The following is a 144,179-nucleotide window of genomic DNA, read 5'->3' as shown; positions in this document are numbered from 1 at the left end:
GCTGTGACAGAGGCTTTTGCATATGAATGCCCTGGCCCTTTGCAACCTGAAAATTACCTAAAAGACTGCAGCTGGGCCAGACAGACCCAGAACTTCCAAGAGAAGGCCCAAGCCCCCACAGCAGCTTGCATTACTTCATAGCTGGGCCTCATTTGGGCACCTCCAAACCCCAAACAAAGGAGGGGAATCTTCAGATCTCTTTGTAGCTCCTGCTGGATACCCTCAGGAAGAGGCTAAATTAGCACCTCCTTAGATCCAAGAGCCAGTGTACCCAGTGGTCAGAGTGGGACAATCCAAGTACATCTCCTCATATCCATAAAGGACACATTCAGTGGGCAGACTTAGTGAGCACCAAAGCTCCACTGAAGCAAGTTTTGCCTCATAAGGGTGTCTTCAGCACAGAAGTTCTCCCACCGTAGACACAGCTGAATCTCACAGCCAATTGGCCTGGAGGTCAATTCCTCCCAGTGATACCTACAACAATCAAGGCTTAACTACAAGACCATGCACAAAGCCCACAAAGGGGTGCACCAAGAGTGTCCACCTCAGGTAATTGGGGAGGCTGAGCCACTGGGTCCTATAGGACACCTAGCACACAAAGCCACCCTACCAACACAGGGAAGCATAAAAAATGCGGAGACAAAGAAACAGGTCACAACTGATGTAAATGGAGGAAAGAAAACGACTGGATATAGAGTTCAAAACCACACTTTGAAGGTTTTCAAGAACTTTCTAGAAACCGCCGATAAATTTAGTAAGACCCTCAAAAAGACTGGTGAGACTGCTGATAAATATAGTGAGACCCTCAAGAAATCTAGTGAGACCCTTGAGGTTATGAAAAAGGACCAACTAGAAATTAAGCATACACTGATATTATGCAGAGTTCCAACAGCAGACTAGAGGATCGCAAGAATTAAGTCAAAGATTTAAAACACGAAGAAGCAAAAAACACTCAACCGGAAAAGTAAAATGAAAAAAGAATCCAAAAACAAGAAGATAGTGTAAGGAGCCGCTGGGACAGCTCAAGCGTACCAACATCCAAATTATAGGGGTGCCAGAAGAAGAGAGAGAGCAAGACATTGAAAACCTATTTGAATAAATAATGACAGAAAACTTCCCCTTCCTGGTGAAAGAAATAGACTTCCAAGTCCAGGAAGCGCAGAGAACCCCAAACAAAAGGAATCCAAAGAGGACCACACTAAGACACATCATAATTAAAATGCCAAGGGCAAAAGACAAACAGAGAATCCTAAAAGTAGCAAGAGAAAGACAGTCAGTTACCTACAAGGGAATACCCATATGACTGTCAGCTTATTTCTTAACAGAAACTTTGCAGGCCAGAAGGGAATGGCAAGAAATATTCAAAGTGATGAATGCCAAGAACCTACAACCAAGATTACTTTATCCAGCAAAGCTATCATTCAGAATTGAAGGTCAGATAAAGAGCTTCACAGATAAGAAAAAGCTAAAGGAGTTCATCACCACCAAACCAGGATTATATGAAATGCTGAAAGGTATCCTTTAAGAAGAGGAAGAAGAAAAACAGGTAAAGATACAAATTATGAACAACAAATATGCATCTATCCACAAGTGAATCTAAAAATCAAGTGAATAAATAATCTGATGAACAGAATAAACTGGTGAATATAATGGAATCAGGGGCATAGAAAGGGAGTGGACTGACTATTCTTGGGTGGGAAAGGGGTGTAGGGGATGCGGGAAGAGACTGGACAAAAATCGTACACCTATGGATGAGGACAGTGGTGGGTGAGGGTGGAGTGGAGGTGGGAACCGGGTGGAGGGGAGCTATGGGGAAAAAAAGGAGGAACAACTGTAATATTCTGAACAATAAAGATTTAATTAAAAAAATAAATAAAATAAAATAATCCAACCCCAAAAAACAACAACAACAACAAAAAAACATAGCTTGGTATAGCACAGTTGTTAGCAAGCTCATTAGTCAACAGAGCCAAATATCAACAGTACAATGATTGAAATTTCTTTGGAGAGCCACATTTTTTAAACTTAAACTATATAGGTAGGTACATTGTTATTAACTTAATTAGGGTACTCCTAAACTGGCCTTTGCTAAAAACATCCTCAATGTGATTGAAGTACATTCGCTGAGGTCGACCCCTTCCAACTCTCCCATCCACACTCCTCTTGTATACTTGTTTCGCCTATCTTTTGTCACCTGCGCGCGATTTGCGGCCAGGACTAGCACTAACCACTGCACAGGACTAGCACTAACCACTGCACAATGAGACTGCTGACTGACTGGCTCACTCAAATCCTGCATGAATTGTGCGCCTCCCCAGCGCTGTGTATCCGCGGCCCGCCTGTGCCTAGTCTCCCTTCCCCTGACAGACTGACACCCCTCACTTCTAATGCCACTTCTTCAAAATAGACTTGCCCAGGCTGAAAACCCACTTCTGCCCATAGGCCTCAGTTTCTATCGCACTGTACATGTGCGCCCTCACGTGGTATTTTGTGGAAGAGCCACACTCAAGGGGCCAAAGAGCTGCATGGGGCTCGCGATCCGCGGTTTGAAGACCACTGGTATAGCACATACTAACCACAAACCAAAAATTGACAAGAGATATAAAAAATAATAAAGAAATCTAAGTATAATACTATTGAAAGTCAATAACATGCAAGAGAGAAAGCAAGGGAATAAAAACAAACTGGGAAGAACAACAAAAATAATTAGAAACCAATGAATAAAACGGCAATAACTATGTACCTACCAATAAATACTCTAAATCTAAATGGACTAAATGCTCCAATCAAAGAGATAGGGTGGCGGGATGGATAAAAAAGACCCATAGTATATGGTCTATAGGAGACCCACTTTAGATTGAAAGATACACACAGACTAAAGGTAAAGGGGTGGGGGGAAAAGGTATTTCATAAAAGTGGAAAAGAAATGAAATAAAAATATGGTAGCAATACTTATGTCAGACAAAATAGACTTTAAACCAAGGGTTGTAACAAGTGACTAAGGCACTTCATAATGATAAAGGGATTACTCCAACAAGAAGACAAAATTCTTGTAACTGTCTATACCCAATGTGGGAGTACCTGAATACATAAAGCAAATATTGACAGACATTAAGAAAGATATCGACAGTAATACAGTAATAGGAGGGGACTTTAACACCCCATTGACATCAATGGATAGATCAATCAGTCAGAAAATCAAAAAGGAAACAGTGGCTTTATTTTTTTTTTTTCAACATAGACATTCATTCATGTTGCCTATAACATCTTTGTCAAGATTTTGTACCAGAATTATGACAGACTTATTAAATGAGTTTGAAGCCTTTCCCTATTTGGCTCAGTGGATAGAGCGTCAGTCCATGGACTGAAGGGTCCCGGGTTTGATTCTGGTCAAGGACACATACCTTGATTGCAGCCTCCTCCCCGGCCTGGGCCCTGGTCAGGGCTCATATGGGAGGCGAACAATGGATGTGTTTCTCTCACATCGTTGTTCCTCTCTGTCTTTCCCTCTCTCTTCCACTATTCCTAAAAATCAATGGCAAAATATCCTCGGGTGAGGATTAACAACAAACAAAAAGCCCTAGCTGGTTTGGCTCAGTGGATAGAGTGTTGGCCTGTGGACTGAAGGGTCCCAGGTTTGATTTTGGTCAAGGGGCACATGCCCCGGTTGCAGGCTCAATCCTCAGTAGAGGGCATGCAGGAGGCAGCCAATCAATGATTCTCTCTCATCATTGATGTTTCTATCTCCCTCTCCCTTCCTCTCTGAAATCAATAAAAATATTAAAACAAACAAACAACAATGTAAAAAACAACACAAGTTTGGAAGTGTTTCCTTTCTCTATTTCCTAAAATAGCCTGTGTTAATTAAGTACTATTTTTTCGTTAAGTGTTCTATAGATATCACCAATAAAACTATCTGGGCCTGTAGGTTTCTTTGTGAAAAAGGTTTTGACAACAAATGCAATTTCTTTAATAGATATAGACTTACTAAGATATTCTATTTCATTTTGTTAGTCTTGTAAGTTATGTTTTTCAATTAATTTTGCACATTTCATCTAGATTGTCAGAAATGAAGGATATACTAACTGAAACAAAGAATAATTTATAGGGAATCAACAGCACAGTAGATGAAGCCTAGATTCAAATCAGTGATTTGGAATATAATGAAGCAAAAAAAAAAAAATACCCAATAAGAACAGCAAAAAGAAAAAAAGAATCCAAAAATATAAAGATAATGTAAAGAGCCTCTGTGACAAACTTCAAACATACCAACATTTGCATCATGGAGGTGCTGGGAGAAAAAAGAGAGAAAGCAAAATATTGAAAAACTATTTGAAAAAAACAATGACAGAAAACTTCCCTAACCTGGAAAAGGAAATAACATACAAGTCTAGGAAGCACAGAGAGTCCCAAAAAAGATGAACCCAAAGAGGCCCACACCAAGACACATCATAATTAAAGTGCAAAAGGTTAAAGACAAAGAGAAAACCCTAAAAGTATCAAGAGAAACGCAATTAGTTACCCACAAGGGAGCTCCCATAATACTGTCAGTGGATTTCCCAACAGAAACTTTGCAGGCCAGAAAGGAGCGGCAAGAAATAGTCAAAATGATGAAAAGCAAGGACCTACAGCCAAGATTACTCTACCCAACAAAGCTATCATTTAGAACCTATGGACAGATAAAGAGCTTCCCAGACAAGAAAAAGCTAAAGGAATTCATCACCACCAAACCAGTATTAAATGAAATATTGAAGGGTATTCTTTAAGAACAAGAAAAAGATATGAATAAAATGGCAATAAATACATATTTTAAAACAAATGAATCTAAAAATCAACATAAACAAACAAGCAGTACAGAAACAGACTCACTGAAACAGAACATTTTGATGGTTGCCCGATGGGAAGGGGGTTAGTGGGATGAGTGAAAAAGGTGAAGGGATTTAGAAGTACAAATTGGTAGTTACAGAATAGTCATGGGTATGTAAAGTACAGTATAGGGAATATAGTCAATATTATTCTGATAAACTATGTATGGTGTCAAATGGGTGTGAGATTTACCAGGATGATCACTTAGTAAGTTATATAATGTCTAATCACTGGGGTATACTCCTGAATATAACATAATATTGTATATTAACTGTAATTGAAAAAAAAGATTTTTAAAAAAACAAGCCAGCAGGGTCGGGCCTGGTTAGTACTTGGATGGGAGACTGCCTGGGAATACCGGGTGCTGTAGGCTTAAAAAAAAAAAAAAAAGAAAAGAACAGAAAAGAAAAAAGCCACCTGGCTCAAGAACTTAACTACACTTTACCATCTACTTTTCAACAAAATTAACAAAGGTATAGAGGTTTAGAGAAATTCCAGTTGCCTCAGGTCCAGGTCAATGACAACAGAGACCAAACTGAGCCTTATATTCAGATCCCTTGACATAGCACATAGGCCTCTATTATCTAGCCTATCTCTCCAATACCGTTTCTAGCTGTACTTTACCCTCAAACTCTACAGTCCAGTGACACAAAACCATATGCAGTCTCATAACCTCTCAAATCAGTACGATCTTCCTCTGCCTGGAAGGAAGAAAGGAAAAAACATTTCTCTTAGAAAAGGAAAATGTATGTTTTCCGCTCTGCCTGGGAAAGCACTAGACCAGATGATTAGAGGCAGCCAACTTGAATGAACTTAGCCCACCCTAATTTGGATTTTCTACATATTGGAATCCCCCAACTTTCAAATGACTCATACATACCACAAACAGCTGCCCAGACCCTATCCCATGCCCACTACCACTGCAACAGAAATCATTTTGGAAAATCAAAAACAAACTAGGAACTTCCAGAGTACCTGTGGATTCAGAAGCTATGAAAAGAAGAGTAGATGAGGTGAGCTGACCCTGTAGGACTTATTCTGAATTAGAGTTGGTCTACTTAGAATAGCATTCCTGCTCCAAAATATGTACTCTACTGTTCCCCCTTTGACTTAGCTAAAATCCTATATCTAAAGAATTGGGAATTTTGGTGAGAAAGTGAGATGAGCAGAGCATGTCCACCTGGTTGGGAGAGAGGGTATGGTAGCAGATGGGTGAAGGTAGAATCAGCACAAATGGGGTGCATGTGAACAGGGGCCTTAGTAAGTAAAAATGAGACATAAAGGAGAGAAAAGAGAGTGTATCAAGAGCAAACTTCAGCTGTTTCAGAATTTAGTCTAAGTCAGTGGTTCTCTACCCAAACAGATTCAATTCCAGGAATGGTATTGCCAAGAATTACATTTTCTAAAATGGTGACAAACACTTGGGAAAGTTCAAAACAATCTTCCCCCAGTTGCAGACCTGGAATTCACTATAGTTTAAAGTTGTGCCAATACTTTGTGTTTATATGCAAAACAGTTGGATTCTAGGTTTATGTAATCTAAACAGGTAATTCACCCACATAACCATCAACAACATTCCAAAGTCGAAAAAGACAAATGATAATGCTTCTTTGAGTGAAATTATTCTGGGAACTGCATGACATCAGCATATCTCAGCTGCTCATGATATGCTGGTCACATTCCTCAATCACAACCCAAAAAGTTCTTGCAGAGATATAATGATCTCGATGATCTAAAAGATCTTATTCCAAGAAATAGGAAAGAAAAAACTTTTCCTTCTTCTACTTCATCTTCCCTCCTACTTCAGATAGTCCCCAACAACCAAGACCCCCATCTAGTGAGCTTATACCATATATGGTTTTTTTGGGTTATTTCGGAACCCTACTCAACATTATCACACTATTAGAGGCCCGGTGCATGAATTCGTGCACCAGGAAACAGTGGCTTTAAATGACACATTAGACCAGCTGGAGTTGGTTGATATTTTTACAACATTTTACCCCAAGCAGCAGAATATACATTCTGTTCAAGTGCACATTTTCCAAAATAGATCACATGTTAGGCAACAAAACAAGTCTCAATCAATTTGAGAAGATTGAAATCATATCAACCATCTTCTCCAATTACAATAGTATGAAACTGAAATCAATTACAAGAAGAAAACTGAAAAACACAAACATGTAGAGGCTAAATAACGTGATACTAAACAATGAATGGGTTAAGAATGACATCAAAGAAGAAATCAAAAGAGACCTTGAGACAAGTGGAAATGAAAACAAAACAACCTAAATTCTATTGGACATAGCCAACTCAGTTCTAACAGGGAAACTTACAGCAATACAAGCCTACCTCAAGAAACAAGAAAAATCTCAATAAAACAATCTAACATGACACCTAAAGGAACCAGAAAAACAAGAAACAAAGCCCAAAGTAAGTAGAAGAATGGAAATAATAAAGATCAGAGTGGAAATAAAGTCTAAAAAAAAAAACCAATATAAAATATCAATAATGCCAAGAGTTGGTTCTTTGAAAACATAAATAAAATTGGTAAACCTTTGCCAGACTCATCAAGAAAAATAGAGGGCCCAAATAAGTAAAATCAGAAATGAACGCGAAGTGACAATCAACACCACAGAAAAACAAAGCACTATAAGGAAATACTATGAACAATTTTATGTTAACAAATTGGACAACCTGGAAGAGATTATAAATTCCTAGACATATACAATCTTCCAAGGCTGAATCAGGAAGAAACAGAAAATCTTAAAAGACTGATAACTACAAAATCAAATCAGTAACCAAAAAGTTCCAACAAACAAAAGCCCTGGACCAGATGGCTTCACAGGCAAATTTTACCAAATATTCAAAGACGAATTAATACCTAGCCTTCATAATTTATTCCAAAAAACTTGAAGAGCAGGGAAGGCATCTAAACTCATTTTATGAGGACACCATTACTCTCATACCAAAACCAGACAAAAGATCTAAAAAAAAAAAGAAAGAAAGAAAGAAAGAAAGAAAGAAAGAAAGAAAGAAAGGAAGAAAGGAAGAAAGAAAGAAAAAAAATTATAGGCCAATATCTCTGATGAACATCTGATGAACATAGATACAAAAATTCTCGCCAAAACCGGTTTGGCTCAGTGGATAGAGCGTCGGCCTGTGGACTGAAAGGTCCCAGGTTCGATTCCGGTCAAGGGCATGTACCTGGGTTGCGGGCACATCTCCAGTGGGGGATGTGCAGGAGGCAGCTGATCCATGTTTCTCTCTCATCGATGTTTCTGACTCTCTATCTCTCTCACTTCCTCTCTGTAAAAAATCAATAAAATATATTTTAAAAAAAAATTCTCAACAAAATATTAGCAAACAGAATTCAGCAATACATTAAAAAGATCATACAACATGATCAAGTGGGATTTAATCCATCAGGCTGTTTTAATATCTGCAAATCAATTAATATGATATACCACAAAAACAAAAATGAAATATTAAAATCACATGATCATATCAAATAGATGCAAAAAAAATCATTTGAGAAAACCCAACATCCATTTGTGATTAAAAAAAAATCTCAGCAAAATGGGTATATTGGGAACATATGTCAATGTAATAAAGGCCAGATATGACAAACCCAGAGCTAACATCATACTCAATGGTGAAGAGATAAAAGCTTTTTATTTTCTTTGTAAAATTTTTAAATATCTGATAAAATTAAAAAATATATTTTTATTGATTTCAGAGTGGAAGGGAGAGGGAAAGAGAGATAGAAACATCAATGATGAGAATCATTGATCAGCTGCCTCCTGCACACCCCACACTGGGGATCATGGCCGCAATTCATGCATGTGCCTTGGCCAGAATTGAACCCAGGACCCTTCAGTCCTCAGGCCGACACTCTATCCACTGAGCCAAACTGACTAGGGCTAAAAGCTTTTTCTTTAAGATCATGAACAACAGAAGGATGTCCACTTTCACCACTTTCATGCAACACAATCTTGGAAGTCCTAGCCACAGCAATCACACAAGAAAATGAAATAGAAGGCGTCTAAATTGGAAAGGAAGAAGTAAAACTGTCATTATTTGCAAGTGGCTGAATACTATATATAGAAAACTCTAAGTAATATACTAAAAAACTATTAGAACTAATAAATGAATTCAGTGAAGTTGTAAGATGCAAAACAAAAAAAGAAATGCAGGAATGTGTTGCATTTTTATACAGCAAGTAGAGGCCCAGTGCATGAAATTCATGCATGGGTAGGGCCCCTAGGCCTGGCCAGTGATCAGGGCCCATCAGGTTCCTCGTCTCCCTGCCTTCCTGCCTCCTCTTTCCCTCACTGCCTGCTTGCTGTCACTGTTTGGGTCCCTATCTCCTGCTTTCTCTTGCTCCCTCAGTGCCCTGACACTGGTTGCCTGCCATGTTCTGTGCCACCCCCTGGTGGTCAGTGCATGTCATAGTGAGTGAGTGAACTCCTGGTTGAATTCCTGAAGGGACACTTTGCATACTAGTCTTTCATAAATAGATAGATAACAAACTATCAGAAAGAGAAATTAAGAAGAGAATCCCACTTACAATTGTATAAAAAATAAAAATAAAATACCTAGGAATAAATTTTACCAAGGATGTAAAAGACCTGCACTCAGAAAACTATGTACGACATTGAAGAAATGCGCTGAAGAAGATACAAAGAAATGGAAGGGTATAGCACGCTCATAAATAGGAAGAATTACCATCATTAAAATGCCCATACTACCCAAAGCATTTTACAGATTCAATGCAATCCCTATCAAATTACCAATGTCATTCTTTTATTATTATTATTATTATTATTATTATTATTAGTTAAACCAATGTCATTCTTCACAAAATTAGAGCAAGTATGCCTAAAATTTAAATGGAATCACAAAAGATCCTGAGGAGCCAAAACAATCCTGAAAGAAAAACAAAGATGAGGTATTAAGTTACCTGATATCAAACTATACTACAAAGCTACAGTAATCAAAACAGCATGCTATGGCATAAAAGGACACATAGATCAATGCAACATAATAGAGAGCCCAGAAATAAACCCACACCTCAGTTAATCTAACACAGTGGACTCAAGAATATTCAATGCAGTGAAGACAGCCTCTTCGATAAACGGTGTTGGGAAAACTGGACAGATGCATGCAAAAGAATGAAGCTGGATTGCTTTCTTATAACATATCCAACAATAAACTAAAGTGGATTAAAGACTTAAATGTAAGACCTGAAACCATAAACCATCTAGAAGAAAACATAGGCAGTAAACACTTTGACATTGCTCTTAATGATTTTGTGTGTGTGTGTGGCAGGGGGGCGGGGAGGGGGGTGGTTATCTCGTCCGGGAAGGGAAACAAGAAAAAAAAGGAAATGGGACTGTCAAACAAAAAGTTTTTGGACAGCAAAGGAAACAACCAACAAAAAGAAAAGGCCACCCACTGAACAGGAGAACATATTTGCCAATGATACATCAACACCAAAAAACCCCAAACAACCCAATTTAAAAATGTGCAATGGACCTCATTAGACACTTATCTAAGGAGGGCATACATATGGCTATTAGACATATGAAAAGATGCTCAATAAACATCATGAATCGTCTGGGAAAGCAAAGTAAATTAAATTAAAACCATAATGAGATATCTCCTCACCCCTGTCAGAATGGCTATCATCATTAAATCAACAAACAAATGTTGGCAATGATGTAGAAAAGGGAATCCTTGTGCTTTATTGGTAAGATTGTAAATTGGTGCAGCCACTGTAGAAAACAGTACTGAGGGTCCTCAAAAAAATTTAAAATAGAACTACTTTATGACCAAAAAATCCACTTCTGGATATTTATCTAAAGGAATCCAAGACACTAATTTGAAAAGATATATGCAGCCCTATGTTCATTGCACCATTATTACAAGAAACAAGATATGGAAGCAGCCTAAGTGTCCATCCATAGATTGATAAAGAATGAATAAGGAAGATGTGGTACATATATAATGGAATATGACTCAATCATAAAAAGGAATGAAATCTTGCCACTTGCAACAACACGGATAGGCCGAGAGGGTATTATTCTAAGTGAAATAAGACAAACAACACAGGATTTCATTCATATGGGGAATTTACAAAACGAACAAACAAGCAAAACCAAAACAAAATCACATAGAGAACAAATCGTTGGTTGCCAGATGGAAGGGGGTTCAGGAAAAAGGTGAAGAAATTAAGTACAAATTGCCAGTTATAGCCCTATGTGGTCTGGCTCAGTGGATACAGCATCCCCCTTTGGACTCAGCGTTCCAGGTTCGATTCCCAGTCAGGGCACATGCTTGGGTTGCAGGTGATCCCCAGTGCAGGAGACAGCCAATCAATGATGCTCATCATTGATGTTTTTGTCTCTCTCTCCCTCCCCTTCCTCTCTGAAATCTATAAAAATATATATTTAAAAAATTGCCAGTTATAAAAACAGTCAAGAAGAAGTAAAGTAGAGCATACAGGAAAGTCAATAAGATTTTAATAGGTAAGTATGGTGTCAGAAGGGTACTAGATTTAATTGTGTGATCACTAGGTAAGTCACATAAATGTCCAATCAGTATTGTTGTACTCCTGAAACTAATATCATATTGCATGACAATTGAAATTGGAAAAAAATGACGTCCAGGTTACTGTACAACCCAGTTGAGGCGAGTACTGTCCATTCAGAGGTAAAAATAACACGTTCACATATTAAGGCCTGGCAAGAGCGAGGATCAGAATACTGGTTTCTCAATTTTCTGCTAGCCTTTTTGCCTGCAGTGTTTGGTAAATATGAGCCCATTTCTTCCAGCCAATCATCTGTGGAGATTAGAACATCTGCGCCAATAGGCGGAGGATCAAACATCCTGCACAGGGCAGGACTGCAAGGGAGGTCGCAGGTTAGCATGAACCCCAAAGGCTGTGTGTGGTCAGAAAGGCTGGCCCAGGGTCCACCACCTGCAGCCTTCCTACCTCCAGGAAACAGTCCCTGCAGGAGCCAGCCGCGCAAGCGCAGTGGTGCAAAAAGAGACCACGCCCAAGTCCCCAAGGGAGCACGCGCAGTGGCGCGGGGCGTGGCAACGCTGCACGCTCCTCTTAAGCTCCACGACCTCATCTCTCATACCTCAGCCGCCTGGCCTGAAGCGAAGCTGTCTTGCCCGAGAAGAGAGTGGTCACGGTGTCGCGTGGTAACAAAGCTTAGGACGAGGAGAACCTACATGAGAAAGGACGTCCTCCGGTGTAAGTGCTAACCAGTGGCTGTTTGCGGAGGGGCGGGGGACGTCGGGAGCGGGGAAAACCTTTCCGGCACGGAGGGGCGGAGCTAACGTGTGATTGATAGGCGAGAAACCCGTGCAAGGGCGAATGGGAGGTGAGTGAGGGCGGGATCTGCAGTTGAACTGGAGTGGTGCTTTGGAGTAATAATAACTAACACGCACCAGGGACTTCAGTAACCCATCTGTGCTAACCGCTTTTTATAAGTTACTTATTTAGTGGTCACTGCAACCTTATGGATATGCAGTTTTATCTGTCTCTCCTTTACACGCGGGGAAACTGAGGGTTAGGGCTATTAACTTAGGCAAGAATACAGCTGGGGTCCCAAATTTAGAAGCCTGACCTCAGAGGCCACACTGTTAATGGCTCTGCCCTTCAGAAAAGCAAGGTGGAGTGGGGTCCAGTCAAGAGGGTTCGGTTGAATGGAATTGACCAGATTGTTGGAGGATGTGCAATGAAAAGTGGATAAAACACCAAGTAGCAGGTTTTTTCTACAGGATGTGAGAGCTCTGAGGCTGGAGGTGGGAGGCCGGGCCATGTCCCCTGCTGTGGGAGCATTGCAGCCCCGCTGGTGCTGTGCCTGGATTAACTGTAGGTGCAGAAAACGTGTTCTTTTGGGGCTGTGTTGTCTCCCAGGTGTGTGAAGTTAAAGCATTTTAGGGGCTTAAAATGGGGATTGTGCTTTTAAATTGTTTCTGTCTTCTCTGGCTGCCATAACAAAATGCCATACATTGGGTGGCTGAAACAACAGAGTATTTGTTTGTTTGTTTTTGTTCTGTTTAATTCTCACCCGAGGATATTTTCCCCATTGATTTCTAGAGAGAGTGGAAAGGAAGTAGGAGAGGGGGAGAGAGAGAAACAGCATGGGAGAGAAACAGATTGGTTGCTCCCGCCCCTACCAGGGCTGGGGAACTTGCCACTGAGGTACCCTTGACCAGGACCCTTGGGGCTGCAAGCTGATGCTCTAACCACTTAGCAGACTGGCCAGGGCCACAGTTCTTTGTTTTGTTTTGTTTTTTTCCCCTCACAGTTCTAGAAGCTGGGAAGCCGAAGATTAAGGTCCAGCCTATTCTGTTCCCTGTCCAGGACCCTTTTCCTGTCTTGCAGAAGGTCGGTTCCTTTCTTACTAGTACTTGTCCTCACATGGCTGGTAAGGAGAGAGCTCTCTCTTACTCCAAGAAGGCCACCAATTTTAATAAGGATTAGGGCCCACTGTTATACCTTAATTTAATCTTAATCACCCTTTTCATTTTATGTTAATTGCCTCCTAAAAGCCCTCCTCCAAATAAAATAGAGTCTCATGTTGGGGGTTAGGGCTTTAACACATGAGTTTGAGGGAGGGTGGGACACAGTTCAGTCTGTAGCGATAGTTTATCCCCAAGTAAAGAACAAGTGATAATTGAAGACTGAAGAAAATGAACACTTTCAAAACTTACACTTCCACATAACCTCTTATTACCTCATTTAATGAGCATGAGGTTTGTGCCTTAGCACTGGTGGGGAATTGTAGGGAGAACTTGTGTGGAAGGTCATGGTTGTCCTTCAGGCAGCCAATCTGAAGAGGTCAGAAAAAGCTACACCAAGCATTCTTAAAGCACACATAGTGTATCTACTATTTGTGGATTTATCTAAAACCTTCTTTAACTTCTGACTTAGCTTGTGCTGTTTCTGGAATAATGAGATCCATAATTACCATCCACGGGGAGTGAAATAATAATTACTTTTTTTTTCTTTTAATCCTCACCCGAGGATATTTTTCCATTGATTTTTAGAGAAAGTGGAAGAGAGAGGGAAAGATAGGGAAATATCGATGTCAGAGAAACATATCAATGGGTTGCCTCCTGCACATGCCCCAACCAGGGCCTGGGCCGGGGAAGAGCCTGCAACTGAGGTATGTGCCCTTGACTGGAATCAAACCTGGGACCCTTTGGTCCACATGCCGGCGCTCTATCCACTGAGCCAAACCAGCTAGGTCAGTCATTACTTTTTTTCTGTATTGTTTCCTGTTGTTATTCCTAAAGTTTGGTAAACAAGTCTATTTTCACCTTACCCTGGTGAGAGAAGAATGAGGAAATACAAAGCTTAGGAGCTTGAAGGTCTGGCAGATGTGCGTTCAAATCTTGGATTCAGGCAATTGCTATGTGACTATCGACATGTCACTTAACTTTTTGTTTTGAAAACAAATTTTTTATTGATTTCAGAGAGGAAGGGAAAGGGAGAGAAAATCACTGATCGCTGCCTTCTGCACACCTCCTACTGTGGATGGAACCTGCAACCCAGACATGTGCCCTGACCGTGATTTGAATCGTGACTCCTAGTGTCATAGATCAATACCCAACCACTGAGCCACACCAAGTGGGCAAGTGACTTAATCTTTCTGTCAGTTTCTTCATCTGTAAAATAGAGCTAGTAATAATACTGACCACATGGTTGTTGTGAGGTTATATGAAGACAGTTTGAAACGACTAAAGAACTGGCCTTGCACTAGATATTTAAGTTATGGGACATCCTCCACTGACACCTCTGAAGAGGTTTTTATAACAGAAACCTCCACCTACAGCCCCCATGTCAAGCTTGCTGTATATTCATCAAATTTTTATTGAATCCCTGCTACTTGTCACAGCACCTGGCATGCTGAGTGCTAGGGGCAGGCAAGAACAAGACAGACAGAGTTCTTTCTTTTATGCATCTTATACTGTAGTGGGGAGGACTAAATGAATTGAGTTGAGTGCTAAGAACTATGAAGAAATTAAATGCAGGGTAATGACATCAAAGAGTGACTTTCCATAGAGCGGCCTGCGTGTGTGCATGCACACGTATTTGGAGGGAGGGTGTTTGAGCACTGTATGGGGGCCAACTAAAGGGAGGGACTTCCTGAGGAGCTGAGCTGTCGTTGAGGACTCCTCATCCCCTGGGGAGGGACAGAAAGTGCAGAGCTGATAAGATCAGGCTGGATGCCTTAGATATCTGTAGGCTGACCATTGATCTGTTTTAAAAGGGCAGGAGCCAGACAGAAGGCTCTGATTCTTTTTTTTCTTTTTTTTTTAAATTAAATCTTTATTGTTCAGATTATTACATTTGTTCCTCTTTTTTCCCCCCCATAACTCCCCTCCTCCCAGTTCCCACCCCACCCTCCGCCCTCACTCCCCACCCACTGTCCTCATCCATAGGTTCACGATTTTTGTCCAGTCTCTTCCCGCATCTCCCACACCCCTTTCCCCCCCAAGAATAGTCAGTCCATTCCCTTTCTATGTCCCTGATTCTATTATAATCACCAGTTCAATCTGTTCATCAAATTATTTATTCACTTGATTCTTAGATTCACTTGTTGATAGATGCATATTTGTTGTTCATAATTTGTATCTTTACCTTTTTCTTCCTCTTCCTCTTCTTAAAGGATACCTTTCAGCATTTCATATAATCCTGGTTTGGTGGTGATGAACTCCTTTAGCTTTTCCTTATCTGTGAAGCTCTTTATCTGACCTTCAATTCTGAATGATAGCTTTGCTGGATAAAGTAATCTTGGTTGTAGGTTCTTGGCATTCATCACTTTGAATATTTCTTGCCACTCCCTTCTGGCCTGCAAAGTTTCTGTTGAGAAATCAGCTGACAGTCGTATGGGTATTCCCTTGTAGGTAACTGAGTTTCTTTCTCTTGCTGTTTTTAAGATTCTCTCTTTATCTTTTGCTCTTGGCATTTTAATTATGATGTGTCTTGGTGTGGTCCTCTTTGGATTCCTTTTGTTTGGGGTTCTCCATGCTTCTTGGACATGTAAGTCCATTTCTTTCACCAGGTGGAGGAAGTTTTCTGTCATTATTTCTTCAAATAGGTTTTCAATATCTTGCTCTCTCTCATCTTCTGGCACCCCTATAATTCTGATGTTGGTACGCTTGAAGCTGTCCCAGAGGCTCCTTACACTATCCTCGCATTTTTGGTTTCTTTTTCATTCCGCCCCTCCGGTTGGGTGTTTTTTGCTTCCTCGCATTTCAAATCATTGACTGGATTCTTGCGCTCCTCTTGTCTGCTGTCGGGAGTCTGTATAATATTTGTTATTTCAGTCCGTGTATGCTTAATTTCTAGTTGGTTCCCCAATATAACATCGAGGGTCTCATTAGTTTTCTTGTAGATCTCATTAAGTTTATCGGCGGCTTCTAAACAGTTCTTGAGGGACCTTAAAAGTGTGGTTCTGAACTCTATATCTTCCATTGACAATTTTGTCCTGTTTCTTTGTCTCCGCATTTTGTTATGCTTCCTTGGTGCACCCCCTAGTGGTCTTTGTGCGCAGTCTTATAGTTAAACCTTGATTGTTGTAGCTAATACCAGGGGGGGTTTGACCTCCAGGCCAAGTGGCTATGAGAATCAGCTGTGTCTGCAGTGAGAGAACTTCTGTCCTCTAGGGAGGTGCTAATCTAGCCTTTGCCTGAGGCTATCCGGCAAATGCCTCTGTGCAGGGCTTGGGCGGGGCGGGTCGCACAGGATCAATAGGGTGGGCCAGAGAGAGCAGTTATGGCGGCTCTCAGTCCTGTCCCCAGGGGCTCTGCGTCTCTGAGTCCCAGCACCCGCTGCAAACCTCGGAGAGAAAGCTGCACTCGCTCTGACCGAAGCCAGACAGTCCCGCTTCTCCCGTTTGAGTCTGGGTCCCTAAAGACTCGCCTGTATCTGGAGCTCAGAGTCTGCGACTCCCTCCCGATTGAAAACGCCAACCACGCCCTCCGCCGCCAGCCGGCTCCTCGCACTCCGCACCTCAGAATTTGACTTCAGCACTGCGCCTCCTCTGAGTGTCCGTATGCGTTTCTCTTTCCTCCTAGTTGTAGGACTTCCACTCAGCCAGGGTTCCAGTGGTTCTGGGTGATGTCCATTCCGTTTTTTAGTTTCACTTTTGAAGTAGTTGTTCAAGGCAGCAAACTCCGGTGTTAACCTATGCCGCCATCTTGGTTCCCTCTGATTCTTGAGGCCAAAACATTTTTTGGAGGCAGCTCTGGTTTGTACAGAAATGGAAGGTAGAATGAACTAAGCAGCAAACTAATGGTGTCTGTAAAATAAAGTTATGTACATTAACCTGTGCCATGTCAGAAAAACTGTAATTGTACTTGTAATTCTCTGCCTGTGTGTCATGATTCTATTTCCAGGTCTCCCATCAGGATAAAGCAGCATTCGTCATGCAATTACCGCCCTGTGCAGAAGTGAGGGAAGACTGCTGCAGAAGTGAATACAGGCAACATCTTTGATCCCAGGGCACAGGTCTTTGAGAGGAAATCTCCAAGCCTCTCGAAGAGGCATTAGAAGGCTATCCAGGCAGCAAAAGTACCTCAGGTGAAATGCAGGGAGTTTCTGTATAAGGGCTTTCGTATTCTGCATTCTTCTAGAGCCCTTTGTGATAAATGTCGCTGGGTGGATTGCATGATTTGGTGTGGCTTCATGGGGATATGCACATGATGGAGAACATGATCTCTGCTTGCCAAATAATGTAGAGCCTAAGGAGAAAATCCGTAATCAGTATTGAGACTGCTCTTAAGAACTATTCTAGATTTCAAGCCCGTTCTTCCTGGTTCATCAGCGAACTACCAGATATTTTTCTCCCCTTAGGATCACGGCTGATAAAAACCAGGAGATCGGTGGCATCCATTTCCCTTTTCCCTTCACACCCTATTCCATCCAGATAGACTTCATGACAGTGCTGTACCAGGTGTTGGAGGATGGCAAGATTGGGATATTTGAGAGTCCAGCTGGCACTGTAAGTATGAACAGTTGCCCCAAGAGGGCTCTTGGGAGACCCTGATTACGACTAGTCAGAGGTTTATTTGCCTCTGCAGAGATTTTCATGGTTTGGAGTTGGGCAAAGTAGTTTTCTCAGTTTACCTTTCTGAGTAATGCTCACTTCCCTCTATTAAATTGTTAAACACAACCCCGGGTTCTAAGGGAAGTTAGGCTACAGGCTAAGGAGAATTTGAATGGCAGTGGTTCTCCTTCAGGGAGCAACATAGAAATTTATTGCCCTGCCAGGTTGGGCTCAGTTGGTTGAGCATTGTCCCATGTACCAGGAAGTTACTGGTTTGATTCCCGGTCAGGGCACATGCCTCGTTTGTGGGTTGAACCCCAGTAGGGGCATGCAGAAAATAGCTGATCAATGTTTCTTTCTCATTAATGTTTCTCTCTCTCCCTCTCCATTCCTCTCTCTGAAATAAATGAAAACATTTTTTTAAAAAAAGTCAAATTTATCAAATTTGGCGTGATGGGCTGGTGCTTTTAATTCTTTTGTCTGTTTCTTAAGAAATGTACTTTTCTCATAGCACATTTTGAAATTATAACCTATGTGCTCTTGTTTCCTGATTTGTGGATTTTAGTGATTGGTACCTTCCTCTTGTGATGGATAAGATATAGCTTTCTTACCATCCCTTTTCCCTGTCACTCCTGATGTCATTAGCTGTTTTTAGTCTCTGCTAAGTCATTATACTATGATTGTTTTTTCATGGAATAATGTTATTTTTCTAGAGATAGTAATTGCCTTTTAAAAGCTTGTTTAGTTTTTAATATGCTTATGCTAATTCCACACACATCATCCAGTAGTCTGTCAATATGATGCAGATGTTCACCTTGTCCAAAACTACAGTTGGCCCTTGTCTGTGGGTCCTGCACCCATGGGTTCAATCAACTCCAGATCAAAAATATTGGGGGGAAAAAGCTACCTTGTTGCTGACATGTACTATGTAGTTAGACCTATGACAGTTGCTGAACATGTAGAGACTTTTTTCTTATTATTATTCCCTAAACAATATAGTATAGCAATTATTTATATAACATTCACATTATATTATCATAAGTAATCTACACATGATTTAAAGTATATGGGAGGATGTGCATAGGTTATGTGCAAATACTAAGTCATCTATCTACACTAATAAAGGGAAAGATGCTAATTGACCGTACCTTTGCTACACCCACCAGCCAAACAGAGTGACTATGCAAATTAACCCAACAAAGATGGCAGTTAAATTTGCATACCCAGGTGTGGCGGGCAGCATCAGACGCTGCCAGTCGGTCTTGGCTCCAGAACGGGACCCAGGGAGACAGGCCGGGCAGCGAAAGACACCGCCTGTGGGGTCCATGCCCCAGAACGGGGACCCGGGAAGGCAGGGCGGTCAGCGCCAGAAGCCACCCGCGGGGTTCGGGGCCCAGATTGAGGACGGGGGAGATGGACGGGCAGCTCCAGATGCCGCCCGTGGAGTCTGGGCCCCTGATTGAGGATGCGGGAAAGGCAGGGCGGGCAGTGCCAGACACAACCCCTGTGGTCCGGGCCCCAGATCAGGACCTGGGGAGGTGGGTGGGAAGCTCCAGAAGCCACCCACGTGGTGCGGGTTCCAGACCGGGGAAAGGGTAGCTTGGGTGGGCAGCACCCGACACCACCCGGGAGTCAGGCCGGGTAGCGCCAGACACCACCTGCGGGGTCCGGGTCCCAGATCGGGGATGGGCGAGATGCTGCCCACAGGGTCCAGTAGAGCGAGTAAACTGGTGTCTTGGGTGGCGTGGTTCCCTCTGTCATCCAGCTTCCTCATCACAGCTGTGGAAACTGACAGCAGGGAGGAGGAAGTCCCACCCCCACAGAATTAGCCAGAATCAGCCGTTGGTCACACAGCTGTCAGCGGCCTGACAGCCAAGACTCTCATTCCCCTGTGTCTCAGACCATGACAGTAGAGAGGTGGGACTATGTCCAAAGAAGAACTGTTGATACAAGGTAGTTCTGCAGCCGAACGATGCCTGCGTTATCGATAGAAAATGTCTGAAGAGCAACCTGCGTCTGATCTTGAAAGAAGGCTGCGCCTGCTACAGAATATATCTGAAGACCAGCTACTGGAAAAACATCACTGTGAAGCTGAAAAACACCGATGTCATCGACAGAAAATGTCTAAAGACCACGTGCCTTTCAGGTTGAAAGAAGGCGGTGGTGATGACAGTCTAGAGAACAGTCATCAACAAGTACTACCAATACTGGTAGGAACTGCCTTCTCAGCAAAAATGTTGTACATGGGGATGCAATTCTCGAACACAGGTGTGGTGGAATGACTGTTCAATGTGAATTTTGCCGATCCCTAAATTTCTCTGTTGAAAAACCATCTGATGGGAAATTTACTTGATGTTGTAGCAAAGGGAAAGTCTGTCCAAATGATACACATTTTCCAGATTACCTGCCATATTTAAAAAGATTAATGACAAATGAGGATTCTGACCGTAAAAATTTCATGAAAAATATTCGATCCATAAATAGTTCTTTTGCATTTGCTTCCATGGGTGCAAATATTGCATCGCTATCAGAGTATGGGCCGTACTATTTTAGAATACCTGGAAAAGTTTATCACCATACTGGAACTTTACATCCTTTGGATGGTGTTTCTCGGAAGTTTGCTCAACTCTATATTTTGGATACAGCCGAAGCTACAAGTAAAAGATTAGCAATGCCAGGAAATCAGGGCTGCTTAGAAATTCTCATGATCAACATCAACAACCTCATGCATGAAATAAATGAATTAACAAAATCGTACAAGATGCTAAATGAGGTAGAATAGGAAGCCCAGTCTGAAGTAGCAGCAAAAGGTATTGCTCCCACAGCAGTAACAATGGCAATTAAATACGATCATAACTGTGACCCAGGTAGATATAATTCTCCCCGTGTAACCGAGGTTGCTGTCATATTCAGAAACAAAGATGGAGAACCTCCTTTTGAAAGGGACTTGCTCATTCATTGTAAACCAGATCCCAATAATCCAAGTGCCACTAAAATGAAACAAATCAGTATCCTGTTTCCTACATTAGATGCAATGACATATTCTATTCTTTTTCCTCATGGTGAAAAAGGCTGGGGAACAGATACTGCATTAAGACTTAGAGACAACAGTGTAATCGACAATAATACTAGGCAAAATGTAAGGACACGGGTCAAACAAATGCAGTATTATGATTTCATCTCTCTGTGAGGGATACGTTCAATTCTATTTTAAATGCAGGAAAATTAACAGTTTATTGTGGATTCGTATTCAAAAATGGAGGCCAATCGGATAAATTTCATCAAAGCAAACCAATCTAAGTTGAGAGTTGAAAAATATAGTGGTTTGATGGGTTATTCAAATCTAGATCTGAAAGTGACAATGTGCCGATTGGTAAAATGATAATACTTCCATCATCTCTTCAGTGTAGTCCCAGAAATATGCAGCAGCGATATCAGGATGCTATGGCAATTGTAACGAAGTATGGCAGGCCCAATTTATTTATAACCATGACATGCAACCCCAAATGGGCAGATATCACAAACAATTTACAACGCTGGCAAAAAGTTGAAAACGGACCTGACCTGGTAGCCAGAGTTTTTAATATTAAGCGGAGCGCTCTTTTAAATGATATATGTAAATTCCATTTATTTGGCAAAGTAATAGCTAAGATTCATGTCATTGAATTTCAGAAATGTGGACTGCCTCACGCTCACATATTATTGATATTAGATAGTGAGTCCAAATTACATTCAGAAGATGACATTGACCGTATAGTTAAGGCAGAAATTCCAGATGAGGACCAGTGTCCTCGACTTTTTCAAATTGTAAAATCAAATATGGTACATGGACCATGTGGAATACAAAATCCAAATAGTTCATGTATGGAAAATGGAAAATGTTCAAAGGGATATCCAAAAGAATTTCAAAATGCGACCATTGGAAATATTGATGGATATCCCAAATACAAACAAAGATCTGGTAGTACCATTTCTATTGGAAATAAAATTGTCGATAATACTTGGATTGTCCCTTATAACCTGTATTTGTGTCTCTAATATAACTGTCATATAAATGTTGAAGTGTGTGCATCAATGAGAAGTCTCAAATATCTATTTAAATACATCTATAAAGGGCATGCTTGTGCAAATATTCAAATTTCTGAAAAAAAAATATTATCAATCATGACGAAGTACAGGATTTCATTGATTCCAGGTATGTGAGCACTCCTGAGGCTGTTTGTAGACTTTTTGGAATGCAAATGCATGTCCAATCTCATGCAGTCACAAGATTAGCTATTCATTTGCCAAATGATCAGCATTTGTATTTTCATGCCGATGATTTTGCTGAAGTTTTGGATAGGGCTAAAAGGCATAAGTCGACTTTGATGGCTTGGTTCTTATTGAATAGAGAAGACTCTGAAGCACATAATTATTATTTTGGGAGGTTCCACAGCATTATGTGTTTAATAATTCTTTGTGGACAAAACACCGAAAGGGTGGGAATAAAGTATCAGGTAGACTGTTCTCTGTGAGCTTTAGAGAACCAGAACGATATTACCTTAGACTTTTGCTTCTGCATGTAAAAGTTGCGATAAGTTTTGAGGATCTGCGAACTGTAGGAGGTTTAACTTATGATACATTTCATGAAGCTGCTAAACACCAAGGATTATTACTTGACAACAGTATCTGGAAAGATACGACTGACGATGCAATCTTCCTTAATATGCCTAAACAACTACGGCAACTTTTTGCATGCATATGTGTGTTTGGATGTCCTTCAGCTCAGACAAATTATAAGTTGAGACTAAATCTCATTTTATTGAAGATTTCTGTTGGAAATTACACTGAAGAGAAGGTGCCTGTGTGAACTGTGAAATTCATGCCCTTAACGAAATTCAGGAGGTATTCACATTGCATGGAATGAAATGTTCACATTTCAAACTTCAGGACTGTCCTTTATTAATGAATGCAAATACATGTGATGAATTGTATGAGCAACAACAGGCAGAGGTTTTGATAAATTTTCTGAATGATGAACAGTTGGCAGCCTTTCAGACTATAACTTCAGCCATCAAAGAGCAAACTGTACACCCCAAGTGCTTTTTCTTGGATGGTCCAGGTGGTAGTAGAAAAACATATCTGTAAAAGGTTTTAACACATTATATTAGAGGTTGTGGTGGTACTGTTTTGCCCACAGCATCTACAGGAATTGCTGCAAATTTACTTCTTGGTGGAAGAACCTTTCATTCCACATATAAATTACCCATTCCATTAAATGAAACTTCAATTTCTAGACTTGATATAAAGAATGAAGCTGCTAAAACCATTAAAAAGGCCCAACTTCTTCTTATTGATGAATGCACGATGGCATCTAGTCATGCTATAATCGCCATAGACAGATTACTAAGAGAAATTATGAATTTGAATGTTGCATTTCGTTGGGAAATTCTCCTTCTCAAAGGGGATTTTCAACAATGCCTCAGTACTGTACCACATGCTATGCGATCGGCCATAGTACACTCAAGTTCAAAGTACTGTGATGATTAGGGATGTTTTAGAAAGTTGTCTCTTAAAACAAATATGAGATCAGAGGATTCTGCTTATAGTGAATGGTTAGTCAAAGTTGGAGAAGGAAAACTTGATAGCAGTTTTCATTTAGGAATGGATATTATTGAAATCCCCCATGAAATGATTTGTAACGGATCTATTATTGAAGCCACCTTTGGAAATAGTATATCTATAGATAATATTAAAAATATATCTAAACATGCAATTTTTTGTTCAAAAAATGAGCATGTTCAAAAATTAAATGAAGAAATTTTGGATATACTTGATGGAGAATTTCACACATATTTGAGTGATGATTCCGTTGACTCAACAGATGATACTGAAAAGGAAAACATTCGCATTGAATTTCTTAATAGTATTACTCCTTCAGGAATGCCGTGTCTTAAATTAAAATATAAAGTGCGTGCAATCATCATGCTATTGAGAAATCGTAATAGTAAATGGGGTCTTTGTAATGGTACCAGATTTATTATCAAAAGATTACGACCTAACATTATTGAAGCTGAAGTATTAACAGGATCTGCAGAGGGAGAGGTTGTTCTGATTCCAAGAATTGATTTGTCCCCATCTGACACTGGCCTACCATTTAAATTAATTCAACGACAGTTTCCCATGATGCCAGCATTTGCAATGACTATCAATAAATCACAAGGACAAACTCTAGACCAGTGGTGGGCAGACTTTTTGACTCAGGGCCACAATGGGTTCTTAAACTGGACCGGAGTGCCAGAACAAAACCATGGATGGAGTGTTCGTGTGAACTAATATAAATTCAAAGTAAATATTATAACATAAAAGGGTACGGTCTTTTTTTTTTTTTTTTCAGTTTTATTCATTTCAAACGGGCCGGATCCGGCCCGCAGGCCGTAGTTTGCCCACCGCTACTCTAGACAAAGTATGAATATTCCTACCTGAACCCATTTTCGCACATGGGCAGTTATATGTTGCATACTCTGAAGTTCGAAGAGCGTGGGATGTTAAAGTTTTAAATACTTTATCCCAGGGGAAATTAGTCAAGCACTCTGAAAGTGTTTTCACTCTTAACGTGGTATACAGGGAGATATTAGAATAAGTTTAATCACTTTATCAGTCACTATTTGCATCAATATTGTTTTTATATCGTGACTTTGTTGTTATTATTTATTAATAAAGTTATGTATTATTTTCATATCGAATGTACTCATTTCCTTTTATTTCTCACACTTTTACTATAGAGAAAGGGCAAATAACAATATTAAAATATTTCCTCTAATTAATTCCTTCTCAATGTGCACGAATTTCATGCACTGGGTCACTATTCTAATCTAATAAAGGAGAAACATGCAAATTGACTGAACCTCTGCTATGCCGCAAGCCATGCCCATCAGCCAATCAGAGCAATTACATGCAAATTAACCCAACCAAGATGGCGGCTGGCAGCCATGGAGCTGGAGCAAGCAGGAGACTTGGTTGCCCCGGCAATGGAGGAAGCCAGCTTCCCGCCTGCCCTGGTCGGTTGTGGCCTCTGCTCACGGCAACAAAGTTTCAATTATAGAAGATAAATAAATCCCAGATACCTGCTTCCAGTTACTGGGAGCTCTACTGGGAGCTTGGGTGGCTGGGGGCCGTGGCCAACCTGCAAACAGCCATAATCCCCTCAACCAGACTGGCCATGCATCCCAGCAGGACCCCCCACCACCCTGAAGGGAGTGTGGCCAGCCTGAAATGGCCCTCAGCCCCTCACCCAGGCTGGCCAGGCACCCCAGCAGGGAGCCCCACCCTGAAGGGGCTTTGGCCAGCCTGCAAACAGCCATCAGCCCCTCACCCTGGCTGGCCAGGCACCCCAGCAGGACCCCCACCCTGATCTGGGACACCCTTCAGGGCAAACCAGCTGTCCCTCACCCATGCACCAGGCCTCTATCCTATATAATAAAAGGGTAACATGCAAATCGATCCTAACAGCAGAATGACTGGGAATGACTGGCCACTGTGACACACACTGACTACCAGGGGGCAGACGCTCAATGCAGGAGCTGTCCCCTGGTTTTCTTTGTGCTCCGACAGGGGGAGCTCTGCTCAGCCACAAGTCAGGCTGATGGCTGCCCATACAGTGTTGGTGGTGGGAGCCTCTCTTGCCTCCTCACCAGCGCTAAGGATATCTGACTGCAGCTTAGGTCTCCTCCCCGCTGGCAAGTGGATATCCCCCGAGGGCTCCTGGGCTGCCAGAGTGATGTCTGACTGCCAGCTTAGGCCCAACCCCCCGGGGATCGGGCCTAAGCCAGCAGGTGGTCATCCCCCAAGGGGTCCCAGACTGCGAGAGGGCACAGGCCAGGCTGAGGGACCACGCCCCCCCCGAGTGCACAAATTTTTGTGCACTGGGCCTCTAGTCTTACCTAATAATAGACAAACATGTAAATTGACCATACCTTCACTATGCTAACCAGCCAATCAGGAGAGTGCAAATTAAGTAAACAAAGATGGTGGTTAATTTGCATACGTATGCTCCAAGCGGTGGAGCGAAGCCTGATGGCCCAGGGCTGGCGGATCAGCGAGGCCTCACAGCCCCAGGGGCTGGCGGAGCAGCAAGGCCTCTCGGCCCCAGGGGCCGGCGAAGCAGCGAGGCCTGATGTTTCCAGGGCCGGCAGAGCAGAGAGGCCTTATGTGTCCAGGGCCGGTGGGGCAGCGAGGCCTCACGGCTCCGGGGCCAGCAGAGCAGAGAGGCCTGACTTCTCCGGGGCCGGAGGATCCGCGAGGCCTCATGGCTACGGAGCCAGCGAAGCTGCGAGGCCTGACGTTTCCGGGGCCGGCTCCGGCTGGAGCCCAGCCAGAGCGAAGGCCTGGATCCTGGGTGTTGGAGGCAAACCGGTGCCAGCAGCCAGCGGAAAGGAAGGCCTATTGCACGAATCTCTTCGTGCAACAGGCCTCTAGTCCTATCTAATAATAGACAAACGTGGTAATTAACCGTACCTCCGACCTGCTTCCCATTGGCTAATCAGGGCGATATGCAAATTAACTGCCAAGCAAGATTGAGGTTAACTGCCAACAAAGATGGCGGTTAATTTGCATACATAGGCGCAATCATGGGAGGCGAAAGGGATCGGAAACCCGGGCGGCAGGCAAGAGCTGGGGGCTGGGCAAAGGCGGCCCTGCTGGCAGGCTTTTCCCACCCCCAGCAGGTGATCGCCATTGGAAAGCCTGGCGGCAGGTGAGGCAACAACCCCAGGCTGGGAGTGCGGGCTGCCTGTGGCCTGTGATCGCAGTGTGGATGAGAGGGAGAGAGAGCCCGGCTGGCCTGCTTCCCCGTGATCGCCATGGCTATCAGAGGGAGTGAGAGCCGGGACGCAGGCCAGCTGGCATCCCCAGATCCCCCGGGGGCGGGGTGCTGGCTGGCCTGCTTCCCCGTGATCGCCATGGCGACCCCGGCACCTCAGCACCTGAAATGCAAAGGTTGGGGGTGAAATGACTTTTCCCAACCACATCTGCAAATATCCTGGGGAAGGCATCACTGAAGAGTTCACAACAACCGTCTTACTTGGCAAGGAAGAAAACAGTTGGCAACGGAAACAATCCCTTACATCGAAGTGAAGGTCCCTCTGAGTAAAAAAGAATATTTCCAAAGTAAAGGTGGGAGCAGGCAAAAATAATAGGTTCTCATGACTTCCACTGAAGTTTGAGCATATGACAGAGTCAACACAAACAGACAAATTAAAACAGACAGTGGGCCAAACCAGTTTGGCTCAATGGATAGAGCGTCGGCCTGCCGACTGAAGGGTCCCAGGTTCGATTCCGGTCAAGGGCATGTACCTTGGTTGCGGGCACATCCCCAGTAGGAGATGTGCAGGAGGCAGCTGGTCGATGTTTCTCTCTCATTGATGTTTCTGACTCTCTATCCCTCTCCCTTCCTCTCTGTAAAGTATCAATAAAATATATTTAAAAAAAAATAAAGACAGTGAACATTCAAATGACCCAAATCAACTGTCACTGTTTGTCCCAATAGCAGCAATGCTTATGTGATAATATAGTTTAACAAACACAAAACAAGTCACATGATAAGAGAGTTTTGGCTTCTAAAGTAAATTGAATATGTTCTTTAAAATTTCTCATGTCCTCCCCTCTGACTATAATTCTTAATTTTCCAATCAGAAAATTACCCCAGGTGATCCAGTAACATGTAGAACTCCAGTAACCTAACTTATTTAAAACAAATAAACATCCCAACCATTTTTAAAATATTTAAATTGACATTTTGGGGTTAAAAATTGTAGAAGATATTTAGATCCAAATATATTTTCTGAATAGAAAATATTTCAGTTTTTGATTTTAAAAAAATAAATGTAAAAAAATATGTGACACATTTTCCCAAGGAACTCTGAATTAGTACCTTTCCCTCTAACTTTCTTCAAATTAAGAGAATCTATGGCGTTCCCTATACTGCACAAGTTTTAATGAAAGAAAATAAGACTTTCTAAGAGCATCAAATACATGTTTTCTTATTTACAAACATATATACTCCTCTCTCTCTCTCTCTCTCTCTCTCTCTCTCTCTCTCTCTCTCTCTCAAATATATTCTCACTGATTCAGAGAGGAAGGGAGAGGGAGAGAGATAGAAACATCAATGATGAGAGAGAATCATTGATCGGCTGCCTCCTACACACCCTGTACTGGGGATCAAGCCCACAACCCGGGCATGTGGCCTGACCAGGAATCAAACTGTGACTTCCTGGTTCATAGGTCGATGTTAAACCACTGAGTCACACTGGCTGGGCTCAATTCTTTTTTTTTTAATATATTTTATTGATTTTTTACATAGAGGAAGGGAGAGAGAGAGTTAGAAACCTCGATGAGAGAGAAACATCAATCAGCTGCCTCCTGCACATCTCCTACTGGTGATATGCCCGCATCAAGGTACATGCCCTTGACCGGAATCAAACCTGGGACCTTTCAGTCTGCAGGCCGACGCTCTATCCACTGAGCCAAACCGGTTTCGGCTGGGCTCAATTCTTATTCATAAATTCATTCCAAGGACATGTACAGCTTGAAAAGCTTTGGAAGTAGTTTCAAAAAAACTAGCTTTTAAGTAACAAGAAAACAGTTATAGAAGAAAGTTTAAATTAAAAGAAAAAAATTGTTTTAATTTATTCAAAAGTGGGAACATCATGAAAATGTGCACATTGATGTGGATGGCTGGGTGGTCTTATCACACCTTAGGAATTCAAATGCTTTTTACAATGAAAAGAAAGAGAGTTTCATCTCATTTCTCTCCCAGGGTAGATGTCTGTCAACAGAAGGTGGACATCAATAAAAGGAGGGCTTGCACAATCAATTCAGAAAGTCAGCAATCTATGAATAATCCAGAACCCAGTATTTATCTCCTCTGCCACACACCCTCCCTCCCAGCCAGTGAGCAAGATAATTACTCTTAAGTCAAGCTAAGTGCCTCCCAATCACAGTGGCCCAATGCTGACATACAAAGCATACAAATAATTCTCACTCTGGCATAAAAGTGACAACTTCTCTTGGAAGAAAAGCAGATACTGTAAATTTCTCAAAGTCTTCCTGAAACATTTTTTAAAGTAATTTTTACTTCTTTAGAAAAAATGCATACATGGCGCACCATCTGTAATAAAAGGCCCATTCTATAAAATTTTACCTGGTCCTACTCATATCTGCAATCATAACCATATTTACAGACAAATATATCTATACTAATAAAAGAGTAATATGCTAATTAGACTGGGAGACTTTCCAGGAGACCTTCCAGATGTTCTTCTGGACAAAGCCATGGTGGCGGGCCGAGGTAGAGGCGGTTAGAGGCCAAGAGGGAGGGCAGTTGTGATCAGGCTTGTGGGGGGCTGTGCCGTTGGGGGTAAGCAGACCAGCAGGGGGGCCAGTTGGGGGCAAGCAGGCCATCAGTGGAGGTGAGTTGGAGGTGATCAGGGCAGCAGGGGTGGGGGCAGTTTGGAGTGAGCAGGCCAGCAGGGGGAAAGTTGGGGTTGAGCAGGCCAGTGGGGAGGGAAGGTAGGGGCAAGCAGGCCAGCAGGGGGGGCAGTTTCGGGTGATCAGGCTGGCAGGGGGCATTTGGAGGCAAGCAGGCCGGCAGCGGGCGGAGGGGGGGGTGCGACCAGTTGGGGGCGAGCAGGCCGGCAGGCAGAGTGGTTAGAGGCAATCAGGCAGGCACGCAGGTGAGCGGTTAGGAGCCAGGAGTCCCGGATTGCGAGAGGGCTGTTCGACTGCCGATTTAGGCCCGATCCCTGTGAACTGACAGTAGGACATCCTTTGAGGGGTCCCAAATTGGAGAGGGTACAGGCCAGGCTGAGGAACACACCCTCCCTCATGCACGAATTTCATGCACCGGGCCAGTAGTTTAATCTAATAATAGACAAACATGGTAATTGGCCGTACCTCTGCTACGCTTTCCATTGGTTAATCCGGGCAATATGCAAATTAACTTCCAACAAAGATGGCGGTTTACCGCCAACAAAGATGGCGGTTAATTTACATACGTAGGCGCAATGCCAGGAGTCGAAAGGAGAAGGACGGAAGAAGCCACCTGCCGCTGACGGTGATCGGAAACCCAGGCGACAGGCAAGAGCTGGGTTGGCTATGGGAGTGCACCGACCACAAAGGGGCAGCTCCTGCATTGAGCATCTGTTCCCTGGTGGTCAGTGTGTGTCCTAGCTACTGGCATTCCGGTCGCTTAGGCTTTTATACATATACTAGTAGCCCGGTGAACAAAAATTTGTGCACTTGGGGGTTCCCTCAGTTACTAAACGTTTATCGGCACAACACTGACCACGGTAGTGGTGGTCTTATCAGAATGTATTCTATTATGCAGATGAAAATCTATTTAAACAGATTTGATGTAGATATTTTCAAAGATGTAAGAATTGTCTCTGTCAACTATTTTTGTTGATTCATGTCTTCACTAATTGTCATCATTGCAAAGTTTTCAGTCCCCCTGTGGATTGCTGGATATAGTAGGTCATGCATCCTTGAAGCCTGCCATGTTCCACGCCACCCCCTGGTGGTCAGCGTGCATCATAGCGAGTGGTCTACCTCCCGGTTGAGGGGACAATTTGCATATTATGCTTTTATTATATACGACATCTTCAAATACTCTAGTATTCCAAATTTCCAATGGTCTGACATATTTTATATAATGCATTTTTTTGAACCACGATCCAAATAAAGTCCTACTTTATGATTTTTGAATTTGTTTTCTTGCATTTTTAAAGCAATTGTTCTAATTTATTTTTACTTTAAAACACTTTTAAAGCTATGGTTTTATTGATTTTAGAGAGAGGGAGAGGGAAAGAGAGACATAGAAACATTAATGATGAGAGAGAGTCATTGATCAGCTGCCTCCGGCATGCCTCACACTGGGACCAAACCCACAACCCAGGCATGTGCCCTGACTGGGAATTGAACTTCGACCACTTGGTGCATGGGTTGATACTCATCACTGAACCATACCGCCTGGGCTTCTTGGATTTTTTTGAACTTTGGTTTCTACTTTGATCTCTTGTTTTTCTTCCCTTGAAATTTATTTATTGAAGAAACGAGGTCATTTTTCCATATTTTGGATTTTGCTAATTATGTCTTCATGCAGTTGTCTAACATGTTTTTCTGTTCTCTGTATTTACTATAAATTAGTAGTTTGATCCAAAGGCTTGATCGGCCTGGCCAGTGTGGCTCACTGATTGAGTGTCAACCCATGAACCAGGAGGTCACAGTTTGATTCCTGGTCAGGGCACATGCCGGGGTTTGGGCTCCTTCCTCAGTGGGGGTTGTGCAGGTGGCAGCGATCGGTGATTTTGTCTCATCATTGATGTTTCTGTCCCTCTCTTTCTTACCCTTTCTCTCTCTAAAGTCAATGAAAACATATTATAAATATTTTTAAACATAAATAAAGGCTTGATCAAATTCAGGTTAAATATGGAGGGACAACAAATATTTTGCTAAGTTCTATCAGGAGGTACACAATGTCTGGTTGTCTATTTTTTTTTGGTGATATTAACTGTTGATCCATTATGGATTGAAAAATGGTGGTATTCTTATATTATTTCTTCATTGATTAGCTGGTATATTTCTATAAAGATATACTGTCCCTTATAAACTGTTTTGTTACCCAGTGGTTATATATATAAATATATATATATATACATATATATATATATATATATATATGTAAAAGTCTGTATATAGCTTGATTTATTCTTTTTATTTACAATTTTAAGATAATTGGTTGTTTCATACCTTTCAATTGCAACCAACTTTATTTTTTCTTAAGCATCAATTCCCCATCAGGACACATATAAGACTCAATCAGTGAATGCATAAATAAATGGAACAACAAATTGATATTTCTCTCCTTCTCAAATAATTAAATTTAAAAATTTTGAACCTTATATTTATAGTCAACTGATTTTTTTACAGAAGTGCCAAGAATTGTATTAAATATTCATAGAAGCGCTAACCACAAGAGCCAAACTGTGGCAACAATCAAACACCCATCAACTGATTTAAGAATAACCTAAGTGTAATATGTCTATATAATGAAATACTATTCAACCATAAAAAGGAAGTACTAATACATACTACAATAATGATGGACCGTGAAAATGTGTGTTCCATGAAAGAAGCCAGAGACAGAAGAACACATATTGCAAACTTTAATTTATATGAAATGTCCAGAATAGTATATGTACTACTTGGTATGAATATTGCACCATGTGGGTATGTTACCATGTTGATATATATCCTTCCAGTTTTTCCCTGCATTTCTGAATGATGATTGTCTTGTAGTTTAGTTGTAATTTTGATGTGGTTGTGGGAGGATGCGAGTACCATGTTTCCTGTGCTGCCATCTCGATTATAAGCCCCTCTAACCTCTTTTATTTATTTATTTATTTACTTACTTACTTTTTTATTTATTTTTTTGGTTAATCCTCACCCAAGGATATTATTTTCCCATTTATTTTTGAAAATTTAAATATATGCATATTTTTAAATATGAACCCCAGACATGTGCCTTTTACCGGAATCAAACCTGAGACCCTTCAGTCCGCAGTCCAACCCTCTATCCGCTGAGCCAAACCGGCTGGCCTAAATAAATATATTTTTATTGATTTCAGAGAGGCAGGGAGAGAGAGATAGAAACAGAAATGTTGAGAGAGAATCATTGATTGGCTGCCTCCTGCATGCCACCCACAACCCGGGCAAGTGCGCTGACTCAGAATCAAACCTGAGATCCTTAGGTCTGTAGGCCCATGCTCTATCCAAAGTGCCAAAATGGCTAGGTCCCCTTTGATTTTTAGATAGCGTGAAAGTGAGGGGCGGAGGGGGCGAGACTAAAAAACATTGATATGAGAGATACATGGACCAGTCGCCTCCTGCACAGGTCCTGATGCAGGTTGCTGAGGCCTGCAACCCAGACACATGCCCTTGACCGGAAATCAAACCCGGATCTTTCTGGTCCATGGGCCAATGCTCTAACCATTGAGAAAAATGGGCCCTTTTTTGCTTTTTTAAAAAATAAATCTTTATTGTTCAGATTATTACAGATGTTCCCTCATTTTCCCCCCATAGCTCCCCTCCACCTGGTTCCCACCACACCCCCTACCACTGTACTCATCCAGAGGTGTACGATTTGTGTCCAATCTCTGCCCGCACCCCTTACACCCCCTTTCCCCCGAGAATTGTCTGTGCATTCCTTTTCTATGTCCCTGCTTTATTATATTCACCAGTTTATTCTGTTCATCAGATTTTTTTTATTGACTTAATTTTTAGATTCCCTTGTTGACAGATACGTATTTGTTGTCTCTTTGTTGTTCATAATTTTTATCTTTAACTTTTTCTTCTTCTTCCTCTTATTAAAGAATACCCTTCAGCCCTACCCAGCTTGGTCCAGTGGATAGAGTGTCAGCCTGCCGACTGAAGGGTCCCAGGTTCGATTCCAGCTGAGAGCACATGCCTGGGTTGTGGGCTCGATCCCCAGTAGGGGGTATGTAGGAGGTAGCCGATCAATGATTCTCTGTCATCATTGGTGTTTCTATCTCTCCTCCCTTTCCCTTCCTCTCTGAAATCAATAAAGAAATATAAAAATGAAAAAAAAAATTCAGCTAAGTAAATTTGAAAATCAAATTGGCTTAAAAAATAAAAAAAGAATACCCTTCAACATTTCATATAATCCTGGTTTGGTGGTGATGAAGTCCTTTAGCTTTTTCTTGTCTGTGAAGCTCTTTATCTGACCTTCAATTCTACATGATAGCTTTGCTGGGTATAGTAATCTTGGTTGTAGGTTCTTGCTATTCATCACTTTGAATATCTCTTGCCACTCTCTTCTGGCCTGAATGGTTTCTGTTGTGAAATCAGCTGACAGTTGTATGGGTACTCCCTTGCAGGTAACTAACTGCTTTTCTCTTGCTGCTTTTAAGATTCTCTCTTTGTCTTTTGCTCTTGGCATTTTAATTATGATGTGTCTTGTTGTGGTCCTTTTTGGATTCCTCTTATTTGGGGTTCTTTTCGCTTCATGGACTTGTAAGTCTATTTCTTTCATCAGGTAGGGGAAGTTTTCTGTCATTATTTTTTCAAATAGGTTTTCACTATCTTGCTCTCTCTCTTCTTCTGGCATCCCCATAATTCAGATGTTGGTACATTTGAAGTTGTCCCAGAGGCTCCTTGCACTATCTTCTTATTTTTGGATTCTTTTTCTTTTCAGGATGGGTGTTTTTTGCTTCCTCATATTTCAAATCTGTGACTTGATTCTTGTGATACTCCAGTCTGCTATTGGATCTCTGTATATCATTCTTTATTTCAGTCAGTGTATGCTTAATTTCTGACTGGTCCTTTTCCATTTTTTTGGCATTCTCATTAAGATCCTTGAAGGTCTCACTAAGTTCCTCGGAGGTTTGTTGAAGATTCTTGAGTAACCTCATAACTGTGGTTTTGAACTCTATATCCAGTAGTTTGCTTTCCTCCATTTCTTTCATTTGTGACATGTTTCTTTGTCTCTGCATTTTGGCTGCTTCCCTATGTTGAGAGAGTGGCTTTGTGTGGTATGTGTCCTATTGGGCCCAGTGGTTCAGCCTCCCCAATCACCTGAGGTGGACATTCTTGGTGCACCCCTTTGTGGGTTGGCTGTACAGTCTTGTTGTAGTTAAGCCTTGATTGTTGTTGGTATCCTTGGGAAGAAATGACCTCCAGGCCAATGGACTGCAAAGACCCGCTGTGTATATAGGGGAAGAACTGCTGTGCTGGAGACACCCTTATGGGGCAGGACTTGCTTCAGTGGTGCTTTGGTGCTCACTGAGTCTGCCTCTTGAGTGTGTCACTTGTGGATGTGAGGAGTTGAAATCTGGTATCTGAGCACTGGGTACACTGGCTCCTGGATCTCCAATGAGGTACAAAATTAGCTGCTGCGTGAGTCCACCCAGCAGGAGCTACAGGGAGATGTGCAGATTTCTCCTCCTTGTTTGGGGTTTGGATGTTTTTGGAGCTCTTTGATCCATCTGCAGTTTGTTAGGTTAGGCTGTAAAAGGAAAGGCGATTCATTTGCACCTCTGTGCACAGCGTGGGTGGGGTTGTAAATTGGGTGGGGCGGGGTCACAGAGAATCACCAGGGAGGAGCAAACAACGATGGCTGTCCGTCAGCCATCTAAGCATCTCTGCGACTCCGCGTCCTCGTGTCCCGTGCCCCCACAGTAACAATGATCACTGCGAGCAGCTCTGCGAGAAAGCCACCCTCACTTTCCGACCCACTGCCAGACAGTCCAGTTTCTCCCCATAGGAGTCTGGGTCCCCAGAGTATCGCCGGAAACGAGTTCAGTGCAGTCGGAAGCTTGTATCTCCCTTCCGAATAAGAAAACTGCGCACCGAGTTGGAGCCTGTTTTGCGTGCTGGGGTACCTCTGCTCTTGGTACCTCCACACCTCCTAACCAGTCTAAATGTGCTTTTTTCTTTCCTTCTAGTTGTAGAACTTCCACTCAGCCAGCTTTCCTGTGGTTCTGGATGATAGCTGTTTTGTCTTTTAGTTGTAATTTTAATGTGGTTGTGGGGGGTGGCACGTACCTTATGCCGCCATATTGGTTCTCCCTGTTTTTGCTTTTTAAATTTTTTATTTAAATTATTGTAGTGATATTGGTTAATAATATATAGGTTTGAAATGTAACCTCTTTTTTTTTGTATTAAAGTTTCTTTTTAATTTTGCTTAAAGTATTACAAAAAGTATTACATATGTCTCCTTTTTTCCCCCCACCCTTGACAATCCCCTGCCCTCCATTACCACCCCGTGTCTTATGTCCATTGGTTATGCTTATATGCATGCATACAAGTCCTTTGGTCTTACCCACCCCCCTCCTGCCCTCGCAGCCTCCCCGGCCTTCCCGCTGCAGTTTGACAATCTGTTTGAGGCAGCTCTGCCTCTGTATCTATTTTTGTTCAAAAGTTTATAATGGTCTCTATTATCCAGAAATGAGTGACATCATGTGGTATTTTTCCTTCATTGACTGGCTTATTTCACTTAGCATAATGCTCTCCAGTTCCATCCATGCCGATGCAAATGGTAAGAGTTCCTTCTTTTTTATAGCAGCATAGTATTCCATCGTGTAGATGTACCACAGTTTTCTAATCCATTCATCTACAGATGGGCACTTAGGCTGTTTCCAGATCTTAACTATGGTGAATTGTGCTGCTATGAACATAGGGGTGCATATATCCTTTCTGATTGGTGTTTCTGGTTTCTTGGGATATATTCCTAGAAGAGGGATCACAGGGTCAAATGGGAGTTCCATTCTCAGCTTTTTGAGGAAACTCCATAGTGGCTGCACCAGTCTGCATTCCCACCAGCAGTGCACAAGTGTTCCTTTTTCTCCACATCCTCTCCAGCACCTGTCGTTTGTTGATTTGTTGATAATAGCCATTCTGACAGGTGTGAGATGGTACCTCATTGTTGTTTTGATTTGGGTGATTAGTGACTTTGAGCATGTTTTCATATGTCTCTTGGCTTTCTGAATGTCCTCTTTTGAAAGGTGTCTATTTAGATCCTTTGCCCATTTTTTGATTGGATTGTTTATCTTCGTTTTGTTAAGTTGCATGAATTCTGTATAAATTTTGGAGATTAGGCCCTTATCAGATATGACATTGGCAAATATGTTTTCCCACGCAGTGGGTTTTCATGTTTTGTTGATGGTTTCTTTGGTGTGCAGAAGCTTTTTATTTTGATGTAGTCCCATTTGTTTATTTTACCCTTAGTTTCCATTGCCCTAGGAGCTGTATCGGTGAAGAAATTGCTTCGGCATATGTCTGAGATTTTGTTGCCTTTGGATTTTTCTAGTATTTGTATGGTTTCCCGTGGTATATTTAAGTCCTTTATCCATTTTGAGTTTATTTTTGTGTATGGTGTAAGTTGGTGGTCAAGTTTCATTTTCTTGCATGTATCTGTCCAATTTTCCCAACACCATTTATTGAAGAGACTGTCTTGTCTCCATTGTATGTTCTTGCCTCCTTTGTCAAATATTAATTGAGCGTATTGGTTGGGGCTGATTTCTGGGCTCTCTATTCTATTCCATTGATCTATCTGTCTGTTCTTGTGTCAGTACCAGGCAGTTTTGAGAACAGTGGCTTTGTAATACAGCTTGATATCTGGTATTGAGATCCCACCTACTTTGTTCTTTCTCAGGATCGCTGCACCTACTCGGGGTCTTTTTTTATTCCAGATGAATTTTTGGAGAGTACGTTCTAGGTCTGTGAAATATGCCATTGGTATTTTAATGGGAAGTGTGTTGAATTTATAGATTGCTTTGGGCAGTATGGACATTTTAATGATGTTGATTCTACCAATCCAAGAACATGGTATGTTCTTCCATCTGTTTATGTCTTCCTCTATAACTTTTTTCAACGTCCTGTAGTTTTCTGAGAAGAGCTCTTTTACCTCTTTAGTTAAGTTTATTCCTAGGTAGATTAATTATTTTGGTGCGATGGTAAATGGAATTGCTTTTTTAGACTCTCTTTCTGCACATTCACTATTGGTGTATAGAAATGCCATAGATTTCTTGGCGTTAAGTTTGTATCCTGCTACATTGCCGAATTCTTTTATTAATTCTAATAGTTTATTGATGGAGTCTTTAGGGTTTTTTAAGTATAATATCATGTCATCTGCAAATAAGGACAGTTTTACTTCTTCTTTTCCAATTTGGATGCCTTTTATTTCTTCTTCTTGTCTAAATGCAATGGCTAATACTTCCAGTACTATGTTGAACTGGAGTGGTAAGAGTGGGCATCCCTGTCTTGTTCCTGTTCTTAGGGGAAATGGTTTTAGTTTTTGTCCATTGATTATGATGTTGGCTGTGGGCCTGTCATATATGGCTTTTATTATGTTGAGGTATGATCCTTCAATTCCCACCTTGCTGAGAGTTTTTATCAAAAAATGGGTGTTGAATTTTGTCAAATGCTTTTTCTGCATCAATTGATATGACTATGTGGTTTTTTTCTTTCAATTTGTTTATGTGATGTATCACGTTTATTGATTTGCGGACATTGTACCATCCTTGCATCCCTGGGATAAATCCTACTTGGTCGTGGTGTATGATCTTTCTGATGTACTGCTGGATCCAATTTGCTAAGATTTTGTTGAGGATTTTGGCATCTATGTTCATGAGGGATATTGGCCTCTAATTCTCTTTCATTGTGTTGTCTTTACCTGGTTTTGGTATTAGGGTGATGCTGGCTTCATCGAATGAGCTTGGAAGTGTTCCTTCCTGTTGGATTTTTTGTAGTAGTCTGAGGAGGATAGGTTTTAGTTCTTCCTTGAATGTTTGGTAAAACTCCCCTGTGAAGCCGTCTGGTCCTGGGCTTTTGTTTGCTGGAAGCTTTTTGATGACTGCTTCACTTTCTTCCATAGTTATTGGCCTGTTGAGATTTTTAGATTCTTCCTGATCAAGTTTTGGAATGTTGTATTTTTCTAGGAATATGTCCATTTCCTCCAGGTTGTCTAGTTTGTTGGAGTAGAGTTGTCCATAGTATTTATTAACAATCATTTGTATTTCTGTGGGATTTGTTGTTATTTCGCCTCTATCATTTCTGATTTTGTTGATTTGGGTCCTTTCTCTTTGTTTCTTGGTGAGCCTGGCTAGAGTTTGTCAATCTTGTTTATCCTTTCAAAGAACCAGCTCTTTGTTTCATTGATTTTCTGTATTGTTTTTTTGGTCTCTATGTCATTTATTTCTGCTCTAATCTTTATTATCTCCTTCCTTCTGCTCACTCTGGGCTTTTCTTGTTGCTCTGTTTCTAATTCTTTGAGCTGTAGAGTTAGATGATTTACTACCATTTTTTCTTGTTTGTTGAGATAGGCCTGTAGAGCTATAAACTTCCCTCTCAGGACTGCTTTCATTGTGTCCCAAAGGTTTTGGATTGTTGTGTTCTCATTGTCATTAGTTTCCAGGATGTTTTTTAATTCTTCTTTGATCTCATTGGTAACCCAATCAATATTTAATAACGTGCTATTCAGCTTCCAAGTGTTTGAGTATTTTGAGTTGTTTTTGTTGTAGTTTATTTCTAATATTATGGCCTTGTGGTCTGAGAAGATGCTTGGTATGATTTCAATCTTCTTGAATTTGGGGAGACTTTGTTTGTGACCCAATATGTGGTCTATTTTTGAAGATATCCCATGAGCACTTGAGATGAACGTATATTTTGTGGCTGTGGGGTGAAGTGTTCTGAAGATGTCAATTAAGTCCATCTGATCTAGTGAGTCATTTAGGATTGCTGTTTCTTTGCTGAGTTTTTGTCTAGCAGATTTATCCAGTGATGTCAGTGGTGTATTAAAGTCCCCTACTATGATTGTATTGTTGTCGATCTCTCCCCTGATATCTTCCAGGAGTTTTCTTATGTACGTGGGTCCTCCTGCATTGGGTGCATATATGTTTATCAGGGTTATATCCTCTTGTTGTATTGATCCCTTTATTATTATGAAGTGGCCTTTCTTATCTCTTGTTATGGCCTTCACTTTGAGGTCTATTTTGTCTGATATAAATATTGCTACCCCAGCTTTTTTTTCATTTCCATTTGCCTGAAAGATATTTTTCCATCCTTTCACTTTCAGTCTGTGTGAGTCCCTTCTAATGAGGTGGGTCTCTTGTAGACAGCAAATATATGGGTCATGTTTTTTTTTTTTTTTATCCATTCAGCCACTCGATGTCTTTTGATAGGACCATTTAGTCCATTTACGTTTAACGTTATTATTGAAAGGTACTTGTTTGTAGCCATTTCTATTTTTTTGTGTGGCTGTTTTCTTTCTGGGCTTTTTAGTTCTTCTTTTTACACCAGTCCCTTTAGCATTTCTTGCATTGCTGGCTTGGTGGTGATAAACTCCCTTAGCCTTTTTTTGTCTGTGAAGCTTCTTATTTCCCCTTCAACTTTGGATGATAGCCTTGCTGGATAGAGTATTCTTGGATTGAGTCCTTTGCTTTGCATCACTTTGTAAATTTCTGTCCATTCTTTTCTGGCCTGATGTGTTTCTGTTGAGAAATCATTTGATAATGATTAATGGGGGATCCTTTATAGGTAACTCTCTGTTTCTCTCCTGCAGCCTTTAAGATTCTGTCTCTGTCTTGTACATTTGCCATCGTTATTATGACGTGTCTTGGTGTGGGTCTTTTGGGGTTCATCTTGCCTGGGACTCTCTGTACTTGTGTAACTTTTTTCTTCCCCATATCAGGGAAGTTTTCTGACGTTATTTCTTCAAATAGATTTTCTAATCCTTGCTGCTCTTCTTGTCCTTCTTGCAGCCCTATTATGCATATGTTAGTTCATTTCATGTTGTTCGGAAGCTCCCTTAGGCTCTCCTCCTGCTTTTTAATTTTTTTCTCCTGTTGCTGTTCAGATTGAGCTTGTTTCTCTGCCTTATCTTCTAATTCACTAATTCGGTTCTCTGCTTCTTCTAGTCTGCTGTTGAAACTTTCCTTGATTGTAGCTATATCACTTTTCATTTCTTCCTGATTCTTGCATAGGTTGTTGATTTTCTCATCCATCCGGTGAATGAATTGTACAGCCATTATTCGGAATTCTTTTTCTGTCATGTTGTGTGCTTCAACTTCATTAATGTCCTTTCTTGGTGACTCCTCATTGTCTTTCCTCTGGGTGTTGTTTCGTCTCTTCATTCTGATTATCTCCCGATGGTTCAAATGTCAAGTTGCGTGGGCCTGGGCCGTGTGCAGTGGGAGCCTCCCACCACCCTAGTGTCACTGAGGAGCTCTGACACTAAGATGTGTGGTTGTTGTGGGTTGGTGGGAACCAGGCTCGCTCAGAGTCAGTGTTGTCAGCGCTCAATGTGTCCTCGTATGTGCCCTTAGAATCAGGGACCCTGCCTGCACTGTGCTGAAACAGAGACCCCCCTGAAGCGTGTTGAAAACCAGAGCCCCCTAGCGTGTGCCAGGAGTCAGAGTTCCCCAGAATCCAGTATCAGAGTCTCTGTTGCTTCGCGCGACCTTGCTTTGAGAATCAGGGTCCCTGTGTGCCCTTGCACCAGGAATTGGAGTCACTGGCTCTTAGTATGAATGCACAGGGAATCAGGATCTCAGGCACAGGTGAAAAGAAACACAGTCAAGTCACTGGTGCTTGGTGCTTCCACCTGCCCAGAGAATCGGGGTCCCTGGGCCTGTGATATGTGGGACAAATTCCCGGTGTTCGCGCGATTGCTCCCAGCTCAGGGCTCAGAAGCCCGCAGTGCGCCTAGGCTCAGTTCCTGGGGTTCTCGCGTTTGCTCCCAGCCCAGGGCTCAGAAGAAGGCAGTGCACCTAGGCTCATTTCCTGGAGTTCGAGCATTTGCTTCCAGCCCAGGGCTCAGAAGCTGGCAGTGCGGGTAGAATCAGATCCAAGGTGCTCGCGCACTTCCAGGCTAAAGTTCCTGGAGCCCTGAGGCCCTGGCAAGGTGTGGGTCTATCAGTTAGTTACTCTGGCACTGCCTGCAAGCCTGCTGGAAGGGGGGGTGGGCTCTGTTACTCACGGATCTGCAGTGGGGATTTCTGAACTTTTGGTGTCCGCAGGTCTGTAGCTGTGGTCACAGGTCTCTGTCCCCAGTGGCTGCAGGGTCCTGGTATGCGTCTGCGATCAGACTGGGTGGTGCTGAGGCCAGGATCGTAGTCTCAAGCAGCTCTGTTTCCCAAGATGGCGTGGTCTCCGTGCCTGTGCTGGCCGCCCAGGAGTGTCCGTGCAGGAAGCGGGACTCTGCCGCCTAGGACTGCCCGGTTTAGCAGACTCTAAGAAGACCTGCAGAATCTAACTGTCCCTAGCTCATACACACACACCACACACGTCCACACACTCCTCTATCACTTCCTTGCGCTCTCACACTCTCTCCCTCCCTACCTTCCTGCTGGTCGCCATTTTGGAAGTCTCCAAATGTAACCTCTTTAAAAAAATATTTTTTTATTGATTTATGAGAGAGAGGAAGGGAGGGGTGAAGGGAAGGAGGGAGGCAGGAAGGGAGGCAGGGTGGGAGAGAGGGAGGGAGGGAGAAAGAGAAACATGAACATGAGAGAGAAACACCAATCAGCTGCCTCCCGCACGCCCAACACGATGGGGAATCGAGCCCGGAACCTGACCATGTGCCCTGACTGGGAATCAAACCAGTAACCTGAAGTGCCTGAGACAACACTCAAGCAAATGAGCCACATCAGCCAGGGCATGAAACCTCTTTTTTGAAACTTAATGTAGTATGAACATTTTCTTATGTCATTAAAAAGTATTTAAAAATTATTTTAATGAATTGCATCATGTATTTGAACTGTAATGTACCTATATACTGTGAAATGCCGAGTATTTTGAAGTTTACTTATTGATAAACTAGAGGTCTGGCGCACTAAATTTGTGCATGGGTATGGTCCCTAGGCCTGGCCGGTGGTCAAGACCATTTTCCCAGGTGCCCGCAGCCAGCCCCCCCCCCCCCGTTCCCATTTTGCCATCAGGTGATCAGTGCCTGATGGCTGGGGGAAGGGACTGAGAGGTAGGCTGTTCCCGCTGGCTCTTTATCCCCACACCTGCCGCAGGTGGCCATCGGGCGATGGGAGCCTGCTGGCCGGGGAAAGGGACCAAGAGGTGGTCAGTGCGCCTCATAGTGACTGGTCCAGCGGGTATTCTGCCCTTACAGTCAATTTGCATATTACCCTTTTATTATATAGGATAATGTCAACGTGAACATATATTTGTATATCTCTCCTTGTGCATAATTTTGATTCAAAATAAGAAAAAATAGTTCATTTACTCATTTTTTCTCTCAACAGATATTTATGGAGTAACTGCTTTGTGCCATTTCTCTCAGGAGTCAACATAGGGGGGAGGGGCTTTCCATTCCACCTTAGGTTCTTTAGATATGAGCTGATTGGTCAGTTACAGTTGGGCATTCTAGGCTTGGTTGCTAAGATACGAATATTACTCAACCGCTGAACAGTAGTCTCAGGAGACATTTCTGTGTCGTCTGACTGCTTTCTCATAGTGCTACTTGCGCATTGGTGTTGGTGAGAGAATAGAAATAGGCTTAGGCCTAGAGTGGAGGTGAGTTCGAACGTGAGAAATAAAGTTGGACAGTGGCTGTGTCAGAAGAGCAAAGGGATGGATTCAAGGGGTATTTCCTAAGTACAATTTTCTGTTCTTGAAGGGCTGTGGTTGGTTCGAGAGAGAAGGAGTAAGACTCAAGCACTGCCTAGCCACAGAAATTAAGTTTGAATGGAGAGCAGATACTAAGTTCAATGTGAGATGTACTCAGTTTGAAGAACTGTAAGAAGTTAGGAATTCTAAAATATAGAGAGAAGGGTTTGCAACTTAAATAAGACTGGAGATATATATATTTTGTAACTCTAAAAAATTTTTGAACATTCATTCTGACTATATTTTTCTAGCAAAGGTTAAATTTCACTAATTCTCTATATTCATTCTGAACAAGCTAAGGGTCTCCAACCCCTTTATTGCCGTGTAATTCACCTTTCTCATCTTTTCTGTTGTGTTGGCTAATGTTTTAGTTCTATCACGACTTAAATTCTCTCAAATTAGGTGATTATTACTACATCATAACAGTTAATAACTTATTTAAATTTGCCAGCTTCTTAGTCAGTGTCCTAATAGAAAACAGATTACATACTCAAATTAGGACAATTCCAGGAGAGTTTAACAAATAAATTAATTAAAGCAGCTTTATCTAATGAGTATGTATGGGTAGAGAAGAAGAAACCCACAAGAGGCAGTTTAATGTGCCAGAGCTTGTAACAACCAGAGTTTTAGCACTGCTAGGCCTGAAGGGATTTGGGAAAGGAGCAGTCGTCGAAACCTGAAAGAAGAGATGTATGTACGGGGTTATCTTGAGAGAAGCAGTGGCCTCAGAGAATTAACATAGTGCATTTCATCAACATCATGAAATCGTAGTGATATAGTAACTCAGGGAAGGTTCCTCATATGTTTCTCTTTCAGATATTTTCAGCAATTTATATGCATTATGGGGGCATCAGTGTTACTCCATCTGTCGTCCTCTTTGTTTCTTTTTCCCAAGCCAAGGATCATCATGCCAGGAGGAACCATGAGACCATACTCTCTGACATGACCATCCTCCCTTTCTGCAGTGTCCTATTGGGGCTACTCATTGGCAAAACTCAATTGCAAGCAAGAGAATAAGGGAACTTAGTTGATGTAGTTCATACTGGGCAGCCTCCACGACACTTAGAGTGGAGCAGGGTGTAGGGAAGATTTGGAGAGCCAACAGAAGATATTCAGGGTGCCATGTGTTTTTACTAATTCCTAGTACATAATTTCTCACATCCCACTACTCCTTTCCAGGTTTATTTTATTTCTTGGTGAAGAAAATATATTAGAATTTTTTCAGTGAGGGCTTATGAGTAATACATGTCTTCGTATATCTGAAAATGTATTCATTTTGCCTTTCACTCTTGAATGTTATAGCTGAGGATAAGTTTCCAGATTGATAGATATTTTCCTTCAAAACTTGGAGGCTATTATTGCATTGTCTCATCTACTATTGCTGACAAGAAGTCTGCCGTTGGTCTGTTATCTCCTCTGTAGTTCATCTTTTTTCTCTGAACTTTTTATGATTCTCTCACTTTCCTTGATCTTTTATCTTATTCCAATGTATCTAGGTATGAATTTATTTTTATCCTGTGAAAGACTTGGTGTGCTTTTTCAATCTGAGGATTCATATCTTTAATTCTGAAAGATTCTCAGCCGTTACTACTATTACCTTCTGCCCATTCACTCTATTATTTTTGAATTCCCATTAAGCATCTATTGGAGTTTTTCATGCTATCTTTCATCTCTCTCAACATTTTTCTTCATCTCTCTCTCTATACCTGTACCATGTTCTGAGTCACTTTAGTCTACTTTCCAATTCACGAATTCACTTTCAGCTGTGTCTAGTGTACTATGAAATCTTTCTACTGAGGTGTTTAATTCATCTCGATGTTTTTCTTTTCTGTATCTGTCATGTAAAAAAGTAACTGCTGCCCTGGCTGGGTGGCTCAGTTGGTTGGAGCATCATCCTGTACACCAAAAGGTGTGGGTTTGATTCCCATTTAGGGCACATACCTAGGTTGGGGATTCACTCCTAGGTTGGGGTTTATATACAGGAGGCAACTGATCGATGTTTCTCTCTCACATTGATGTTTCTATCTCTCCCTTCTTTTTCTCTAAATAAACATATATTCAGAGGAGGATAAAAATTAAAAATATATATTTTTGTTGTTAAATAAACATTGAAAAACATACATGAGCCAATTGTGTAGACCTCAATGATTTATCACAAATAAGGTATCAGTGTTACCACCATCTAGGTCAGGGGTCCTCAAACTACGGCCCGCGGGCCACATGCGGCCCACGGAAAACATTTATCCGGCCCGCCGGGTGTTTTTGCCACCACTGTGTGCATAGGAATTTGTCCATAGTTTTTTTTTAAACTATAGTCCGGCCCTCCAACGGTCTGAGGGACAGTGAACTGGCCCCCTGTTTAAGAAGTTTGAGGACCCCTGATCTAGGTAAAAAATTGACATCACCAGAACCCTGGAATTCCCTATTGTGATCCTTCCTAGTCACAATTCCCTCCCAGCATAGCCCATGAAAACTTTATAAAAATTGCCAAAGCCGGTTTGGCTCAGGGGATAGAGCGTCGGCCTGCGGACTGAAAGGTCCCAGGTTCGATTCCGGTCAAGGGCATGTACCTGGGTTGCAGGCACTTCCCCAGTGGGGGATGTGCAGGAGGCAGCTGATCGATGTTTCTCTCTCATCGATGTTTCTAACTCTCTATCTCTCTCCCTTCCTCTCTGTAAAAAATCAATAAAATATATTAAAAAAAAAAAAATCACTCCCTTGCCTTTCTTGAAAGTTTTACTACCTAAGTTTACATCCCTAACCACAGTAGTCTATATATGCCTGCTGTGAGCTTTTTATAGATGCAGTAATGAAGTTTGTGTTATTTTGTGTATGGTTTTTTTTTCATTCATTTTACATTTGTTAGATTTATACATATTATTACATAAGATTGTCATTTGTTCATTTTCATTGCTGTAGACGATTCCATCAGATGAATGATATATAAATATATCACAACTTATTTATCTGTTATGATGATGATGGAAATTTGACTCACAGTTTGGGGCTATTATGATAATGGCACTATGAACAGGCATGTGTGTCTGCTGCTGCAAGTGAACATGCATTTTTGGTAGGCGCATAGCTAGGAAAGGATCATAAAGTAGATAATACCAAATTGTTTTCCTAAGTGGCTGTTTTGTTTTACACTCCCACTAGTAGTATAAGAAAACTTCTATTGTTCCACACCCTTGCCACATTTTTCATTGTAAACCTTTTAAATTTCAGCCATTATGGTGAGTGTAGGATACATTTTTGTGGCTCTCATTTCCACTTCCCTAATCCCTAGTGAGGTTGAGCCACACTTTTTAAGTGTTTATGGACCATTAGTATATCCTCTTTTATGAATTCTTCACAAGTGTCTTCTTATCCAATTTTTCTATTTGTCTTTTTTCTTGATATGCAGGAAAGTGTTATATATTTTAGATGTGAAGCCTTTGTTGATTTTATGGTGACATTGCCCTTTTTTCATGCTGTAGTTTACCAGTTTTTACTCACCTATTGATGTCTTTTGATGACTAGTAGATTTTAATTTCTCTCCCAAATTTGATTTGAGAAAATGCCAAACCTATAGAAAAGTTGAAAGAACGGTACAATGAGCACCTATTATTCTTCAACTTACATTCACCAAATTGCTAAAGTATTTTGCCATATTGGTGTTCTCTAGTTCTTTTCCAGTCTCTCTCTCTCTCTCTCTCTCTCTCTCTCTCTCTCTCTCTCTCTCTCACACACACACACACACACACACACACACACACACACACAGGTCTGAATCATTTTGGAGTAAACTCAGATTTATATTATGATACTATTAGTATTCTGGCATGCATCCCCTTTGAAAAAAGCAAATTCTAATAAAATTATTATACTCCAGGAACTTACTGATACAATAACATTGTCAATATAATATAGCCTATGGTCAAATTTCCCAAATCTCCTCAAAATTTTCTTTATAGCTGTGTTTCCCCCACATAAGTTCCAACGAAGATCATGGATTGCATTCCCCTTTTAGCAAAACATTCCACCAATAATTTGTATCTTTAGTTGCCTTGTAGACTGTCCCATAATCTGGATTTCAGTGATTGTTTCCTCATTAGAGATTCAGGTTAAATGTATTGAGCCAAAGTGCTGCATAGGTGATGTCATATATTTTCTTTTGCATCATCAGAAGGCACATGATATCAGCTAGTTCCATTATTGGTGATGCCTAGTTTAATCCCTTCGTGAAAGTGGTTTCCATCAGGTCTTCCCATTGTAAAGTACCTTTTGTCCTTTTGCAGTTTGTAAGTAATATGAATGGTGATACCTTGAGGCCATGGTTATCTCTTGTTTCATTGATGCTTCTTGTCTGCATCAACTATTTCATCTGTAGTTGCAATTCTGTCATTTCTTCTATATTTATTAGCTGGCATATTTTGGAGTGGAATCCCCTCTTCCAGCCATCGTGCATTTTTGGTTCCAATTTGGACTCATGGGTTGGTATTTCTTTTAATATATTTTATTGATTTTATACAGAGAGGAACGGAGAGGGATAGAGCATTAGAAATATCAATGAGAGAGAAAAACATCAATCAGGTGCCTCCTGCATACCCCTTATTGGGGATGTGCCCGCAATCAAGGTTCATGACCTTGACTGGAGTTGAATGCTCTGTCCACTGAGCCAAACCAGTTAGGGCCATGAGTTGGTATTTTATTCAATGGGCTTTAATCTATTCCCATCATTATTCGTTTTGATGTTCAAATTGTTTCTCATTTCGCCAATGGGAGAACCCTTTAATCGGAAACTTCTGTCCTTTTCATGTGTACCCATTAGTTGTTGAGCACTTCCTTAGTTCTGGCATAAAAAGATACTCAGATTGCACTTTTCCTACTCCCAACCAGTAGTCAGCTCCTTCTCCAAGGAGCCGTCCTTGTTACAGAGTGCTGTGGGGACGGCGTGTGGGAAGCAGCATTTGGGCAGTAGATGTGCTTTTGCTGCTGGAGTGTCATTGCTTCTAGGCTTTTCCAGTGAACAGCGATAACGATGAGTGGTGGATGTTTATTCACACTTCCAATTACAACGGGAACATCGTAAGGCTCCCATTACACATTACATCTCACATTTTCCATGGCAAGAATCCTGTTTCCTGAAAAGCATCACTACCTTTAGCACAATATGCACAATAGGTGCAGCATTCCCACCATAATAACACTACCAATAACAAACTCATTAAGCTGGTTTCAGGGCTTCTTTGCAAGTATTTTTATCCTTAGATTATATCACGCTAAGGATGTCCAGTTAGAGTAGTGTTTAAAGTTACTTGAATTATTTTTTTTCTGCATTGCTATTTAATCAGTTTTGTATGCAGTTAGATTCATTTTTTTCTGTTGTATTGAGTTTTTGATCCAACTGGATTTAGTTTATTTTTGAATATGTACAGCATTTACATGGTTTAAAAGTAAAAACTTTATGGAAAGGTAAAGTCAGAGGAGTTTTTTTTTTTAATTAAATCTTTATTGTTCAGATTATTACATTTGTTCCTCTTTTTTCCCCCCCATAACTCCCCTCCTCCCTGTTCCCGCCCCACCCTCCGCCCTCACTCCCCACCCACTGTCCTCATCCATAGATGCACGATTTTTGTCCAGTCTCTTCCCGAATCTCCCACACCCCTTTCCCCCCCCCCCAAGAATAGTCAGTCCATTCCCTTTCTATGTCCCTGATTCTATTATAATCACCAGTTCAATCTGTTCATCAAATTTTTTATTCACTTGATTCTTAGATTCACTTGTTGATAGATGCATATTTGTTGTTCATAATTTGTATCTTTACCTCTTTCTTCCTCTTCCTCTTCTTAAAGGATACCTTTCAGCATTTCATATAATCCTGGTTTGGTGGTGATGAACTCCTTTAGCTTTTTCTTATCTGTGAAGCTCTTTATCTGACCTTCAATTCTGAATGATAGCTTTGCTGGGTAAAGTAATCTTGGTTGTAGGTTGTTGGTATTCATCACTTTGAATATTTCTTGCCACTCCCTTCTGGCCTGCATAGTTTCTGTTGAGAAATCAGCTGACAGTCGTATGGGTATTCCCTTGTAGGTAACTGAGTTTCTTTCTCTTGCTGTTTTTAAGATTCTCTCTTTATCTTTTGCTCTTGGCATTTTAATTATGATGTGTCTTGGTGTGGTCCTCTTTGGATTCCTTTTGTTTGGGGTTCTCCGCGCTTCTTGGACCTGTAAGTCCATTTCTTTCACCAGGTGGGGGAAGTTTTCTGTCATTATTTCTTCAACTAGGTTTTCAATATCTTGCTCTCTCTCATCTTCTGGCACCCCTATAATTCTGATGTTGGTACGCTTGAAGCTGTCCCAGAGGCTCCTTACACTATCCTCGCATTTTTGGATTCTTTTTCATTCCGCCCCTCCGGTTGGGTGTTTTTTGCTTCCTCGCATTTCAAATCATTGACTTGATTCTTGCGCTCCTCTGGTCTGCTGTCGGGAGTCTGTATAATATTCGTTATTTCAGTCTGTGTATGCTTAATTTCTAGTTGGTTCCCCAATATAACATCGAGGGTCTCATTAGTTTTCTTGTAGATCTCATTAAGTTTATCGGCGGCTTCTAAACAGTTCTTGAGAGACCTTAAAAGTGTGGTTCTGAACTCTATATCTTCCATTGACAATTTTGTCCTGTTTCTTTGTCTCCGCATTTTGTTATGCTTCCTTGGTGCACCCCCTAGTGGTCTTTGTGCGCAGTCTTATAGTTAAACCTTGATTGTTGTAGTTAATACCAGGGAAGGTTTGACCTCCAGGCCAAGTGGCTATGAGAATCAGCTGTGTCTGCAGTGAGAGAACTTCTGTCCTCTAGGGAGGTGCTAATCTAGCCTTTGCCTGAGGCTATCCGGCAAATGCCTCTGTGCAGGGCTTGGGCGGGGCGGGTCGCACAGGATCAATAGGGTGGGCCAGAGAGAGCAGTTATGGCGGCTCTCAGTCCTGTCCCCAGAGGCTCTGCCTCTCTGAGTCCCAGCACCCGCTGCAAACCTTGGAGAGAAAGCTCCACTCGCTCTGACAGAAGCCAGACAGTCCCGCTTCTCCCGTTTGAGTCAGGGTCCCTAAAGACTCGCCTGTATCTGGAGCTCAGAGTCTGCGACTCCCTCCCGATTGAAAACGCCAACCGCGCCCTCCGCCGCCAGCCCGCTCTGCGCACTCCGCACCTCAGAATTTGACTTCAGCACTGCGCCTCCTCTGAGTGTCCGTATGCGTTTCTCTTTCCTCCTAGTTGTAGGACTTCCACTCAGCCAGCGTTCCTGTGGTTCTGGGTGACGTCCCTTCCGTTTTTTGGTTTCACTTTTGAAGTAGTTGTTCAAAGCAGCAAACTCTGTGTTAACCTATGCCGCCATCTTCGTTCTCCCCCCCAGAGGAGTTTTAATGCCATCCTTAGCCCTTCCGTTCTCCTCTTACGCACCCCAATGGTAATCATTTTCATTAATTTCTGGGTTTTATTTCTCTGTGGTCCTCTCCCCTCCTAATAAATAAAACTATACACATTAATAGGAATATATATGTGCACACAAATGTACACTTATCCTTATTTTTTTTATTACTCTAAAGGTAGCATAATTACACATTGTTCCATAGAGATCTTACTTACACTTTGATTGCATAATACCCCACTGGGGAATATGCCGTAGTATATTCCTCCAGTCTCCGACTCATAGGCAGTTACATTGTTTTCAGTATTTTGCTGTTACAAATATGAAACGATATGTGGACAAAGTTACTCATTATAGTGACATAATATAGTTTCATATTAATGGCGGGGGATTTTTCAGGGTAAATTCTAGAAGTGAGAGTTTGCTGAGGGGAGAGTGAATAAAATCTGATGTTAGATGTTATGATACTTCACTCCAGGGGGTCGTGCTGGTGTGCGTTCTCACCAGTCCTGTGTGGCAGAGCTTGTTTTCCCAGCATTGCATGCTTTAAAAATTGTGTCAATCTGATATGAGAAGAAATGGAACCTTGGTGTGGTTTCAGTTGTTTCATTTTTATTAAACTTGTAATGAATTCTTTCTCCTGCCCCCATTGATTTTCAGAGAGAATGGAAGGGAGGGAGGAGTGCACGAGTGAGTGAGTGAGAGAGAGAGAGAGAGAGAGAGAGAGAGAGAGAGAGAGAGAGAGACATTGTTGTGAGAGAGACACATAGATGGTTGCCTCCCACACGTGCCCTTACCAGGACCAGGGAAGAACCTGCAACTGAGGTATCTGGCCTTGACTGGAAATCGAAGCTGAGATACTTTGGTCTGAGGGCCAATGCTCAAATTGGCCAGCGAGATGATAATTCTTTAAATAGATGTTTCTTGATCTGCAGGCCGATGCTCTTACCACTGAGCCAAACCCGCCAGGTGTGGCTCAAGTGTTGAGTGTTGACCCAGGAACCAAGAGGTCACTGGTTCAATTCCCAGTCAGGGTACATGCCTGGGTTTTGTGCTCAATTCCAAGTAGGGGGTGTGCAGGATGTCTGAGAGGCATCTCAGACATTCATCTCAGACCAAAAATGATTCTCTCTTTTTTTAAAAAAAAATATTTTATTGATTTTTTACAGAGAGAAAGGCAAAGGGATAGAGAGTTAGAAACATCGATGAGAGAGAAACATCGATCAGCTGCCTCCTGCACACTCCCTACAGGGTATGTGCCGCAACCAAGGTACATGCCCGTGACCGGAGTCTAACCTGGCACCCTTCAGTCCGCAGTCGACGCTCTATCCACTGAGCCAAACCGCTTAGGGCTGAATGATTCTCTCTTATCATTGATGCTCCTAGCTCTCTCTCCCTCTCCCTTCAGCTCTGAACTCAATAAAATATATATTTAAATTTAAAAAAAGATGTGATCCAAAGGGCAGGCTGAGATCCTAAAAGTTGGTACCCAATAACACATATCCAATCTCTTAGGATTCTCATATTGATTTTTATTACAGTAAGTTTTCACATGAATAGAGTCTCCAGGATTTAATGAATTGCCAAAGGATATATTGCTAGTGAAGGGCAAAGTCATAATCAGCAACCACACTGGTCTCTTCTGGTTTTTCATTATTTTTTGCATGATTTCATCATACTATGTTACCCACTTTTGAAGAAAAACATACCCAATTCCAGCAAGAGAGAAACAGTTCCCCTCTACCAACCCTCTTTATTCCTTAGAGAGATATTTAGAGCTATGGCAGTTTCCTCAGCTAACTCGAAAGGGGAGTTGAGCCAATATATCTCAAAAGAAGACATCGAGAAATTTATGATGGCACTCAAAGTTGGAGGTCAGGTGAGGACATCTCAGACATCTTCCTGGCACTGGCCCCAGGGTGGAACCACCTCCATAAAGGTAGCTGGTTGGATGCATACCCATTCTGTCAGGAGGGGGGCAAGTATTTCCAGTCAGCAGAGCACTACTCGGCTCAGTCCCTTCACAGCTCCAGGTCAGGTTCCCATGTCCCTAGGTTAACCCATAAACTTCTCCACCTACTTCCCCCCAAACCTGGGTCCAGCTTTAATCTTCTCTCTAGACTCAGTCCTCCTCTTCCTTTCTCTACCATGGATCATTATTCTCTTTCTTTTAACCCTCCATCCTTCAACCTTCCTTTCTTCTTGAATCCCTTCTCTCCTCTAGATGTCAGAAGATGATATCATAAAGACCCTCAAATTACTGGAAGTCAAAATTCTAAATACTAAGATGCCTAATACATTCTGCCGGAAAATTACAGGTGTCCTTATCAACTACCTGAGGAGAATGGTGAGGAGCTCATGCCTGTGGGTTGGGGGCTGTGGGGAAAGAAAGGATTCCAGATCTAAAGCCAGGAGTTCCTTTCTGGTGGGTGATGACATTTTGAAGTTAAGTAGTATTTGGGAAATGAGTACCTCAAGTTTCTAAACAGTTTCCTAGAGCCTATGTCTTATACCCTGAACATGTCTCAAGAACTGTGACCTAAAAGTTAAAGTAATGAAGTAAGGCGGTAGGGTGAAAGAAGTGAGATGGAAAGGGGGAAACGGATTTAGGCTTTGGGCCTCAAAATCCAAGCTGTCCTAATCCTCCTCCTGGGATATTTTAGGCAGTCACACCTTTGCTGTTGCAACTCAGCTAATCACCTCAATTTATTTATTTATTTATTTATTTTTTGCTTAAAGTATTAGAAAGGGTATTACATATGTGTCCCTTTTTTCCCCCCGCCCTAGACAGTCCCCTATCAATTTATTTACTAACCTATTTAAATCCACCCACTTGCCTGCTAGCCCAACTTTGGACTGAACATTCATGACCACTACCTATCATCTATCCAGATACTTTTATACTTAATTTTCCTGGTACTGGGTAAATCTGGTTTCTGATTTTCTTGGTTAACTATCTACATACAAGGTGTCTTCCAGTTTACCTGCCTTCTTTGGCACACCTGTTTACTGATCAAGACCTGACCCTTCAAGAAATTTTCAAAGTTACCTCCATAATGTACCCACACCTGTGATGACGGTTCAGGGAAAGCTCTGTGCTCTGGAAATGCCAAGCCCCATTCCCACCCCAACACAAGCCCGGAGACTTTGCAGTTTTTCATTTCCTGCCCTCTTGCATACTCTAGGAAGCTCTTGCCCTCTATCATGGGAAAGGTGTATGTTGAGTGTGGTTGTAGGATTAGATAGGATAATTACTGCCCTCTAGATAGAGGAGAGCACTTACTGAGCAAAGCCAATTCTCAGAAGCTGAGGGACTCATCTTGGAGATTAGTCTTGGAACACTGAGTCTTTCTTTTTCCAGGAGACAAAGGGAGAACTGGAAAAGGCCTTCACTGTGGTCCTAATGGCTCTGGGGTCACATTTTCCAGAAGTGATCATTGTCAAGCTATGGGACAGACCAAATATATACTGTCTGCCCCCAAGGAGCCTCATGGTTGCAGTGGGGAAGATCATCCTTTCCCAAGGTATTGGTCCCCGTGGTGGAAGAGTTTGTCTGAGAAAGGAACAGGGGCTACAGGCCGTGGGGGTGCTGTATGGAATTTAGAATATAGCTTTATTCTCCTGACTCCTTTCACTGTACTAGTATATCTTCACTTAGATTAGTCAAGGGTGTGTGTGTAGGGGCGAGTGGGGAAAACTAGCATTTCCTGTGGGACCAATGGGAACTCAGGAGGGAGTTCCTGGAGACTAGGAGTGGCACAGGAGAGCATATTAAAGCTCAGGAAACTGTGGGGCTGGAGGTAAGACTAGGAGAACTAGAGGGAAGGCTGAATAGAAAGCCCCCATTCAACAGAGGTGGGGAGGGGCAAAAGAGAAGTGAGGAGTGCTTTGCTTAGGGCAGGGGTGGGCAAACTTTTTGACTGGAGGGCCACAATGGGTTCTTAAACTGGACCTGAGGGCCGGAACAAAAGCATGGATGGAGTGTTTGTGTGAACTAATATAAATTCAAAGTAAACATCATTACATAAAAGTGTACGGTCTTTTTTTTTTTAGTTTTATTCATTTCAAACTGGTGGGATCTGGCCCATGGGCCGTAGTTTGCCCACGGCTGGCTTAGGAGAACCTGAAGTTTTGAATTTGATTAGAGGTTTGGAAGGTAATAGTGTAGTAGGATGAGGCAGAGAATCACCATACAATCTCCATCCTGGTGGCTGTTGGTGACAGCATTAGTTCTCTTACCCATTGTATTCCCCTCCCTCAATCAAAAAGTGTTGAGGAAAAAATCAGGTCATCAGGCAAATGTCAGACCCTGCCCTTTCTTTGCCACTTGGACCTTGGGCCAGAGAGATATTGGGGGAAGTCAGCTGGCCTTCTGGGCATTAGGTTCAAAATGACAAGGCTTATGGTTTGGGCTGCATAGCAAACTCAGAGGACACAGCACAGAAGCTGGAAATGTGTCTCTTGATCTAATCAGGGCAAATGTTCTCACTTTAGAAGAGTGAGAGAGCCTCAGGCTGCACAGATCTTTGCTCCATAAGGGTCCTTGGAAGGGAGTGTGCATGTGTAGGGTGTGGCAGTACCATGCATCTGCATGCTGTGCTAGCATCCATTATGGAGCTTCATTATCCCAACAGCCCTGTGAGGTGGGCACATTAGGAACAGTAGTCCTATTTAACAGCTCAGGACATGGAAACTAGCATAAATTAAGTATCTTACTCTGGGTTGCCCAGACTCTTTGGAGGCAGAGCTAGGAGCAGAACCCAAACCTCCTGGTCCCTAATCATAAGATTTTGTACACTAAGGCGGGAGGCTCCTTTCCTTGGGATAGGGATGTTTTTCTTTTACTTTCCCTCCCAGATACAGTTTCCTATGTTGGTTCTATATGGAGATATATCCAGCCTCTTCTGAAGTTGGCCCAAGAGAAGAATGACATGTTGGCGATATGTCATGGTAAGGGTCAGGAGGGTCTGGGGAAAGGCTTAATTGGAATCCGGGAGGGAGGAAAGAAGGCCAGGAAGAGACTGGGTCCCTCTGAATTTGGATCTCTTCAGTCTATGGAAGGGGAAGATGATGGCTGAGAGCAGGCCAGGTATGAGTAGATGCTCTTCTCCATCTGACCTTTCTTGGCCTGGTTTGGGGCAAGGAGCAAACTTGATAGGGAGGCTGTAGGTGTTGACCGCCTTTCTCTTTCACTTTCCCTGCCTATCCTGGAACTAGGTGAGGTCAGAAAGGAACGATAGTTGGGGAGGTGGTGGGCAGGTGGGTCTTTCCCAGAACAGGACCCCCAAAGCCCTTTTTGGGTTGGGGAGGAGAGGACTGTACTTATAGGTGTGCATGCTTTACTTTGTGGGATGGGAAAGGTGATGGGCAGCTCTAACTCCCTTCCCTCCGTACAGTATTCTATGGATTGGCCATCAGTGCCCAGAAACACCTGGATTCCTGGGATGATAAGGTGACGGGCTTTAGTCAAAGGGAAATGTCCATGAAGGCCTACATCACCTTCCGCATCTTCCTCAACCGTTGGTCTTTGAAGAGCAAGGACAAGGTGGGAGTGGGAGATAACAGGGGTTGGGTGGATGGGCTGAAGGGGTAAGGCTTGAGCCACAGGTGGGCTCAAGTTTGTCCACTTGCTGGTAGAAGGCTGACTCACGAGGGTCTTCTGGGAGAGCAGGTGTTCCTCCTCAGGCTCCTCTTACCATGCTCCAGAAAAACATAGAGTAAAAAAACACCGCACTGTCCATTCACTTATTTGTTAAGTGTTCAATTTACATTTATTGATTAGTCTCATTTGCCAGGTATGATGCTGGACCCTGGTCATACAAATATGAATAAAGCACAACCCCTGAGGACTTTTCTTCCTTCATTCTATTGCTGATGCAAGTTTCTATATCTCCGTAGGCACAGGTGACAGTGCAGGTTCTGCAGATAATGGGCCACCTTTTCTTCCTTATGCCATCATCCAAACTCAAGAACCAAGTAAACCGGTTAACACGATGGTTAATGATTTTGATGTCCACGAAAGTGACACCTTTCTACATTTCCCAGGTGATTGGGTTGTGCGTGAGAGGGAAATTTGACTCGTTCATGTATTTCATATTTATTGAGTAGTTAATGTTGGAGTGGGCAAAGCTTGGCCCATAGGTCAAATCCATTCTGAAGCTTATTTTTGTAAGGAATGTTTTACTGGAACTCAGCCATGTCCATTTGTTGAATTCACCTCATGCTTTGAAACTCTCTGACTTCCTTGTCTCTGACCTTTAGACCCAGCTTTAAAGGGCCTATGAGATAAGATCAAGCCTACCTGGAATACCTCCCTATGTTAAAATCAACTGGTATGGTACCTTACTTATAAATGGTGTCCCAAAATTGATGCAAGAAGTAATTTTGATAGAAAACACAGGTTTATAATTAAAAATTGTAATCTTTTTATTGATTCATGAAGTATACAGTATAGGGTTATGTATAGAATAGCATATTGGGTAAATGGCTTCTCGAAATGTCCAATTCTTGACCACAGTGCCGAATTCATGTCCTTGGACTCTCAGCTACACTCTCACAAAGTGCTTTGATGTTTTGTGTTGAACGACTTGTTGAAGGATGGCCAGAGTGTTTAAGATCACTAATTGATCCAGTCTGTCTAAATTTTTTAATTAATCTCTTCACAGTTGATGAAGTAAAATCACTATTCCGACCATATTTTGCATGAAAATTGCTAACTGTAGCTGCGAAAGCTTCATTATTTTTAAAATATTGCTCAACAATGAAAACGTGTTGTTCTTTCTTGCAGTTTCTCCATTTTTAATAACCCTGAACTGTCAGCTGTCACGCTATCTTTTTTCTTTTTCCATTGGCAACACTTGACGGCACCAATGGTGTAAAATTCAAATCTCGGGTGAATTTTGGGACACCCTTTATCTGCAAAATCCTTTCACATCAACACCAAGCTTAGTGCTTGATTGAAAAACCAGTAGAAGGTGTGTGTACACCAGGGACCTGGGATTTTAAGGCCATTTCAGAATTATGCCTGTGATAGAAATGTTATACACATATTAGGTATTTTTATGAACAGAGTTTCAAGAACCAGAACACAAATGTTCTGATTGTTGTTTCAGTTTTCCTTCTAATTCAATGGCATTTCTCAAACCGAGTTCCCCCAACTTCTCATGAGTATTCCACAAAAAGAAGGCGTGTTATTTAGTAAACTGGGTGAGAAATGTTGAGTTTAAAATTAAACAAATTTCTTACCTGTAGGACTTCTCTGAGTGTTCAATATGTGGGTTAGTCTGGTCCTCTAAGAAGCAGATACCAACCTGGACTAGAGTTGCAAGAGAGTTATTGGAGGGACACCTGTGAGGAAAAAACAGGGAAGGAGCCAGAGGAGGCTGGGAGAGCCATCAGACTGAGTAGTAGTTCTGACCATTGATAAGGAGAAGGAGAAGGGGGGAAGAAGGGGGAGAAGGGAAGAAGGAAGGAAAGTTTTACATTAGAGTGTCGTTCTAAGAAAGCTCAATGCCAACAGGGAGTCAATGCCAACAGAGTCATCAAGCCAATGTCCTACATCTTGCATATGTAGGCCTGCTTTAGTGGGCCTGCCATACTCAGTCATTGGCTGGAAGAAACCTTTGGGAATCTAGCCGCACTTTTAAACAGTGACGGATTTTAAAGTAAAGAAGTTGGAGATGTCGTTCAATTATGCCCTCCAGAATAGGCATCTGAGAGGCACATTTTTCATGGTTGCTCAACATGTTAGTATGCACTTGTAAATTTCCAACAGGAGATTTTTTTTCTTTTTAGTGCAACCCCCATTAGCATCAAGTTTTCAGGGATCACCATTTGTGGTCTACCATTGCACTACCACCTCACATGCACTTTCTTTGGTGTGGGAAGATTTACCTTCCTCATGTATGTGCTCTGAGCTTTCTCCTTTAGTGGAGCAGCCAGTCTCTCATTTACTAGTACCTACCCTCCTGTCATGTGTCTGCATGTTGCCTCAGGTAAGGTCTGTGAACCTGGAGCAGAGGTTTGCTCTTTGAGGTCAGTTAGCCAGTTAGAGGATGAAATTTGTAACCTACCCGCTAGTCTGCAGATTGTGCAGGTAGAGATTGTACCCTACATTTTACGGACAGTGGAAATGTTTTGGCTACTTCCTCCTTCTCTCTCCTTCTCTATCACTCCAGGGGATAGTGATTAAGAATCGAGATATTTGTCAATCTGTAGTACAATTTGTTTGGAAATTAACTAGCACTAGCCAGCTCTACTTAGGGAGGCAGGCCCAATGTGGGGGTCTATCGGCAAACCAAAGGGGAAGAAATGTTAAATATTTAAAATCCAGTGGAGGGATTTCTGCTCTGGCAAAGATGGAGTAACCGAGGCCACAAATACTCTCCTCTCTGAAACAACTAAAACACTACGCAAATATATGAAGTAATGGTTCTCAAACTATTGAACAGCAGGCAACAAAGAACAGTGTCCCTGAGAGACAGTGGAGACATTGCATAAGCTCTATTGTTGCCCCTATTTACTTCTCTGTGAAAATTTCCAGTCAGTGGCAGAGGAAAAGAAACCCCAGGAAGAGTTGATGGACTTTCTGAGTTGAGAAGATAGGACTGAGAGGCCAGGGAGACCAGCATAGCTAGAGTTTACAGGGTGGAGTACTAAATAGTCCGTGTGTGAGGAAATGGTTCCAGGTGAGGAAAACTCCCAAGCCTGAAAGAACAGTAGCCAGAACTCACACAGGGCCAATTCTTATACCTGTTCCCACGAACCAGTCTTAAAACCTTATAATTCATAGGTCGTTAGGTAGATGGGTGCGTTGGGGACCAAAATTAATGGTAGGCTGAATGCTTTTCTGTTCCTGCCTAACTAATTTTAAAAGCAAGACCCAAAGGATCAAATTATTTTCAAGTGACTTTAACTGTGTTCCAGGGAAAACTCAAGAATATTTATAGGAATACTAAAATGTCCAATACCCAATAAGGGAAGTTTACAATGAGTCACATTAATTTTTTTAAAAATAACCAGGCATGCTTAGAAGCAGGACAATATGACCTATAATAAGGAGAAAAATTAATAAAAAACTGACCCAGATCTCACACAAATGTTAGAAGTAGCACACAAGGACATTTAAACATGTTTTATAACTGGTTCTATTGGATTAAAAACTAGAAGAAAGTTTAAGTAAATAAGTAAAAACCAGGAAAATATATTTTAAAAGTACCCAAGTTGAACTTCTAGAGTTAAAGACTAGAATATCTGTGATGAAAAACACTGGATACTATTAATGACAGATTAGACATTGCAAAAGACAGTACTTGTTTATTGAAGACTGCAATTGAAATTACACAAAATGAAACAGAAAAAATGAAAAAAATAAATAAAGAAGAAAACATCAGCCTGGCCAGAGTGGCTCACTGGTTGAGCGTCGACCTATAAGGCAGGAGGTCATGGTTTGATTCCGGGTCAGGGCATATGAGCAGGTTACAGGCTTGAACCCCAGTGGGGGGCATGCAGGAGCCAGCCAATCAATGATTCTCTCTCATGGTTGATGTTTCTATCTCTCCCTCTCCTTTTCTTTCTAAAATCAATAACACAATAAATTAGGAAAAAAAGCATCAGTGAGGCATGCAACAACATTAAGCAGCTTAATTTATGTGCAATGTGAGTCCCCTCATAAAGGAAGAGACAGAAAATGTATTTGAAGAAATAGTGGTTGAACAATTCCCAAATCTGAAGAATAGAATAAACCTTCAGATCCAACACAGTCAATGAACCCAACACAAGAAATAAAAAAAAGTACTCCAAATCATGTTACAATCAAATTTCTCAAAACCAGTGGTAAAGAAAAAAGGATTTTTAAAAATTAAATTTATTGGAGTGACATTAGTTAGCATGAACATGGAGGTTTCAGTTGTGGGTTTCTGTATTATAAGATCTGTATATTGCTCCATGTGTTCACTACCCAGTTAGATCTTCTCATGTCACCATATATTAGTTCCCTCTGCTCTCCCCACCCCTATTGATCCAGTTTGAATTCATTTTTGTACGTGGGACCAAACTGTAACCCACTTTCATTCATTTACATGTGACTTTCCAGTTTTCTCAGCACCATTTATTAAAGAGACTATCTTTATGGTGTGTTTCTGGCTCCTTTGTTGACAATTATCTGTCCATATACATGTGGTTTTATAGCCTGGCTCTCTATTCTGTTCCATTGACCTGTGTGTCTGTTTCTATGTCCGTACCATGCAGTTCTGATGATCATAGCTCTGTCGTATAATTTGAAGTCAGATAGTTTGATACCTCCAACTTCATTCTTTTTTGTCAGTATTGTCTTGGCTATTTGGGGTCTTCTGTGGTTCCATACAAATCTGACGATTTCTGATTCTATTTCTTTAAAAAATGACATTGGAATCTGTATATTGCTTTGGGTAATATGGCCATTTTAACTCTTTTGATTCTTCCAATCAATGAACATGAAATATTTTTCCATTTTGTTGTGTCTTTTTCAATCTTTTTAAATATTTCTTGATAATTTTCAGTAGATAGATCTTCCACATTCTTTGTGAAGTTTCTTCCTAGGTACTTTATTCTTTTGATTGCAATTGCAAAAGGAATTATTTTTTTCATTTCCTTTTCTGAAGTTTTGTTGTTAGTATTCAGAAAGGCAATGGATTTATTTTTTCTTGGTGCATGGGGGGAGGCTCCACCAATTGCGCCACAGCCTCCAGGCAGTTTATTAATGAGATATTGTACATTCTTTTTTAAAAGTGTTTTTAAGTCCTCAGAACCTGTTGTGTATTTTGCACTTATGGCATGTCTCAGCTCACACTGGCTGTTTTCAGTGCTCAGTGGCCACACATGGGTAGTGGCTGCCTGATTGGCTGGTGCACATGGTCATCCCCATGTCATTGGCTGTGAGGCAGTGGATTTTTGCACATTGATTTTTGTATCCTGCAACTTTACAGTATTTGTTTATTGTTCCTAATAGTTTTGCTTTTTTGGTGGAGTCTTTAGTGTTTTCTATATACACTAGGAAAATGTCAACTGCAAAAACTAATAGTTTTATTTCTTCCTTCCCTATTTGGATGTCTTTTCTTTCTTTCTCTTGCCTTTTTGCTCTGGTTAAGATTTCTAGTACTATGTTGAATAAGAGGTGTGAAAGTGGACATCCTTGTTTTGTTCCTGTTCTTAGAGGAAAAGTTTCAGGTTTTCACCATTGAGTACGATATTAGCTGAGGATTTATCATAGATGGCCTTTATTATGTTGAGGTACTTTGCTTCTATTCCTATTTTATTGAGTGTTTTAATCCTACATGGATGTTGTATCTTATCCAATGCTTTTTCTGCATCTATTGATAAGATCATAGGATTTTTATCTTTTCTTTTGCTGATGTGGTGTATTACATTGATTGATTGGTGTATGTTGAACCATACTTGTGACTCTGGAATGAACCCCACTTGACCGTGATGTATTTTTTTTTTTTTTGGATATACTGTAGTATTTGATTTGCTAGTATTTTGTTTAGGACTTTTCATCAGAGATATTGAACACAATATCTCTGTGTTCATCAGAGATATTGGTCTGTAATGTTCTTTCTTGGTGTTATTTTTGCCAGGTTTTGGTATCAGGGTTATATTAGCGTCATAGAATGTGTTAGGAAGTATTGCCTTTTCTTCAATGTTTTGGTAGAATTTGAGAAGGATATGTTTTGAAAAAGAGAAAATCTTAAATACACAAAAGGATGTTTCATATGGAGGAATAATGATAACAATAATAGATTTCTCAATGGAAACAATGGAACTGAGAAGAACTATAATAAAAGAGTAATATGCTAATTAGACTGGACATCCTTCAGGACATCATTCTGGACATCCTTCCGGACAAAGCGAGGGCCAGAAGGAAGCCAGCTCACATCCGGGGTGCCTACAGGCGGCCAGAGGGAAGCCAGCCTGGCCTGTAGAAAAACACTGTCAATGATAAAAAAGAATGAAATCTTAACATCTGCAACAACATGGATGTGCCTAGAGCAGTGATGGCAAACCTATGACATGCGTGTCAGAGGTGACACGCCAACTCATTTTTTTAGTTGATTTTTCTTTGCTAAATGGCATTTAAATATAAAAAAAATATATCAAAAATATAAATCTTGGAGAAACTAAGATGGCGGCATAGATAAACACCGGGAAATAGTCGCCTCACACAACAATTGAAAAATATCCCAAAGGACAGAGCAAACATCGTCCAGAACAACAGGAAGGCTGGCTGAGTGTAATTTCTACAACTAGAAGAAAAGAAAAGCACGCTGAGAACCAGAGGAGCTGCGGAGGCTGAGTGCAGAGGTACGGCGGCGGCTCACACGCGCGCGCGCGCGGAAAGGGGGTGGCACCTGAGGACGCGGCTGTCTTTTTGAATCACAAGCTCCCGACTGCTCTGAACTCCGGTTCCGGGAAGTCTCTGGGGACCCAGGACTCATACAGGGAGAGGCTGGTCTGTCAGGCGGCAGCGGGCGAACTTGAGGGCAGATTTCCCTCAGAGGTGCTTGCAGCCGTTACAGGGACACTGAGATGCGCGACTCCGGCACAGAGAATCACCATAGCTGCTTTCTCCGCCCTTTTGACTCCCTGAGACCCCGCCCCACCCAGGCTGCGGCAGAGGCTTTTGCATGTGAATGTGCCTAACTACAGCCCAGCCAGGCAGACCCGGAACTTCCAAGAGAAGGCCCAAGGCCCCGCAGCGGCTTGCATTGCTTCACAGCTGAGCCTCTTCGTGGCTCCGGCTGTGTGGCCTCAGGCAGGGGCTGAATTAGCACCTCCTTAGATCCAGGAGCCACTGTACCCAGTGGTCAGAGGGGGACCATTCTCCCACTTCAGACACAGCTGCTTCCCACAGCCAATTGGCCTGGAGGTCAATTCCTCCCAGTGATCCTACAACAACCAAGGCACCAAGAGTGCACCAAGAGTGTCCACCCCAGGTAACTGGGGAGGCTGAGCCACTGGGCCCTACAGGACACCTGGTGTGCAGGGCCACTCTGTCAACACAGGGAAGCGGCCAAAATGCGGAGACAAAGAAACAGGTCACAATTGGCAGAAACGGAGGAGGGCAGACGACTGGATATAGAGTTCAAGGCCACGTTTATAAGGTTTGTCAAGAATTTTATGGAAACCGCCGATAAATTTAATGAATCCCTCAAGGAGTATAGTGAGACCATGGAGGACATGAAAAAGGACCAACTAGAAATTAAGCATACACTGACTGAAATAAAGAATAATTTACAGAGATCCAACAGCAGACAAGAGGATCCCAAGAATCAAGTCAAAGATTTGAAATACAAAGAAACAAAAAATACCCAACCGAAAAAGAAAAAAGAAAAGAGATTCAAAAAATATGAAGATAGTGTAAGGAACCTCTGGGACAACTTCAAGCGTACCAACATCAGAATTATAGGGGTACCAGAAGGAGAGAGAGGGCAAGATATTGAAAACCTTTTTGAAGAAATAATGACAGAAAACTTCCCCCACCTGGTGAAAGAAATGGACTTACAAGTCCAGGAAGCGCAGAGAACCCCAAACAAAAGGAATCCAAAGAGGACCACACCAAGACACATCATAATTAAAATGCCAAGAGCACAAGATAAAGAGAGAATCTTAAAAGCAGCAAGAGAAAGACAGTCAGTTACCTACAAGGGAGTACCCATCCGACTGTCAGCTGATTTCTCAACAGAAACCATGCAGGCCAGAAGAGAGTGGCAAGAAATATTCAAAGAGATGAATAGCAAGAACCTGCAACCAAGATTACTTTATCCAGCAAAGCTATCATTCAGAATGGAAGGTCAGATAAAGAGCTTCACGGATAAGAAAAAGCTAAAGGAGTTCATCTCCACCAAACCAGCATTATATGAAATGCTGAAAGGTATTCTTTAAGAAGAGGAAGAAGAAAAAGGAACTCTTACCATTTGCCACAGCATGGATGGAACTGGAGAGCGGATAAATACCACAAGATCTCACTTATTTGTGGAATATAATGAACAACATAAACTGATGAACAAGGACTGATCCAGAGACGGAGAGGTTTTGATTGGACTGTCGGGCCTTGGAGGGAAGGTAGGGGAGGGTGGGGCCAAGGGGGAAAGATCAACGAAAGGATTTATATGCAAGCATATAGGCCTAACCAATGGACACGGACAACGGGGGGGTGAGGGGATGAGCGGGGGGGGGGGGGCGGGGGTAGAGGGTACACATATGTAATATCTTAATCAATAAAAAATATTTAAAAAAAATATAAATCTTTGTTTTACTATGGTTGCAAAAATCAAAAAATTTCTATATGTGACACGGCACCAGAGTTAAGTTAGGGTTTTTCAAAATGCTGATACGCTGAGCTCAAAAGGTTCGCCATCACTGGTCTAGAGGGTGTTGTGCTGAGTGAAATAAGTCAGTCACAGAAAGACAAATGCCATATGATTTCACTTATTTGTGGAATCTAAGAAACAAAATAAACAATCAGAATTGTAACAGACTCATAGATACAGAGAACATTTTGATGATTGCTAGATAGGAGGCAGGTGAATGATGGGTGAAAAAGATGAAGGCATTAAGAAGTACAAATTGGCAGTTACAGAATAGACATGGGATGTAAAGTACAGTATAGGGAATATAGTCAGTAATACTGTGACAACTCTGTAGGGTGTCAGATGGCTACTAGATTTATCGAGGTGACCACTTTGTAAGTTATTTAATGTCTGGTGACTGGGTTGTGAATTGTAAATGAAAAATAAAACATGATTTTATTTATTTATTTTAAAAAGATTTAAAATAATAAATAGGAAGGGAGAGGGAGAAAGAGAAACATCAATGGGAGCAAAGCATTGATCCTTCGATGGGCTGCCTCATGCAACCCCCATCAGGATACAAGACCGAAACCTGGGTATGTGCCTGACCAGGAATCAAACCTGCAACCTTTCAGTGCCTGGGACAATGCCACATTGGCCAAGGTGAAAAATAAAACATGATTTTTAAAACCTGGATTAATAAATTGGACTTCATCAAAGTGAATACTTTATTTTTAAATTTTATTTTAAATTTTTTCCATTTTTATTGAATGTATGGGATGACATTGGTTAACAAAATTATACAGGTTTCAGGTGCACAATTCTACAACACATCACCTGTACACTGTATTGTGTGTTCACCATCCCAAGTCAAGTCTCCATCCATCACCACTTATCATCTCTATACCCTCCTCAACTTTTCTGTCCCACATCCCTCAGCAATCCTCACACTGCTGTCCCTGTCCATGAGTTTTTTTTCTCGTTTTAAAATATTTTGCTCAATTCCTCCACCCCCTTCACTCTCTCCACCCTCCAAAAGTGAGTAAATTCTGTTCTTTGAAAGTTGTTAAGAGAATGAAAAGACAAGTCTCAGACTGGAATAAAACATTTGCAAATCATATATATATGTATCCAGAAAATATAAAGAACTCTCAAAATGCAATTTAAAAAATTAAAAAACTGCCTAGGCCAGTGTGGCTCAATTGGTTGGAGCGCTGTCCTGTACACCAAAAGGTTGTGGGTTTGATTTCCATTCAGGGTACATATCCAGGTTTTGGTTTGATCCTAGGTTCGGTCAGAGCACATGTGGAAGACAACTGATTGATATTTCTCTCTCACATTGATGTCTCTCTCTCTCTCTCGCTCTCTCTCTCTCTCTCTCTCTCTCTCTCTCTCTCCCCCTTTCCCCCTCCCACCCACCATCCTCTCTAAAATAAATTTAAAAGTGTTTTAAAAATTGGCACAAAAATTGAATGGATATGGGGATAGCAAATTAGCACAGGAAAAGTTGCTAAACATCATTTAGGAAATTAAAAATTACAATGAGATGCCACTATACATCTGATAGAATGTAAATTGGCACAATCATTTAGGAAAACAGTTTGGCAATTTTTTAAAAAGTAAGTGAGAGATTTATAATGACAGAGAACAGATCAGTGGTTGTCTGAGGAAAGAACGGTGTTGGGAGGGCAGGGCAAGAGGAGTTAGAAAGTGACCAGAGGAGACTTTTGGGGATGATGAGTATGCTTATTATCTTAATTGTGGAGATGGTTTCAAGGGTGTTAACATTTATTAAATAGTATATTTTCAATATGTGCAGTGTATTATATATCAACTATAGGCCCAGTGCAGGAGATTCATGCCCTCGGTGGGGGAGAGGTGTGGTCCGTCAGCCTGGCATTCACCCTATTGCAGTCCAGGAGCCCTTGGGGGATGTCCCGTGCCATGGAGGCAAGAGAGGCTCCTGCAAATACAGCTGCAACTGCATGAGCCCTGCCTCTGGCTGAGCAGCACTTCCCCTGTGGAAGCGCACTGACTTCCAGGGAGCAGCTCCTGCATTGAGCGGCTGCCCCTGGTGGTCAGTGCACATCATAGTGACCAGATGTTCTTCCATTCAATCAATTTGCATATTCCCCTTTTATTATATAGGATTAGACATCAATACAGCCTGTTTTAAAAAAAATAAAATGGCCCTAGCCGGTTTGGCTCAGTGGATAGAGCATCGGCCTGCGGACTGAAGGGTCCCGGGTTCGATTCCGCTCAAGGGCATGTACCTTGGTTGCGGGCATGTCCCCGGTAGGGGGTGTGCAGGAGGAAGCTGATAGATGTTTCTTTCTCATCGATGTTTCTGGCTCTCTATCCCTCTCCCTTCCTCTCTGTAAGAAATCAATAAAATATTAAAAAAATAAAATGGACTGCTTACACATGTGAAAAGTAAGGCTATTTGTAGCCTCTCATACAAGTGAGAAGAATAACCCATAAAACAGTACAGTTCACTAGGTGAAGGGTAGATATTTAGGCTTTAAAACGTGGTTTTCTGAATTTTGAAAGTCGGAAAATAGAAGCAGTTCTTTCTTTGACCATGATTTCTTTATCCTATTTCTTTGAAATCAGCCTACACCTGCCATGTTGAGTTGCTCTAAAAGTTACCGTGAAATAATGAGGTTATTTGAAAGTAAGTGTAGCTTCTTGGGTGAGGTGAAAGAACAGGTCATGGCTGTATTTGTCTGTGGAAAAACTAGCCCCTGGGCCTCCTTGCAAAGGTCCCAGAGGGCATGTGAACTGTGATACTGGGCCACCTCTAAGAGGAGATCTGAGGACAGAGGCTTTCCGTTGAGGCCGTGGCAAGGGCTGGCTGAGTGGCTGACTCTGTCCTTACACACACAGTGTATCTACCAACTCGTGGAGGCTCTGGCGCTCAGCGGCTGTGGAGGTGTAAACTTGGAATCCCAGCTGGAAAACATTACAGGCATGCTGTTCCAGCAGGTGAGTGCTGGAGGCTGCAGGTATCCTGGGCTTGGTCTTCCCCTCTTGTTTGGAGGTGATGGTTCCCCCAGGGCAGGTCACTACCTCCACACGGCCCTGGGCTTTTTTCACGGTGACTGTAACTGCACACACCTCAGGCTTTCCTGCCGGGATTCTAGTCACAGAGTGGATATTCTCTATGAGGTAAATTGGATACAGTTCTGTATGTTTCTGGGGGTGGAGGCCATTGTTGCTCCCTCTAAACTGGTTAAGGGCAGAGAGTCCAAACCGACCCATTATGCCTGTGGGAAATGGCAGGCCTTCTGTGTTGTAGCCTAGAGGAGGAAGAGGACAATTGAACATTTTGGTAAAAGGTGTTACCGTCCATATATTTGCTGGCCACTGTCTTCTTTTCTTTGGGGCTGTGTAGGTGTATTCCTGGGTCCTATTTTCACGTTCTCCTTATGGGCAAATGCCGCACTTTTTCTGGCTGCATACCTCAGTTTCTCCATCCATGCCCAGAGCCCCAGATTTTTCAGTGCTCCCAGGTCTGATGCCCTTGGTCTCCCCACAGCTCTGTGAGCGAGTGAACCCAGCAGACCCTCACTCTGTGGAGAACCGCAGCCTCGCCCTGAGGGCTATCTTCATCCTGGGTAAGTCCACACATTTTCCTAACCCCAGGTATGGGCCCGGGGACCTTGTACTCCATGGGAGGCTAGGTTCCCAAGACAGCCTTCTTTCCTTCAGACAAGATGCAAAGTAATCCATGTAAAGTTATCCTGAAATTCAATGAATCTCCAAGGGCACAGACATTCTCCCTTCCCTATCCCTTTTGTTACCACTCCCTTCCCCTATGGTTGGCTTCCCGTTCTCCTTTGGTGATCCTGAGCTCAGAAAGGTGATACTGTGTAGAGAGCACTGATGGTCGCGAAGGAGGTTCTGACCTAATTGGTGTGCACATGGCGGGGCAGGGGAGGGACAGGCCTAGGTTAGGAAAAGCATCTGCCCCCAAGCCTGGCACATGGTAAATGCTGGACAAACCCTGGCTCTCTTTCTTCCTGCTTCTTTTCTCCAGCCTAATAGACCCTAATTTATCCAGCCCATGGCATCAGTGGTTTGCTGTGAGCATGATTTACTTCTACATACCACCTCCCACTTAAACATACCCCTGACTCCCTTTATTCATGCCCTCTAATAGCCAAGTTATACCAGGATCAGATGGTATCCTTATTACTAACCGCCATGGAATCCAGTGATCCAGCCAAGATGGAATCAGCCCTTCAGGCGTTCACAGATGTGTTCCAGGATTGTGAGTAGGAAACAAGCCTGGTCCTAGGGATCTTCTTGCGCAGGAAATCTCCTTGCTCTGGCAGATAGTCCCATTGAGTAGTTAAACGTGCAGCTTTAAACTCAACATAAACTCAATGGGTTCAAATCCTGATTTTGACTCTTAATAGCTGTGCAAACTGGGGCAGATTACTTTTAGTCTGAAGCTCTATTTCCTCATTTGAAAAATGGAGTTGCCTTGGCTGGGTGGCTCAGTTTGGTGGAGTGTCATCCTATACACCCCAAGACTGTCAGATCAATTCCCCGTCAGGGCACATACCTATGTCACTGGTGTGTTTCCTGATCAGGGGCATATGGGAGGTGATTAATCAATGTTTCTCTCTCTCTCTCTCTCTCTCTCTCTCTCTCTCTCTCTCTCTTCCCCCCCCCCCCACCCATTCAATAAAATAAAAAAAACAACATATCCTTTGGGTGAGGATTATAAAAACTAAAAATGTAGGTAACAAATCCTACCTTTAGCCATTTTTAGTGAGAATTAAAAGACAAAACATATCTTGGATTGTAGGTTTTAACTTCAATCAAGTGTCCATCAAAACATTGCTGTGTGACTTACAGTACGAAGCACAGAAAGTACACACTTAAATAAGATATGGTCCTTGTTCTGAGGAACTCAGTCAAGGAGGGAAGATGAGACTGTTCACACAGCAAAAGGATACAGGATAATAGGTGATAAGTTACTTAAATGTGAGCATGGCGATGTGCAAAAGGAATGCAGAGAAGGTGTCAGTCAGGAGATAGGATAGACTCTGTGAAGGAGATGTGCTGAGAGCAGAAAGGAGACTGAGTCAGCAAAAGGAATTCACACAGAAGAGCAGTGCTGGCAGTTCTAAAGGTTGAGATAGGCAAAGGGTGAGCAGAAGAGCTCCACCAATGAGGTAGACTTGTGTGGTCAGCTGTGGGAGCCTGGCAAGCGCTGAGGCGCAAGCGCTAGCTTGCTGAAATACTGTTTTAGGTCACTTTCTAGTCTGGTTTGAAGCAGGGGGTGGGGGAGATAGCCTTTCGGGTTTGATCTGGCCTTGAAGAGCAGGACTGTATCTAAAATTTCTCCTACCTGTCTGTCTTCTCATGCCTCCCAAAGCAACAAAGGGAGAGGGAGGAGACTGACCCCTCTGCATGTCTGTCTTTCCTCTAGTGCCTCAGACCAAGAAGCTGCAGCGTATGGTACTGAATTCTACCATTCTGGTGATTCAGGAGGACCTCAAACCAGTGAGCAGAATGGCAGAATGTTGGGGCTGGGAGGGCAATTGCTGTTTTGAGAACTTGAGGTGTGGTAAGATGGAGAGGGGAAGGTTTGGGTGAATGAAGAGAGAGGTAAGGCCCCCTTGCCAATCTAGTTCTGGCCTCAGACTTCTGCCCTTGGGTTACATTTGGGCTTGTCAAAACCTGAGAAAGGTTTGAGAAGTGGAAAGGTGGTTGCTTCCTATTTTCTGAGCTTTTTCTGTGGGCAATACTGTGGTGAGCCCAGTAGGGACATGGAGCTCTGAAAGATATTAATTTTGCTCCCAGAGAATCCACAGTTTGGTTAGGGAGAGAAGTCCTGAAACATCACATCTTGCATGAGAAGATATATATATATATTATCAATATATGCCTATCTTTTCTTTATATACATATATATGTAAATTCTTTAAAATTTTTATTCAATTACAGTTGATATACAATATTATATTAGTTTCATGTGTACATCCTAGGGATTAGACATTTATTTATATAACTTATGAAGTGATCACCCCAATAAATCTAGTGTACACCCAGCACAGTTATTACAAAATTATTGACTATGTTCCCTGTGCTGTACTTTACATCCCATGACTATTGTATAATTGCCAATTTGTACTTCTTAATTCCTTCACCTTTTCATCCATCCACCCACTCCCCTCCCATCTGCCAACTATCAAAATGTTTTCTCATTCTGTGAGTCTGGCTCAGTTCTGCTTGTTCATTTATTTTGTTTTTTAGATTCCACAACTAAGTGAAATCATATTGCATTTGTCTTTCTCTGTTTGACTTATTTCACTCAGTACAACACCCTCTAGCTCTATCCATGCTGCCAATGGCCAGATTTCATTCTTTTTAAGGGTTGAGTCATATTCCATTGTATATATGCACCACTTCTTCTTTACCCATTCCTCTATTGATGGACATGTAGGTTGCTTCCAGATCTTGGCTATTATAAATAATGCTGCAAGAAACATGTGGATGTATATGTCTTTTCAATTTAGCATTTTGGGTTTCTTGAGATAAATATCCAAAAGTGAAATTGCTGGGTCCTCCTTTGGCTCTCCGTATAGTCTTTGTTTTAAAGTCTATTTAGTCTGATGTGAGTATTGGTACTCCAGCTATTTTTGTTTTGTTACCATTTTCATGAAATACCTTTGCCATCGCTTTATTTTCAGTCCGTGTATGTGTCTTTTGACCTGAAGTGACTCTTGCAAATGGAAGCATCTTGTGTTCTTATCCATTCAATCATTCTATGTCTTTTGATTGGAGCACTTTATTTTTTTTTTAAATATATTTTATTGATTTTTTACAGAGAGAAAGGGAGAGAGATAGAGAGTTAGAAACATCGATGAGAGAGAAACATCGATCAGCTGCCTCCTGCACACCCCCACTGGGGATGTGCCCGCAACCCAGGTACATGCCCTTGACCGGAATCGAACCTGGGACCTTTCAGTCCGCAGGCCGACGCTCTATCCACTGAGCCAAACCGGTTTCGGCTGATTGGAGCACTTTGTTCATTTGCATTTAAAGTACTTGTTGATAGATATGTACTTATTGCCATTTAATGATTCATATTTTTGATATTCCTTTCTTCTTCTCCTTAAAGAAGTCCCTTTAACATTTCTTGTAATATTGGTTTGGTGTTGATGAACTCCTTTAGCTTTTTCTTGTCTTGGAAGCCTTATCTCTCCTTGAATTCTAAAGGACAGCCTTGCAGGTTAGAGTGATTTTGGTTGTAGGTCTTTGCTTTTCATCACTTTGAATATATCTAGCCAGCAAAGTTCCTGTTGAGAAATCAGCTGGGAGCTCCCTTGTAGGTAACGAACTGTTTTTCTCTTGCTGCCTTTAAAATTCTTTCTTTGTCTTGAACTTTCTGCATTTAATTATGATGTGTTTTAGTGTGGGCCTCTTTGGGTTCATCGTGTTTGGGACTCTGCACTTCCTAAACTTGTATGTCTATTTCCTTTACCAGGTGAAGGAAGATTTCTGTCATTATTTTTTCAAATAAGTTTTCAATTCCTTCCTATTTCTCTTATCCTTCTGGCACCTGATGATACGAATATTTGTATGTGTGCTATTGTCCCAGATGCCCCCAAACTATCCTCATTTTTTTTTTGCTGTTCTAATTAGGTGTTTTCTGCTACCTTACCTTTCAAATTGATGACTCAATATTTTTTGAGAAACCTTATTTTTTAAAAAGCTCTTCAGACAGGGCTGGAGACAGCAGAGACTGTTTCAGTTCTGGATCACACAGAATAGGGGAACAGAAGAGGAGGGGAGCAGTGGTTTGGGGTACCAAATGCATGACAATAGCATCATCCCTAAAAATACATTCCAGAAGGTCCATGGAAAGCTTGGAATCTTGAGGGATTTGTTCCTGGCTTTCACTAGAAAGGCCAGACCATGGGACTTTCCTGGACTCAGATTCTCCCCCAATCCCACACTTCTGCTAATTTTCATATCTCTGGGGAAATAAGGTGAGGGCAAGGTAAGTACTTAGAGTTCTCCAGGGAGGTGGTGGGAGGGGAAGCAGTTAGAACTTCAGGGCAAAGTACAGAAGTGGTCAGGGTTAGTGGCTTGTGGTCTGTCATTATTGAGAGCCCACTGTAGAGTCTCACTGGGTTTAGTGTCAGGAGATCTGATCCCCTCACCTGCCTTGGTCCTCTGTGTCCTCACCTGGATTATGAAGGGTCACACTGGTAGTCCCTGACATTCCTTTCTGTCTTGTCATGTGATGGTCTGTGACTCCACAGGTGCCGAAGGTCCTTGTGCACTTCATTGAGATGCTGGGTCAGCATAACTACTTGGCTTTGCCCCAGGGGAACACTCTAATCAGCTTTGTCATCAAGCTTGTGGAGTCTGAGTCATCAGTGAGCAAGGGGCTGGGCAGGGAGGGGACCGAGGATGGGAGCACACCTCAGGGGATGGAACAAGAGGAAGGCAGGGTTGGGAGCAGGAGGGAAACAAGAGGGTATGCCTGGCACATGTGAAGGGTCTTTGGCCTGTAAAACCCTAAGCAGTGAGCCAGGGAAGGCCCTGAACCCAAGACTTAGGTAGCATTGGTTTTAGATTTAAATCTTTCCCTTTCTCATTCTAGAATGAAGAGGACATCCGAATAATGTGTTCCAGAATCCTACAGATGGTATAAACAGCTAGGGCCAAACAGACCTCTCGTTTACTCCTCCCCTGGCTCCCCAGATCACTACCCTGACCCCGGCCCCACCCCCAACTACCTCACACCTTCCCCCTGCATCAGATGCCTTGTGGTGTCTCTGTCACCTCAGCCCACCTACATTTCATTCCATACAAGTGCCTGGGGTTCCACTGAGAAGTGCTCAGTGCAGCAAAGGAGGGTCACGGGGTGTGGATCTGGAAGCCAGAGTCTGAGTCCTGATCAGCCAGTTTTCTAGCTGTAAAATCTTGAATAACTTGTTCTCCCAGCCGCAGTGTCTTCTTTTATAAAAAAGGGGGTGATTATATTTCCTGACTGTTCTCAGCAACCTCCAGGGATTCTGGGAGGCTCATATGAACTGATTTGCATCAGCACTGAGGAAAGGGCTGTGTTGTGGGAGGAAAAGGACTTTAGATTTATTCTCCCTCCCTGTGAGCTCTGCCTCCTGACCTTCAGCATGTCTCTGACTCTGGAAGGTTCCTCAATGAAGGTGATTACAAGTCACACATTCCAAATTTCAAGAAGTCCTCATCTATCAAGTCAACTTATGCCTGCTATAATTTTAATCAGGACCTTGGTTATACTTTTCCAACCTGAAGTGAGGGGTTGGGGGTGGGGGTGGTGGGGAGAGAGAGAAAGAAGAGGAAGAGGAGGGAGAGAATGAATATGAATGGGTTAAGGGGGCTCTGTATACAGGCCTCAAATACTCAGTTCGGAAAGGGAGACAAGGTCTTGGGGTTGGAGACTGATGACGGGCTGACTTGGGGCTTGGCATTGAAATTCTTGCCACCTCTCCTGCCAGGTATCTTTGCCCAAACTGGTCACATTGGTGTGTGAGCCCAACAACATCTTGGCCTTTGTGCCTCTGTGTAAGGCAGCCACACAAATGGCTCTGAAGGTCCGTTCCCTGGGCCAGGTTCCTTTCCTCAGCAGCTTTCACCAGGATTGTAAGTACAAGGGTGGGCAGCCTGTGGAGAGGTGCTCACTGTGAAATTAAGTCTGTTTGTGGGCATGGAGTGTTGGAGTTGGGGGCTGACTGAGACACTGTAGGGGTGATGGGTGTGGGGAAGAGGATGAAGAGGATGCTGGAGGCGGGGTTGTAGGTCCCATGCTTGGGCCATGATGGGAAGAGTAAGGCAACTACTTAAGGCCATTTGGCCTCATGAATGTAAAGGGGATGCCTCTCAAAGTCACAGTTCCTTCTTGCCTTCACTCCTCATTATAAAACACTTGATTCAAGATATACAAACATTGTTAATTACAAAGTAATGAATACACACACTCCTGACCCTTAGTTCTTCCTTTGCCCTAATTCTGAGCCTCACTCTGTGCTCACCCCATCCCTGACCTCTAACCCAGTGGGACTTAGGGTTAGAGTTAGGATGTCTGTTCAGCATATCATTGATGTGTGTGTGTTTTTTAAAGGCTGAAGTTGTAATGGTTTGTGTTTTAGTCTGAATCAAAATGTCACAGCCCCCGTGGCATTGACACTGATGTTCCCTCTCCTCTTTGCTCTTTCTCCTCCTCTGAAGTACTGATGGGGAGCTGCCAGTGGAGGCTGGGGGTTGAGCATCCTGAAGTGTGCACTGACTCTGCCCTCTTCTTTTATCCTCTCTCTAACTTAGCTACCGAGTACGTTTCCCCTCAGAGACTCCTGACCCATCTTGTGGTAAGTGATGCCAGAATGAGTTCCACAGTCATATATTCTTCCATCCACTCATCAACCCACCCATCCATCCACTTATTTCACAAAGAGCTGGTTACTACTTTGTCTCAGGCATTATGCTGGGTATGGAATAATGAGATAGGGGCCAAAGAGCGTGGAGGAGGGACCTGGGAGTATAGTGGTGAGGCCTTGAGATGAGGATGTGGGCAATGGGAAAGGCCTGCCTTTCTCCTATGTGGCCTTATTGTGAGCTGCTCTCTGTTGACAGTGGACAAGCCCACATACCTTTCTGGATCTCTGTGTTGAGTTTCTCTGTTAGCCCAGACATTATGTGCTAGACATTATGCACACTTGGAATGACAGAGGTAGACCTCCCCTTGAGGTGTTCACAGACTTAGTGGGGAAGACAAGTGTGGGAATAGCTATCTATAGTCTAGTGTGACAGATGTACTAATAGATGAATACATAAGGTGCAACGGGACTTAGAAGAGCACCAGGCTGACATGGTCAGCAGGAGGCAGGAAGGCATCACAGAAGAGGTGATGTTTCCAGAGCATCTGGGAGGATGTAGGAGTTCAACAGGTGGCAAAGAATGGGCAGGGCCTAAGCTCCAGCTCTACCATTCTATGGATTTGCTTTCATTTTCTTTGTTCTCTTCTTTTAAATATTTTCTCTGCCTTCTGCTTGCTTCTCAGATGTGTTCCCAGAAGCCCTACAGGGAAAAGGAGTTTGGTACAAGCTCTCTGAGGCTATTATCTGCCCTGCATCCTATCACTTCTCTGCATCCTGTTAGAAACCATAGTGTTGGCCAGCTGTGGAGGAAGGAGATCCCACAGATGTTGGAGATACTAGATGGTAAGGGCTTGGTTAGCAGGGAGAGGAATGAAGCTGGGACAGTGGCCAGACTCAAAAAGAGATGGCGTCCCGAGGTGCAGGATGGACCTTCCTTGGGGTGAGGAGAACTGGAACCAGTCTCTCTGTCCCTTTGAGGTGCTATTGGATGGGTCTGCTTTTGGGGGCAATGTTGTGAACTGTGCAGAAACACAGTCCAAAGTTCTGTGGCTCCAGGGTTCCCAGAATGACTCATGCACTTTCTTATGGGATGGGCAGAAGATCAACGAAGAGTGTGGGCTTTGGAAACAGACAGACCAGTTTTGTATCCTTGCTCTGACACTGGTCAGCTGTGTGTTTTTGACCTTTGGAAAGTCATTCATCTTCTGGAGCCTCTGTAAAGTGGGAGAGCAGTTTCCTTGTAGGCTGAGAGCCGCATAGTACTTAAATGTTTTCTTCTCCCTGGCTGGGACCTTCCGGTTGAGTCGGTACCCATGCTCTCTCCTTTCCTAGATCATACTGAGAAGAGCCTGAATCAGGAGGAGTGGGAGGACAGGCTGTTTTGCGTAAGCACTCCCCAAGACCTTTCTCCCTCCACACTTGCCTTCTTTCCCATCTTCAGGAACCTGAGGGAGGATAGCCCCAAGCCCCCCAGAGACTGAGGCCATGATGAAGGGCCTAACTGCTCAAGCAAACCTCTTTCTGTGGTCCCCTTGCCGCCTGGCCTCTGCCTCAGAGTATCTGACTCTGTGCTAAGTCTTGAGCCCCCTTCCATAACCTTACGACCCTATATCAAGAGGGAGTAAGGGAAAGGGCCCTAGCTGTATGTCCTTGGGCAAGGTATTTAACCTTTGCATGTCTCAGGGTCTTCATAGGTTAAATGGAATTAACTCCTGCCTTCTAGAATTAAAAATGATGATATCGGAGAAAACGTTGTAAATTGGAAAGGGCTTCACACATGTAATTGGCATTACCATCATTGTCACTGTATTATCATTCTTCAGTCCTAACTCCCACCATGTGTTTCACTTCTTTATCCATATTTACAAGCCATAACCCCTGTCTCTTGCTTCTTCTTCTTTTTTTAACAAAAAATATATTTTATTGATTTTTTACAGAGAGGAAGGGATAGAGATAGAGAGTTAGAAACATCGATGAGAGAGAAACATCTATCAGCTGCCTCCTGCACACCCGCACTGGGGATGTGCCTGCAACCAACGTACATGCCCTTGTCCGGAATCGAACCTGGGACCCTTCAGTCCGCAGGCTGACGCTCCATTCACTGAGCCAACGGGCTTCGGCTCTTGCTCCTTCCTGACCCCACTTTTGTGGGGCAGAACAGCCTACCACTGACCTTTGTGGTCCTCTTCTCCCTTCTTCTTCCTCAGTTTTTGAGTCACTCTTTAGTGGCTATTGATGATGACCGCTGGCAGGAGCAACTCATCAGAGCCATCTTGGAGAGGATGTGTTATTTCGGCGATGATGGTGATGAGAAGGTTTGTCTGAGTTTGTGGTGGTTGCAATCGGGGGGCGGAGGGGTGCGTTGAAGGTGGAGGATGGTGCTGAAGAAACCTGGTGCTCACACAGGTGGCTGAGGAAATGTGAATGAGTACAGGCCTTGGGGAAAGAACAAACCAGTGTTCCTGCATCCTGGGAATCAAGGGGTGGAGAGGACCACAAACTGGTCGTCACACTGGCATGACAAAAATATCAAAGTGTCTTACTTTTGCTTAGCCTTTTAGGCTTTATCAAGAAGTTTGCCATCGATTGTCTTCATTGAAATCTCCTAATATTCTTAATAGAATGGAGCTTGTACTTGGTGCAGTGGAAAGATTGTTGATTTTAGAGTCCTATTTAAGCAGTCAATTCAAGTAATATTTGAGGGCATCCCATACACTGTGCTTCATGTTGGGGATACAGAGTTGAGGAAGAAATATGGGCTCCTTTGCTCACAGAGTGCAAGGTTGGTGGTGGTGATGGCCTGGGGTCCTGCCCTGGCTTTTCAATGTGCTCCCAATTTAGTCTTAATAAAGTGTCAACAATAAAGATTTTTAAAATATTAGCCTAAATAACCTATAGCTGTGGTCATCCCTACCTTGAAGTTGAAGAAACACAAGCCAGGAGGATTTAAAATCTTAAGAAAATTATTGGTAAAACTGACACCTGAATCCAAGTTTTTTTCTTCCTTCCTTCCTTCCTTCCTTCCTTCTTTCCTTCCTTCCTTCCTTCCTTCCTTCTTTCCTTCCTTCCTTCCTTCCTTCTTTCCTTCCTTCCTTCCTTCCTTCCTTCTTTCCTTCCTTCCTTCCTTCCTTCCTTCCTTCCTTCCTTCCTTCCTTCCTTCCTCTCCTGAGGATATTTTCCCATTGATTTTTTAGGGAGAGTGGAAGAGAGACAGAAAGACAGAAATATCTAAGTGAGAGAAACACGTCAATTGGTTGCCTCCTGCATATGCCCTGACTAGTGACCAGGCCAGGGAGGAGCCTGCAACCGAGATACATGCCCTTAACTGGAATCAAACCCAGAACCCTTCGGTCCGCAGGCCAACACTCTATCCCCTGAGCCAAACTGGCTAGGGCCTGAATCCAGGTTTCTTGATTTCGATTCCTATTTTCCTGTCACCAAGAAATACTTTATTTTAGCTCTGGAGGTTTCCAGGAAAGAGGCCTTATTTCCAAGACGGTTTGCTCTCTCATTATTAACAGTACTTATGAAGCACCTAGTGTATGCACATCTTTGTGGTTGGTAGATTAGGGGTACAAAATGAAGCAAGCGAGAATTCTGATCTTTTTAATTCAGTTATTTAAAAGGTGCAGTAGCCCTAGCCGGTTTGGCTCAGTGAATAGAGCGTTGGCCTGTAGACCGAAGGGTTCTGGGTTCGATTCCAGTCAAGGCCACATACCTTGGTGGCAGACTCCACCCTTTCTTGGGCCCTGGTCAGCGCGTGTGCAGGAGGCAACAATTAAGGTGTCTCTCTCACATGGATATTTCTCTCTGTCTTTCCCTCTCTCTTCCACTGTCTCTAAAAAAAAAATCAATGGAAAAATATCCTTGGGTGAGGATTAAAAACAAAGTGCACTAAATGCCTAGAGCAGAGCAGACACTGAGCTGGGCCCAAGGTATTCATGTGAAACCAGCCTCTGCCTTCAGGAAAGCATCATCTGCTTGAGTGAATAGACAAGAAAGTGGGCAATTATTCTAAGCCTGTAGCTATCAGGGTGGAAATATGCACTGTGTGCTTGGGAGCAGGGAGGAGGCCTGAGGGGCCTGGGCAGAGCAGCTTTGTCAGAGGCGATGCACTGTTTAGGTTTGCTCAAGACTGTTTTGATGTTAGTGCTGAAAGTTCAGTGTCCGGGGAAGCCCTCAGTGCTGGGCAAAATGGGAAGATGAGTCTCCTGCGGAGGAGGGGATAAGTCTGGGAAGATGAGTAGTCTTTGCCAGTGAAGCAGAAAAGTAGGTGCCATAGGCCAGGTTTAATTGATGCAGAGCCTAAGGTGAGGATTCTTATCAAGTGACTTGGCGAGGAAATGCTCTCAGGAGACCTTGTGATAGAGTGAAGGACACAGGATAGGGGAGAGGAAAAGCCAAGCCAGGATGTGGCCTGATCCCATGGGGGCCCTGGATGGAAACTGCCCAGTCTATCCTGCCTGGAGACAAGTGAGGGGGCTTTTGTACCCTCTGCCCCCCAGGTTGTTTGTCATTGGCTCCAGGTTTCCAAGGTTGGTCCTGTGCAGGGAGGGGAGAGAGAACAATGCAGCGCCTGAGCATCTGGGGTAAGGAGGCCCCAGTCACCTCAGGACAGTTCTCCCCCAAGGCTGCAGGGAGTAGCTGTTCAGAAAAGTTCCTGCAGCCAGTTGAAGGGAAGGAACCCTGAGGTCTGGGCAAGGCACCATGAGCATCTGCTAGAGGGGAAAAGATACCCATAAGAGGGGGAGCTAAGGCATTCATTGAACAGCAGGAATGTCCTGTTTGCCTACTGCCTCAGGCACTGATAGCAATGGGACAGAGTAATGAACTGGGTAGACACTGCTCTTGAGCTCCAGTCTCACCTGAGATGTGGGGTTGGTGCAAGTTGGGAAGTAACGAAACAAATCCACAGACAAGATGAGTGATCATGATGAAGTCCTGAAAGGAGGAAACAGGGTGATGAGCTGGAGAAGGACTTCGGAGGTCAGAGCAGGCTCCCTGAGGTGATATCTGAAAGATGAGAATGAGACATTTTTAAAAATATATATTTTATTGATTTTTTACAGAGAGGAAGGGAGAGGGATAGAGCGTTAGAAACATCGATGAGAGAGAAACATCAATCAGGTGCCTCCTGCACACTCCCTGCTGGGGATGTGCCTGCAACCAAGGTACATGCCCTTGACCGGAATCGAACCTGGGACCCTTAAGTCCACAGGCTGAGGCTCTATCCACTGAGCCAAACCGGTTTGGGGAAGAGAATGAGACATTTTGAAGAGCCTGGGGAAGAGGGTTCTACACAGAGAAAATGGGGAGTGTAGAGACCCTGAAGAAGGGAGGGGTGAGTCCACACCGTCTGGTATTACAAGGTGGGCAGGATGGTGTGCAGTAAGCAAGGATAAAGGCCACTGACATTCAGAGGAGGGGGAAAGAATTACATAAAAGTACTTCTTCAATTATACAATTTTGGTTTTAAAATTATGCAAGTTTAAGGAACTTTTTTTATTTCCTAGCTGTAAGTGGGAGGTATGGGGGTCAGAGCAAGTTCCCAAAGGATGATGCCTAAGAGGCTGAGACATTGGAAAGGCAGCTTTCTCTTCGCTGTAACTTGAACCCCTGCTCTATAGGATCACTGCCTTATCCAGATGCCTCTAGAGAGCAAGGGCCAGGGTGGAGGATGGGGCTGTGGGCAAAGGTGGTGGCTAGTATAGGAAATGCTGCCCTCCCCTCATTTCAAGCTCTGGGTGACCCTGCTCTCCTTCCTTTCCTAGGCTTTTCTCTATAAATTCTTTGGCTTTGCCCTGTGGACCTCAAGAAGTGAGAAACTGGTGAAGATGATGCTCTCCGCCATCCTTCAAACTTCCCATGAAAACGTGCAGGAGAGGGAGGTGAGGCAGAGTGCATTGGCAAAGCATTTTCAGGTTGAGTCAGGATGGCAAGGTGGCTAAAACTTGGGCCTGGCAAACCAGAGCACCTGGGTGAGAGTTCCAGCTCTGCCACCTACTAGCTATGTGCCCTTGAGCAAGTTACCGAACCTCTCTGTGCCTCAGTTTCCTCCTCTTTAAGACAGGCTATGGTACCTTCCTGATAGGATATTTCTTTAAAAGATTTATTGAATTTTAAATAATTTTATATTTAGAGGAAAGTTGCGAAAAAATCCCAAAGAATTCCTATTTATTCTTCTCCCAGATTCCCAAAATATAAATGTTTTTCCATGTTTGCTTTATCATTCTCTTTCTCATACATTACATAATTTATTTCCTAGCATTATTACTGTATTTTTTGAATCTGAAATGAAAGCTGCAGTCATGAAGCTCATTTACCCCTAAATACTTTACTGTCTACTAGCTAAAACTAAAGATATTCTCTTACATAAGCACAGTACAGTGATCAAAATCAGGAAATTAACATTGCTACACCACTGATATCTAAATTATAGACCCAGTTTGAAAATCATCAATTGTCCCATCAATGTGTTTTAGAGCAAAAGAAAATTTTTTTTTTTTTATTCCAGGGTCTAATTCAGAATCAAGCCGTGCATTCAGTTGTCATTTCTCTTTATTCTTCTTTAATCTGGAACAAGTTCCTCATCTTTATCTTTCATGGCCTGGACATTTTAAAAATGCACAGACCACTTATTTTGTACAATGTCTCTCGGTTTTGGTTTCTGTCATATTTCATCGTGATTAGATTCAGAGTGTGCATTGTTGGTGGAATACCACAGAAGTGATGTGTGTTATAGGATGGTTTTTGAGGATTAAAATGTAAAACCACTAAGAGCAATGCTGGTACATAAGCACTCTCTACTTGCTGATTACTGGTAGTGCTGGTGTTCATGCCCTAGGACCTCCCTCTCCAGGGCCCTTCTCCTGCCAGATTCTCAGAGCATCCATCAGCTCCACGATCAGCAACAGGTATTTACTAAGCCTGAGTTGCAAACAGTATCAATGAGGAGAAAGACATATACAGGAAGGAAACGGCTAACTATACTCAATGGCCTTCTAAAGGCTACATGAGCAGTCATTGTGGCATTGAGGCTGGCTGGGACTTGGGTTGGTTGGGGCGAGTTTAGGAGAAGGAGGGAGGCAGGTATTCCCGGTTGACATAACATTCTGAGTCAAGATTCAGGATCAAGACTTTGGGGACCACATCTAGAGAACAGTCAATGGTCTAGTCGGAATGGAGTGCAGAGTTCTTTGATAAGGAAGTAAAAGTGACCTCTTGCTAGCACTTGGGAACAGATTGAATACAGAAGATAAAGTTGCCGAGACCGGTTTGGCTCAGTGGATAGAGCGTCGGCTTGCGGACTGAAAGGTCCCAGTTTCGATTCCGGTGGGGGCATGTATCTGGGTTGCTGGCACATCCCCAGTGGGAGATGTGCAGGAGGCAGCTGATCGATGTTTCTCTCTCATCGATGTTTCTAACTCTCTATCTCTCTCCCTTCCTCTCTGTAAAAAATCAATAAAATATATTAAAAAAAAAAAGATAAAGTTAAGAGGGGAAAGGGCCTCTGGGATGATTCTTGGGTTTCTGGTCCAGTGGGAGGAGAATGGTATCCTTCCCTAAGGCCAGGAACCCAGGACAAAGGGGGAGGAAGTACATGTACTTAGTTTCTGACTGGGAGGGGTTGGAGTGTCAGGTGGTCATGTACAGAAGCATGTAGACCAGGAACTCAAACCTGGGCTTCGTGTCTAGATTTGGGAAACATATTTTCCCTGACTGTTAAATGGGGACGACAATATTTACCACAATGTATTAGTGAGGATTAATCAAGTAACATGTATAAGGCTGGTAAACATTAAGCACTGATGTTCTGATGATGTCAGTTATGATGATGATGTCATATGATGATGATGACCAGAAGGAGTGGTAGCCATGGCTAAGGGAGGACATAAGAAGAGGGACAGAATAGAACCCCCTTCTGATGCTCCACTAGTCCCTCTTTTCTAAAGAGGTAAAATTTTCCCTTTATCTACCTGATATCCAATGGTCTACAAGTCCCACTAAAATTTCCTCCCTCTCCAGGATCTGTGTCCTGGAGCCTGTCACTGTCCCGAGGCTCCCTCCATCTGTCTGCTCTTGCTGCAAAGTCAAATGGTGGCCCTTCCAGCACAAATGAGCCCATTTGCTAACAGCTGGCACCTGAATGTCTGCTTGAGCATTTTCTTAGCTCTGTGCCCAGTCATCCTTGTTCAATAAGCTCTAGGGAGAGACTCAGCTGACACTGAAGTCAAAAGGACCTGCTATGAGGCTGAGGGGTTAAGTTAAAGACTGTTCCTGGCAGGAACCACAGAATCCCCAAGTCTTCATGCTTTTGACTCTCTCTAGGTTGTGATTCCCAAACCTACTGGCACTGACAACATTACCACTGAGTTGTTTTGCCATGATCTCCCACACAACACATTCAGAAACTCACTCTTTTCTCTCTTTCTTCAACGTAGACAATCCTCTGTTTCACCTGCCTGTTTTGGTCAGAGTTACTGATGTTTCCTGTTCTCCTAATCTAGAAATATTGGCATTCTCTGCAAGTCTTCCTGTCTTCCATCTCCTCTCTGACTAGCTATCCAATCCTGTCAGCAAGGTGCCTGGGATTTGTTCTTCCTTCTGTTCCCTCCTCAGAGTAACCATTCTCTGAATTCCTAGTGCCTATAAAAGCATTCTGAAATGTACAGGGTTAGGTTTGACAATACCAAGAGTTTGTAAATCTGTGACTATGATTTTTCTTAATAATTTACTTCTTCAATTACTTCTCGCAAAGATATTTGGTTTTCCACCTGGATTTTCAGTACTTCAAACGTGGAGAACCAAATCTCCTTTCCATTTCTTTCCTCTCCTTCCCCTTCCCCTTCCTCTATGTATATCCTGCTTGTGGGGGAACATAGCATGTGTCTGGCTCACCCCGAACTGTGGCATGGGGTTGAGGCTCTCTTTGTTACAGGGCATTGCTGTGGCGTTCAGCATCGTGTCCAAGAAACATCTGAAGACAGTCCTGGAGCAACTGAAAGGGTATAGTGCTGTCCTCACTGACAAGGAGTCATCGTCCATCCTCACACTGGCAAAGGTGATGTCATTCCCAGGGTGCTCTACCAGCCTCCCATACAAATCCTTCCAAGGCATCCCCATCACTCCAGCCTCCCATTTCTCTGAGGCCTTGTGACTCATCTATAAATGCTTCTCTTTCCCTGGAAACAACTGTGGGAACGTTTCATCCTTGATCCTTTTCTCTTGCTCTGCATTTCAGGCCCTGGTATCACCAGCTACATGCCCACCCTGTCCCCCAAGCTGCTCACCATCCCACAGTCCCATCTTCTTTCCCAAATCGTCTGAGCAACCTTTTCCTCTCTGAACCTCTGTTTCCCCCTCCCCCCTACAGGAACATCAGCGAAAGGAATGGGTGCTTGTCTGTAACACCATCTACTTAAGCTATAGCAAGATTATTTTAGAGAGCAAGGGAGATATTTTCATGCATTTCGATGCCGTGCTGGCTTTGATTCTGCAACACTACCACAACTGCATTTTGGAAAAGGTATTTCCTGCTTACTCTACTTCTCCAGCTTTCCATTTCTGCCATGTCCTCTCTTACCGCCCAAGAAAAGATGCTTGGCCTTAAATGGGAGTCAGGGGCTAGTACAGTGACTTCTCCCACATTTTAATCCTTTCACTTAATCCTGCTACTTGGAGACTCTAATTGGCCCAAGGAGGAGACCACAGTAACTTTAGGTCTGTTTCACAGTGTGTCCTTCCTACTGACAGAGCTTCGTAACCTGCCATTGAGCTCTTCACTGCCCTCTCTGATGAAGGGATGAGTAAAACCTAAATTCCCTAGTGTTTGTAGGAAGAAGCATTCAGGAGAGGCAGCGGAGTGGCCATACTGCTCTCTTGCCTTTGCTATGTGTCCAAAGCATGGGTCCCGGGTTGGAGAAGAATCCCTTTCCATTCCCAAGTCAGATATCTTTTGGTAAAACTTGTTCAAGGGAAAGACAATACCTTGAGAGACCAGGAAGCTTGATGTGTCCTAGTTACAGAGTAACATGAGGGTGGCTTCAGAAGGGGGTTGGTGAGAGGACTGGCTCTGTCCACCACAGGGATGCACTGGTCTACCCTCAGAGGGAAGATGCAGAGCATCAGCCTAAGGAAGGCTAAAGAAGGCTTAGGTCCTCACCCCCCAGACTGTGTAGGTAGTGTGCCCTGGCACAGATCCATTGCCACCTTGGAGAACCCTGAGCATACTGGTTCATTCAGGATAAGGCCCTGAAGCTGGATTACCTGAATGCCCTCATCATACTGACAAAAGCCCTGGGCAGGCAGCAGCACGTGGCCTTTCAATTCAAGTTCCCCCACAAGCTGGCAATTGTTTCCATCATGCTGGTAAGTGTCTTGCAGGAGGATGGAGGCCAGAATGCAGAGAGGAGGGAGGATGGGTCCACAGGGAAACCATTGGTGGCACTCCTAGGCTGGAGCTGAAGGTAAAAGCCCAGATTTTCTAGTTTCCTTTTCCCGCCTTAGTGTTCCCTTTGCCATCCTCAAGGCTGGGGTGAGTACTGTAGGGAAGGTGTGGTGGGGAGTAGGAGAGAGGTGCTGTCCTCAGAGCCTTTGCAAGTCACTAAACATTCTAAATTCCACCTTGTTATGAACACAGCCTGGAGTGGGAGGAGGCAGAGGCAAACAGGAAAAATATGTTCACCATCCTTTTGGTGTGTGTGTGTGTGTGTGTGTGTGTGTGTGTGTGTGTGTGTTAGGACCTAATCAAGGAGGAGCCATTGAACTCCATTTCCAGCTCTATTAGACAGAAGGCAATGAACATCATCAATAACTTCAGGTAACAACACACCATCCACTCTGTCTTCCTTGACCCAGTTCTATTGCAGCTCTTTATTCCCTAGTTGATCCCCCCTCTTAGTTTCTGCTTCTGCTTCTAGCATAAGGGAATAGTAGAAATTTACTGGCCAATATCTGCCACTTCTTTTGGCCAAGAGTTTTTGAATTGGATTTTCAAAGGACCTAGTAGAGATGGCCTTCTATCTCTATAGGCACTTGCTGTTAATTCTGCCTTAGGCATCCTTTTGCTTTCAGCCCTGTCCCTGATAGGCACCTCCATCTCCATCAGTGATGTCCCGTTCTCTCAAAAGCTCTGGGGAACTAACAAGTAATAATATATCATCCCAAATTAGCAGTACCCTTTCCTGTAATAGTCATTCCTCCTCTCTTTCCCTAGTTCCTTTCTTTCCATCTTCCTGGCTCTTTTCACCCTTTCTTACTGTTACTCCCTTTCTTCTTTTAATACCCTTTCTTCTGATATCTTCCTCTTTCTTGCTCCGACTTATTCCTCTGTCTCCATCACTCTGTCTATACCCTTTTCAGTTGTTATTCCTGAGCACACTGGTTACACTTCTTCTCCCTGGATCGTAGGATGCTCAGGCCCCTCTTAGAGATAGAAGAAAGAGTAGAGCTCCTGGGAACATGCTTCAAGAGTGTGTTCTGCCTGCCATCCAGAGAAGTGTTACGAAAGGAGGCATCTAGTCCCAAGAAGGGCCAGGCCAATGTGGTAAGTAACTCTTTGATGTTTGTCTCTCTGGTCTCATTTTTTATTTTTTTTAAGAGGTTAGGAACTATAGGTTTGGCAGTTTTATGTAATAGTCTTCTGCCTTCTTTAATAAAAACACAAAATCATTGGAAGGAAGCCCTCCTGTGAAGAAGAGGTTGTAGGTCATGTAGTCTGAACACTACTCCTGAGATCTAACTTCCTCCTTCTACCCGCTGATTACCACTGCCACCACTTTAACACTCTGGCCCAAAGGCAGACACTTGATCCTTCCCTTTATAACTGCTGTGTGATTGAAACGAGACTAGAAGGTTCAAATATGATTTTACTAACGGTTGACAGGTAAGTAAAGCCAGGGAATCCCAGGAGCAAGCAATCAGAGTCTATTTCTTATAGTGCCTGCAGTGTTTCCTTAAGGAAGGAAAGAGAGATTCAGTTTTTAATTTATATTCACATATTTAATTCCTAGGAATTCTTTCATGTGTTCTGATTACACCTTTATCTTGCCTGGTCGTTCTTGTTTTATTGATGCCATAGTCTCTTGAAATGTTTTTGAAGCTATTAAAAAGAATTTAAAAATACAGGTTTCTATTATTTACCAAATTAGCTTGATTTTCTTTACGGTCAGTTGGTTTGTTCATCTTGGGCCTCCTTTTATCCGATTTCTGGTAATCCTTATTTTTTAGTTCACAGTTATGTCATGAAGGAAAGACTGGTACATATAGAAAAGGCGGAGGTGGGTTTTCTCTGGCCTCCCTCAGTGTGAATCTGCTTTGGATGAGGAAGTTATTTTGACAGGATTTCCCTGTGTTTGGAGCAAGCTGGGAGTTCCAGCTGCCCTGTACAAATAGCTTTACACCTAGGTAGGTTTCTTCCGAGTATTTTATTCCAGGGAGAGCTGCCTTTCTTTTTCTCCCCCCTGATTTTCAGTTTTTGTGGCTGGGATCTATCACAATGTTGCTCTGGTTCTCCCAGCAGGCCCTACGTTTAGAAGCCCTCCTTGGCAGATCACCTACTCTCTTTATAAGGCTTTGGGCAAGGCCACTTGGTTCATTCAAGGATAAGAGGGAGAAACCCACTGTCCTAGATTTTGTGAATCAGTTACTCTGCAGACAGCCAGGCCAGTCCTCCTCCCACCTGGAGCCAGTCAGCCTGTCAGTCCTGGCTGCTTACTGAAGCTGTATCCCTGGGACCAGAGTCCCAGCTGAGCTCAAGTTAGGGAGTGGGGATGGAGGAGGGGGGTAGCTATGTTGCAGGGGAACTCCCAGTCCACCAGGACAAACTACACACCAGGCAGACATTTGTGCTCTGGTGAAACAACAGAAGGATTAATTGAAGTGAATGATGGGCCAGTAGTGCTTGAATGTAGGGAAGTTTTTGGAGCAGGCTTTCTCAAGGAAGGCTGGGATAGCCAGAATGCTGAGCAGTTTAGAAGGAGGGTTGGGGCTGATAGGTCGGTAATTTTTTGAGTTTCTTTTCCCCCTCAGGATCTGTTGGAGGGAACCATGCAATCCCTCCTAGGACTAATGGAGACACTTATTGTTGAGATGCCCACCCGGATCCAGAACTGCTTGCAGGTTCGTGGGAGGAAGCCCCTGAACGTCGGTTTATTCATTTCCTAGAACTGCCATAAATAAATAACACACGAAGTGACGTCAAACAACAGAAATACATTCTCTCAAGTTGTAAAGGACAGAAGTCCCAAATCAAAGTATTGGCTGGTTTGGTTCCTACTGGAGGCTCCGAAGGAGAATCTGTTCAGTGCATCTCTCCTAGCTTCTGGGAACTCCTGGCAACCCATGGTATCTCTTGGCTTGTAGACATATCATTCCAATCTGAGCCTCCATTTATTTTCACAGGGCATTCGTGTGTGTGTGTGTGTGTGTGTGTGTGTGTGTGTGTGTGTGTTTCTCTTCTTTTTTTAAAAAAAAAATGTTTTTATTGATTTCAGAGATGGAGGGAGATGGAGAGAGAGAGAGAAACATCAATGACAAGAGAGAATCATCGATGGGATGCCTCCTGCACAACCCCACTGTGGATTGAGCTCACAACCCGGACATGTGTCCTTGACTGGAATCCAACCCAGGACCCTTCGGTCTGCAGGCCACCCTCTATCCACTGAGCCAAACCAGCTAGGGCTCTTAATAAGGACAGCAGTCATTGGGTTAGGACCCACAAATCCAGTATGAGCTCACCTTAATTTGAATCATCTGCAATGACCCTATTTTCAAACAAGGTCACATTCTGAGTTTCTGACTGGACATGAATTTTGGGGGGACACTATCGACCTGGTGTAGTTGGGAACAGACCAGGAGAACTGTCTAGGAACTGCTTATTTTCACAGTCAGAAAAACTAAGAAGTAGAACTGCTGATGAAGATTGGGTGCAAAGCTTTTAGGGAAATGATAATAAGGGCTAAGATCAAATAACTAATATTGGTCTTGCCTTTAGAGGAGAAAGCTTCCTCCTTCTTCCCCTTCAGCCATAGCTGTGGCCAGCTTCTCTCTCAGCTGCCCACTGCTCCCACATAGCAGTTAACAGTTCAAAACACAGGCTGGGGACTGCCATACACTATGGTTCCAGATGGTGGCTCTGCTGTTTGCTGTATGGTCTTGGGAAGTTGTTTAACGTCTGTTTGCCTCAGTTTTCTCTTGGAAACTGGAATGACATAGAGCACCTAGTTAATACAGTCATTTGGTAATCGAGTGAGGTGTTTACAAAGTGCTTGGCTCAAAGACGTGAGGTGCAGGTACAACTGATTTGCCCATTTTAAAATTGTCTTTTTATTGACTTGATGTACTCTATGCTACTGTCATTGGGATACTTGGCTTTCTCCTGAAATTGCTATTCCCCAGTTACCACAGGGAGTTCAAGACTTCTTTGCAGTTCCTGTTGTTATTAAAATATAGGTCACTGAGGACTATATTCAGAGTATTGCGTTTAAAAGTTACTTGAAATATTTTTTTCTGTATGATTATATTGTCAATTGATATAATTTTGACTTGTTTGTCTTAAATTTTAGGGCTTTTCTTTTACTTAACTGAAGGGCTTGATGATATAAAGATTTACATAGTTAAAAACTTGCTAGTAAAACCATGTAAAGCTTTACTCAGAGGATTTTTGCTCCCAAGCTGATCCTCTTAACCTTATTCGCACTCACCCTCTATAGATAACCGTTTTCATTAACTTCTGGTTTGTCCTGCCTATTTTTCTTATTGTGAAAATAAGCAAATCTCTGTTTATGGTGTATTCTTATTTCCCTTTCTGTTTTACACAGTCGTTAGCACATTCTGTTCAGTGCTCTTGGCCTTGCTTTTTTCATTTATCCTCATCAGTTCACAGATATATTCCTTTTTTTTTTTTTTAATATATTTTATTGATTTTTTACAGAGAGGAAGGGAGAGAGATAGAGAGTTAGAAACATCGATGAAAGAGAAACATCGATCAGCTGCCTCCTGCACATCTCCTACTGGGGATATGCCCGCAACCCAGGTACATGCCCTTGACCGGAATCGAACCTGAGACCTTTCAGTCCGCAGACCGACGCTCTATCCACTCAGCCAAACCGGTTTCGGCGATATATTCCTTTTTTTATGGTTTTATATATTGTGTGCATGTAATATAGTTTATTAAATCAGTCCTCTATGGATGGATGTTGGACTGCTTGTAATTATTTTGCTACTGGTTTTCTTCTTAACTTTTAAATTTGAAAGGATTGTAGATTCACTGGGAGTTGCACAAATATTACATAAAGCGTCTATTAAAACCACGGAATTTCCTTGCCAGTATTGCTCAGTGGTTGAGCATTGGGCCATGCAGCAAGAGGTCACTGGTTCAATTAACGGCCAGGGCGCATGCCTGGGTGGCAGGCTTGATCCCCATTGAGGGGGTTTGAGGGTGTGTGCAGGAGGCAGACAATAAATGTTTCCCTCTGATCAATGTTTCTCTCTCTCTCTTTCTCCCTCTCCTTTACTCTCTCTCTAAAATCAATACAAACATATTTAAAAACACAAAAAAAACAGCGAATTGGTGTTGACACGCCATTTTAAGACATAGACTTTATTCAATTTTCAGCAATTTTTAAAAATTGATTTCAGAGGGGAAGGGTGAAGGATAGAGGGAGAGAAACATCAATGATGGGAGAGAATCATTGATTGGCTGCCTCCTGCACACACCCTAATGGGGATGGATCCTGCAACCCGGCCATGTGTCCTTGACCAGAATCAAATCCAGGACCCACCGCAGACCGATGCTCTATCCACTGAGCCAAACTGACTAGGGCAGGACGTGTTTCTTCTGGTCAGTGTAGCATCAGTGTTCTTTTGAGTTGGTTGTGGATTTTTCACCTGCTACTCTTCTTCTTTTTCAATTATATATCATGGTCTGTGTGGTTGCATCATTGTCAGATTGATGACTGTAGATTGACAAGTAGCAGTGGTATTTAGTACCCATAATTAACCAAAGGTGAGACACTTTTCCATTGTGTTTCATGTGAAACCATTTATAGTGATATTTTTCAAATAGATTTACACACACTTTACTCTGGAATCTGTGAATACAGTGACTGTTATTTTTTATCACCAAGTTCTTTTTCTACTGAAGAATGGGAGGCGGAGGGTAGGAGAACTCAGAGGTATGTTGAATCACTGAAGTGAATAGAGTGGATATATTTTGAGAGCCACTGTTGAACCTGAAGGAAGGGGGTTGGAATTGAGGAGATTTCTATCACCTAGACGAAGGGAAAATATGGGGCTGGAGGATTTAATACCGCGTCTACTTGATAGGAAAGAGGAGAGAATGAAACCTCTGGTGCCAGACCCACATATAATCTGCCTCTTGGCAAAAGAGGTCCTGCTGTCAGAACTCTTGTCCTAAAACTTTGTAAAAGCCAGGTTCAAGAATATCTTTCTGTTCTCTGGGACACAGATGAATGGGCATCTCCTTTCATTATCTTCTTCCTCCAGCTTATGGATCCTTGGCTCAATTCCCAGAAGGATAACGAGCGGGAACGGGCCATGTGGTGTGCTGCACGTATTTTGGAGTTTACAGCAAAAATGGAGGACTTCAATGTGAGTGGGAGGCGGCCGTGGAGTCTGAATTATCATACCCTGTCTGGTTGCCCTTATCCCTACCTTCATCATATATATTACCCAGCCTCAGTCACTCATTCTCATCCTCATTCTCCCTGGCCCATACTATTTTCTCTTGTGGATCCCATCCTGTTCTCTCCTTTTCCCCTTCTGTCATCTTCTACTTGGTGTTTTTCTCCATCCATCGGTTTTATTTCATCCCACTTGGTTCAGTCTGATGTTATTTGTCTGAACAAGCAATGACTAAACACTCGCCTTGTGCCAGTCGCTGTGGTAGGTGCTATAGCGAATACACAGATGACCAAGATAGTTTCTGACTTCATGAACCTTACAGTCCACTGGGGAGAGAGGCATGCATAGAACAAACTTAAAGAGAAGGTGATAATGAATAGATAAAGTGAATATAGTGGGACTAAAAGATCAAAACAAACAATTACAAGTTGAGGGGGCAGGGAATGCGTCATAGAGAAGAAGGCATTGAACTAGACTTGACAGATGAGTGGGGTGTCAAGGGGCAAAGATGGGGGATAGAGTAAGGTAATTATAAAACGATGACCTCTGATGTCCTTTATGGCCACAACTCATCTATCGAATTCCATTCCCATTAACCTCACATAGTCTCACCTTTCATGTCTCTGGTATATGCATTTCCTCCTCTGAGTTCTTCCTGTGATTGCTCAGCCTAAGGCAGGGGTGGGCAAACTTTTTGACTCGAGGACCACAATGGGTTCTAAACTGGACCGGAGGGCCGGAACAAAAGCATGGATGGAGTGTTTGTGTGATCTAATATAAATTCAAAGTAAACATCATTACACAAAGGGTACGGACTTTTTTTTTTTCAGTTTTATTCTTTTCAAACGGGCTGGATCCTGCCTGCGGGCCATAGTTTGCCCATGGCTGGCCTAAGGGAATGGCTGGGATAACTTGTGACTTCCAGCTTCCTTCCCCAGATGGCAATTGAATTCACCCGGCTGGGGCGCCTGGTAAAGCTGCTGGCCATGCGCTGCCAGGACCCAGTGGACAGCATCTGCTTCCTGTCTTCCAAGGCTGTGTATCACCTCTACTGTATCCTCTTGAAGAAAAAGCGTATGAGGAGCCTGCTCTTACCCCTCCCCCTCCAACCACACACTTAGGCCTGGCCATCCCCACACACTCATCCCAAGACAGTGAGGGCCAAGAAGCTGCCTGAGTACCTCATTTCCATTGAGGAACCTACCCCCAAACATCTACAGATAATCTCTTGGGAAAAAATACCTACATAGGAAATACTTCTTTAGAATTAGTTTCTTCTTTTTTGGCTCAACCCCATCCTTTTATCTAATTCTATCTCTGCTCGGAGGCAGGCAAGATAGTTTGTTTGTCTTTTACCTCAGCTCCCACCATTTCTTATCTTAATGCCCATTCCTCTACTCCCAGCCCCAAAGGACATACATAGCCCCAAGCTGACTGAGTTCAGTAGGAGCTTTGGGCTAGAAGGTGGGAAAGGGGGAGTTTAACATGCCTTCTGAGTGTCTGAGAGGTGGGGTCGGGTGTCTCTGTTTCAGAGATGAAGAAGAAAATAGAAGGCTTGTGGATAGAAGAGGACATGAATGAAGTCTATAGTGCCAACTTGTTCTATAACAACACCTTTAAAATTGCCGAGGTGAGGGAGCAGGACCAGAGACAAAGTGAGGGAAGCCTGGGCGTCTCATTTACAGGCTGTAATAGACTCCTGGGGTGGGACTCCTACCCTGTCTCTCTTCCCATTCTGTTACTGGATGTGAACTTTTCCTTTGGGGGAAATTTTCCTATCACATGCTACTATTTGTCCCCCCTTGAGCATCAATGGTCCTGATCCTTGTCTTCCCCTGTCCCCCCAGAAGCATTTGCTTCATGCTAATGCTGCTTTGTGAGCAATGTGTAGACTCAGAGATGTCACTGAGGATCTTAGCCCCAGCCCTCCTCTCCTGGGGTTCTGCTCTGCACCCCCTGACCTCTGAGCCCCACATTGCACTTGAGTCCAGTGTTTCCTCCCTTCCATCCCCAGGACTCTGTCCCCAGGAAAGGGTCTTCTAGGAGTTAGGCAGACAGCACAAGCCTAGGACAGAAGCACAGAAGCTCCCAAGAGAAGCCCTCCCTCACCAGGAGGAATGGCACAGGCTGTCTCGGGCAGGGGGAGCCCTGCATCCAGACTCATCGCACCATGTGATCCCACCCTGTTGCAGGCCTTTGCAGAGTACTTCACCCAGAGGCAGCTCACCAACCTGGTGCTGACATCCATGGAGGAGCTGACGGGCAGCAGGGCTAACGTGTCTCTGGCTGCAGCCCAGTTGATGAGCGCTGTCATGAAACAGCGGGGCTCAGATTTGATAAAGGTAGTATGGTGCTGGGTGGGAGCTCTGGCCTGAATGTCAGGAGCACTGGCTCATGTCCTGGCTCTGTTACCAAGCAGCCAAAGGGCTGTAGCCAAGTCCCTCTCCTCTACTGGCTTTAATTCATTCACTTCTAAAATGTAGTCTTGCACTACATTTCCTCTGTGGTCCCACTGAGCTCCGACATTTGTAATCCTGAGCTTGTAACTGCAGTGCCTCCTATCTGGGCGGCCGATTCCTCAGTAATGACAGCCATGTGCAGGGGTGTAGGCATTGTTGGGGGACTCACCCCAACCTGCTGGGGTGTCTGGAGCTTAGACTTCTGTGAAGGGGTAAGGCTGTGGATTGGAAACAAGGAAGTTCACAGAATGACTGACCTATGCATAAATGTTCTTTTAAGCTAGCATAAATATGGGAAGGCCTAGCATTTAGAAATCTGTTCCTCACATCACTAAGAAAAAAACAACTTTAAAATCGGGTCACATAGTACTGAGTGGCCATCATCCCCTGTCATGGGCTGTCCACCCCCTTCTCTCTATGAATCCCCAGACACCGGTTGCCTTCACTCATTTATGTGACTGCCGTGGCCTAGGTACCAGAAATGGGCGGGCACCATGACAGTCCTTGAGATATTACAATGAAAAGGACTTCCCAGAGGTCCATAGTTTAGAGCTCTGAGCACCAGATGAGAACCCTGTGGTCTTTCCACATCCAGTGCCACTGTCCCTGCAGTTTCAGGACTGGAAGTTGACCTTAGCTGGGGGGAAAGGCCTGAGTGCCTCCAGGGCTTTGGCTTTCTTTCTGGAGGGTCTTCTGTCTCCTGAGCAACCTCAGACCACCTCTCTGGACATTGGGGCTCTGGACAGGCATTTGCTCTAGTGGGCCTGGCCCGAGCTCCCTTTTTGGGCCCTGCTGCTCTGGCCTTTGGCACCCCGCAACTCTTCCTTGAGAAGAGAGTCAGGGACAGGATTGCAACTATGCCTCTTGAGTTTGAGGACTCAGTAGAGAGGGAGGAGGAAGGAAGGAAGTAAAGAAGGACTGACGGGGTGTTCTGGCTCTCCCCTGCAGGTGGAGGAAATTGTGGCGGGCATCCTGGAAAGGCTCAAATTGCAGCTGGATCCCAACACAAAGGAGGAGACCCTTCGGGCCCTGTGCTTGCTGGCAGGCAACAGCACCCACAGCGTTGTGCCCCTGCTGCTCAACAGGCCCCTCCCTTGGGATAGGTACCTCTCCCACACCCAGGAGCACACTCCATCCCAGTAAACCCTCCCCTGCTCCAAGCCAAGCCCATGTTAAAAATCACTGCACAACGATGCATTCTTCTTGATGCCAATCAAACTTCATATTCTTTGGCCAAGTCCTCTTGGGCCTCACTCCCTCTAGAACCGGAGAACTGGCCTTTCATAGGCTCAAGACCAGATTGGTACTAGAATATGATTACCAGGGCCCATGACATAGCTGTCCCTGGCTCCTGCAGAACCATTCTGGCCGTGTGGAAGGTGTTCGGCACCGAGCGAGAGACCACAATCAACGTCCTGCAGCTGCTGATAGGCATCCTGGAAAACCACTCCACAGAGGGCACGACGGAGCAAGCCCTGCAGCCCGTGGAGGTCAGCATGGGGAGGGCGGGCGGGGGGCGGAGGACTTATGTCTGGGACTTGCGTGCAGAGGCGAAGATTAAAGGGCACCTGTCAGGTGCGAGCAGTTGTTAGGGAGCAGTGAAGAGGAGACTGTTAACACTGGACTCATGAATACTGCACATACGTTTAGTACTTTAACTTTGTACATCCAAGAACTGCATGATGTAGAAAGTGCAGGAATCAATCCCATTTCATAGACAAGGAAACTGATGTTCAGTGTTAATCAGCTTTTCTATCTCCTGAGTTTGTGTCTGGCGCCCATATTTCTGGGGCCTGGCCAGGGGCATGCGGTGCTGGGGCAGAGGATGAAGTTTGGTTGTCTGAAATTGGGTGGCCCAATTTATTTTCTGCTGAAAAATTAGAGTTGGTTCCCTTTTTGTTTTTAATGTTTGTCAATAAAGAGAGAGCAGATTACATGTGTGTGGCCCCTCATTTCCCCAGGATTGAGCTGTGGGCATTCAGTCTTTGAGTGCTTCTTAGAAACCTCAGTCAGAGTGCACTGTGACCTATGGGTAGTGACAGGGAGGGGCAGTGTGTGGGATTGTGGGACCATTTCTGTCTTTACCAGACCTAGTCAATTCTGCTTCCTCCTTTCCACGTGTCCTCCCCAGGCGGCGTGTGCCTTGTGTGAGATGCTATCCGGGACTCTGTGCCGGGAGGCCATCCTGGAACTCTACCCCCGGCTATTGCTGGCTGTGCTATGTCATCTCTTCTGGGTGATTGAACAAAATACCCCCCAGAAGGTGGTGGTCTACAGGAAGGATGGGGGCTTAGGCAAGGCCTTTGACTCCAGTAGGTAAGCCTAACCCTGGTGTGATGGAGAAATGAGACTAGTCAACTCCAGAGGGCCCTGGACAACTGGATGCCAATCCCCTAGGGAAGCTGAAGAAGAGACTGACAGCAGCACAGAGCTAGAATGTCGGTGTGGGTGCCCCAACATCACGTGCTGGAATGTTCTCACGTGTTTTGAAGTTTCTCGTTATCCTTTTCCTTGCATGCACTCCTCTGCTTCACCCAGCGGTTCAGGTCTCTGTTCATGACTGGGCCCATGAAAGATTCAATTCTCTCCATGCAGCTGTGGCCATTCGAATCTGGATCACCTCTGGCTTAGCTTTGTCACTAACTGCGCCATCTCATGGAAGTTACTACTGCAGTTTAGGGTGTTGAACTCCTAAGTAAGCGGTTGTCAGACCTTTTTAAAAAACCTCAGGGTATTCTATTCAAGTGAAATCTTACAGTAAAAAAATAAAACCAGTAACCAGAGACATTCTGGTTAGGTGGGTGTGGAGGTGAAGAGGTATCCTAACCCTGCTACACTCTGGAGAGCTGAATTTGAAAGCTGTGGCACTAGCACATCTCTATAGTCTCTTTTACAAGACTCTGTGGTTGGATGAGCACCAAGGTTGAAGGGGTGAGCAGACACAATTGGAGATGGGTTTCAGAGAGCCATGGGTTTTCATCAGCTGGAAAGCAGGATCCAGCTATGCACCAGATCCAGATTAGAGAACTGTCTCCTGGCTTGCCAGGACAAGGATGCAAACTAGGGCATAACACCTTGTCCATCCTTCTGTTCCTTTCTTTTCACAAACCTCGTGACGACGGGCCTTCAGTTGTGCCCTGGAGGTGGTGAAGCTTGTGTTGTTCGCAGCCGCATATGATGGAGTGGTGGTCTATGCAGATGAGCATAAGTGCTGGGATCATCTGTCCTCCTCTAAATTTTACTACATAGGCATCATGGACCTGACAAGGTGGGACCATTTCCCCAGCATGCCCTATACCACTCTAGCCCCCAATCCCAATTTTCAAATACAGCAGACTTTAACCCTCCCTTGCTCATCTCCCAGACCTCAGCCTTCACATTTTCCCTGTTCTGTGCATACTGTTCCCTTGCCACCTCCCCTCCACCACTGCCCACTCCCCACCCAGCAACTCTTGGCTTCCTCTGCCCCACCCCAGTGGCATTGTGAAGAACTGTGAAGTAGTCATGCTGCACCGAATTATGAAGCTTGCCAAGACCTTCCTTGACAGCGGAGATAATCATCGGAAGATCTTGGCCAGGGCCGTCTATGCACAGGTGAAAGCCTGGAGGGAGGACCACAGCCCTAGCCATTCATTTCCTGTAGCTGAGGAACATTTAACAGAAATGTTAAATAACTTGCCCCAGAAAGTGGAAAGAATAGAATTGAGTGGGATTGCTTCCCTGCCACTTCAGAGCCTGGTTTAAAAAAGACAGGTGAAGCCCTAACCAGTTTGTCTCAATGGATAGAGCGTTGGCCTGTGGACTAAAGGGTTCCCTGTTCGATTCCAATCAAGGGCATGTACCTTGGTTGCGGGCACATCCCCAGTAGGGCATGTGAAGGAGGCAGCTGATCAATGTTTCTCTCTCATCGATATTTCTAACTCTCCATCCCTCACCCTTCCTCTCTGTAAAAAATCAATAAAATATATTTTTTAAAAAATAAAAAAGGCAGGGAAAGCCTGGGGAGGGAATCAGCGGCATTAGTCCTCCCAGAATGATTTTAGGATCCCAGGATCTGGCCCAAAATGCTAACGTTATCAGCGCTATCCACCATTGCCGTAGACTCTACCCCATGTGCATAGATCTACTGCTCTCAACTGGTCACAGTTCTTACCTGAGTATGGGGCCTGAGGGGAGCTAGGGAAGCACCATGTACCCATGACCTTTTCTCCATCCATGGTTATAGTCACCTTGTTTCCACAGCTCCTCTGGCATCAGTCAGTGGCTCAGACTCTGGGACAAGACTTTGTGGGCAATCTAATCAAGTGGACCAAGGAGCCCAACCTCATCATGAAAGAAATTGGACTCCGTGGAATCAGTAACCTGGCACTGCATGAAAGTCAAGTAAAAGTGGGGGGGCCCAATGGGAATCAAATGTTAGTCTCTGGACCACTTAATTTATTTCCCTTGGGGTCTCTTAATTACTCAGAGCTTAGTAAATTTCCCAACCCCTCATCCTAGGGCAGTACAACATCCAGTTTATAGACTTACATAGCCTGGCCATCTGGCCTCCCAAACACCCTGAGCACCAGCCTTCCACTTCCTCTGCACATCCAGCCCCTAGATTCCCTACGTCTGTTTCTTTTAGGCACCACTTGTTTTCTCAAAACCCTATCCCTAAAGTGTTGCATGATGCCCAGGTGGAAAGTGATCTCTGCCTTCTTTCAAACAGTCAGAGTCTGTGAAGAACGTGTTTCCATCCTTGCGAGACTTCCTGAAGAGTGAGGCACGAGTGACAGTTCAGGCAGTGAAGGCCCTACGGAACATCGTTGTACATGGGTATGGAGAAGAGGTCAAGGTGATGTTCTGCAGCATCTCCAAGCATCTGCGTCCACTCATCAATGATGTATGGGCCTAAGTCCCTAGGATTAGTTGGGAACAGTATGGGCTGGGGCTGAAGGTGAACCCTGGAAGCTGAATTTAGGGCCCTGGGGCAGAGCTATGGGACTGGTGGAAGGCTAAAATCACTGAGGGGCAGAAAAAAGGAGACTTGGCTACTTGAAGCAGTGCATTAGACAGGTGCAAAATTCATTCCCTATTCCATACAGATGTAGCACTCATCCACTTACTCTCTTACCACAACTTTCCTGAAGGAGCCACTGAAGGGGAAAATGTGACATACTGATGTAAAATTGGTTCTGACTCCAACGATCTTCTCCTGCAAACTTAAAGAGTGGGGGAAGAACTCATAACTTCTACCCTCCTTCCCAACAGCACAGGGACCCTAGAATGCTAGGAGCCTTGTTACAATACCCAAAGGATCAGAAATCTGAACTTCCCAGGCCAGTAACAGCCCACTCCATGTCTCAGCCTCTTTACAGATCAGAGCCATTTTGAGTTGAAGGGACTTCACATTTGAGTGTATGCTTACTTAACAGTATTCCTGTTCTGGGATCTATCAATTTTTAATATTTGAACCTTGGATTTCAATTATTTTTGTATCGGCCTCATAATCTCGAAGAGCCTGGACACTCACTCCATGATTCATCCATTTTTCAGTTACTTTTAAAACCCAACATGTATATTTGACTTGACAAAGCCTAAAAATAATCTTTACCCTTCATCCAAACAATATAAGAACCTTAGAAGCTTGATTACACCGCCCCCGTTTTATTAATTAATATTGTCTAGTAGTTTAGTTTCACATTCTTTTAAAATCCCCAAATGTGGTCTTTAACATAATCACCACCATTGGTGTTATGTTATACAGTCAATACTCATTTAGATTTTCCCATATGTTGCTTACACATTTCTTCATTTACCTTTCCTTCTTATAGCTCTCTCCTCCCTTCTAGATTCATTTTCTTCTTTTTTCTTTGTGGCTTCATCAGTGAGGGGCTGTTAATAGCAAATGTTTTCAGTCCGGGTCTGAAAATGTCTTTATTTTGTCTCACATTTGTCTTTAGTTTTTAACAGTTTAGGATGTGTTGGCATGAATTTCTTGAGATTTAGCCTGAATTTTTGGAAATCTCTATGTTTATGTCTTTTACCATACTTTAAAAGTTTGTAGCCATTATTTCTCCAAAACATTTTCGGCACATTCGTGTTCCTCTCCTTTTAGAAATCTGATGACAGAAATGTTGGACCTTTTCCTCTTGTCCCTCGGTCCCAAGATTCAGTTCATTTTCAATAATTTTTCTCTTTTTTGTTCAGATTGGAAAATTTTTATTGATCTGTCTTCAAGTTCACTGTGTCTTTCCTCTGACACCTGTGTTTTGCTAATTTGTATTTATCAGTTTAAATATTTCCCATTTTTTTTATCTTGTCTTCTTCTTTGCTGAGGTTTTTATTTCTGAATTGATTACAAGGTTATTCAGTGTTGTTTTTGGAGTATTTTGTATCATAACTCCTTGAAGGTTTACATCAGATAATTCCAACATTTGTTTCATCTTAACTGGTATCCGTTTCATCATAACTGTTTCATCTCAATTGGCTTTTCCCATGTGAGTCAAGATTTTCTGGGCTCTTCATATACAGAGTGATTTTTTTTAATCTTCACCTGAGGATAATTTTTCTATTGATTTTTTTTATAAAAGAGAGTGGAAGGGGGAGAGAGGAGAAAGAGAGAGAGAGAGAGAGAAACATGGATATGAGAAAGACACGTAGATTGGTTGCCTCCTGCTCCTGCAGAGGACCGAACCTGTAATGGAGGTACATGCCCTTGACCAGGAATTGATCCTGTGACCCTTTGGTCCACAGGCTGATGCTCTAATCATTGAGAAAAACTGGCCAGAGTGATTTTTGATCGTATCTTTATAAATATTAAGTTATGTGACTCTGAGTCTCATTGAAATCCTATGGAGGATGTTTATAGTTTTGCTTTAGAAGGCAACTGGCCTATTTAACTTCAGGCTGCAAGTTCTGACTAGCCTTCTGTGTGCACAGTGTGATTTCCATGTCAGTCTGAATTGCCAGCCATTGCCCCCTTGAATGTTCACTTTCCCTAGGTCCTCCCTCTCTGTGACCTCCCTGATTTTACAGTTCCCTGGGGTTCCCCGGCCACAAAGCTGAGGCTTTAGTTAGCCTGCAATGCCAGGGACTTCTGTGACTGTGCCTATGTTTGGGCCAAGTGGCATGAAGGCAGAGAGAGGAAATAAAGAAATGGGGGGTTGCCCATCCTCTTGGGGCCTCAGCTCCTTCAAAAGGAAAGTAAGGTTTCCCTCCCTCAGAGTGTTGCCTCCTATAGGTTCCCCCAGGTTTGTGTGGGGGCTGTGGCATGAGAGAACAGTAGGAGAAAAAGAACTGAGGGGTTTCCCCTCTCTTTGAGCAGTGTGAGTTCCCTTTCTGGCTCTTTGAGATTAACTAGACGACTTCTCTTGGAGCATTCTGTCAGCCTATGGTGTTTCCTTCCCAGTTTCTGGTTGCCTTCTGGGCAGGTTGGGGAGACCAATCGACAGGAAAAGCCAGGCCCCTAGGTCATAGAAACCAGTGATATCCCTCTACCCCATGGGCGCTGGAGTGTCAGCAGCCTCTTTATCTTTGGCCCTGGGAATTTCCCTTTCTTGAAATTGTAATTATTTAAATATTTCTTAGTATATTTTCTTTTGCATTTTAAGATGTCTATAATGGGAAGGTTCTCAGGTTATCTTCCATATTGCTGGAGTGGGAAGTCAAGATTTATTGTCTAACTGAAAAATAGTAAATGGCCATTATATACACAATGGCAACCTAGAAACTGAAAGGCAAGGGCTGTGAAATTTGGGTTCTAGGTGCTCCTTTAACATTGACCTAGTCATATACATTTACTTGGTTAAGACTCTGTAGTTTTCGCTCCCAGTCAAGATGGCAGCATCGGTAAACACTGTACTCCCCTTTTCCCATGACCACAACAACTAAACTTCCGAGCAACCATCATTGATACCTGCCTGAACTCTAGCTGAACAAAAGCCCTATAGCTAAGGATATACAGAAGAAGCCACATCAAGGCTAGTAGGAGGGGCAGAGGCCTGGAATGAGCTGGTCCCACACCCACATGTACTGGTTAAAATTGGGAGAGAGATCTCAGCTGTGAAGTCTCCCAGTGTGGAGTAGGAGTCCCAGCCCCACACCAGGCTCTCCAGTTCCAGTGCTGGCAAGAGAAGTCCCTAACTTCTGACTAAGAAAAACAGTAGAGATGGTGGCTCAGTGAGGCGGGGGTTAGGGGGTTGGCAGGTGGAGGGGGTGAGGCTCCTGGAATCCCAAGCATTCCTCTTAAAGGGCTTTTGCATGGAATTACTCGCTGATGCGTTTACTTGCTCTGATCTCCAGCCCTGGGGCAGTACCTCAAAGGATGCCAGAGGTAGAACTGACTTATCTGGCTTCAAGGAAAGGCTGGAAGGGCAGCTGTCTCCCAGAGGAAGTGCTAGCAGAAGCTACTGTTCCTTTGCTAAGCCCTCCCCATGCATGTATAGGCAAGCATCAAATCTGAGTCTCCACTAACCTCGATAACACTGTTCCATACAAAAAGCTTGTCTTGGCATATGCCAATATTCCTAGAAATATCTCAAAGGTTCACAAACCCCAAAAAAGCAGCATCTGGCCCTGGCATGCCTTGCCCCACTTCCCAAGCAGCTCCAAGCCTGGCACTAGCAGCATCTGGCCTCAGTTTGCATCTGAGCCTCTCCCCGGCACCTCCCAGTCCACCACAAGCGGCAAACTTTGTAACTAATACAAGGTGGCCCCAGGCAGGTCACAAGCCACAGATAACCTTCACCTGCACCTCTCAATAGGCCCCAGAACCAACACGCCCAGTAGTCAGATGCAGACTACACCAGAGCAGCACCCAACTCCATCCATAATGACACACTCAAAGGGCAGACTCACATGGTACCAGAGTCCTGCTAAAGCAAATTCTGCTCTGTAGGTTCACTCCTGCACAATAGCTCCTCCACTGGAGTCATGACCAGTCCTCACACCCAATCTGCCTGAAGGTCAATCTCTGCCATTGATGTGCCAACAGCAATCAAGGCTCAACTACAATAAGAAGGCACACAAACATACAGAAGGGACATACCTAGAGCACCCAGCTCAGGTGAACAGGGAGACTGTGTCACTGGGCCCCATAGGACACCTACTACATAAGACGACTCTACCAGAGTGAGGGATGTAGCAGCTCTCCCTAATACATAGAAATAAACACAAGGAGACAGCCAAAATAAGGAGACAAAGAATCATGTTCCAATGAAAGAACAGAACAAAATTCCAGAAAAGTTACTAAATAAAATGGAGACAAGCAATCTACCAGATGCAGAATTCCAAACACAGGTTATTAGGATGCTAAATGGTCTCAGTGAGAACTTTAATGCAGAAGAAATCTAAAATCAAAGGTAGAGCCTGACCCCCATGACTCAGTGGTTGAGCATTGACCTATGAACTAGGAGGTCACAGTTCAATTACTGGTCAGGGCACATGCCCCATTTGTGAGCTCCATCCCCATTGGGGGACATTCAGGAGGCAGCCAATCAATGATTGTCTCTGACATTGATGTTTCTATCTTTCTCCCCCTCTTCCTTTCTCTCTGAAATCAATAAAAATATATTTTCAAAAACCATGAAGATAGAAAATATAAAAAAAGAACTATTTGGAAATGAACATACAATAACAAAGAAATACATTAGAGCCCTGACTGGTGTTGCTCAGTTGATTGGATGGTGTCCTGTACACCTAAAGGTTGTAGGTTCAATTCCTACTCAGGGCACATGCCCGGTTTGCAGGATTGATACCCGGTAGAGAGCATGCAGGAGGCAGCCAATCAATGCCTCGCTCTCACATGAATGCTTCTCTCTCCCTCTCCCTTCCTCTCTGTCTAAAAATAAATTTAAAAATCTTTGAAAAATAAAGAAATACATTAGAAGTAGTTAGCAGTAGATTGAATGAAGTAGTGGATCAAATCAGTGATTTCGCAGATAAGGGAGCAGACCACACCCCCTCAACACAGCAAAAAGAAAAAAGAATCCACAGAAAGTTGAGGATAGTTTAAGGGGCCTCTGTGATATCAAGTGTACCAACCTTTGTATCATTCAGGTACTAGAAGAAAGAGAGCAAAGAATTGAAAATCTATTTGAAAAAACCAGAAAACTTCCCTGACCTAGGAAGGAAACAGACATACAAGTCCTGAAAATGCAGAGAGGCCCAAATAAGATGAACCCAAAGAAGCCCACACCAAAATACATAATTAAAATGCAAAAGATTAAAAATGGAGAACCTTTAAAAAAAGAGAAGCATTGGTGAGAGAGAGAGAGAGAGAGAGAGAGAGAGAGAGAGAGAGAGAGAGAGAAGGGAGAGAGGGAAAAACCGTTTTGTTGTTCCCCTTCTTCATGGATTCATTGGTTGGTTCTTGTAGGTGCCCTGACTAGAGATCAATCCACAACCTTGCCATAGTCAGCAACACTCTATCCAACTGGGCTACCCAGTCAGGGCCAAAGAGAGAATCTCCATACTCTTTTCCACTCCCATGCACCAATCTACATTCCCACCAACAGTGCGTGAAAATTCTTTTTTCTCCACGCCAATAATTGTTACTTATTGATGATAGTCATTCTGACTGTGTGAGGTGATATTTCAGTGTGGTTTTAATTTGCATTTCCCTGATGATTAGTGACGAGCATTTTTTCATGTCTATTTTCCATCTGTATGCCCTCTTTGGAGAAGTGTTTAAATCAGTTTTCCCCCCTGGTGTTGAGCTGTATAAATTCTTTATAAATTTTGTATATTAACCCTTTATCAGAATATGTTAACCCATTGGCGAACATGTTCTCCTATTCAGTAGGTTGTCTTTTTAAAAAATATTTTCTTATTGATTTAAGAGTGGAAGCAAGAGGGAGAGAGAAATAGAAACATCAGTGATGAGAGAGTCATTGTTAAGCTGCCTCCTGCATGTCTACATGCCTGCAACCCACGCATGTGCCCTGAATGGGAATCGAACTATGACTACCTGGTTCATAGGTTGATGCTCAACCACTGAGCAATGCCGGCTGGACTGACTTTTCACTTTGTTGATGGTTTTCTTTGCTGTACAGAAACTTTTTAGATTGATGTAGTCACATTTGTTTATTTTTTCTTGATTCCTTTGTCCAAAGAGATATATCAGAAAGGAAAATATTGCTAAGAGAAGTGTCAGAGATTTTACTCTATTGTCATCTAGAAGTTTTATGGGTTTAAGTCTTTAGTCCATTTTCAGTTTATTCTTGTGTATGGTGTAAGAAGGTGGTCTAGTTTCTTTCTCTTTTTTTGCATGTGTCTGTCCAATTTTTTCAACACCATTTATTGAATGGACTGTCTTTACCCCATTGTATGTTCTTGCCTCCTTTGACCATATAGGCGAGGGTTTATTTCTGGACTCTCCATTTTGTTCTGTTGATTTTTTTTTTTTGTTTTTTTTTTTTGGGGGGGGGGGGCGGGGAGGGGTTTTGCCAGTACCATGCTGTTTTGATTACTATGGCCTTTGATATCAGGTAACATGATACCTCCAACTTTGTATTTCTTTCTCAAGATTGTTATTGGCTATTTGGGGTCTTTTGTGGTTCTAGATAAATTTGTGGATTATTTGTTCTAGTTCTGGGAAATAAAACATTGATATTTTGATAGGAATTATATTAAATGTATAGATTGTTTTAGGTAGTATGGATATTTTGACTATGTTAATTTTTCCTATCCAGTATAATCTTCCATTTATTTGTATCTTCTTCAGTGTATTTCTTTAATGTCTTCCATAGTTTTCTGAGAATGGTTCTTCTATCTCCTTGGTTAAATTTATTCCTAGGTATTTTATTTTATATATATTTTTTTCATATATTCTATTGATTTTTTACAGAGAGGAAGGGAGAGAGATAGAGAGTTAGAAACATCGATGCGAGAGAAACATCGATCAGCTGCCTCCTGCACATCTCCTACTGGGGATGTGCCTGCAACCCTGGTACATGCCCTTGACGGGAATCGAACCTGGGACCCTTCAGTCCACAGGCCGACGCTCTATCCACTGAGCCAAACTGGTTTCGGCTATTTTATATCATTTTTGATGCAGTTGTAAATGAGATTGTTCTCTTAGGTTTACTTTCTGGTAGTTTATTATTGGTTTTTACAAATGCAACTGCAAAGGAAAAAAAGGAAAAAAATGCAATGGATTTCTGAATATTTATTTTGTATCCTGATACTTTACTGAATTAATTTATCAATTCTAGTAGTCTATTTTGTTGGAATCTTTAGTGTTCTCAATATACAGTATCATGTCATATGCAAATAATGACAGTTTTATTTCTTTCCAGTTTTGATGCCTTTTATTTCTTCTTCTTGTCTCATTGCAGAACTATGTTGCCTAAGAGTGGTGGAAATGGACATCTCTGTCTTGTTTCTGATCTTTTAGTTTTTCCCTGTTGAGTTTGATGTTAGTTGCATGTTTGTGATAGATGGCCTTTATTATGTTACGGTATGTTCTCTCTATTTCTTCTTTGCTGAGAGTTTTTTTAAAATCATAATTTTGATGTGTCTTGGCGTGGTTCTCTTTGGGATTATCTTGTAGAGGACTCTCTGCACTTCCTGGACATGTGTGTCTTTTTCCTTCATAAAGTTAGGAAAGTTTTCCATCATTATTTCTTCAAATAGGTTTTTAATCCCTTGCTTGCTTTCTGGTCCTTGTGGTGCCCCCGATAATGCAGACATTGGTATACTTGATGTTGTCCCAGAGGCCCCTTATGGCATTATCATTTTTTAAAATTCTCTTTTAGCCCTGGCTCGTTCACTGAGTGTTTAGAGCATAGGCCCATGGACAGAAGGGTCACAGGGTCAATTCTGGTCAAAGGTTCAATACCTGGCCCTGGTTGGGGAGTGTGCGGGACGCAACCAATCCATGTGTCTCTCTCACATCAATGTTTCTCTCCCTCTGTCTCTCCCAGTCCCTTCCAACTCTCTCTAAAAATTACTAGATAAAATATCCTCGGATGAAGATTAACAACAAGAAGAATTCTCTCTCTCTCTTTTTTTTTCACTGCTCTGATTTGCTATTCTATGCTACCTTATCTTCCAAATTGCAAATTCAATCCTTTGCTTCATTTAGTCTATAGTTGGTTCCTTCTAGTGTATTCTGTATTTTTCACTGGTTCTTTTTTATAGTTTCTGTGTTCTATTACTATCTTTTCTTGTTTTCACTGAGTTCATCCGTTCTTCCCTACGTTTATGGAGCATCCTTTTAACCATTGTTTTGAACTCTGTATTTAGTAGATTGCTTGCCTTCATTGTTTTTAGTTCCTTTCCTGGGGATTTGTCTCTTATTATATTTGGGGCATGTTTCCTTGTATTCTCACGTTGGGTACCTCTCTGTATTTGCTTTATTGTATTAGGTAGATCTGCTATGTCTCCCCATCTTGGTATTTATTTCGTAGGTGTCCTGCGGGGCTTGGTAGTGCTGTCTCCCTGATCACTAGAGCAAGGTATTCTGGGAGTGTGTTATGTGAGCCCTCTTGTTGTAGTAGGGTCTTTTTGAAAAAGAATGTTTATTTATTTTTAGAGAGAAAAGAAGGGAGAAAGAGAGAGAGAAACATCAGTATGAGAGCAACATTGATCAGCTGCCTTCTGCACTCTCCCTTAATAGGGATAGAGCCCACAATCTGGGCATGTGGCCTGACCAAGAATTGAACTGGCAATCTTTCAGTGCACAGGAAGACAACCAACCTACTGAAGCACACTAGCCAGGGCTGTAGTTGACCCTTATTGATGTTGGTGCATCCATGGGTGGGGTTTACCTTCAGGCTGGCTGAATATGAGGATTGACCCTGATCTCACTGTATGAGCTGCTGGGCAGGGACTAACCCCATGAAGTAGAATTCACCCCAGCAGGGTCTGGTATCTGCCAAAATCTTCCTTTCAATGTGCCACTTGTGGGGCTAATTGCGTTGTGCTCTAATGTGGTCTGAAGCCTGCCACCAGGTCCTGAGGCCTCTTGGGAGGGACTCTGGTGCTGGTGAATATCAGATGCTGCCTGTGACTGGCCCTGGGCTACCTGTCAGGAGCTACAAAAGATCCACATTTTGTGGAAGCCTCTGCAAGACAGGGGTGCATATGGGAGGAGCCAAAGTGCATGCCAAGGCCAGGCTCCACTAGCACCAAACCCATGGGAGGGGTCAGCAGAAGTCCCAAGGCACTCCAAGATATGCCTTTCCTGCTGGCTTCCTGTTAGACCAAATCACTGGAATTGCCTCTGGCAATATGCAAATTGAAGTAGGTTCTCATGTTAGGGCCAGTGGTATTCACCAGGTTGATACATATACAAACCTGAAGCCAGTACTACTTCTGAGGCCGTTCAGCAAATGTCTCATTGTACACCAGGCCCAGCTGCCAGCTGCCACCTGCATTGGGCCTACAGACATTTGTGGTGGGGTGGGTTTTTAAGGGAGTCATCAGGGTGAGGCCAGCAGAGTTTATAGGGCTAAAACAGACCAATATTTGGTCATGTGGATAGAGAGCTTTGCACAGCAATGGTGGCTCCAGTCAGCATGTGAGGGGGAAAATGACCCTCACCCTAAAGCCACAGAACTCAGTATCTGACATCCCGTTTGTCTGCCTACACATCCTAAAGATCCCTCCAAGAAAGTCTGCACTGCCAGCTCAGGCTGGCTGGTGGGAGCTTGGCAGGGCAGGGAAACAGGTATTTGGGAGAGAGTACTAATACATTCCACCAGGCTGATGCCCTGTGGAGGGGAATGCTCAACCCAAGAAATATGGCATCTGTGGACTGTGGTGGGAGAGGGATTCAACACAAGGACCTTGCTGGCTGTCCCTTTAGCTCTCTCCCTGAAGCCACACAACCCAGTCTCTCCCTGTATGACTCCAGTCTGCCCTGAGCCACCTTCCCTGTGCTGGAGTCCATGGCGAGAGGCTGCAAACAACATTTTCTGCACTGACTTTTTAAGGGGGCTCCTGGGATTCCAGCAGACTCCCTTCTCTCCCTAATAGATGGAATCTCTGATGACTTTCACAGCCAGGAATTAGGTGGGTTTCTCTTCCTTTTGTGGTGCTCCAGGCTGAGGAGCCTGTGTTGCGTTGAGCCCGTTGCTCCTGACAGAGGACTTCGTAGGTGAAATATCTCTCCAGATTCTCTACTGCTGCACATGTGGGGCCACCTCTTTTTGAGCCTCAGTCCATCCTACCAGTCTCCATGTGGCTGCTTCTGTAAATCCTTGGTCATAAGACTTCTGTTCAGCTGGACTTCAATTGGTTACTTAGGTTGATTGTTCTAAAATTTAGTTGTACTTCTGGTTTGATCCTGGGAGGAGGTGAGTGTAACTTCCACCTACTCCACCACTGTATTGGATCCTGTTGGGTTTTTTTTTTAATTAAAATACTAACATTGAATCATCCCTCTGTATAGCCATTATGTGCTTTGTGCAAAATATAATTCAACTTGTTAAAATATCTGTTTTCCATATCCTACAAATTGAGGAACTGTCTTGTCCCATCATGTCTGCTATTTAGTAAGTGCCTAGCTCATAATAGGTGCTTAAAAAATATTTGTACAGTTAATATATACTATACTCTTGAAAGTGTATAAAGTTTAGCTGTTTGTGATCCTTGCTAATTAACACAAGCTAATATAGATTTAAACAATTACAGCATAACCGGGACAATTAAATTTTTTTTAAATTTGGCATTCTTGAGCTAAATCCCCAGAAGAGAATAAAGTGATAGGTTGTAGATATGATCCAGAGCAGAACTGAAATTATAATCTTAGTTTCCCTAGCACAGTGCCATAACCCTAGGAGGCTTATTAGCTCTAGGGGGCTAAGAGATTTACTCAGCTACACAAATCATGTTGCCTTTCCAGTATGTAAAAGCAGCATCCTTTGGACATGAAAAATGAAATGTGGGTGTATGAAAGCCAAGCCAGGCAGGGTCAGAGGGAAACCATAGCTTCCTCATTCTCCGTTTTGCTCTTCATGGCAGGAGAGGGACCAGGTGAGGATCACAGCCACCTCTGCCTTTGGGCACATGCTACATCGAGTCAACAAATTCAGGCCTGGATATGGCATCAAGAAACATCTGTACAGTTTTTTAGTCCCGCTGCTGCTTAGCTTAGAGAACGACAACACAGAGGTGGTCAAGGTATGGGTGATCTCTGTCCTGCCAAACTCAGCCTGATACAACCCCTATCTGCTAGAGCACAGCCCCTTCCCTTTAGTCCTCTTTCATGAGCCTGGTCTGGGATCTACATTCACTCTACACCAGTGGTTCTCAACCTTCTGGCCATTTAAATACAGTTCCTCATGTTGTGACCCAACCATAAAATTATTTTCGTTGCTGCTACATAACTGTAATGTTGCTACTGTTATGAATCGTAATATAAATATCTGATATGAAGGATGGTCTTCGGCGACTCCTGTGAAAGGGTCGTTCGACAGCCAAAGGGTCACGACCCACAGGTTGAGAACCGCTGCTCTACACCTCTTTGGTATCATCTTCTGGGCTGAATCTGAGCACTTTTACCCTCTACTGGGTGCCATCAGTCTTAGACAGATATGGTACTCCTCCCTGAAGTTATTTACATCTTTTCACACGATCAAGGCCCCTGATCCCAGCAACTAATCCCAACCAAACCCCTTGTGGGCTAGTTTCATGGTCAGGCCTGGCTCTCTAGAATTATAGGAGTGAGACTTAGGATTTCCTTGTCTCCATCCCATAGGCCTGTGGAGCAGCCCTGACTGAGTGGACTAAGGTGATTGGCTGGTCGTCCTTCACACAGATGTTTCAGCATACCACCCTCAGTGATCACATGCAGGTGTTGGAAGAAACATGCAACCATTTGGTGAGTGAGAGTCTCTGAGGAAGCCGGTTGCAATATGCATGCTATGGACTCACTGGCAGACTTGGTGGGCAAAGAGGAGAAGGCTGACAGAAGATGTATTCTTTCCTTTCCTTGATTCTCATTCTTTCTCATCAGCAAACTCTGAGAACCCACATTTGGGATGCCAGTCCCTGGATCTCCATATTTGATCCTCTTAGCATCCCAAACTGCCTCAGAGGCTAGGGACATCATGCAAGGTGAATAGATGCCAATGGGATAGAAGCCTTCTGGTTAGAGGAAGAAGTATAGACAGGATTCCTCAGGGCTTGAGATCACCAATCATGGTAGTAACGGTCTGTAGCTTCAGTGACTTCAGTGAAGTCAAGAACAGGCCATAGAGCAGGAATCCTTGTTGAAAAGTAAACATTTAAGGGCTACGCAAGTAGGTTAGGAACTAAATGATTAATTCTAATATTATGAATTTGAATGTTTTACATAGATAGAGCACTTTACCCTGTACACTTTAACATCCATTATCCCATTGGAGCCACTGGTAGGTTCGGCAGGTTTTATTTCAACACTTCAGATGAAAAAGCTGAGGCCAGTGTCAGGACCAGTATTCAAACATGCGTCTCCTGGCTCTACATCAGTTGTTTTCTCCCTTATCATGTTGGTTCCTAGGGGCAAAATTCTCTTTTTGAACTTCCTGCTGAGTCTGCACTGTTGCTGGGGTGGGGGTGTCTGAGTGTCTAGGTTCACATCGTTTAAGCGGACTGAAGACAGAAAATGCTGCTGCTTGTGGACAAGGTGAGAGGGCCAAGGCTGCAAGACGGTCTTCAGTAGAGTTCCCAGCAGCCCCCCTCTCCTTGTCAGCATTACACCTCTTTGACTTCACAGGTGAATACATGCAAAAGACAATTAGTGGGGGAGTTACTGTTTCAGAGCTTCAGCTTCCTGAAGAGCTCCGAGTCCTTCCTACGGACAGCTGCACTCCATTTCATAGGTAAGGGGTCCCTCCTGTCAATTCCTCCCTTCTCTCCAGCAGGAAAGCCCTCCTTGACCTTTCACTAAAGGGCTAAGCCAGAACCATGGCATGAAGAAGTTGGTTACATCCTTTCCTAGCTCTGACCTGATTTGAGATATGCTGTCAGAATCCAAAATTTGTGTTAGAAAAGCCTGGGGAGGAGTAGTAAGCTATCTGCCTTTGTCCTGGCTCTGTGTGCATCTACACACTTTGTCAGCATGCTGCTTTGTGAGGAAGAGAAATGTATGCATTTGGAAGGAAAAAACTGTTGCTTCAACTGGAACCCCATGGATTTCTCAAAATATTTTTTGTTTTAAACTATAACTGTATGTGTTTATGTTAGAAAGCATAAAATATTCAGAGTGTCTGAAAGAAGACAATGAGTAATGCCAGAACTTACATCATTTGGATTTAACCACTACTAACACCATAGAATTATTTTTCTTAAAAATATGCTACACACACACACACATACACACACACACATGCACATGCACACACACACATATATATAGCACTTTAAAAAATATATGTTTTTAATTGATTTTAGAGAGAGAAGAAGGGAGAGAGAGAATCATTGATTGGCTGCCCCCTGCATTCCCCCTACTGGATATTGAGCCCACAAGCCAGGTAGGTGCCTTGACTGGGAATTGAACCATAATATCTTGGGTCCTTGACCGATGCTCAATCACTGACCCACTGGAGCAGAACTATAGAACTTCCATTTATTTGATTATTTTAAATATTTTTATTGATTTTTTACAGAGAGGAAGGGAGAGGGATAGAGATTTAGAAAAAAAATGAGAGAGAAACATTGATCAGCTGCCTCCTGCACACTCCCTACTGGGGATGTGCCCACAACCAAGGTACATGCCCTTGACCAGAATGGAACCTGGGAGCAAAAAGTTAGGGCAAACTTTTTAAAAGTAAACTTTGGTACATAGCTCTATCACAAATACATGCATTACATACTCATCAACATTTTATTTAATGACTACATGATATTAATTTTATTGTATAGATGGATTTATGAAACCAGTCCTTATTTTTGAATATTGAGACTGTGTTATCTTTTGTTTTTATAGACAGGGACATAGTGGTTAAATCTCTGCATGTCATCATGATTATTTTGTTAAGATACATTGCTTAAAAGTAGAGTTCCTGACTCTTCCCATTTGCAACGTCATGGATGGAACTGGAGAGCATTATGCTAAGTGAAATAAGCCAGTCAGTGAAGGAAAAACAGCACATGATCTCACTCATTCATGGATAATAGAGACCATTATAAACTTTTGAACAATAATAGATACAGAGGCAGAGCTGCCTCAAACAGATTGTCAAACTGCATTGGGAAGGCCGGGGAGGGTTGGGGGGCAGGAGGTAGGGGGGTAAGAGATCAACTAAAGGACTTGTATGCATGCATATAAGCATAACCAATGGACATAAGACACTGGGGAATAGGGGAGGCTAGGGGACTGTCTAGGGCGGGGGGATAAAATGGACACATATGTAATACCCTTTGTAATACTTGAAGCAATAAAAAAGAAGAAAAAAAAAGAAAAAACAAAACAAAACACACACACACACACACACACACACACACACACACAAGTAGAGTTCCTGGACCCAAAGGGTATGCGGAATTTTAAGGATTTGGAACTGGCCTCTAAAAAGTTAGATTCATTTTCTCTTGTCACCAGTATGTATATGAGTATCCATTTCGCCAAACATTTGGCAACACTAGGTAATAAGTTTTTAAAATCATTACCAATTTGCTAGGTGAAAACAAAGAAGCTTGTTGTTTTGGTTATTATTATTTTTTTTTAATCAACAGCTAGGTTATGTATTTTGTCCTGTTTATTGCCCATCCATATTTTATTTTTGCAAATTATTGCCTAGTGCCCCCTGTCCATCCTTCTGTTGGAGTAGGAGCCCCATGAAGTTTAACATCCTTGGCGCAGGCTCCACTTATCAGCTGGGTCACAGCTGCTCTGAGGGCTGTTCTTTCACTAGGTCACTGACATGTAGCCAGCAAGGCATCTCTTACATACATTCCTTGCTAAAATCATTTTATAAATTTCCTTGTTCACTACCGAGCCTGGGGAAAGGGATGGCCCAAAGGCTCAGGAATTCTGGATAGACTTTACATCTGTTCTGTCTTTAGCATTAATAGCTAAGAAGATAAACCTGCATTCCATACATGAGGATGATGTGCAGCTGTTACGAAATGGTGAGTCTGGGCCTCGCACCTGGGTTCTGGGTTACATAAGGGGATGGGTCAAGATAGAAATTAGGAAGGGGCAATTCCTGATGTACATATGCCATTATTTTAAAAGTTTACTCTTACCAGTATGAATGTTATATCTAAAAGTTTAAGTGAAGAGAAGTAAGAGAAAGATAAGATTATTTATCATCATACCAGTTAGATAAAAGCTCTGCTAACAACACGTTCTTGTCACTGCTCCTCTGTCCTGTGCTCTGGGCTGACCCTGCAGAGGTGTGTAAGGCAGACATGGTTCCTTTTCCCCCGAAGAACATGCAGTTTTGTGTTCTTTTTTACTGCCTTAAAATATTTTAAAATTAATTTATACTTATAGAGCCCTTGATATATTAATATTTAAGTTATTTCAATTTTTTTGCTATTCAAACAATGCTACCATGAACATTCTTATATATGCCTCCTTATATGCAAGTGTAATTCTTACTCCAGACTAGGTACTAAAAGGTAGACTTTTATTATGCATGTTGAACTTAACCGAGTTTAAAGTACAACATTTTAATCTTTCCTACTATGTTGACATGAATTTCAATCACCGCCTTTCCCAATTACAGACTTTTATTAACCAATATTTTAGTTCCTTTTGTAAAATCATAATTTATATGCTATGATTACTGTTATTGTATACAAACTATAGATTTACAAAGTGTTATATGCTCACCATTCCTTTTTATATCTCTGACCATCCCTCAGGGGTCATTTTTCTCCATCCTTTTAGAAGTTTCTTTAGTACTGGTATCTTTTTCAAAAATCCTCACTGGAAGATATGTTTATTGCCTTGAGAAGGGAGAGTAGGAGAGAGAGAAAGAGAGAGAGAGAGAGAGAGAGAGAGAGAGAGAGAGAGAGAGAGAGAGAGATCAATCGGTTGCCTCCTGTACGTGCCCTATAGGGGATGGAACCTGCAACCTTTTGGTGTAGGGAATGACACTCCAACCAACTGAGCCACCTGGCCAGGGCTAGTGCTGGTATCTTTTTTTTGCACACTTTTTATTAATATTTTTATTGATTAAGTTATTGCATTTTAGTGCTGGTATCTTGATAATATACTGTCTTAGATTTTGTTTGTAAGAATTTCTTCTTACCCTCATCCTTGCAAGATAGCTTTACTAGTTTTAAAATTCTACACCAACAATTAATTTCTCTCAGCATTTTGAAGACATTGTGCTATTATTTCCTGGCTTTCTTTGTTGCTAACTAGAAGCCTACTATTCTAGTTTTTTTTTTCCATTGTAGGTAATCTCTCCTTTTCCTGTGGCTGTTTTAAGATTTTTTAAAATGTTATTTAAAAATATAGAGAATCTATCTAATAAAGAGGAAATATGCTAATTGACCCTTATTCCAGCGCAAATATGGCAGTGTCCACAGCCAATAAGGAGGGAATATGCTAATTGACTGCCCCGCCCTCAAAGATGGCGGTACCAACAGCCACAAGATGGCGGTGCCCAGTCCCCTCAGCCCCCCCCCAGGGCGGCAGGTACGCAGCAAGGCCGAGCCTGCCCCCAGTGGGCACAGCTGCTCCACTTGCCTGCTTCCGGAGACTCCCACTCCACTCAGCCCCCCAGCTGCCCAGGTCCAGCCTGAGACTAAGAATTAGGGCTAGCCGATGCTTATGCTGCCGGCAGGGGCAGCAGCAGAGGTGTGATGGGGTGTTGCCTGCCCCTGATTGCCGGGTCACCTCCCACACCTGAGGGCTCCTGGACTGTGAGAGGAGCCTCATCCAGTGCATGAATTTTCTTTCACTGGGCCTCTAGTAATATAGTAACCAGGTTCCCATACTCCAATTTCAGCAAGTAGCAATTCATGGTCACCTTTTCTTTTTTAAAAGATATGTGGTTTGCTGTTGTTGTTGTTTTTTATTTCAGAAAGAGGAAGAGAGAGGGAGAGAGAGAGAGGGAGAGGGAGATAGAAACATCAATGATGAGAATTATCAATTGGCTGCCTCCTGCATGCCCCCTACTGAGGATTGAGCTCACAACCAGGCATGTGGCCTGACCAGGAATCGAACAGTAACCCCCTGGTTCATGAGTCTATGCTGAACTACTGAACCATGTTGGCCAGGTCTCCATTATTTTTAATCTTACCAAAGTCCTAAAAAAGAGGTAGGAATGGAAGTTGGTAGTGTGGAGAAAGAGGAGCTGCTATTCCCAATGTCCATCAGAAGAGAAAGTTTTACCTCACCTTTCAAAACCCTTTGCTCCCTTCAGTCCCTGAAGAGCCACACCTATGTTTTATATAGGATGTACTTCTGCTGACTCCCTGCCATTGTTCTCTAGTAATTACATTTGTTAATTATTGAAAACCTACTGTATACCATGTACTATTCTAAGCATGAGATAGTGCAGTGAACAAAACTGATAACCTATCCTTCATGCAGTTTACATTCTAGTCGGGAAGGGAGGAATACCCCCTCAACAAATACGTAGATGTTAGATAAGCACTGTGGAGGTCACTATCTCCATAAGGCAAGGGGTAAGAAGGGCCGGAGTGGGGTCCGGGGTACCCCTCCGCTATGGGACATTTAAGAAGACAGCCGGAGGAAATGAGGGAGTGAACCCTATGACTCTTTGAGGGATAAGCACTTGGCATGTTCAAGGAAGAACAAGAAGAGCAATGTGATGGCATGGAGTGAGCAAAAGGACGGGCAGGAGGTGATGAGATCAGAGAACAGCAGTGGGGTCATGTTGATGCGGCCTTTAGCCATGGTAAAGATTTAGGGTTTTACTTGAGTGTAGGGTGCAGCATGGAACACAGTTCTTAACTCTGCTAATGGACACTGGGAAGAGTTTAGGTTGCTTGTGATCAATGGTGAGTGGTATAATTCATTCCAGGACCAAATGGAAAGGATTTTTGAATTACTTATTCTTCACTATTTTTCATACCACAGTTTCCTTCCTTGATGTAGAGACAAGATGAAGAGAATGTTTGCTTTTCTAGCTCCTGTTTCTATGTCTCAGCCCTTTTGTAGTTGAGAGTGTTATGTGTTTGTCTGAAAGTCCTGGCATGAATGCCACAGGCTTGCTGTTCTGGTGTTGCAGATGCCTATCCTCAGGGGCTTTGCCCTCTACTTTGAGCCCAGTTAAAGTTTCCTGGTGCCTGCTGTGAGGTAATATTTGAGGGATGCTGTTTGTGAGGTAGTGGTGGAATCGTGTCTAAGAGGAAATACCTAGCAGACAACTGGAGAGAGACAAGTCCTTGTCTTTACAGCTCTTTGTCCAGAGAGTAAAATGGTAAATGACTTCTAAGGGTACTTTCTTCCACAAAGTCTGCATTACTCAGACCACTGTCACATACTAGATCTCTTGATAATGAGCCATGTGAACTTGGGGTGCCTCAGTTTCTCCATTGGCATCATGAGGATAATAGTGCTGATCTTGAACATTGTTTTGAAGATTGAACACAAAACATGGGAAGCACTGAGCTTTGCTGGGCACATAGATGTCCCACAAAACATCTGTGTTGAACTGACTCAGGCTTCTGGACCAGGGGAGGGGTGGTAGTGGGAGGGCAGGTAGGGAGTATATTTGTAGCTAAGGGAGTATATTTGTTGCTTCCCAGAGAGAAGCCATTCTACTGCTAGCACATTAACCATCAGCTGGTAGCATCTGCCCTCTGAGGGCTTGACCCTGGCTTTATTTCTGGCTCTGACATTTTGTATGCTGGCTGCCTTCTCTTACGTTTTACAGTTGAGGTCTCTACTAAATAGTAGACACCTATTCCAGCTACCATAGTTCAATTTCAGGGAAAGTATATCCAGAATGGAAATGTTGGACTCCTATGTCTATCATTGAATTCCCCTTGCCTTCCTCTTCCCACCCAGCCTCCTAGAAAGATGCCCAAATACCTAGATAGGAGGACATTTTTCCAAAGGAAAATACTTGTCGTGTTTCCCTCCACGTCCTGCGTGGTTCAGGGTTCGGGTCTGGAAGAGGAGCCGCACAACAAATGAAATAGAAAAGACAAGAGATAATTTGGGAATATTGGGGGCCAGGCGAGCAAGTCCAACTCAAGGAGAAGGACTTCCACTGTGCTCAGGTCTCACCAAGCTTTTTATAGTGAGAGGTAAACAAGGTAGTGGTTACCATAGTTACACAGTTCTTGTGAGTTTCACTTGTTTTGACCATGGTTACACTTCCTGCACTTCCTCAGCCCCTTAGCTTCCCAGATAAGATCTAGGGAGTGTTATAAGGTCAAGCCTAATTATGCTAAGAGGACTGTGCCCTCTAAGCTGGGAATTGTTTGTGACTTTACCCACAGGTCAGTCCGAGGCTTAACCCTATATCAGCTTCCCACAAATACTTCTAATTACACTTCCACCCATGTCTAGTGCTGAGCAAACCTGTGGTTGAGAAGTGGTTCTTTAAAGGATTGTATATTTTTCTATATAGTGCAAGCCCAACTCTCTTTTTTTCTATTCTAAATGAGATCAACGTGAAGCTGTAGACTTTGATGGCCTGGTTGGCTTTTAGATTTGTTGAGCCCACATTCTTCCTGTCCCTTTTCTCCTTTGCAATACTAGTAAGTAATTTCCTGTCTCCATCCCTCTGTTCCCACTCAACTCTGAACTATGCACCCCTATTCCTTAACTGGACCACTTTGTCAGCTCCTGACATGCGGTTCCTCTCTCTACACTACTCTCCATGCAGCAGCCAGGATCTCCTTGAAACGTGTACACTGGATATGGCACGCCTTTGCTTAAACCCCTTCAGTGGCTCTCCGCTGCTCTTTGGGTCAAAGTTTGGTCCCTTACCCTGGGTCACAGGCCCTGAAAAGTATGTCTTCTGACTTCTCTCTACCCTTAGCCTACATCATGTCCCCCTCACTAGAAGGGGCAGCCACTCTGGCTATTTTCTGCAGGATGACGCAATCCCTGCCTCCACTGAGACACTTTCTGCCCTTGATCTTCATGGGGCTGCCTTGGAGGGTGGCTCCCATTCTTTGCATCCCAGCTCAAATGTCACCTTCTCAGAGAGGCATTCCCTGACTGGCCTATCTAAAGGGGTCCTTCCCAGTTAGGTGTTCTCATCATACTGTTAAATTTCCTTCTTTGCACTTAATTTATGTTTACTTTTTTTTCTCCACTAGAATATTAAGTTCTATTTTTAAAAATATCTCTTTGTATTGATTTCAGAGAGGAAGGGGAAGGGAGAGGGAGAGAGAGATAGAAACATCAATGATGAGAATCATTGATCGGCTGCCTCCTGCATGCCCCACACTGGGGATTGAACCTGAAACCCGGGTAGGTGCCCTGACCAGGAATCGAACCGTGACCTCCAGATTCATAAGTTGATGCTAAACTACTGAGCTGCACCAGCTGGGCTAGAATGTTCTTGACTGTGGGGAATCTGTCTTTCTTATTCACTACTATATCTCTAGGAAGTTGCATATGCCACTTTCCCTTACACCCACTTGCTAAAAACTTAGTTATATGACCACACCTAGCTGCAAGGGAGGATGGGATATATAGTCTTTGTTTATAGCACAGTGCATGATGATAGTACTGTAAATCTCAATTAAGAGTTGTTGATCATTGTTTTTAACAGTGAAAAATTGCAAGCAGCCTTATTGTTTACTAATAAGGTGTTCATCAAAGAAATTATGATAGAATCATGTGATTGGATATTAAGTTATATGGGGAAATATTTTATGGGAAGAAAATGTTAATCCTATTTTTGTAAAACAAAGTGTCTGTGTTCGATATTAAAGAAATACTGCAAGGACAGGTATGAAAATATCATATTTTTTTTTTTGCGGAGTTGAGTGCTTTTTCTTTCCTTTTTAAAAAACAATTTGTATTTAAACATTTTCTATAATCAAACAATATCACTTTTACAATGACAAAAAAGTATTCTAAATGAAGTTATAATGTGACATGTGGGGTGGAAAACAATGGAGTTTGGGTAAACAGTTTTTGGAGATTGAGAATCTGAGTTGACTTCCTTTCTGGTTTCAGCTCTAGAAAGTATGAGGAATGATCCTGTGGAATCTATCCAGATTCTGGTGACTACTCTTCTTCAAAATATTGAGGAATATGTTAATCCCGAGGACAGCTCCACTTCCATTATAAGTACTCGCTTCTTCGGATTGTGTGCCAGGAAAACCCAAAAAAGAAAGAGGCACCTATTTAAGACTTTCAGACGGGAAGGAGATAATGATACTGATCGGCCCAGGAATTGGCTCCTAGGCCCTCTAAATTTACTGTGCAGCTGGTGCAAGGGAGGGTAAAAAATTCTCAGTTCTAGTAGGCAACTTAGAAAAGTCAACACAGTCACAAGCACCAGAGTCTGAAAGTCCCCCTGAGGAAACTCCATTGATCCCGAAACAAGTTGCTCCTGAGCCACTGTGAACATTTAGAGCCGGTGGCTGAAGCCTTTTCCAGTTGTTTATTCAGAGTCAGTGCTGGACTCTGCCGTGGTCTCTCCCACCTTTTCTCCAACTGGATGGGCGACTTTGGTTTAACCCCAAATAGGTAGTTTTGATCTTAGAAGAGATAGTATAGTCCTTGTTCTTTATCTCCCCTAGGGTACTGTGAGCTATCAGTATATACATTTGTAAATAAACGTTATTTTTTCATCCTAAACAAAATGGCTTCCATCCTAGTTTGGGGGTTAGGGGGTAAACCTGAGTGGCAGCAACAGCTCTGGAAGCAGTTCCTTCTACCTTCAGGTAAAGTTTCAAATGGCAAAAGGGAGGAGCAGGGTGGTAGAATCACAGGGCACCTAGTTTTCAGTCTTTCCCCCACCTCTGTACAGGTTGCATGAAATTCACATGTTTGACACATTTCCACGGGTGTATTCAGATTTCAGGTTAAAGCATAAAAGGCGTGCTTTGGGTTACATACAGTGGAGCAGCAATAACTCTAACTCTCACTCAAAAAGCACATCAAAAAGCTTTTAGGAGGGGAGTTAATGATTACTGAGTTATGTATCAATAATAGTTGCTTAGCACTTTTTATTGAATTCATTTGGCACTTGAAATACATTCAATCAGTCAAGGGTCCACTATGTTAATATTTGCACCCTCAGAACCTACTCATGATAAATGACTGAAAAATAATGATTTAATGATCTCAAATATTTCTACAAGGTGATAAGAAGACAATCCTATTTACTAGAAGTGGTAGGGAGGCTTTTGAAATTGTTGATTGCTGTTGCATGATAGGTTGGCATTTCCTAATTCTAAACTTGAAGTTTTAATAAATTTCTACTAGGTAGACAAAGTCATGTGGGCCATGGCTCACGGTCTAAATAATGTACTTCCTCTAGGTGTGATTAATTGAAAGAAAATCTATAATAATAAAAGTGTCATATGCCAGTTAGACCAGATGTCCTTCCAGGTGACCTTCTGGACAAAGCCGCAGTGGCAGGGGCTGAGGCAGAGGCAGCCACAGTGGCAGCAGGGACGAGCCCCTTGCATGGATTTTGTGAATCAGGCCTCTAGTATAACAATAGAAAACAATGGGGACTGTAAGCCATGGTGATAAACATTCTATTCATTTTCTTATAATACTCATTACAAACCTATGAAGTACATTTTTAGGAAAATTTTCTTTTGTGGAAAATTTTACACATATGCAGAAGTCAAGAGAATAGCATAGTAAGCCTTTTGTATTCATCACCAAATCTCACCATTTATTAACTCAGGATCAATCATGTGTCACACATACTCCATCCTGTTCCCCCCTTTCTTACTATTTTGAAGCAAATCCTAGGTCTCATATAATTTCATTCATAAACACTTCAGTATATATCTGTAAAAGATAAAGTTGCTTCAAAAAAACCTAACAGAGTATCATGATCACACATTCATTCTTTAAGTAGAGGCCCGGTGCAAGAAATTCTTGCATGCGTGCGGTCCTTAGACCTGGCCAGAGATTGAAGCACAAGTGTCTGGCATGGAAGGACGGGTCCCAGGTGACCTGTGGGCCATGGGCTGCACCTGGGCCTCCTGGGCCCTCACGCGTCCCCCTCTGCTGAGTCACAGTGCCCGAGTCCCCACGTGGAGATGCGCTGAGTGCAGCTGGACACCGCAGGCCAGGGCACAGCGTGGGCCTCTAGGCTGCCAGCGGTGCCACACAGAAGCTGGGAAGGCAGCACACGCTCTCCTGGCCGGCCTCACAGACCAGCTCCTGCATGAACCCACAGGGAGCCCGACGGGCCCCAGTGGTCCTGGCGCTTGAGTCCCGGCTCACCCAGAAGAGGCCTCACGGGTGTGGAGCAGGCACCAGGCACCTTAGTGCAGGGGCTTCCCCAGTGCGTGAACCCTGGCATCCTGGGGAGGGTAGCAAAGGGAGTGAGAGCAAGTTTGGCCTACACCCCGCATTCTCACCACACCTCTGTCCCTCTCACCCTGCCTGTGAGAGGTCGAAGCCCCCAGCTCAGGTACCTTGGGAAGTTGGTTGCTGCCACCCACCCCCAATTTCCCATGTCAGCCTACAGCCCAGACCTGATTGGGTGATCAGGACCTGCGGGCTGCTGGTTGCTGTCTGTTTAACAATAGGTTGGGCCAGTAGTGTCCTGGGGGAAAGGTGATGGTCGTGGTCGGGGGGGGGGAGAGGAAGGGGAGGGCCCCCCCTCCTCCTGGCTCCTGGTTGGGTATCTCAGTTGTTTAGAGCATTGCCCTAATAAGCCACAGGTTGTGGCTTCGATTCCTCATCAGGACACATACAAGAATCAATCAATGAATGCATAAATAAATGGAACAACAATTTGATATTTCTCTCCTTCTCAAATAAATAAATTAAAAAAATTTGAACCTTATATTTATGTTACAGTTAAGCCCCTCTTGTAGTGGGGAAATGGAACCAACTGTGGTCGAGGGTCTAGGGCACAGGACAAGTTAATATTAGTAGTTGGGGCAACAGGGCAAGTTAATATTAGTAGTCGGGGCAACGGGGCAAGTTGATATTAGTAGCTAGAGAAACGGGGCAAGTTGATATTAGTAGCTAGAGCAACTGGGCAAGTTGATTAATGAATACCTTGGTAACGGGGCAGTGTTGATTAATGTATCCCAGGTAACTTTGTGTGTGTTTAGCCAACCGTTGTATGGTTTTGGGGAATAAAAGGCTGGCCCAGAACCAGGGTAGGCGCAGTCGTAGGAAAACACGCCTACGGCAGTCGCTGGCCAGCTTTCAATAAATCCTCACTTGCTGCTTAAGACTTAATCGGAGTTGGTGGTCTTACAATCACGAACATTGGTCCATAACATTTATAGTCAATTGATTTTTTATAGAAGTGCCAAGAATTGTATTAAATATTCATAGAAGCGCTAACCCCAAGAGCCAAACTGTGGCAACAACCAAAACCACATCAAGTGATGAAAGAGTAACCTAAGTGTAGTATGTATATATAATGAAATACTATTCAACCATAATAAGGAAGTACTAATACATACTACAATAATGATGGACCTTGAAAATGTGTGTTCCATGAAAGAAGCCAGAAACAAAAGAACACATATTGCAAACTTTCATTTATATGAAATGTCCAGAATAGTATATGTACTACTAGGTGTGAATACTGCACCATGTGGATATGTTACCATGTTGATGTATATCCTTCCAGTTTTTTCTTGCATAATTATGAATGATGATTGTCTTGTAGTTTAGTTATAATTTTGATGTGGTTGTGGGAGGATGCGAGTACCGTGTTTCCTGTGCTGCCATCTCGATTATAAGCCCCTCTAACCTCTTTTATTTATTTATTTATTTATTTATTTATTTTTTGGTTAATCCTCACCCGAGGATATTATTTTCACATTGATTTTTTTAAAAAGTAAATATATACATATTTTTGAATATGAACCCCAGACATGTGCCTTTTACCACAATCAAATCTGAGACGCTTCAGTCCACAGGCCAACCCTCTATGCACTGAGCCAAACCAGCTAGGGCTAAATAAATATATTTTTATTGATTTCAGAGAGGCAGGGAGAGGGAAAGAGAGAGAGAAACAGCAATGATGAGAGAGGATCATTGATTGGCTGCCTCCTGCATGCCTCCCAAAACCCACACCCACAACCTGGGCAAGTGCCCTGCCCCAGAATCAAATCTGGGACCCTTAGGTCTACAGGCCAATGCTCTATCCAAAGAGCCAAAATGGCTAGCTCCCCATTGATTTTTAGATAGTGTAGAAGGGAGGGAGGGGGCACAAGAGAGAAACATTGATATGAGAGATACATGGACCAGTTGCCTGCTGCACAGGTCCCAACTTAGGTTGGTGACGCCTGAAACCCAAATATATGTCCTTGACCGGGAATCAAACTCGGACCCTTCTGGTCCATGGGCCAAGGCTCTAACCATTAAGAAAAATATGGGCCCTTTTTTGCTTCTTTTTTAAATAAATATTTATTGTTCAGATTATTACAGATGTTCCTCTTTTTTCCCCTCATAGCTCCCCTCCACCTGTTTCCCACCCCACCCCATGCTTTTGCCCCCCACCACTGTACTCATCCATAGGTGTATGATTTCTGTCCGATCTCTTCCTCCACCCCTCAAACCCCATTCCCCCCGAGAATTGTCAGTCCACTCCTTTTCTGTGCCCCTGCTTCTATTATATTCACCAGTTTATTCTGTTCATCATCTTCTTCCTACTCTTCATAAAGAATACACTTCAGCATTTCATATAATCCTGGTTTGGTGGTGGTGAAGTTCTTTAGTTTTTTCTTGTCTGTGAGGCTCTTTATCTGACCTTCAATTCTACATGATAGCTTTGCTGGGTAGAGTAATCTTGGTTGTAGATTCTTCCTTTTCATCACTTTGAATATTTCTTTTTATTAAAATTGTTTTATTGCTTAAAGTATTACAAAGAGTATTATATATGTCTCCTTTTTTTTTTCTCCCCATGACCTTCCTCTAGACTCCCATACCCCCCAGTGTCTTGTGTCCATTGGTTATGCTTATGTGCTTGCATACAAGTCCTTCGGTTGATCTCTTACCCACCCACCCCAACCCTCCCCGGACTTCCCGCTGTAGTTTGACAGTCTGCTCGATGTTGCTCTGCCTCTGTATTTATTTTTGCTCATCAGTTTATAATGGTCTTAATTATCCATAAATGAGTGATATCATGTGGTATTTTTCTTTCATTGACTGGCTTATTTCAATTAGCATAATGCTCTCCAGTTCCATCCATGCTGTTGCAAATGGTAAGAGTTCCTTCTTTTTTACAGCAGCATAGTATTCCATAGTGTAGATGTACCACAGTTTTCTAATCCATTCATCTGCTGATGGGCACTTAGGCTATTTCCAGAGCTTAGCTATGGTGAATTGTGCTGCTATGAACATAGGGGTGCATATATCTTTTCTGATTGGTATTTCTGGTTTCTTGGGATATATTCCTAGAAGTGGGATCATTGGGTCAAATGGGAGTTCCATTTTTAACTTTTTGAGGACACTCCATACTGTCTTCCACAGTGGCTGCACCAGTCTGCATTCCCACCAGCAGTGCACAAGTGTTCCTTTTTCTCCACATCCTCTCCAGCACTTGTCATTTGTTGATTTGTTGATGATAGCCAGTCTGACAGGTATGAGATGGTACCTCACTGTTGTTTTGATTTGCATCTCTCAGATAAGTAGTGACTTTGAGCCTATTGTCATATGTCTCTTGGCTTTCTAAATGTCCTCTTTTGAAAAGTGTCTATTTAGGTCCTTTGCCCATTTTCTGATTGGATTTTTTGTCTTCCTTTTGTTAAGTTGTATGAGTTGCTTATAAATGTTGGAGATTAAACCCTTATCAGTGATAACATTGGCCAATATGTTCTCCCATGCAGGGGCTGTCTTATTGTTTTGTTGATGGTTTCTTTTGCCGTGCAAAAGCTTTTTATTTTGATGTAGTCCCATTTGTTTATTTTCTCTTTAGTTTCCAATGCGCTAGGAGCTGTATTGGTGAAGAAATTGCTTTGGCATATGTCTGAGATTTTGTTGCCTTTGGATTCCTCTAGTATTTTTATGGTTTCCCGTCTTACATTTAAGTCCTTTATCCATTTTGAGTTTATTTTTGTGTATGGTGTAAGTTGGTGGTCTAGTTTCATTTTTCTGCATGTATCTGTCCAATTTTCCCAACACCATTTACTGAAGAGAGTGTCTTGACTCCCTTGTATGTTCTTGCCTCCTTTGTCAAATATTAATTGAGCATATTGGTTTGGGTCGATTTCTGGGCTCTCTATTCTATTCCATTGATCTATATGTCTGTTCTTGTGCCAATCAATACCAGGCAGTTTTGAGAACAGTGGCGTTGTAGTACAGCTTGCTATCAGGTATTGAGATCCCACCTACTTTGTTCTTCTTTCTCAAAATCGCTGCAGCTATCAGGGTCTTTTTTTATTCCAGTTGAATTTTTGGAGAGTTCCTTCTAGGTCTGTGAAATATGCCATTGGTATTTTAATGGGAAGTGCGTTGAATTTATAGATTGCTTTGGGTAGTATGGACATTTTAATGATGTTGATTCTACCAATCCATGAACATGGTATGTTCTTCCATCTGTTTATGTCTTCCTCTACCTCTGTTTTCAACATCCTGTAGTTTTCTGAGTGGAGGTCTTTTACCTCTTTAGTAAAGTTTATTACTAGGTACCTTAATTTTTTTGGTGCGATGGTAAATGGGATTGCTTTTTTAGTCTCTCTTTCTGTGAGTTCACTATTGGTGTATAGAAGTGCCATAGATTTCTTGGCGTTAATTTTGTATCCTGCTACATTGCCGAGTTCATTTATTAAGTCTAATAGGTTTTTGATGGAGTCCTTAGGTTTTTTATGTATAATATCATGTCATCTGCGAATAAGGACAGTTTTACTTCTTCTTTTCCAATTTGGATGCCTTTTATTTCTTCTTGTCTAATTGCAATGGCTAATACTTCCAGTACAATGTCGGACAGGAGTGGTGAGAGTTGGCATCCCTGTTTTGTTCCTATTCTTAGGGGAAATGGTTTTAGTTTTTGCCCATTGATTATGATGTTGGCTGTGGTCTGTCATATATGGCTTTTACTATGTTGAGGTATGATCCTTCTATTCCCACCTTGATGAGAGTTTTTATCAAAAATGGGTGTTGGATTTTGTCAAATGCTTTTTCTGCATGAATTGATATGACTATGTGGTTTTTATCACTCAATTTGTTTATGTGATATATCACGTTTATCGATTTGCAAATATTGTACCATCCTTGTCTCCCTGGGATAAATCCTACTTGGTCATGGTGTATGATCTTTCTGATGTACTGCTGGGTCTGATTTGCTAAGATTCTGTTGAGGTTTTTGGCGTCTATATTCATGAGGGATTTTGGCCTGTAATTCTCTTTCATTGTGTTGTCTTTGTCTGGTTTTGGTATTAGGGTGATGCTGGCTTCATAGAATGAGCTTGGAAGTGTTCTTTCCTCTTGAATTCTTTGGAATAGTCTGAGGAGGATAGGTTTTATTTCTTCCTTGAATGTTTGGTAAAAACTCCCCTGTGAAGGCGTCTGGCCCTGGGCTTTTGTTTGCTGGAAGCTTTTTGATGACTCCTTCAATTACTTCCATAGTTATTGGCCTGTTGAGATTTTTAGATTCTTCCTGATTGAGTTTTGGAATGTTGTATTTTTCTAGGAATATGTCTATTTCTTCCAGGTAGTCTTGTTTGTTGGAGTAGCGTTGTCCATAGTAATTTTTAACAATCATTTATATTTCTGTGGGGTCTCTTGTATTTCACCTCTATAATTTCTGATTTTGTTTATTTGGGTTCTCTCTCTTTGCTTCTTGATGAGCCTGGCTAGAGGTTCATTAATCTTGTGTATCCTTTCAAAGAACCAGCTCTTTGTTTCATTGATTTTCTGTATTGTTTTTTTGTTCTCTATGTCATTTATTTCTGCTCTAATGTTTATTATTTCCTCCCTTCTGCTCACTCTGGGCTTTTCTTGTTGTTCTCTTTTCAATTCTTTGAGATGTAGAGTTAGATGATTACTACCATTTTTTCTTTCTTTCTTTCTTTCTTTCTTTCTTTCTTTCTTTCTTTCTTTCTTTCTTTCTTTTTTTTTTTTTCAGTTTGGCCTGTAGAGCTATAAACTTTTCTCTCAGGACTGCTTTCATTGTGTCCCAAAGGTTTTGGATTGTTGTGTTTTCATTGTCATTAGTTTCCAGGATGTTTTTAATTTCTTCTTTGATCTCATTGGTAACCCAATCAATATTTAATAACATGCTATTCAGCTTCCAATTGTTTGAGTGTTTTGGAATGTTTTTATTGTAGTTTTTTTCTAATATTATGCCATTGTGGTCTGAGAAGATGCTTGGTATGATTTCAATCTTCTTGAATTTGGGAAGACTTTTCTTGTGACCCAGTATGTGGTCTATTTTTGAAAATGTCCCATGTGCACTTGAGAAGAACGTATATTCTGTGGCTTTGGTGTGAAATGTTCTGAAGATGTCAATTAAGTCCATCTGATTTAGTGAGTCATTTAGGATTGCTGTGTCTTTGCTGATTTTTGTCTAGAGGATTTATCCAGTGATGTCAGTGGTGTATTAAGGTCCCCTACTATGGTTGTTTTGTTGTCAGTGTCTCCCTTGATATCTTCCAGGAGGTTTTTTTTTATGTATTTGAGTGCTCCTGCATTGCGTGTATATGTGTTTATCAGGGTTATATCTTCTTGTTGTATCAATCCCTTTAGTATTATGAAGTGGCCTTCCTTATCTCGTGTTACGGCCTTCACTTTGAGGTCTATTTTGTCCAATATAAGTATTGCTACCCCAGCTATTTTTTTTTAATTTCCATTTGCTTGAAAGATATTTTTTCATCCCTTCACTTTTAGTCTGTGTGAGTCCCTTATTCTGAGGTGTGTCTGTTGTAGACAGCAAATATATGGGTCATGTTTTTTTTTATCCATTCAGCCACTCGATGTCTTTTGATTGGAGCATTTAGTCCATTTACATTTAAAGGTATTATTGAAATGTACTTGTTTGTAGCCATTTCTATTTTTTGTGCCTGTGTTCTTTCTTACCTTTTTATTTCTTCTTTTTACACCAGTCCCTTTAGCATTTCTTGCATTGCTGACTTGGTGATGAACTCCCTTAGCCTATTTTGTCTGTGAGGCTTCTTATTTCCCCTTCAATTTTGAATGATAGCCTTGCTGGATAGAGTATTCTTGGATTCAGTCGTTTGCTTTGCATCACTTTGTAAATTTCCGTCCATTCTTTTCTGGCCTGATGTGTTTCTGTTGAGAAATCATTTCATAATCTAATGGGAGATCCCTGTATGTAACTTTCCGTTTCTCTCTTGCAGCCTTTAAGATTCTCTCTTTGTCCTGAACATTGGCCATGGTAATTATGCTGTGTCTTGGCGTGGGTCTTTTCGGGTTCATCTTGTTTGGGACTCTCTGTGCTTGTATGACTTTTTTCTTTCCCATCTCAGGGACGTTTTCTGATATTATTTCTTCAAATAGGTTGTCTAACTCTTGTTCCTCTTTCTGTTGTTCTGGCACCCCTATTATTTGTATGTTGTTTCGTTTCATGTTGTCCCATCGCTCCCTTAGGATCTCCTCCTGTCTTTTAATTTTTTTCTCCAATTGCAGTTCAGTTTGTGTGTGTTTTGCTTCCCTGTCTTCTAATTCGCTAATTTGGTCCTCTGCTTCTCCTAGTCTACTGTTGAAACTTTCAATGGTGTTTTTTTATTGCAGCTATATCACTCTTCATTTCTTCTTGCTTCTTACATAAGTTATTGATTTTTTTCATCCATTTCTTTTTGATTCTTACATAAGTTGTTGATTTTTTTTTCATCCGTTTCTTCTTGATTCTTGCATAAGTTGTTGATTTTTTCCTCCATCCGGTTAATGCACTCTAGGACCCTTAATCTGAATTCTTTTTCTGACATGTTGCATCCCTTGTTTCACTTAGCTGCTTTTCTGGTGAGTCCTCCTTTTCTTTCCTTTTGGGTGTTTCTTTGTCTACCCATGTTTGATCTCACCAACAAATTTTAATGTTGAGTCCTTCAGGGGCTGCTCCTTGGGTGGCAGTGGCTCCTCAGTCTGCGGTTGCTCCTCAGGCAGGTGTGGTAGCAGCTGCTCCTCAGTTGGCAGCAGCTTCTCTGGTGGGTGCTGTTCACAGCTGTGGTGGCTCCTCTGGCTGTTGGGGAGAGGCTTCTCACACACCTGCTGTTCCTCAGACAGAGGGTGTGCTGATCACGAGGCTGCTGATCCTTGGATGGGGGCGGGCTACACACCTAACTGCTACTCCTTGAAGTGGGGCGGACTGCTCATGTGGCTGCTGTTCCTTGAATGGGGGCTGGCTGCACACTGCTGTTGTTCCTCTGATGTGGTGGGATGCTTGTGGTGCTACTGCTCCTTGGAGTTGGACTGGTTGATTGCAAGTCTGCTGCTCCTCGGATCGGGGTGGGCTACTTGCTCGGCTGCTGCTCTTTGGATGGGAGTGAGCTGCATGCGTGGCTGCTCCTCATTGGACAGGAACGGGCTACTCACCCAGCTGCAGCTCATCGGACATGTGCAGGCTGTGTGTGGCTCCGTTCCTCGGACCAGTGTGTGCTGCACAGGGCTGCCGCTCCTCGAACGTGGGCAGTCTGATCGTGTGGCTGCTGCTCCTCAGACCGAGGTGGGATGCTGCTGCACCTCGAGTAGGGACAGGGTGCTCGCAGAACTGCTGCTCCTTGAATGGGGACGGGCTGCTCACACAGCTGCTGTTCCTCGGATTGGAAAGGCTGCTCGTGCGGCTGCTGCCCCTTGGACAGGTCAGCTGCTCGTGTGGTTGCTGCTCCATGGACAGGGGAGCGGTCCACTCACACAGCTGCTGCTCCTTGGACAGGGGCAGGCCACAGGAAGCTGATGCTCTTAGACCTGAGCAGGTTGCTCACGGGGCTGATGCTCCTTGGACAGGAGCGTGCTGCTCACGTGTCTGCTGCTCACGTGGTTGCAGTGCCCTGGACTAAAGCGTTGGGCTGGTCAGTGGGGACCGTGTTCAGAACTCACAGGAACCTGTGCCAGGGGTGGCTGGAGACTTGGTGACTGTGGGACCACAGCCAGAGTATCAGGTCCCTGGCAGGGGTGGCTGTAGAGTCCCAGGTGTTACCTGAGGGGACCCTGGGTGGAGGTGAGGCTGGACTCCCAGTTACATCAGCTCTCCCCTTTGAAAAGGTGAGGCCTCTGAGGAAGAGCTGGCCTCCTCGTCCTGTTTGCAATGGTAGCAGCGGCTACCTAGTTAGGCGAGCCCGGTTAGCCTGCCCCCAAAGGTCCTGCGGGGTCTAACTGTGCCTCAGTCACACACACACACACACACACACACACACACACACACACACACTCCTCTTTTGCACCCTCACTGCCGCCTTCTTCCTGCGGCTGTAGCTGGGTCTAGGGTGTAATTGACCCCTTTGTTACTAAAGTTTCCTCTCCACGTGTCTGATTATGTGGCTTGCTCTCTAGCACTTTAGCCAGACAGGATAAAATTCACCTTAACAAGGTATGACCAATAGGGAACAAAGCATGAATGTACTCATGACACCGATAACCCCAATATAAGTGACCACCTGAGAAAAGAGAATTAGGGGAGAGAAAAAAAGAGCACAAATGATATAAGAGAGAGAGAGAGAGAGAGAGAGAGAGAGAGAGAGAGAGAGAGAGAGAAGATAGGAGAGAAAAGAAAAAGGAGAAAAAATATATATACACACATACATACATGTATATATGTATATATATATGTATATATGGAGAAAACACCAGAGGACCAATAGAAAAACCAAACAAATACAAACACCAAACACCCGGTAAAGAGGGTGTGGGCAGAATCTGTAGAGGCTAAGCTAATATACAGGAAATAAGGTTAAGAATTGGATAAATATGGGGAGGACCTCACTTCAGTATAGAGGAAGTAGAAAAGGGATGAGTGGATAAGAAGAGACAGAAGGGGAATAAAATAATATATTTACAAAAAAAGATTTTAAAAAATGGTATAAAAATAGAAAATAACAAGTAAAAATAAAATAATATTGAATGATGAAAAAATAATGTGAAAAGAAGTAGAAAATAAAGCACCAAAAAAAGGAGAACAAAGGCCGAAACCGGTTTGGCTCAGTGGATAGAGCGTCGGCCTGCGGACTGAAAGGTCCCAGGTTCGATTCTGGTCAAGGGCATGTACCTGGGTTGCGGGCACATCCCCAGTAGATGTGCAGGAGGCAGCTGATCGATGTTTCTCTCTCATCGATGTTTCTAACTCTCTATCTCTCTCCCTTCCTCTCTGTAAAAAAATCAATAAAATATATTTTAAAAAATAAAAAGGAGAACAAAAAAAAGCAAAAAAAAAAAAGCTAACAAAACAATAATAATAAAATAAAAATTAAAAATTGAAATGTCAAGGAGGGAAAATGGCGGAGGTATAAGCGACGTGTCCTGTGCCTTGTCCTGGAGCAGATAAGGGTGAGCAGCTGAAACGGGTAACATTCAGCCTGAATAGGTAGAGGATTTTCAGCTGAGAGATTGTCTGCAGCTAGGAAAGACTGAGAACCCCCCAGGGAAAAAAAAGGACGCTTGGAGACTGCGGCTGAAGCCTCTCCTGGTGCGCCAGCTAAGCAGCGGAGACTGCGCCATCTTGGGTGGTTGTTGCTGGCATCCAGAGACCAGCTACTAACCTGGAAACAAGGGATCTCAAGCAGCGTGACTGAGTGAACTCAGAGGAACACTGCTTCTTCTCACGGAAAGGTTGGACATCCCCTAAAGGTGCGGTTTGCAGTTCGGGTAGTGAGGACCTAGCTCGAGCGAGCACGCGGGGCGGAATCTCCGCCCCACAGAGTCCGCAGCCATTGGGACCAGCGTGACCCGCGAGTGGGGAAGGGGCCCCACAGGGCTGCTGGCAGAAGGGAACGCGAAAAATGAGCCCATAGCTGGACTGGATGTAAAGGAGCAGCCTTGGACTTTGCCAATCTGCTGGCTGCTTGGTGCCAGGGGCGAGTGGGTGCGCGGAGACTGCGCACGGAGACTGTGCGCAGACCTGGAAGGTGGAGGCTTGCGAATTCGCACAACTATCAGGCTCTTGTTACAGTTCCCCTTAGATCCGTGCATTTGATTATTAAACTCAGAGCATGGGATTCCCCAGTTGGGGTCATTCGCAGAGCCTGTAGGGGAAAGTTCTTTTTGGGGAGCCTGGGAAACAGCGAACAGTGGCAAGGAACCAGCTCTGGGCAGTGGTCTTTCCCGAATCAGTTCCAAATACCATAGAGGACAAAACCCTACTGATAGAGAGGACTTAGAGCCTCGGGGGTAAATCCAGACACACTGCCACCCAGAGGCAGAGCCACAAACTGTCTCTTTTGCGATCACAAATAAAGGCAGTCTGGTAAAAAAATACAACCTGCCTTAAAATCAGGTTGGACACTCCTTTTTGTTTTTTATTTTTCTCTCTAATATTTACTGCACGGAGGGACAGTGTATCGCAGGGAAGTTCAACACTCCCCTGAATGCCTGGCAGGACTGAGGCGTGCCAAAAAGAAGAGTGGAAGATCTGAAGCACCTTCACTTCCGAATATTTTTATATATTTTTTTAAATTCTTTTTTCACCATTTCATTAAGAACCTATTTTATCTATTTTTTTATTTTTTATTTTTTTCATCACCTGATTTTACCTTTTTAATTACTACATTTTTTAACCAGTATTATTGCTATCCTTTTACCAGTTTTTCAAGGGTCATTTTATTTTTTATTATTTTTTATTATTTTTCTTTATTTTATTTTGGGATTAGTGTTCTACACTCTATTTTCATCGTTCCTTTAGCATCATTTCTCTCTATCTCACATTTACCCTTAAGCCAAAACTCTTCCTCACTTTCCCCCTTTTGTTGTCCTGTTTCTCTTACCCTATTCCTGCTTTGGATTTTACCTATTCCTTCTTTCTACCCACTGTCTAAATTTCACCCTACTTATATATCTAATTTCCAATCCCTCACTCTCCCCATACAAATAGCCTCTTCCCCACCTCTATTTCATTCTCTTAATTTTTTTTTGTTTTTGTTGTTGTTGTGTTTTTTTGTGGGTTTTTTTGGTCTTTTTGAGTTTTTTTTTTCTCTCCCTTTTCCCAATCTCATTTCGGCACTCCTTTTTGTTTTTTATTTTTCTCTCTAATATTTTTCTCTTTTTTCTTCTTTATCCCCTAATTCTCTTCGCTCGGGGGCGGGGGGGGTCACTTTTATTTGGGGTTATTAATATCGTGAATGCATTTAGTTTGGTGCCTTGTACGTTGTGCCTTGTTGTGTTGTATTTTGTGCCTTTGAATCAGCGCAACAGAGAGAGATCTACATAACCAAACACCTTGAGAAGAGAAATCATGGTGAAACAAAGAACCAACCCAAATATGAAAGAAAAACAGGCATCATCAGAAAAGAAAGTAAACGAAATAGAGGCAATGGAGGCAAGCAACCTGTCAGAGAAAGAATTCAGAGTAATGGTCATAAGGTGGATGAAAAGAATGGAAGACCAATTCAACAATATGTGTAGGAACCAAGAGGAAATGAAGAAGAACCAAGAGGAAATGAAGAGAAACCAAGAAGAAATGAAAAACGACATCACTGCCATAAAGAACTCAATAGAAAGCATCAACAGTAGACTAGAAGAAGCAGAGGACCGTATCAGCGAGCTAGAAGACAAGGTAGAAAAAAATACCCAAACAGAACAGCTTCTAGAAAAAAAAATTAAAAAGCAGGAAGAGAGCCTAAGAGAACTCTGGGACAATGCTAAACGAAACAACATCCGAATAATAGGGGTGCCAGAAGGAGAGGAAACTGAGCAAGGAATAGAAAACCTGTTTGAAAAAATAGTAACAGAAAATTTCCCTGATATAGGGAGGAAAAAACTCACACAAATCCAAGAAGCTCACAGAGTCCCAAACAAAATGAACCCGAAAAGACCGACACCAAGGCACATAATAATTAAATTGGCAAACACCAACGACAAAGCAAGAATCTTAAAAGCAGCCAGAGAGAGACAGAAAGTTACCTACAAAGGATCCCCCATCAGACTAGCGACCGATTTCTCAACAGAAACACATCAGGCAAGAAGGGAATGGAATGAAATATACAAAGTCATGCAAAGGAAGGGTCTGAATCCAAGAATACTATACCCAGCGAGGCTATCAATCAAAATTGAGGGTCAAATCAGGAGCTTCACAGACAAAAATGGTCTACGGGAGTTTATTACAACCAAACCAGCAATGCAAGAAATGCTAAAGGGTCTGCTGTAAATAGAAAAAACAGGAAACAAAGAAGGAACGCAGCGGTAAAGAACAAAAATGGCGACTAACAAGTTTCTATCAATAATAACTTTAAATGTAAATGGATTAAATTCCCCAGTCAAAAGGCATAGGGTAAATGAGTGGATAAGAAAACATGACCCATATATCTGCTGTCTACAGGAAACCCACCTCAGAAAAAAAGACGCACACAGACTGATGGTGAAGGGATGGAAAAAGGTTTTTCAGGCCAATGGAAGTGAAAAAAAAGCCGGGGTAGCAATACTTATATCTGACAAATTAGATCTCAAAGTGAAGGACATAAAAAGAGATCAAGAAGGCCACTTCATAATACTAAAGGGAGCAGTCCAACAAGAAGAAATAACTCTGGTAAATATATATGCACCCAATATAGGAGCACCCAAATACGTAAGAAATCTTCTGGAGAAGATCAAGGGAGAGATTGACAGCAATACAATCATAGTAGGGGACCTTAACACCCCATTATCGCCACTGGACAAATCCTCTAAACAGAAACTCAGCAAAGAAACATCAATCCTAAATGACTCACTAGATCAGATGGAATTAATTGTCATGTTCAGAACATTTCACCCCAAAGCCACAGAATATACATTCTCCTCAGGTGCACATTTGTCATCTTCAAAGATAGACCATATATTGGGTCGCAGACAAAGTCTCTTCAAATTCAAGAAAATTGAAATCATATCAAGCATCTTCTCAGACCACAAAGGCATAAAACTGGAAATCAACTACAACAAAAACAATCCAAAAAAATCAAACACATGGAGACTAAATAGCATGCTATTAAACAACGACTGGGTCACCAGTGAGATCAAAGAAGAAATAAAAAACATCATGGCAACGAATGACAATGAAAACACGACAATCCAAAACCTATGGGACACAGCAAAAGCAGTCTTGAGAGGGAAGTTCATAGCTCTACAAGCCTACTGCAAGAAACAAGAAACAATGAGAATAAATGACCTAACTCTACAACTCGAAGAATTAGAAAGAGAGCAACAAAAAAAGCCCACTGTAAGCAGAAGGAAGGAAATAACAAAGATCAGAGCGGAGATAAATGACATAGAGACCAAAAAAACAATACAAAAGATCAACAAAACCAAGAGCTGGTTCTTTGAAAGGATAAACAAGATTGATACACCTCTAGCCAGGCTCACCAAGAAACAAAGAGAGAGGACCCAAATAAACAAAATCAGAAATGAAAGAGGAGAAATAACAACAGACCCCATAGAAATACAAAGGATTGTTAGAAAATACTATGAACAACTCTACTCCAACACACTAGACAACCTGGAGGAAATGGACATATTCCTAGATAAATACAACCTTCCAAAACTTAACCAGGAAGAATCTAAAAATCTCAATAGGCCAATAACTATGGAGGAAATCGAAGCAGTAATCAAAAAGCTTCCAGCAAACAAAAGCCCGGGGCCAGATGGCTTCACAGGGGAGTTTTACCAAACATTCAAGGAAGACCTAAAACCTATCCTCCTCAGACTATGTCGAAAGATCCAAGAGGAAGGAACACTTCCCAGCTCATTCTATGAAGCCAACATCACCCTAATCCCAAAACCAGATAAAGACAATACAATGAAAGAGAATTATAGGTCAATATCCCTCATGAACATAGATGCCAAAATCCTCAACAAAATCTTAGCAAATTGGATCCAGCAGTACATCAAAAAGATCATACACCATGACCAAGTAGGATTTATCCCAGGGATGCAAGGATGGTACAATATCCGCAAATCAATAAACGTGATACATCACATAAACAAATTGAGAGAAAAAAACCACATAGTCATATCAATTGATGTGGAAAAAGCATTTGACAAAATCCAACACCCTTTCTTGATAAAAACTCTCAGCAAGATAGGAATTGAGGGGTCATACCTCAACATAATAAAAGCCATATATGACAAACCCACAGCCAACATCATAATCAATGGGCAAAAACTAAAACCATTCCCCCTAAAAACAGGAACAAGACAGGGATGCCCCCTCTCACCACTCCTGTTCAACATAGTACTGGAAGTACTAGCCATTGCGATCAGACACGAAGAAGAAATAAAAGGCATCCAGAGTGGAAAAGAAGAAGTAAAACTGTCCTTATTTGCAGATGACATGATACTGTACATACAGAACCCTAAAGACTCCATCAAAAAATTATTAGACTTGCCGAAACCGGTTTGGCTCAGTGGATGGGGCGTCGGCCTGCGGACTGAGGGGTCCCAGGTTCGATTCCGGTCAAGGGCATGTACCTGGGTTGCGGGCACTTCCCCAGTGGGAGATGTGCAGGAGGCAGCTGATCGATGTTTCTCTCTCATCGATGTTTCTAACTCTCTATCTCTCTCCCTTCTCTCTGTAAAAAAATCAATAAAATATATTAAAAAAAATTATTAGACTTAATAAATGAATTCGGCAATGTAGCAGGATACAAAATTAATGCTAAGAAATCCATGGCATTTCTTTACACCAATAGTGAACTTACAGAAAGTGAAACTACAGAAGCAATCCCATTTACCATTGCACCAAAAAAATTAAAATACCTAGGAATAAACTTAACTAAGGAGGTAAAAGACTTATATGCTGAAAACTACAGGACACTGAAAAAAGAGATAGAGGAAGACATAAACAGATGGAAGAATATACCGTGTTCATGGATTGGTAGAATCAACATCATCAAAATGTCCATACTACCCAAAGCAATTTATAGATTCAATGCAATCCCCATTAAATTACCAACGGCATATTTCACAAATCTAGAACGAAGGTTCCAAAAATTCATCTGGAATAAAAAAAGACCCCGAATAGCTGTAGCAATCCTGAGAAAACACAAAGTAGGTGGGATCTCAATACCAGATATCAAACTGTATTACAAAGCCACTGTTCTTAAAACAGCTTGGTACTGGCACAAGAACAGACATATAGATCAATGGAATAGAATAGAGAGCCCAGAAATCGACCCAAACCACTATGCCCAATTAATATTCGACAAAGGAGGCAAGAGCATTCAATGGAGTCAAGACAGTCTTTTCAATAAATGGTGTTGGGAAAATTGGACAGATACATGCAAAAGGATGAAACTAGATCACCAACTCACACCATACACAAAAATAAACTCAAAATGGATAAAAGACTTAAACGTAAGACGGGAAACCATAAAAATACTAGAGGAATCCACAGGCAGCGAAATCGCAAACATATGTCGAAGAAATTTCTTCTCTGATAATGCTCCTAGGGCAATGGAAACTAAAGAGAAAATAAACAAATGGGACTACATCAAAATAAAAGGCTTTTGCACAGCAAAGGAAACCATCAAAAAAACAAGAAGGCCCACTACATGGGAGAACATATTTACCAATGATACCACCGATAAGGGTTTAATTTCCAACATATACAGGGATCTCATGAAACTTAACAAAAGGAAGATAAACAATCCAATAAAAAAATGGGCAACGGACCTAGATAGACACTTTTCGAAAGAGGACATACAGAAGGCAGAAAGACATATGAAAACCTGCTCAAAGTCACTAATTATACGAGAGATGCAAATCAAAACGACAATGCGTTATCATCTCCCACCTGTCAGAATGGCTATCATCAACAAATCAACAAACAACAAGTGTTGGAGAGGATGTGGAGAAAAAGGAACCCTTCTGCACTGCTGGTGGGAATGCAGACTGGTTGCAGCCACTGTGGAGAACAGTATTGGAGCTACCTCAGAAGACTAAAAATGGAACTCCCATTTGACCCTGTGATCCCACTCCTAGGAATATATCCCAAGAAACCAGAAACGCCAATTAGAAAGGATATATGCATCCCTATGTTCATAGCAGCACAATTCACCATAGCTAAGATTTGGAAACAGCCTAAGTGCCCATCAGCAGATGAGTGGATTAGAAAACTGTGGTACATATACACAATGGAATACTATGCTGCGGTTAAAAAAAAGGAACTCTTGCCTTTTGCAACAGCATGGATGGAACTGGAGAGCATTATGCTAAGTGAAATAAGCCAGTCAGAGAAAGATAAATACCACATGATCTCACTCATTTGTGGACTATAGAGAACAACATAGACTGATGAAAAAGGACAGACCCAAAGACTGAGAAACAGCGATCAGGCTATCAATCCCCAGAAGGAAAGTAGGGGAGGGCGGGGGTAAGGGGAAGAGATCAACAGAAGGACTTGTATACATGTATATAAGCCAAACCAATGGACATGGATAATGGGGGGATGGGAGCATGAGTTTGTGTGTGGGGGGGAGGTTGGGGGTTAAAGGGGGGGATGAGGACACATTTGTAATACCTTAACTAATAATAAAAAAAATTAAAAAAAAAGAAAAGAAAAAGTCTATCATAGTGGCTTAAATAAAAATTCAAATAATTCAAAAAAAAATTGAAATGTCATTCCTTTGGCTGGCTTACGATCCCAGTTTTCTGGAATGCCTGTGATGTTCTTTTTCTGTTGCTGGGACTGAAGGCCCCTCTACAGGCCAGACCCTGTTAACTCCCAGGGACTAATCAGATTGGTTTAATCCATCGTACCATTCAGGGTGGAATGTGGGTGTAGCTGTATTCCTTGCCTGGGGGCTGGAGGGAGGAGTTATATCTTCAGGAGAAAATGGCTGCCCCAGTTTTGGGCTCAGATGTGACTCAGCACTCAGTTTGCTGCCACCTCTCCTGGACCCGCTTCTCTCCCCAGCCTCTCCCCAGATTCCACTGGTCTGCACCTTCTCCTGCTCCTCAGCACGGCTGAGTGTCTGTATCCAAAATGTCCTATGAAGAGGGTTCAGTGAAAACAAACAAAGAAATGAAGGGACAGAACGGAACTGATAGCTGTGTCTCTAACTCCTCTCCCAGGAAAGCCACAGAATGTATCAGTTACTCAGCCTGCCCTTATCTCAGCCAATGGGAAAGCGGGGGAAACTAGCCCAAGGCCAAGAGAATGCTAGCCACCCCCCTGTCTTTGTGTAACCAGACCCTAGCTGCACCCTGCCCTTGCATCACTAGCCCCCGGCCCTCACTCAACCAACCAGAATCGGCCAAATCAGTGGTCAGAGTGTGCCCCCACCCCCGACCCCAAGCCCTATAAATTCTTTGTTCCCTTGGGACTCGGGGCTCTCTCTTGCATCCAGCAATGGAAGCGGGGGGAGGGGGGGGACCAAGTCCCGGGCTTGAATAAAAGACTCTATGCTTTTGCATCGGACTCAGCTCCCTGGTGGTCTGTCTTGGGGGATCTTGAAATCTGGGCATAACAAACACCGGCCGCAGAAACGGGGAAGACTGAGTCTCTGTAAGCTGCTCTCTTACCGGCACTGCATGGTCTGGTCAGTGCTTCAGGCTGCTCCCTTTAGGCTCAGTCCTCCGTAATTATGGAACCCAGATCTCAAATCCCCCAGCCCCAACAGTCCTGAGGATTTCCTTTCCCCAGTCAGGGGCTGTGCCTGTCCCAAGGGATGCGGCTGGGTGCCGCGAGGTCTCCCTCTGACCCCCTGGGCTCAGAGATCTGGCAAACTTTCCTGACCAGATCCCTGGTTTTTACCTTTCCAGGGGAACTCTGCCCTTCCCGGCTGCAAACTGTCTCACCAGCTGAGTATACTTTGCCAATTTGGGGTAGATGTTATTTGTTTCAGCTGCTCATTCTATTTGCTCTGGGACAAGCCTTGGGATGCATCTGCCTATTCTGCCACCATCTTGTCTCCTCTCGTGTAACCTCTTTTTTAAAAATATTTTTTTATTGATTTATGAGAGAGAGGAAGGGAGGGAGAGAAGGAAGGAGGGAGGCAGGAGGGAGATATGGAGGAAGGAAGGGAGGGAGGGAGAGAGAGAGAGAGAAACATGAATGTGAGAGAGAAACACCAATCAGCTGCCTCCTGCACGCCCACCCCGACTGGGGATCGAGCCTGGAACCTGACCATGTGCCCTGACTGGGAATCAAACCAGTAACCTTAAGTGCCTGGGACAACACTCAAGCCAATGAGCCACATCAGCCAGGGCATGAAACCTCTTTTTTAAAACTTAATGTAGTATGAACATTTCCTTATGTCATTAAAAAGTATTTAAAAATTATTTTAATGAATTGCATCATGTATTTGAACTGAAATGTATCTATATACCATGAAATGTCGAGTATTTTGAAGTTTACTTATTGATAAACTAGAGGCCAGGCACACAAAATTTATGCATGGGTACGTTCCCGAGGCCTGGCCTGTAGTCAACACCATCTTCTCAGCTGCCCGCAGCCAGCCCCACCACACACCCCCGGTTCCCAGTTCGCCATCAGGTGATCAGTGCCTGATGGCTAGGGGATGGGACTGAGAGGTAGGCTCTTCCCGCTGGCTCTTTATCCCTGCCCCTGCCACAGGTGGCCATCGGGCGATGGGAGCCGGCTGGCCAGGGAAAGGGACCAAGAGGTGGTCAGTGCGCCTCATAGTGACTGGTCCAGCGGTTATTCTGGTCATTCTGCCCTTAGAGTCAATTTGCATATTACCCTATTATTATATAGGACAATGTCATAATGAACATGTATTTGTATATATATCCTTGTGCATAATTTAGATTAAAAATAAGATTAAAAAATAGTTCATTTACTCATTTTTTCTCTCAACAGATATTTATTGATTAACTGTTTTGTGCCATTTCTCTCAGGAGTCAACATAGGGGGGAGGGGCTTTTCATTTCACCTTAAGTTCTTTAGATATGAGCTGATTGGTCAGTTACAAGTTGGGCATTCTAGGCTTGGTTGCTAAGATACGAATATTTCTCAACAGTTTAACAGTCATTTCAGGAGACATTTCTGTGTTGTCTGACTAATTTCTCATAGTGCTACTTGCGCATTTGGTGTTGGTGAGAGAATAGAAATAGGCTCAGCCCTGGAGCAGAGGTGAGTTTGAACGTGAGAAATAAAGTTGGACAGTGGCTGTGTCAGAAGAGCAAAGGGATGGATTCAAGGGGTATTTCCTAAGTACAATTTTCTGTTCTTGAAGGGCTGTGGATGATTCGAGAGAGAAGGAGTAAGACTCAAGCACTGCCTAGCCACAGAAATTAAGTTTGAATGGAGAGCAGATACTAAGTTCAATGTGGGATGTACTCAGTTTGAAGAACTGTAAGAAATTAGGAATTCTAAAATATAGAGATAAAGGTTTGCAATTCAAACAAGTCTGGATATATATATATTCAAAAATTTTAAACATTCATTCTGACTATATTTTTCTAGCAATGGTTAAATTTCATTAATTCTCCATATTTATTCTGAACAAGCTAAGGGTCTCCAACCCCTTAATTGCCCTGTAATTCACCTTGCTCCCCTTTTCTGTTGTGTTGGCTAATGTTTTAGTTCTATCACAACTTAAATTCTCTCAAATTAGGTGATTATTACTATATTTTGACAGTTAATAACTTATTTAAATTTGCCAACTTCCTAGTCAGGGTCCTAATAGAAAACAGATTACATACTCAAATTAGGACAATTCCAGGAGAGTTTAACAAATAAATTAATTAAAGCAGCTTTATCTAATGGGTATGTATGGGTAGAGATGAAGAAACCCACAAGAGGCAGTTTAATGTGCCAGAGCTTGTAACAACCAGACTTTTAGCACTGCTAGGCCTGAAGGGATTTGGGAAAGGAGCAGTCGTCGAAACCTGAAAGAAGAGATGTATGTACGGGGTTATCTTGAGAGAAGCAGTGGCCTCAGAGAATTAACATAGTGCATTTCATCAACATCATGAAATCGTAGTGATATAGTAACTCAGGGAAAGTTCCTCATATGTTTCTCATTCAGATAGTTTCAGCAATTTATATGCATTATGGGGGCATCAGTGTTACTCCATCTGTCGTCCTCACTCTCTGTTTCTTTTTCCCAAGCCAAGGATCATCATGCCAGGAGGAACCATGAGACCATACTCTCTGACATGACCATCCTCCCTCTCTGCAGTGTCCTATTGGGGCTATTCATTGGCAAAACTCAATTGCAAGCAAGAGAATAAGGGAACTTACTTGATGTAGTCCATACTGGGCAGCCTCCACGACACTTAGAGTGGAGCAGGGTGTAGGGAAGATTTGGAGAGCCAAGAGAAGATATTCAGGGTGCCATGTGTTTTTACTAATTCTTTGTCCATAATTTCTCACATCCCAGTACTCCTTTCCATGTTTATTTTATTCCTTGGTGAAGAAAATATATTAGAATTTTTTCAATGAGGGCTTATGAGTAATACATGTCTTAGTATATCTGAAAATGTATTCATTTTGCCTTCACTCTTGAATGTTATAGCTGAGGATAAGTTTCTAGACTGATATTTTCCTTCAAAACTTGGAGGCTATTATTGCATTGTTTCATCTACTATTGCTGATGAGAAATCTGCCATTGGTCTGTTATCTCCTCTGGGGTTCTTTTTTTTTCCTCTGAACTTTTTATGATTCTCTCACTTTCCTTGATCTTTTATCTTATTCCAATGTCTCCAGGTATGAATTTATTTTTATCCTGTGAAAGACTTGGTGTGCTTTTTCAATCTGAGGATTCATATCTTTAATTGTGAAAGATTCTCAGCC

At 42.8% G+C, this 144,179-nt stretch overlaps 1 protein-coding gene and 1 long non-coding RNA gene across 2 annotated transcripts; both read left to right on the top strand.

The window, feature by feature from the left end:
* Window positions 1-11,948: 11,948 nt before the first annotated feature.
* Window positions 11,949-18,487, top strand: LOC308514444. The gene is made up of 4 exons (XR_013995594.1): window positions 11,949-12,127; window positions 13,191-13,270; window positions 17,290-17,473; window positions 17,747-18,487. It is a non-coding gene; the product is annotated as an uncharacterized lncRNA (long non-coding RNA).
* Window positions 18,488-52,291: 33,804 nt separating this feature from the next.
* LOC308513842 (maestro heat-like repeat-containing protein family member 1) lies at window positions 52,292-120,943 on the top strand (the record flags this gene model as incomplete). The annotated part of the gene is made up of 40 exons (XM_081083943.1): window positions 52,292-52,390; window positions 52,736-52,858; window positions 53,873-54,035; window positions 55,369-55,461; window positions 55,908-56,056; window positions 67,725-67,823; window positions 68,377-68,455; window positions 69,001-69,111; window positions 70,282-70,355; window positions 73,124-73,240; window positions 73,468-73,512; window positions 74,345-74,489; window positions 75,168-75,211; window positions 75,904-76,063; window positions 76,553-76,605; window positions 77,428-77,535; window positions 80,992-81,108; window positions 84,159-84,281; window positions 84,594-84,746; window positions 85,463-85,588; window positions 85,960-86,039; window positions 86,630-86,765; window positions 88,250-88,339; window positions 91,727-91,831; window positions 92,803-92,938; window positions 93,397-93,494; window positions 94,057-94,206; window positions 95,272-95,426; window positions 95,681-95,813; window positions 96,455-96,639; window positions 97,454-97,591; window positions 97,800-97,917; window positions 98,566-98,706; window positions 99,035-99,208; window positions 110,275-110,433; window positions 111,011-111,133; window positions 112,010-112,115; window positions 114,301-114,366; window positions 120,365-120,497; window positions 120,934-120,943. 40 exons carry the CDS (start codon window positions 52,292-52,294, stop codon window positions 120,941-120,943), a joined length of 4,617 nt encoding a protein of 1,538 aa, XP_080940069.1.
* Between the last annotated feature and the right edge of the window lie 23,236 nt (window positions 120,944-144,179).

The sequence above is a fragment of the Myotis nattereri genome (assembly GCF_964212035.1).
Source record: "Myotis nattereri genome assembly, chromosome: 2".
In the NCBI taxonomy this organism is placed as follows: domain Eukaryota; kingdom Metazoa; phylum Chordata; class Mammalia; order Chiroptera; family Vespertilionidae; genus Myotis; species Myotis nattereri.
This window is presented reverse-complemented; position numbering and strand designations above follow the sequence as displayed.